Source organism: Pseudorca crassidens, chromosome 12, assembly GCF_039906515.1.
Source record: "Pseudorca crassidens isolate mPseCra1 chromosome 12, mPseCra1.hap1, whole genome shotgun sequence".
NCBI lineage: Eukaryota > Metazoa > Chordata > Mammalia > Artiodactyla > Delphinidae > Pseudorca > Pseudorca crassidens.
This window is the reverse complement of record NC_090307.1, coordinates 75,481,306-75,588,106: the sequence shown is the minus strand read 5'-3', so window position 1 is coordinate 75,588,106 and position 106,801 is coordinate 75,481,306. Positions and strand designations below refer to the sequence as shown.

Here is a 106,801-nt window from a genome sequence, read left to right as displayed (position 1 = left end):
CTACCACCCTGCAAGATGTATGAAAGTCCTATGAGAAAATAAACATTTGTTGAATTTTTAACATATCCCAGGCATTGGGCATTTTTCACTTAATCCTGTCTCTAACACTGAATTGTAAATTGCATGAGAGAGATCTTATAGCTCTTGCATACTATTGTGTACACCTGGCACATAGTAGTCACCGTAGTTAATATTTATTAAATGAACAATCATTATTATGGATAGAGGGTGAGTAACTTCCCCAGGTGGGGCTGTGTCTTAAATTATTGTTTGTCAGATAAAGGGATGAATAAGTGCACATTACATTCCCATTTTAGAGAAGAGGAACAGTTGGGGGAAGACCAGATTTGAACCCAGGATTTCCTGATCCTTGAGCTTGGACCCTTTCCATGGCTACACTGTGGGGCTTCACAGCCCCTCTGGCTGTGTTTGAGGATGCCTAGGGATTTGACAATCCTAATTTCACCATAACATGCAAAAACCCAGGCTACTCAGAGAAAGAAAGATCAGATTGTGAAGCTCTAGTAATATGATCCTAAATTTTTGTTTTCATGAAACTGCAGGACCTGAAAGCATTCGTTTTATCTAACTTGCTCAAGGTCATACAGGCTGTGAGGGATGGAAACAAAATGTGAATCCAGTCTTACCATGCCAGAGTCCCTGTTTATTCCTCTAAGTAGAGGTTCTTAACCTGGGGCACAGGACTCTTAGGGGGTGTCCGGATGTACTTTATAGTACCTTCTTCCCCCAACATTGTGGGCTTAAACTGTGTGTGCTTAGGAGCAGCTGCATTTTTTGTGAGGGAAGGATTCATAGCTTTCATTATATCCTTAAAGGAACCTATAGTCAAAAAGTTTACTTTCATTTTATCTTATGTATCTATTTTTTAACTTTTATTTTTAAAACTGTTTTTAGATGAGTAGAAGGAAGAAAAATGACAGGAGGGGTGGGAAAGAATTGTAGAGATAAAATATAACAGATGTCAATTGTTTCCCGTTGCTATTCATTCATTCAACAAATTTGTGTAGAGCACCTGTTACTTGCCAGGTACGATTCCAGAGTCTGGGGATGCTGCAGTGGCAAAATCTTTTGACTCCCCTGATAGAACATAAACTCTGTGATGCCGACAAAATATTGTAATAATGATGATGACAATTATTATTATGTCCTGGTGCCATGAAAGAAATAGCGCAGAGTCAAAGGATAGGGAGGAGGGGAAATGGCATTTTAGATAGAGTGGTTTGTGCTCGGAACCTCCTGTTGCTGTGTACGGACTTCAACGAAGGGAGCGACCCCGGATGCCAGGGTGTCCTCCACAAACCTTTCTTTTGCGCTTAACCTCACCAGGGTGCTGACCTTAGGGAGCAGGGAGTGCACGCAGGAGTGCAGAGCGCATGCTCCCTCTAGCTCTGCGGCTCCGAGCTTTCAGGCTAGGATTCTGCGGGCCGGGAGGACAGTGCGCAGGCTCCTCGGGTTAAAAGGCACCGCCCAATAGGAACTTCCTTTTGAGGTTCTGGCCCCGCCCCCACAGCCAACTTTTCTGTTTCCGCTTCCGGCGCTGCGGCCGTTCTGGTCGAAGATGGCGGTGGCAGCTGTACCCAGGGTTTCTGGGCTGCTGGGTCGTTCCCGGCTGCTGAGCCGGCCTATGTCGAGTGGCGCTCACGGCGAGGAGGGCTCAGGTACTGGGACTGGGTGCGCAGGGCGGGCCTCGGCCCCACTGGAGAGAAGAGCGGCGGGACTGTGACCTTGGCTTGAGGCCTTGGGGGAGGGAGAGGAGACCCGGGCGTATTACCGCCAGGCCTGAGCGTCGTGCCCCCTCTGCAGCTCGCATGTGGAAGTCTCTCACCTACTTAGTGGCGCTCCCCGGGGTGGGAGTGAGCATGCTGAACGTGTTCCTGAAGTCGCGCCACGGAGAGGAGGAGAGACCCGAGTTCGTCGCCTACCCCCATCTCCGCATCAGGTCCAAGGTACCCCTTGTAGTCTGTTCGAGTGTCTCTTCGCTTTTCATTCCAAATGCCAAGTTCTTCATTCTCTAAAAGCGTGGGTGCCGTGCGTGTAGTTTCTCATTTAATTTTCTCATTTTATTTTCTCCGGTCATATCTCACTTTCTTCTTCAAGGTCGTACAATAAGTGCCCTTCAGTTTTCCTTTCTCCGAGTCATCCTACCTTTTGCCTTCTGATACTGTTCTGAAACAGTTGTCGGTGGTACAAAACCTGGAGATTTGGGAAACTCCCTTAGACTGGCGAAGTCGGAAGGCGGTTCACCTTTCTAAAACCTGGGCATCTGGAAGCTACTAGCTGCATAATGAAGAGATTGACAGCTTCTGTTCACCTCTGTGCTAGTTATCACCCCAACTATGTCATCCTTTGGCTATTGATGCAGATATATTATAAAGTTATTACTTCTCTTAGCCCAGGTAGGACTGGAAAATTAAGCAGGATCCTTAGATCCAGAAAGAATTTTTGAGTCTGAGCGCCACTCCCACCCTTGTACAATAGAATTAGAAGCCGTGCAGTAAGGTTTCTTAACCTCAGTACTATTGACATTTGGGGCTGGATAATTCTCTTTGGGGTGAGGAGGGGCTGTCCTGTGAGTTATAGGATGTTTAGCAGCATCTTTGACCTCTAACCACTAGGTGCTAGTAGTATACGCTTCTCTTCCCAAGATGTCTCCATATACTGGCTTATGTCGCCACAGGGGCAGAATCATCCTGGGCTGGAAATCACTGCCCTAGAGCAATGCTTTTCAAAAGTAGCATGCAAAATAACTGAGGGTATGTTGCAGTTTCCAATCCAGAGATTTGTTTCAGGTCCAGAAATCTGCATTTAAGTAACATTCTCTGCCCCCATACCCACCTCTACCACTTTGATACAGGTGGTGGGAGGATTGCACTTTCAGAAACACAGCACTGATGTACAGTTACCAGCGAGAGGCTTTTGAGTAACGAACTTGAGCTTGCTTTTCATACTGTCTACTTTACGGGCTCCCCTGGAATTTATAAGAGCTCCCTTAAATTATGGGAGGGCTGAAATATGCCAGTAGTTAAAGGACTAATTTCCATTTTGTTTTTATGTATTAACTGTTACTCACCCTACTTTAGGCAGTTCGTGGTAGTGTTGTTTCTGAACTATTTTCTGGAATTGCTTAATTGACATCTTCACTCCACAGCCCTTTCCCTGGGGAGATGGTAACCATACCCTATTCCATAACTCTCACGTGAATCCGCTTCCAACTGGCTATGAAGACGAATAAAGAGAACCTGGGCCATTACCCAGTGGGGACCACAGCACTGGTTTGGACCATTACTCTGCACACATGGACCAGAAAAGTGTTCGAGACCTTAAGCTCACCTTCTTGTATCCAGTGATGACCATTATACTTGATGACCATTATACTGATCTTCCGTCCCTTTGCTTATGGCAGGAGATGGCTTAAATAAATAATTTAGTCATGAGCTGAGATTTGCATTCTTTGGTGGTGTTTTTCCCTCAGAAATTAACATTGATGTTATTTCTATTTCTGCAGTGAAGGTCTGCGGCTGCTGTTTACGGTGTTTCAGGTCCAATTCAGGCCTCCAAATAACAATGTTTGTAACAGGCCTGGCACTGGTTTCTTGTGCCTGGGGTGGGTAAAGCAGATACCACAAGTCAAGCTAATTAAGGGTCAAAACTGGGTCCTGGCAGACTTCAGATGGCAAAGACACCAGCATTTGCTGAAGAATTCTCCCTATAGTCAGATAATTTTCTCCAAAGATGTCAAGTTCTCATCTTGGGTCATCTCTCATCTCCCTTAAGGCTGGAAGGCTGGAAGGGTCAGAAACTTTTGGAGAAATAAAGGCAGTGTGACACATTTCTGCATATAGAACTGGCTTTATTTGTTTCTGGAATTAAAACCTTCCTGTAGCCATAGGAATTAGGAGAGATCACCATTAAAGAGCAATTAAGATTTCCTCTTCAAAATTTAAAACCTTTTAAGTAGTTGAGATAGTGGGAGCCATTTTATGGGCAGGATAAAGTCAAAATAGCATGAGGAACAATCAGAAAAAAATTATTCCCTCAGTAGCAATTATAATAACATTTGTTTTATTCTCAAGGCTCAACCAGACAGTTTTGTGGTAAGATTCAAGAGCCTATAAGGTTTTACTGGCTTGTGGGCAGGCTTATTTCAGGACAGTTATACTTAACTCTAGCTTGCTGCCTGGACTCCCTCAACTGGGTTCCAGATATCTTTTGTATAATGGACCTTAACCTGTCAAAATATAAATGCAGAATGTATTGCAATGACATGAAGGACTGGTCAAATTAAATATGAAGTTATTAATTGGTAAAGTGGAGAAGAGATAATAGGATCTAGGACTTCTGTAAATCAAGTTTCATACTATATGGGTACATAAAAAAAACTGAACCACATTACTCAAGATATGCAATTGTGGAGACTACATGATATTCTAAAGTGTGTAAGTGCTCACCTGATCCTGACATTTTTTGGGGTGCCATTATATAAACATTTTAAGATATCTGTAGCTTACTGTGGAAATTTTAGAAATCAGTGGTTTCCATTTGCTATACGATACTACCTAGCTTAGATAAATCTTCATTTTAAAATGATAAAAAAAACTCCCCCCAGTGTATATATGGGATGTGTGGGGTTACAGGGTGGTAGTTCCATAAAGTGCACTGAATTTCAGGGGCAAATAATGATAGAAACTAAATGTTACAGTTTGTTCCATCTTCATGATTACAGGCATTACAGGGCAGGGTGGGTAAAGGAGGCAAATAAAGTGAACTCTTTTCTCTCCCCATTTAACCAGATGCAGCATTTTGGCACTTTTATGATACACAGATTGACTTAATTCATTTACTTAAGTTGAAAGCTGGCAACAGCAAATCTTTGCAATTTAGGATCCTCCTGCATAGCCACTCCAAGGATCTTAATTGCTGAACTACACCATGAACTCTGAGATGGTGTTCACAGTGTTCTTGAAGCTTTCACCTCTTAATATGAGATCTGACACCTCTTCTTAAGGTAGGGAACTGTTAAAAGCTGTCTTCCTCTTGGCTAACCCAGTCCATCAGCAATCTTAACAGTTAAGTTACTGTATAAAAATAAAACTGCTCCCAAGCATTGATCGAAACTGTTGTGCTGGGAACCCTTTCCAAAGCATTATCTCCGTGAGAGAAAAGAGAGATCCTAACCAGTTGCTTCCATGAACAGTAACCCCAGTACAGTGTACAAGTAATGCCCTTCGAAGCATAACTCAGGCAACCTTGGTCATTATCAGCATTTACATACAAGATATATTTAAAACGGATCCCAGACCAAGTATTGCAACCATAATCCCATTATTTAGCAGATTGAGTTCCTGCTGATGCCAAAGCCAGAAATTTCAAAGCAAAGAGTGATTTTTTTCATCATCTTTTACAAATGAGAGAAAAATATCAAGGAGGACAGGAAACTCCTCTCCTAGATTCATCAAATCGATGCTATCTTCACAGCTTTAACTGACACGATCCAGAGTCCTCAATTTCCTGACTTGAGTCCATTTTCAAGGTGACTGTCAAGGTCAAGAAGAGCTTTCAGGCTTTTCTTTGCCGTGGCCCATGAACTCCAGTCCTTCAATAGGAATCTCCTTCTCCTTTATTGCTTTCTGATGGAAGAAAACACATGATAAAGGTCCACATGGAGCCTGAGGACCAAACTTTATAAATATGATGGTACAAAAGTAAATCCGACTGGACCATAAGGACTACCAAACATGATTCAAACCCCATGCTTTTTAACATAAGTAAGATTACAAAGAAATTAACTGTAAAACCAGAGAGATTGGAAAGAGTTAACATCAAAATTCAGAAGTGGAATTTAAACAGTATCACCACTCTATTGTGACAGACACAAGTTCAAATCAGTCCCAGGACTTACTGGCTATGTAACTTTGATCAAGCCTAACTTTCCTATCTATATTGGGTAAAGACAGCAGCTCCACCTGGAATTACTGAGGATGTTTTTTAAGTTAACTAATTGGGAGTGCCTTGCCCAGGGCTGTTATTACGATTCAGATCAGTTTCACATTCACTGGGCTGGAATGAAGATGCTCTGGCTAGTCAAGAGAGAATAAAATAGGTCAATGAAGGGAATATAACAAAAGGAGATCCTCCATAATGTCTAACAGGCCAGAGAGGCTAACACCCCTCCTTATCCCTCAGCAATATTGGAAAAGTGCACCACCGCAAAATCCAAGGAAACTTGATTCTAGTGAACTTCGACTAATCACTTCCTTTTTCTGGGCGTGAGTGTTCCATGCATAAAATACGAATAACTATACCCACTTTGCAAGTTCAAGTTGAGCACCAAATGAACCAAAGAATGTTACTGGGCTCCGTAAAAAGTAAAGTGCTGCAAAAATATTTAACTTTGCCATTCGGAAAGATACCAGGCAGCCTTGGTAACGGTAGGGGAGAGAACTACTGTCACTGGTCTCATCGAGGCTTTTCTTTACCCTGCCAGTCCCAACGCCCTCAAGATACGATGCGTGAGGCCAGGGACACCGTAGAGAGAAGCCGGTGCCTGGGGTAGAGGCGAGAGGACCCGGGCCTCAGCTCACCTGAACACACTGCTGGTAGCGCTTGAAGAGGTCGGTGCACGGGTCCCCGGAGCAGTCCCCCTTGAGGAATTTCTCGGCAAACCAGCGATTGAAGCACTGGTCGTACTCACGCTTCATGTCGGTGCAAGCCTCCCCTACACTGTTCATGGCGTCGGCGGTGGCGGCGCTCTCGGATGTCATCACTTTTAAGCGCGTCGCTAGGCTTTACGAGAGGACGCACTACGGGGGCCGAGAAGGAGAGAAATGTGGACGCGGGCAGTGTGGCTGGGCCTTCGAGCGTCGGCGGGCGGGCGCCGGGGCTTCCCCTCCAAGGCCGATCCTCAGGTAGAGGCCGGGGCGTCTAGGCGGGTGCCGAAGCGGGGCGGGAGGCGGAGCAGGCCCCACCGGTGACCCAAGCCCTCCGCCTCATCCTCCCCCAGGGAAGCCGCCGGGTCACGGCCGAGCTGATCGAGCACCTGGAGCGGCTAGCGCTTGTGGACTTCGGCAGCCAAGAGGCCGTGGCACGGCTGGAGAAAGCCATCGCCTTCGCCGACCGGCTTCGCGCCGTGGACACGGACGGGGTGGAGCCCATGGAGTCAGTTCTGGAGGACAGGTAAGCTCGCGACTACGGCCCTCCAAGCCTTGCCTGCGGCGCCTTCGCTCCCAGTTAAGATGAAGATTAGTGTCTCATTTCACAGAAGCGAGATGCGAGAACTTGCCCACGGTCACCCCGCGGGTGCTTTCACTCTTTCCCTTGTTCATTATGGATCCTGTCCCTCCCTTGTAGAATCCTCGATGGCTCCCAGTGTAACTAGGAACAAAATCCGAACTGCTAAGCTTCACTTTCGAGGCCCAACTTCCTAGAGTCCCTCCCTACCGCACCGAAGTACTGCTTTTATCATTCCAACCACATTGGCTTCTTTACCGTTTCTCCAACACGCCAGATTCGTTGCTCCTCTAGGATCTTTGCATTAACTCCTTATCCTGTCTGGTTTTCTTTTTTTGGCCGTGCGGCATGCGGGATCGTATTTCCCGGACCAGGGATCGAACCCGCGATCCCTTCAGTGGAAGCGCGGAGTCTTAACCACTGGACCACCAGGGAAGTCCCAGGGTTTTCTTCTAATATTTTTCTTGATAATCTTATTTTTGTTGATTTGTAATGTTTCTTGTTAATAGAATGTGAGCTCATGTCTGATTTCCTTGCTGCTGAATTCCTGTCTCAAAAATTTTAAATGTACATATTTTCTGACCTCGTGGTTCCCTATGGAAATATCTGTGAAAGTGCATCAAGATGTGTTCACAGCGCCCAGGGTATGCAAATCTGTTTATAATACAAAACAACAGAAGAGAAACAGACCCCAGAAACATTCTAAGTGTCCTTCATGACTAAATACATCATCATAGTACACTGGAATATTTGGCAGTTAAAAATAATGAAATAACTATATGCTGATATGGAAAGGTCTCCAAGATATACTTAATAAAAAAGGCAAAAAAAAAAAGAGGCAAAGTTCATGACATCGTGTATGGTATTATCGATACTTTATGTGTAATCTATTTTATATACTCTGGTGTATGCATTAAGTTTTGTTTTGTTCCCTGAAAGGGCATGCAAGAAACTATTAACGATGGTTAGTGTTAAAGAAGATGGGAATGCAGAGGGAAGTTTTCTTGTTTGTTTGTTTTTTGGCTGTGTTGGGTCTTCGTTGCTGCGTGCCGGCTTTCTCTAGTTGTGGCAAGTGGGGGCTACTCTTTGTTGCGCTGCGTGGCTTATTGTCGTGGCTTCTCTTGTTGCGGAGCACGGGCTGTACGCGTGGGCTTCAGTAGTTGTGGCACGCGGGCTCAGTAGTTGTGGCACATGGGCTTAGTTGCTCCGTGGCATGTGAGACCTTCCTGGGCCAGGGCTCAAACCTGTGTCCCCTGCATTGGCAGGCGGATTCTTAACCACTGCGCCACCAGGGAAGCCTAGAGGGAAGTTTTAACTTTTCATTTTACACCTAGGGCCCAAAACACAAATGCCTAAGGGGGCAGAGTAATAACCCAAGTAGTGAAGTAGTGTAATGAAACAGGGAGGGGTGGGTCTTTGACAAAGCAGCTTATGAATACTAAAAGGGTGCAGCCTCTACCCACCTCTACCAATTTTTGCCAAATCTTAATACATTTTAAAAGAAAATGATCTTTTTTGAAAAGCAGACTTGTTTGCTGTTTGGGACTGCAGCTTCTTAGAGAGGATGGGTATGTAGCCTATAAAGATATGGGCAGTCTACAACTCTGTCCTAGCCTTTTTCTGATGGAATTTTTAAAAATAAACTCCTGGTACAGGTGGGAGGAAGAAAGCTGCCATTAGTCAATGCCGGTAGGGAGAGCCACACTTATCTGTAACAATAACCTTCATGTAAAGTGCTTGCTAGCCTCGTGGTCTCACTCCAGTCTTTTTTTTTTTTTTTTTTTTTTTTTGGGATACGCGGGCCTCTCACCGTTGTGGCCTCTCCCGTTGCGGAGCACAGGCTCCTGACACACAGGCTCAGCAGCCATGGCTCACGGGCCCAGCCGCACCGCAGCATGTGGGATCATCCCAGACTGGGGCACGAACCCGTGTCCCCTGCATCGGCAGGCGGACTCTCAACCACTGCGCCACCAGGGGAGCCCTCACTCCAGTCTTTGATTCCTTCAAATCCTCTATTTTGTAATCTTGATGCTTAGGTCTAGGGAGGTTAACCAATTTGCCCAAAGTTACAGTGTTTCAAAACAGAAATCTGATGTCATTCTCCTACCCAAGCCCTTCAGGTGGCTTCCTAGTGCTCTTTAGGATAAAAAGGAAAGCTTCACCATAGCCTGTGGGGCATCATTTAACCAAGCTTCTGCCCACTTCTTCAAGACATCGCTTTCCCAGAGCTCTCCATTCTTTCCCCTTGTTAGAATTCTGGGCTCTTGCCTTTACCCCCATCTCAGCCCATGCATTCCTTTTTTTTTTTTTTTTTTTTTTTTGGCCTCACTGTGCGGCATGCAGGATCTTAGTTTCCTGACTAGGGATCAAACCCGTATTCCCTGCAGTGGAAGCATGGGATCTTAACCACTGGACTGCCAGGGAAGTCCCCACATTTTTTTTTTTTTTTTTTTTTTTGCCTACTTAATTTCCTTCCTTCAGATTTCAACTGCCACTTCCTCAAGGAAGTTTTCATTCTTCTGTATTGAGTCAGGTTCTCTTTCAGGACCTGTGGCTCTCATGGTATTCAAAAGAGCTGTAATTTTACATGTATTTATACATGTATTTAATTGATATTTGATTCTCTGCCCCTCTCCTACTGCTCGTCCACCTCACAGGAAGCATGTCTGTTATTGCTCATCTTCATCTAGCACTGAGCAGACACTCAGTAAATGTTTGTTGAATGTTCTTTATTATCTATGGGAAAGGTGGGAAGAGCAGTCAGAATTTCCCAAGGCATCTAGAGGGTAACTATAAAGAAATGCAACTATTATTCAGGGAAGAGTTTGTGGAAAAGATGAAGAGGGATTTGGTTCTGGTAACTGGAATAGTGACTTAGTATTCAGTGATTTGCAATCTTGCCATAAATTAGGAAACCAGTTTGGGGTAATGATTCTATTTTAGATGTGACATTTGTAGGATTTTCATGTTTTGAATGTACTGCCTTCACTGACATTTGAAATGGAACCCAGTTAAGTGAAGACAAGTGTTAAATGGTTTTAGGTGATAGCCACACTAGCTGTAAAGGTCCTGACTGGCTAACAGAAATCTCTTGGCCCATTAATAACCTATCATTTGTTTTGAGCTGAAAAGCATTAGCATGCTTATGTACCAGGCACTAAGATTTTATATGCGTTATATCTCAGTAATCACATATAATCCCGAAAGGCAAATACTAGTATCTCTTTCATAGATGAAGAAACCAAGCCTCAGAAAGGTTATGTAACCTGCGCCAAAGTTTCACAGGTATTACGAGGAGAATCCAGGACTTGGAACTCAGAGCTTCTCTCAAATGCTGCTCTAGATATGCCCTCTAAAGTCAGCCCCAGGAATTCCCTGGCAGTCCAGTGGTTAGGACTCGGTGCTTTCACTGCTGGGGCCCGGGTTCAATCCCTGGTCGGGGAACTAAGATCCCACCAGCCTCGTGGCGCAGCCAAAAATATCAATCAATCAATCAATAATAAAGTCAGCCCCTAGAAACTTTATCCTTTTTCATCTCAGATCCAGAGACTGACTCAGGTGACATCTCTGACTGCAGCCAAATAACTTCAATGCTTAGGACGTCCCTCAGAGCCTTATTTGCCAAATCGATTAGCTCTCATTTCAGTCCGCATGAAACTAGAAATAAATTAAAAGGCTTGTAGATGGAAGTAGAGTGGTGCCCAGAGAAACAACTCCTGGCAGCCTGATAGCAGGGAAGAGGCAGAAAGAAACTAATACAACAGCAGAACTGTTCCATTGGTCAGCCCAAGGGCCAACAGAGGCACTTCTTCTGCCACGCTGCCATAGTGCTTTCCATGAAATTAAATGCATTTCCCTCAATTACTGGTTTAAGTGCCTTGTCTGTGAGCTTTAGAGGGCAGGGTTTCTAATTCACAGTCAAAAGTTTTCTCAACCGGGGTCTTTCATCTGATTGAGGACACAGAAAGATCAATGGACTCTTTTTTCAAGTCTCCCAAGGATGGTACATAACTAACAAGTAGCCCAGATGCATAGAAGTTGTCCTACGTATCTGGACTAAATGCTCTTATAATAGAACCCTGACTGAGAAAGATGAGGTGAGGTAGACATTCAGTCAGTTATAATTGATAGGCACTTAAAGAGCTCATCTGGTCTTGTTTGGTGTTTTATGCATGATTCCAAGGTCAAGAAAAGTTAAGCGACTTGCCAAGAGAGGGGTCTGCTTGGTGTGCCACCCTCAGAGACCCTGTGTTCAGTAGCCTGTGTTTAAGAAAATAGGGAGGTGTGGATTTATTCTACAAACAACTCCATCTTAAATAGTAATTAGGTGGAAATGTGTGATATTTAAAGAGGTGAATTTTGTCTTTCTGGAAATGTCACTTAATAGGAAACCCAATTACCAAATGAGTGAACAAATCAATTGCTACCTACTGTTGGGAAGCAGTAGCTTTTAACCACCTCTTGGCAGTAGTATAGTCTTTTTTGTCAAAATCTCCAAACGCCCAGGAACAATTAGCAGCCTCCAGTCCCTATGGACTGGGAGGGTTGTGAGTGATTATAGCAGGTTAAGTGCATAGGTATTCTCTGAATGAGTAGTGGCGACTGAGGTGTACCCAGGGTGTACAAACTCTTTTTGAAAAAAGAGCAGGTGCTATTCAGCGCCCACCTTCTGTTGCCCTAAGAATGTAAGCCCAGCATTACCAGACCTTCTTTTTAAACATCATTTCATTTAATTGTCCCAGCAATTCTCTGAAGCATTTTACAAACAAGGAAACTGATACATGGAAAGGATAAGTAACTTGCATACAGGCCATGTGCAGCTCTGGGGTTTGAATTCTGCAGTGATTCAGGAGCCCAGTCTCTTAGCCATTTTGTTATATTGCCCAACAGAAATATAAACCCCAGAAAGTCCAATGGTCACCTTTGCAGATTACTTTTATTTTTGTTCTCCAAGTTTCCTTGAATGAGTATGAGTGCATAATCCTTGTATGGTAAAAAAAAAAAAAAAAAAAAAAATCTAGTGCGACCTTCACTTTTTTTGGCAAGAAGCTTAAGGTCTTAGAAAGATCATACTTGTTCAAGGTGACGCATTAAGACGGTGCCAGTCCTGGAATAGAGTCCAGCTTTCCACTCTTTGCACCATGAATAAGTGTTTATCGTGTCTTGCCCAGGGCTGGGTGCCCCAAAGAAATAGAAGAACCAATCCTTTCCTAAAAGAATCTTACCATTACAACTTGGCCTTCTATGCAGCCTTTACCCAGATGTTCATGTCACACCCTTGCGCCATTGTCCCATTAGGTTTAGCCTGCAGTCTATGTCTGGCTCAGAGCAGAAAGAGCTTGGCTGCTACCCTCTTAGTGATTGAGCAGACTGCTTATTTTTCAGCCCAGGTATCTGGAAGCCAACTCAAACCTCTTGTCATGCACTTTTAAACCTTAAAACAGTAGTGAAGCCCCACAGATGTGTTCAACTCCTGTTTGGTTTCACTAGTTTGCCATCTGGATAGTTTAATGAAACCACTAAGCCCCGAAAACAGTGTGAGATTCTTGAGCTATGTTCGTGGTACATCTTGCAAGGGCAGGTACTTTTACATCCACAAAGGTGGTTGCGATGAAGAAAGCACTCATCTTAGGGGTACCAGAACCGGGCTCGGATCCCAGTCCTGTCACTTAGCAGCTTAGGTTATTTATAACCAATCTTGAGCAAGTTTCTGCACCTTGCTTATTTCCCATCACTCCCCCCAATCCAGCTGTTTCTTTTTTTTTAAGTGTATACATATATTTTTAAAAATTATTATTTATTTTTGGCTGTGTTGGGTCTTCATTTCTGTGCGAGGGCTTTCTCTATTGCGGCAAGCGGGGGCCACTCTTCATCGCGGTGCACGGGCCTCTCACTATCGCGGCCTCTCTTGTTGCAGAGCACAGGCTCCAGACGCACAGGCTCAGTAGTTGTGGCTCACGGGCCTAGTTGCTCCGCGGCATGTGGGATCTTCCCAGACCGGGGCTCGAACCTGTGTCCCCTGCATTGGCAGGCAGATTCCCAACCACTGCGCCAGCAGGGAAGCCCTAAAGTGTATACATATTTTTAAAATATTTATTTATTTGGCTATGCCGGGTCTTACATGGGATCTTCATTGCTGTGTGCAGGATCTTTAGTTGTGGCATGGGGGCTCTTCTTTTTTTTTAATTAACTTATTTATTTTTTCTGCGTTGGTCTTTGTTGCTGCGCGTGGGCTTTCTCTAGTTGCACTGAGGAGCTACTCTTCATTGTGGTGCGTGAGCTTCTCATTGCAGTGGCTTGTCTTGTTGCGGAGCACAGGCTCAGTATTATGGCACACAGCTTAGTTGCTGTGCGGCACGTGGGATCTTCCCCGACCAGGGCTCGAACCCGTGTCCCCTGCATTGGCAGGCGGATTCTTAACCACTGTGCCACCAGGGAAGCCCGGCATGTAGGCTCTAAGTTGTGGCATGTGGGAGCTAGTTCCCTGACCAGGGATTGAACCTGGGCCCCCTGCATTGGCAGCGCAGAGCCTTAACCACTGGACCGGCGGGGAAGTCCTAACCCAGCTGTTCCTTGATCATGGTTAAGGAGTGACATCACCTGTTCTGAGGACCTGTCTCTCACCCAGGCTGGGTTAGGTCCCCCTATCTAGTCCCTTGGCGAGCATTGCTTACCTCTGTTAGATTTAATATATTATACTGTAATTGCCTTCTTACCTATCTCCGCCAAAAGCAACTTACCCATAGTAATCATAAAAAATATTAAACATATCAATCCTGAGGAATAATTACCACTTACCTCACAGGGTTCTTGGGAGAATCTATAAATGGTAGGCTGTTATTTGGTCTGCTGTTGAGTACAACTCCTCCATCTTTGAGCAGTGACTATAACTCAAGAATATGCTGCTCCCTTGTTCTCCCGTACTTGACCCTCTCCACCCATGCCCTAGAAGCCATGTTCTGAGAAGGTAACCTTAAACTTCTGGTTTTGTAGATGTCTGTACTTGAGATCCGACAATGTGGTAGAAGGCAACTGTGCTGAAGAACTACTACAAAACTCCCATCGCGTTGTGGAGGAGTATTTTGTGGCTCCCCCAGGTATGTGTTGCCCAAAAATGGCTTAACAGACTGTCCCACACTAAACTAAGAATGCAGTAAGAACTGTGAGGCCCAGATTTGCTATGTGAAAGCACTTTGACAAGTATAAAGTGGCAAAAGGGTGAAGGAAGTCAAAAGGTAAAAACTTCCAGTTATAAGTTAAATAAGTCCTAGGGATATAATGTACAGCATGGTGACTCTAGGATGTTAACTAATCATATCATGGTAATCATTTTGCAATATACACATGTATCAAATCATTGTGTTACACACCTTAAACTTATACAATGTATGTCAATTATCTCAATAAAACTGGAAATTAAAAAAACACATGGAGATTACTCCTTTCTGCTTGTGGACGCCGCCGAGTAAGCATCGTTGACGTCTCCCCCACCACCCTCCACTGCCGTCACGTCTAAGTCAGAGTCACCCAAAGAGCCCGAACAGCTGCGGAAGCTCTTCATCGGAGGTTTGAGCTTTGAAACAACCGATAAGAGTCTGAGGAGCCATTTTGAGCAGTGGGGAACGCTCACAGATTGTGTGGTAATGAGGGATCCAAACACCACACGCTCCAGAGGCTTCAGGTTTGTCACATATGCCACTGTGGAGGAGGTGGATGTGGCCATGAATGCAAGGCCACACAAGGTGGATGGAACCAAAGAGGGCCGTCTCAAGAGAAGATTCTCAAAGACCTGGTGCCCACTTAACTGTAAAAAAGATTTTTGTTGGTGGCATTAAAGAAGACACTGAAGAACATCATCTAAGAGATTATTTTGAACAGTATGGGAAAATTGAAGTGATTGAAATCATGACTGATTGAGGCAGTGGCAAAAGAGAAGCTTTGCTTTCGTAACCTTTGATGATCATGACTGTAGACAAGATTGCCATTCAGAAATACCACACTGTGAATGGCCAAAACTGTGAAGTAAGGAAAGCCCTATCTAAGCAAGAGATGGCTAGTGCCTCATTCAGCCAAAGAGGTCGAAGTGGTTCTGGAAACTTTGGTGGTGGTCATGGAGGTGGTTTTGGTGGGAATGACAACTTTGGTCGTGGAGGAAACTTCAGTGGTCAAGGTGGCTTTGGTGGCAGCCGCGGTGGTGGTGGATATGGTGGCAGTGGGGATGGCTATGATGGATTTGGTAATGATGGAAGCAATTTTGGAGGTGGTGGAAGCTACAATGATTTTGGCAGTTACAACAATCAATCTTCAAATTTTGGACCCATGAAAGGAGGAAACTTTGGAGGCAGAAGTTCTAGCCCCTGTGGTGGTGGAGGCCAATACTTTGCCAAACCCCAAAACCAAGGTGGCTGTGGCGGTTCCAGCAGCAGCAGTAGCTATGGCAGTGGCAGAAGGTTTTGATTACTGCCAGGAAACAAAGCTTAGCAGGAGAGGAGAGCCAGAGAAGTGACAGGGAAGCTACAGGTTACAACAGATTTGTGAGCTCAGCCAAGCACAGTGGTGGCAGGGCCTAGCTGCTACAAAGAAGACATGTTTTAGACAATACTCACATGTATGGGCAAAAAAAACTCGAGGACTGTATTTGTGACTAATTGTATAACAGGTTATTTTAGTTTCTGTTCTGTGGAAAGTGTAAAGCATTCCAACAAAGGGTTTTAATGTAGTTTTTTTTTTTTTTGCACCCATGCTGTTGATTGCTAAATGTAATAGTCTGATCATGACGCTGAATAAATGTGTTTTTTTAAATGTGCTGTATAAAGTTAGTCTACCCTGAAGCCATTTTGGTAAACTACCCCAACAGTGTGAAGTTAGTATTTCTTCAGGGTGATGCCAGGTTCCATTCAAAATTTATTTACAACCTGCTTTGGTGGAGAAGCTACTGTCTTCCGAAACCTTGGTGTAGTTGAACTGACAGTTACTGTGTTGTGACCTGGAGTTCACCATGAAAAGGGTCACCCAAGCCAAGTCATGGAGTTTTTTGATTATTAATATATGATTGTTGGCACATCCTATGCAATATATCTAAATTGGATTATGGTACCAGATATAGATGGGAGTGAAGCTTGTGTATCATCCATTATCATGTGTAATAAACAATTTAATACCCTCTTGAAAAAAAAATAATACATGTATTAATAACAACAAAAAACAAAGTATATACAGGTGGTGACACTAAGGTGGCAGTAGATTCCAGGGTCACATTCACCTCTAGGGGCCAGGTGTTAACAGGAATGAGCAAAACAAAAACAGGACCGAGGCAGGGAGAGATGTGTAGAGTGGCAAATCTGGAGCTCAAGCTATGCCTAAAGGGGCAGCTGGCATGCGCTGCTTCTCATTCAGTGCCAGGCAGGAATGGGAGCCCATTTTCCCAGAGAACCTGGACATCTGGCATTTTGTGTGCTATTTCCCAAATTTTAAGTGTTAATTCAAGACTTAAAAAAATACCATGAAAATAAAACATACCTGCTGCAAGCCAGGTGCATCCTGTGATCAATCTGCAACCCCTAGTGTGGAGATTTGCATCTTTAAACCTCACTGTAACTATTTTAAAACTCTGGGCCAATAATAAAACCCAGAACCTTGGGTAGCTGAACTGCAGATAGGTGAGCCCTCAGAGCTGCTGCACCCCTCTGGACATTGGGGAATGGGACTAGCCTAAGCACTCCAGGTAGATGGCTTTCCAAGTGCCAGCTTCAAGTTCAGAAGATGTCCCTCAGTGGAGAACCATCGTGAGCAGCCTCCAGAGACAAACATCAGTCCTCTGGCTCAGGGAATACCTCTTTGATCAAGACCAACCAATTAAAGAAAAGCTCTGGTTGAAGCAAGGATGGGAAGGAAAGCTAAAAAAATTTTGAGCTCGGACTTCCCTGGTGGTGCAGTGGTTGAGAGTCCGCCCGCCGATGCAGGGGACACGGGTTCATGCCCCGGTCTGGGAAGATCCCACATGCCGCGGAGCGGCTGGGCCCGTGAGCCTGCGCGTCCGGAGCCTGTGCTCCGCAGCGGGAGAGGCCGCAACAGTGAGAGGCCCGCGTACCGCAAAAAAAAATTTTGAGCTCATGCCTCTGATTAACTGAACCACCTCAGTTAACTGTGGAGAGAAATAAGATTTTATAATCTCTCAATCTCAGTGTCTGATAGTTGTTGCTGTTTCAGCAGACACATCCATTGATCACATGTGCTGTTTCTCAAATAGAACCTTGTGTCAGACTTTGCTTCTTGGGAAAAACTGAGTTCACAGTCATAGTCTCTCCGTCCTCTCCCATATGCATATAAATGTCCAATTAACCTGTCTCTGTTACTTACTGAAAAGTGTGCATTGATTACGCTTCACTTATAACTGGTTCTTTCAGATCATAATTAGAAAGACAGTGTAATAGCTACACTTATTTCCACTGCTTATTTTTCATAACAAACCAGTTAGCTCAGTGTAGAGCCAGTTGGAAAGCAGGCTCAACTATAACATTCCTTTTTGTTATTGTTTTCAAACAGGTAATATCTCTTGGCCAAAGCTGGATGAAAAAGAGCCCTTCTCACACTGCTGAGTAGCTATTCTGGGAAGGGGTGCCCTCTAAAAACGTGGAAGTGCAATGACTATTTTGTTACGAACACTAATGTTCCCACTTCCTTCAGTCACCTGAAAAAAGTGATGGTTAAGTATCTCTTAGTAACTAACTCTTTTGAAGACAGAACTGGGAAAGATCTAGCCAAAATAAGGCAAATAGTCCCTGATGCCAACGGAAGTAGAAGGTATTGCCAGTTTCCAAGGAAATGGATCAAGTGTACTCACAGGCTGTTTTGTATGGAAGATTTTATCCCCTCCCCAAAAGACTGTCTACCAAACTGCATTTAAGTGAATTTTTCTATTATGTAACTGTTAGACATTGCATCCGATCACTATGTGACAACCTGAGTTGTCCTTTTCAGTTGCTGCTTCCATTGACTTGAGCAGCCTTTTATCTTTACTGAACACACTTAAATTTGTTCTTGGGTACCCACTTTGCTCCAAGCAGAGGGCTGACTTCCTGCTAAGGTTAGGAGGCAGCTTTGGGAGGTGATGGATATGTTTATGGCCTTCATGGTTGTGATTTCATGTGTGTATACTTAACCCCAAACTCACTGAGTTGTATACATTAAATGTACAGCTTTTTACAGGTCAACTGTATTTCAATAAAGTGGTCTAAAAAAAAAACTAGTCCTGGGCCTGTGACAAGGTAGGCCCCCTGCCCCATGATTACTGAACTGAACAGAATCCCAAGACAGTGGGGTTTTTTGTTTGGGGGTTTGTTTTGTTTTTTAAAGCTCAGATACCAGGGACAAATGAGACAAATTTAGGAGTGAAAGTGATAGAACCAAAACTTTTTTGTTTTTTTTCCCTAACCAACTGCCAAAGTTGGTTTTGGCTAAGAATTTCCCAATGATCTTTATGCTGGTGCCCACTTTTAAAAGTCTGTTTTTAGCCTTCCCATTCCCTTCCCCTATCTGCAATGCGCCCTCTTTTCTTTAAAGCAGCTTAATTTACACAGTTGGCCTTGAATTATAAGAGAACCCTGAACCTGCCCTTGGGATTGAAGTTCTCAGACCACCATCAGAGCAACATCTTTATCCCCAAATAAAGTAATCCACTCCTGCTCTTTACCAGCTGGGTACAAGCTGCCACTACAACTCAATGATTTTTTTTTTTTTTTTTTTTTTTACTATATCAGTGTGCCTGTTTGGTGAAATCTATGAACGTAATTAAGGACAATCACACATGTCAATTACTAAACGTTTAAAATATATTTCTAAACAGAATGGGCCGACTTAAGTCACAGTAACAGCTGATCTCCGTAGAAGAGCAACCCACAAAGATACAGCACTGTTTTTTTTCCCATCATCAGGGGTGAAAAAATATACAACTTGTTTCTGAACCAAAACCATAATTTCCGCAGTTAAAAATGTTTCACTGCTAATATGGCCCTGGTAGAAATTATGTAGTTTTATTTCCTTAAAAAAAAAAAAAATTAAAAAAATGTCCTAAGACACTAAATCATCAATCTGGAATGTAGATTCTGAGCACAAAGCAGCTCAGTTCACCTAAAAAATAAAGAAAAAATTCCCATCACCTGTCTCAGTAGGGTCTGAAAGGAGAGAAGTAGTGTGGGGAACCCCTGCTTTGGTATGGAGAGTCACGGCCCCTTGACCCAGACCGAGACCGTGAGTAGCCATAGCTGGTGCTTCTCTCTGGATAAACGCGTATGTAGGAAGTTTCACCCTGAAATTCAAACAAAAGGTAAAGGAAAAAATAAGACCCAGAAGAATAAAGCACACCAACACCTAACATGGCTGCCTAACAATAATAGTTAAGTATTGAGCATTTACTGTTTGCTTGGCACAATGGTATCTCATTAAACCCTCGCAATAGTGCAGGAGGTAGGTATTCTTGTCCAAGGTGACACAAATAAATGGCAACTCGATTACGTGGTAAATAACTCAGCTACTAGCTACTACTGTTAACATATCTGAATTCCTGCCACTAACCCCCAGAATCTGACCTGGGCTAGATGCTTAGTTATCTTCATAATTTAGCTTCCTGGCAACTTTTTTTTTTTTTTTTTTTTTTGCAGTACGCGGGCCTCTCACTGTTGTGGGCTCTCCCGTTGCGGAGCACAGGCTCCGGACGCGCAGGCTCGGCGGCCATGGCTCACGGGCCCAGCCGCTCCGCGGCATGTGGGATCTTCCCAGACCGGGGCACGAACCCGTGTCCCCTGCATCGGCAGGCAGACTCTCAACCACTGCACCACGAGGGAAGCCCCTAGCAAGTCTTTTAAGATAATGCTATTATTGTGACTATTTTGCATATAGAGGAACCAGGGTTCGGAGTACGTCGGCTAAGATTTTAATAAGCAGCAGAGAAGTCATGTCCAGGCAGGCCTACCTCCAGGCCCTTTGCCCTCAGCCAGCATTCTCAGATCTAAAGACCCTAAGATGAAAGAAGCCAGATGCTTTTTCCCTCAGTGAAGTCAGTAATTTGATTACCCTTACTGAGACCCTGCTTTGTAGTATAACTGACGACCAGGTGCTGTTTTGTTTCTGCTGCAAATTCAAGTCTTAGAGGACAGTCTGAGCAAAAGCACTGTCAACCCAGGCAGCCTCCAAGCCATAAAGTTAGGGAATTATATGAATCCTTAGAAAAAGAAATGGGCCCAGAAATTCATGTCCCCAGACATCCCTAAACCCCATAGCAAGTCAGGACAGGATAACCAGAAAAAATGTCCAATTGGTGGTCTGGTATCTGGTCTCAGTGGTATCAGAGGAATAGTCACCATTTGAATCAGACTGAGATCCAAAGCAGCAGCCACCTACTTGAAAGGAAGTACATGAAGAACTAAGTCCCCAGGGTGAGGTGATGAACAACAAGAAAATGCCAAGGGCTCAGGTTTCAAAGAGGCTCCTGCATCACTTTGGGAAAGACACAGTGAAGTGACAACTCAGCCCCAGTAGCAGTACCTAGAAGGGCTGAGATGATGAAGTTGGCTTGCAGAGCCCAGACTAGACCCAAAGGAGGGAGAGCCATAATAATTAGGTTCATGGAGGGACACTGCAGATTAAGCCAGTTGTGAAAGGGTGTTATCATGGAATAGCTCACCACATTATGACAGACTGCACCAGTATTCTTTCCAGGTTAAAAATACTATGACTGCAGACTTCTCTCTGTTATGACCCTGCAGGGCTTAGGCATGATGAATTCCTTGGCTTTGTCCACGTAAGATAGATCTTTAATGGTATTGTGAGGTCCTCAAATGGCAAACGCATGGCCTGTTGCTACTTCTGCTAGGTCAGCTTCAGGTGGAGTGGTCTAGGTACAAGCTCCTCAACAGAAGGTGGGGACCCACCTCATGAGAGCGGAATTTGGTGTCATCCAGTTTACGCAGGGCATATTCCATGTCTTCTTTTCTGAGATATTCAACCATCCCCATTCCATCTTTCTGCACATCTGCGTAACAGACATCCCCAGCTTCTCGCATATGATCTTTCAGGTCCTGCCAGCTGCCTGATGGAGGAAGTCCTAGGCACAGAGAACATAAGAAAAGAGGCCATATCCTTCATCTATGTTAAGAGCCATCAAGACCTAGGGTCCCTTCTCCATCAATCACTACTTTTAAATCCTGAGGGTCCCCAAATCACAAATTTTAATAAGGGACACAAAACCAGAGAAGAACACTAAAGTATGTGTGGTAAACCACCATAAGAAGCTGGTCCTAGGATAATCTTCCAGAGACCAAGCCTTTCCGACAGACCAAGAAGTTCATCCCGTTATAGGTTTAGTACCTCTAAGAATTCAGAGCCTCTCTTTCTTTGTCCTTCATAATTAATAACAAACTCCCAAGACTTTGAGTTCTAATTTTTTCCATTATGAAATTTATCGGTACCAATTATTTCTTGCCTGACTGGGTTCCCAGGACATGGGAATTTTGAAACCATCCAATAAAATAACCAAAGTGTAGCTGAAGTAACACAACAAAAATCTAAAGTTTGTTTTCTTGTAGGTGTGAATGACTGACAAACTATACAAAGTACCTCTTAAAAGATCACCAACACTCTTCAATACAGTAGGGGAAAAGGTAAGACTCAGACGCTAAAACTAGTCGGGAGTCATACAACCCTACCTGATGTCATGAAAGGGAAATGTGCTCCTGCTCTCAAAGGCTGTGTTTACCGCTCACAGCTCAGGACTGCAGCCATTTCCTAATAGTTTTCTAAGCAGGATTTCAGAGCAGCATGGAGAGAAAAAAAGATATGTATGACATCCTGAAGGAGGGAATAGAGTTCTGGGGTTAAAAAATTACAAAGGGACACAGATAGGCAGATACTGACAGTATCACTCTCAAGCACCATGGGAGTCTGATGTGACTGTGTGACATTCACATCTAAGACAGTGCCAGGCTCAATACACTTCACTCCACCAGGGCCCTAAAACACCCCTGCAGTGTGCAAAAGGCCCCAGGTTTTTACCAGTGTGTTAATATTTCAAAAAGATGCATAAACCTCTGAGCTTAGCATTTCATCACTTGTCAACACTAGACATTTCGTTCTATACTTTGCAATACAATCACTAAGACTCCCAAGTTGTAGTTTTGGTTTCTTTTTTACATAATTCCAAAACCACCACAAAATATGGCCTATTTTAGGATCCAAGGCTAGGTAATTTGTTCAAATCTGGCTTCTGCAATGTCTTTCTAGCAAGTCCGACACCAGGGTACATTCCAAAAGAAAATGTCTTTAGAATTCCAGCTCAAGGGGTTTTGCCATCTTCCCTTTCAACACTAGAAAACTCCATTATAAGAAGAAAGTTTATGTTCTATCAAGGCTGCACTATCAGTGCAATTTCATTGGCAAGGTACCTGCCTCACTGGCAGGGCTTCAAGACTGTCACTGTGCATGGGCTGTTGAAAAGAAAACCCCACACATCCCACGCACTGAAGAATAACAGCTAACATTTCTTGGAGGCCAGACTGTGTGCTAAGTATTTTACATGCATCATCTTATTTAGTTTGAAAGGAACATACCTGAAACAAGAACTCGGAAATCAGATCTTCTTGTAGGAGGCCCATTCCTCCCACCACGGGGCCACCCACCCCGACCTCCGTAAGTCCTGGGGAACTCCACACGAAGCCGGCACTGGCCATAATCATAACCATTCCTTCCATAAATTGCATCCTCAGCATCTCTGCAAAGAAAAGTTTGGAGTTAGTGCTACTCAGGAGGGCCGACTGACTTCCCAGTGAGGAACATGAGTAACAAGAATAAAAAGAAAACCTCAAGTGAGAAAACAAACAAAAGAACAAAAACCCGGAACTTGATGCACTACTGCTTTGGTTTGAAGACCTTTCATGATATTGGAATTAAACTTTACAGCTGTCACACATAGGGTTCTCTAGGTATGAAATGATAATGAATAGATAAACAGATAAGAGAACTAATTCAGAAAAAAATAAACTGTTGACAGATGACTGATTTTGCCAATAAAAGTGTTTCTCTAACCTTGGTGAGCTGTTTCTCAAAACGCACACCACACACTAGTTCTTTAATATTCTTCCTCAAGGCCTAGTACATTCAGGTCTATAGAAAGAAAAACCCATTTAAAAAGAGGTAAGGCTCAAAAGACAAATGCAAATTAGTGTTTTGTGAGGAATATGGAATTCCTTCAAGTGTACCTTTTCAGCATGGTTTGGAGGACTAAGTTGTCAAAACCACTCTGGGTACAATTTCATCAAAAGAGGTAAATACCCAATAAAGTAATACTTTAAAGTCTTTCCTAGGGCTCTAGGAGAGTTAGGAACACCAAGCTGGTTCTCCAATATTGATAGGAGAGAGAATGCCCTCAGAGGGTGAGAGGACAAACAGCTGAAGACATACTAATGAAGGCAGCATTCAGTTGTCACAGGCACATAAACACTAATCAAGATTCCAGTCCCAGGATTAAGAGCAAGGAGGACCACATCCAGTTCAACCCTAGCTATATTCATAATACAGTGAGAGAGAGGCAGAACTGCCAGGGTTTAAGACTGAATAAAAACTGTCCTCAGTTCAAATCATCCTCCTGCTACTTACTAGTAGTTGTCTCTGGGTAAGTATGTGATCAAGATTTTACATGTGAATGTAATATGCCTGTCTCACAGGGTTTTTGTAAGGATTAAATAAGATACTACGTGTGCAGTGCTTTGCTTGAAACTTGGCATCTAGTGATAGCAAAAGATAGCTTTTCATTATGAAAGGAATGAGGGAAAAGACGACATACCATACAGTAAGTTTGTATTCGGCAGGGCAGTAGATTCAAATCCTACCTTCCCTAGTACCCTTCCCTTTCATCAACTCTAAATCCTGTTACCTCATCTGAAAATGTGATTAGTAGCACCTAGTTTATAGACTGTTGAAAATGCTAAATAATACATAGTATGGCACATGACACATAGCAACTTAAGAAACACGGGAACTGTTACTAATTAATAGAACAACCTTTTCCAGTTTAGGTGTGTGAAAATGCCTAGTTCCATTTTTTAAGGCAAATGGCAAGACACTAGGAATGAGCTCCGTCAGAGTCTTCAGCCATCAAAGCCTCAGGGTACATCCAGCCTCCTCATCCTCAGACGCTGCCCCTTGCCTCGTATCACCCAAGATGGGCAGGACACCCCACGAGCAGTCCTCCTAGTGAAGCCCGCAGGGCGCAGACTAGGCAAAGCGCTCCCTCTGCCAGTGCTGGAAACCAGCAAGCGGGCTCCGATTTACCCCGAGTGTAGTAACCAACACAGTGCGAACCAACAAGCGCAGTGTTGAAAGTTACCAGGCCTTTTCTGGGGCAAGGGCCGACACTCTTTGCAAAGTCACAAAGACCCCCTTCGAGCCGGTTTTGGGATCTAGAGCTTCCACATCCTCGGGGCCCTTAGCATCTAGCGGTGCCTCCCTTATTAGAGAAGAAATAGTGAAATCAGAGACCCCCATCAGACTGTTTTACAAGTTTTCCCAAATCCCTGACGCTTTTATCAGAACGAGGCCCTGGCCGTGTGGGGCGGGGCGCGCGTGGATGGAGATCCGTTCCATCAAGGAGCCCCCCTATACGCCCTCCAAAGGCATCCACACCCCGGCACTGTGCGCCCCACAACGGCGAGTCCCAGCTGCGGGGAGGAGTGGGCAGGGAGGGCGACCCTTCCCTCCTCACCCAGTCCTCTCCGGGCCGGCTCAGGGGCCAAGCTTCCCAAGCCCTGGGCCGCTTTCTCCGAAGGGTGCCTGTCCTGACGCGAGGGAGAGAACGGGCATCTGTACCATCCCTGAGGTCGGTCTGGGTGGGCTTGGGCCCTCCCAAGACCCGGCTTTTGTGTTTCTAAGTAAAAAAAAAAATTATAGAGGAAGTGACGGAGCAAAGAGCAAAGGACTGCCCGGAGCCCCGCGGCGAGAGGAGGCCTCAGCCTCCACCCGGGGGCGCCGTGAGGGGTCTGCGGCGAGGGGGGAGGGGAAGCCCTGGAAAGGAGCGGGGAGAGGAGAGAAGGCGGGGGCCCGGGGCGTCGGGCCGGCCGGCGGGCTGGCGGGCGGCGCGGGGCCCTCACCGCGGGTCCTCGAAGCGCACGAAGGCGAAGGGCACGAGGCCGTGCCGGTTCTTTAGCTCGATGTCGCGGATGCGGCCGTACTTGTAGAAGAGGTCCTCCAAGTCTTTCTCGCGCACGTCGGTCGGAAGGTTCCCCACGTAGATGCGTCCGTCGCCCTCGCCGCCGCGCTCGTCCGCCCAGCCCGACATCCGCACCGCGCGACGCCGCGGGCCTGCCGCAGCCCACGTCCCCGCCGCAGCCTCAGCCGGGGTCCCCCCGCAGCGTCCCCGCGGGCTCGGAGGCGCTCAGCCGCACAGCATTGTGGGAACAGGAACGGAAGCGAAAGGGTCGGAGGAGGCAAAAGGAATCCTCTTAAAGGGGACGCGGCTGCGACGACTGCGCGTGCGCTTGCGCCCCCTGTAGGTGCAAAGGGGGTCGGGGGGCGACAACAGGGAGAGAGCTTGGAGTCAGGCGATTTGGAGTCAGTTCCCCAAGGCAAGTCACTCGCCAGCTGCGTCGACTTGGGCAAGTGAGTCAGGCTCCCTGGGCCTCAGTTTTCTCCCTCTGTAGCGCTGCCTACCTCACAGGTTTTTGTGAACATTTGCTGAGGTGAAACGGGTGTAGCGCTCAGGGTGGGCCCCGCGGGCCGTCACTCCGCGCGCAGGGCTCCGCAGGGAGTCGGCCAGGGCCTCAGGCTGACGCCGCAGCGGACTGAAGGAGTCCTCGACTGCCTCAGGTCTGTAGCCCTCTGGGCCACCCTGTCCCTGTTTTGCAGTTGCTTAGAACTGAGGGTGTTAGGTGGATTAAAATGGATGTAAGAGACCTGAGATGGGCTCCATAGCTGGACTTGAAATTTATCGGAGACAAGGAGGGAGTAAAAGAATCATTACTGGGAATTCCCTGGCGCGCGCTTCCACTGTGGGGGCACGGGTTCTATCCCTGGTCGGGGAACTAAGATCCTGCAAGCCGCGCGGCGTGGCCAAAAAAAAAAAAAAAAAAGGATCATAACTGTAGCGACTGTCACTATAGAGTGCTTCCCGCGAACTGTGCTTTTAATCCTCACGCAGTATGGAGAGATTCCAATATTACAGGTGAGAAAACGGAGGTATCATAATTGGGTCAGAATTAGAACCCAGAGCCATGCTTCCAGCCTATGCACTGGGTCCTTCAGAAGCTCCGGAGCTCAGGTAGACTCCCACCTTGGAACGTTTCCACATTTACATTCCATTGAATGCATTTACATTCAGGGCAGAGCATTGAACCTGGGGACGTTACAAGAATGAGGTCTTGCATCTAGAGTCTTGATCTAAAAAGATTTTTCATGTTAAACATGAAACCCCTGGGGCTTCCCTGGTGGCACAGTGGTTAAGAATCCGCCTGCCAGTGCAGGGGACATGGGTTCGAGCCCTGTTCCGGGAAGATCCCACATGCCATGGAGCAACTAAGCCCGTGCGCCTGCGCTCTAGAGCCCGCGAGCACATCTACTGAAGCCCGCGTGCACATCAACGAAGAGTAGCCCCCGCTCTCCGCAACTAGAGAAAGCCCACACGCGCAGCAATGAAGACCCAACGCAGCCAAAAATAAATAAATAAAATTAATAAATTTATTTAAAAAAAAAGAAACCTCTGTGGATTGATGGATGGGTAGATGCATGAGAAAGCAAATACAGTAGAACGTTAACTAGATGGTGGGTTAACTAGTAGAACTAGTAGAATCTAGATGGTGGGTGTATTCAGTGTGTTCACTGTACCATTCTTTCAACCTTTCTGTATATTTGAAAACTTTTATAATAAAATGTTGGGGGGAGTTATGAAACAAAAACAAACTCTGTTAGTGCTAGCAATAGCAAGAGAATAAAACCAAATATTTAATTTGTAAATTTATTTATTTATTTATTGGCTGCGTTAGGTCTTCGTTGCTGCTTGCCGGCTTTCTCTAGTGGCGAGCAGGGGCAACTCTTCATTGCAGTGCGCCGGCTTCACATCGTGGTGACTTCTCTTGTTTCAGAGCGCGGGCTTCACTAGTTGTGGCACACAAGGCTCAGTATTTGTGGCTCAGGTGCTCTGGAGCGCAGTCTCAGTAGTTTTGCACGGGCTTAGTTGCTCCGCGGCATGTGGGATCTTCCCAGACCAGGGATCCAACCTGTGTCCCCTGCATTGGCAGGCAGATTCCTAAACACTGCACCACCAGGGAAGTTCCCTGATTTCTATATTTTTATTTGTGCTTTTCTGTGTTTATGAAATTCTCTGTAATTAGCATGTACTACTTTCATAATTGGAATAAAAAATAAATTATTTCTAAAATAAAACAATCAGAACCATCTGTTGTATTCTGGATTATGTAAAACTTCTAGTTGTTCTTTCCTGGCCTTCAGAAAGCAAGCAGGAAAGAGCCCTGGCCAGAGTATATAGGAGCTTATGTATCCTAAAGGCATCCTAAAGTCCAGATGCCTCCTCATTTGGGGGGGTGCTTAGGTGTACTAACACCACCCTCTGAGTCCTGCCACTCCTACCTGATTGTTGCCTGATTGTTGAGGCAGTTGGGTAGTCTCCTAGGGAGAGAGAGGTGGAGTCAGCTAAGTGACCTAACAGAACTCTAGGTGTAAATAGTAATGATTCAACTCGTCTGGTGCAAAGTCTTGCAGCTTGTGATCACCAAAGAAGTTCATATGTAGCCTAGAAAATGTGCCCAGATCTGGGGATGTGACAAGTACAGCCTTTCTGGATTAGGAGGAAGGCAGCTAAATTGCTAGGAGGCATCATCCAGGGAACCGCAAAGGTGGATTTTGTTTCTGTGAGCCCAGGTACTAACCTTTGCAAGTTAGAACCCAGATGAAGCCCAAATTAGGACGTAATGCTAAAGAGGCCCATGCACTCCATTCTCTACTAAGGCCACAGATGCTAAGGAGGGTCACCCTTTTGAGCTTTTGCCCATCTGGTTATTCAACATCATCAAGTGCATGCTATAATTTAGGCCCTGGTTGCATGCAGTAATACCATTCTGTCCTCAAGGTGTTATATTCAAGTTGTTATTCAAACAGTCAATTTAGAGCACAGTTGTGATAAGGGTAAACTGCTGTGAGGCCACCTAATGCAGTTTTAGAGATTATAAGGGAGGCTTCCAGGAGGAGATATTTAGGTTGAGCCCTGAGGGACCAGTAGGAGTTAACCGTAGGGAAGGAGAAGGATTTTCAGACAAAAAGGACAGCATGAGCAATTGCTCAGATCATGAGATTATGGTAGACCAGGGGCGAACCCCACCTCCCTACAATATGGCTGGGGCAAAGAGTTCAAGTAGGAAAATGGAGGGCAAAGGAGCTGGGGCCGGGGCCGCCAAGGCCTAGTAGACTGTATTATGGAGTTTGGACTCTACTGAGGGCAGTGAGTAGCCATTGAAGGGTTTTAAGGAGTTATGTTGGGATGAGACCTTCTCAGAAGGAAGTGGCAGCTGACTGGACGGGAGATAACGAGTAGGGGAGGAGACTGAGAGCTAATTTGAATCGAGGGTAGCTGCAGGATAGTAGGGAAAGGAAAGGGAGTCAGGGAGAGATGTGGCAGCAGCTGCCATTATAGGGAAACTTGGGGAAAGAGGAGAGATAATTAAAGGGTCAGTGTAGGAAGTATTGCTGTGTAATCGCAGTGTAAGCCCCCTCCTGTGACTTCATTAAAAAATCTGCATTATCGGGCTTCCCTGGTGGCGCAGTAGTTGAGAGTCCGCCTGCCGATGCACGGGACGCGGGTTCATGCCCCGGTCTGGGAAGATCCCGCATGCCGCGGAGCGGCTGGGCCCGTGAGCCATGGCCGCTGAGCCTGCGTGTCCGGGGCCTGTGCTCCGCAACGGGAGAGGCCACAGCAGTGAGAGGCCCGCGTACCGCAAAAAAAAAAAAAAAAAAAAAAAAAATCTGCATTATACATTAATGATTTTAGAGTTGGATTCATATTGTTCCGGGAAGATATGACAGTGTGCTCAGATTAGCCCAGAGGTGAGTATAGGTAAGAACAGGGACAGCCTTGGGTGGCCTATTGACTAGCAGGTTACATGGGGATGTAACATGGGATTGGGTCCAGGGAGACACCAATGGGGAGACCACTGCCGTCATCCAAGCAAGAGATGCCAGTGGTCTGATGTAAGGTGATAGAGATAGATGCTAAGGAGATGAGATATTCCAAGGACAAAAATCATAGGACTTGGAGATAGATTGGTCGTGGGAGCTGAGGAAGGAGGAGGAGTCCAGGTTGACTGCCAGGTTTCTGGCTTGGGGTACTGGCTAGGCAGTGGTATCATTCTGAGACAGGGAATAAAGCAGAAGGAACTGATCTGCAAGAGGATGAACAATGATGAGTTCAGATACGTGTGAAGGAGGTAAGAAGGAAGGATAAGAAGTGTGATGACTCTACGCTCTACGTGCCCTCTCCAAGAACAGAATTCCAGGTGCATGACCAGGTGATGGTGGATGGACATTGGAGTCCTCTGATACATGGGATAGGCCTGCCCTTCCCACAGGGCGGGGCTTTCACTTAAGCTGTATGGGAGCTCAATAAAGTTCATCATTCCTAATATGATGATAAGAATGGCACCAGTGGGATTGTCTTCACATTGAAAAGAAACCTTTGGCCTTGGCAGACTGTGAAGAGTTAATGCATTTCCCACAGCAAGCCGTTTACTCCCTACTAGGGAGTAGGGCAGTGCCCAGTAAAAAATAATAATAAAGCAACACTGGGGATAAAACATTCTACAAACCTGCCCATCTGGTTTCCTCCCTTTCCCTATGACATCAGTCCCCTCTGGCATCCAAGCAAAATGTTTTCTTCTCTGCCAGCCTCAGTCATGAGCTTCTCCCAGACCTTGGCCCTTGGGAGCAGTGGGCAGAAGAGGAAGTGATGGGGGAGTAAACCATCGGTGGGAAAATGAGTCATCTCAGAGAAACTGGTCCAGGCTGGCAGAGAAGGCTTGGGCTGGGTCGCTGTGGAATGTGTTTCTGGCCACTGTACCCTAGGAGCTTTCTGTCATTCTTTGCCACTTTATTTGTGCTATAGAGTAAAATGAAACATTCTGGAGAGCTACATAATTAAGAACTGAGCTGTGCAGGAGAGGAAGGGGACAAGCAGCAGCAGAACTAGGAGATCTGGAGAGAGTATGGAAGGGGGTGCAGAGAGCTTTAGGGAAGCAAGTGCCATGTGTAGGTGGATGAGAAGAGGAGAAAGATGGGAAAGATAATTCAAGAAGAGTTGCAGTACATTGTGACTATTTGGTGTTTTCTTAAGAGACTGCAGAAAATCGGTAACATTTTCAATTATTTTGGGGTAATGAACTGATGTTTCTTTGGGTTTTTTGTTTTTTTTTTTGCAGTACGTGGGCCTCTCACTGCTGTGGCCTCTCCCGTTGCGGAGCACAGGCTCCGGACGTGCAGGCTCAGCGGCCATGACTCACGGGCCCAGCCGCTCTGCGGCATGTGGAATCTTCCCGGACCAGGGCACAAACCTGCGTCCCCTGCATCGGCAGGCGGACTCTCAACCACTGCGCCACCAGGGAAGCCCTGATGTTTCTTTGAATGTGGCCAGACAAGTAGGAACACGAGGGTCTGGTTTCATATGAGGTACATCTAAAGCAGTAAGCGTGCTGAATCTGTAGCAGCCTCATTGCTTCATTTTTGCCAACTTGCTGTATTCTGAGATGGAGGCCTCAAATAGCTTGTCAATGTCAGGGCTGCTTTTTCTCGGATCCATGGGCTGCAGGGGTCAGTGAAGCACTGCCTCCCCTCCCAACCCCCCCACGACCCCGCCCAGTTGTGAAAGTTGTAAAGTTGGATGCAAAATATTGCACGTGAGCAGGATAGTCTTGATTCTGGAAGAATATTCACGCAGTGCTATCCAATAGAATTTGCATGATGATAGAAACGTTCTCTATCTGAGTGCAATATGGTAACCCCATGTGGCTACATGTAGCTCTTAAGCACTTGAAACGTGGCTGCTACAGCTGAGAAACCGAACTTTTAATTGTATTTAACTTTAATTAATTTTGATTTTAATAGCCAAATGTGGCTAGTGGCTACCATACAGGACAGTGCAGTTCATCATTTTCAAAGGTCTGTAAAACTATACCCCCCCAAAAAAACTACCCCCCAGAAAAGTTAAGAACCAGTAGGGCCAATCCCTTTATAGCCCTGTTGTGTTGGCACATAGTAAGTGTTTAATAAACACCTGTTAATTTTTTAACTAGTACTTAAAGAAGAGTTGCCCTAGCTCCAGAAAAAGGGAGCTGAAGTACAAAATGACAAATGGTCTTCTCAGTTTCACCAAGTTTTATTTTCTAAGCCCTAAGTTCCTTACCCTCTACCCAAAACTTTTCCCTAAACATCTTCCACTCTGTCACATACCTTGGAAACTTATTTTATGGCACAGCGAACCAGAAGCACAAGCAAGGGTGGAAGGGGTGTGAAAAGATTAACAACAGTGCTGATAATGTTTTTTGATGCAGCAAGATGAGGCACTGATTTAATAGAATCCTAAAGCTTTGTACTCAATCTTGTACTAAGCAGATTTTTAATGAACTGCATCGATATAATTAGGTAACAGCACCTCAAAAGTAAACATATTCATTAAAGGTAAAAACAAATGTGGAAAGTACCTGCAGATTTTATAAAAGTAAAAAACAAAACAAAAACAAAAAAAACCCCCAACCTTCCAAGCTGTACCTCCCCCTGTGCTAACATGTGCACAGTAGCTAAATTTCCTTCTGTCTGGCTGAGGCTGGCTCTCCCCCTCAGCCAGCACATGTGCAGGGCTTCTGTGAATGTCACATTGACAAACGTTCCCTGGAGCTAGGCAGCTGGGGACCAGTTTCTTTTGTTATTCCCTCCTTCTCGTGGGCTGCCGGTTTTTCTTGTCATGGCACATTCCTTGACAGTGCCTGCAGGAGACTAGGGTTTTTTCCCTCATGGAACACTCTGACCCCAGCTCTAAAAGCCCAGGCTTGTGTATGTGGCATCTGGGACTTTGGTGGTTTTCCCCACTCCTTGCCCACTTGACATTTGTTCATTCATTCCACCGGGTATTTACTGAGCCGCAGAATAGCCTGGCTCTGTGCTGGGCGCCAGGGACACAAGAGTTATCAAGACCCCCACTGTTAAAAAAAAAAAAAGACCACTGTTGACAGACAAAGGGACAATGGCAATGGGTGCTCCTGCAGCTCTTAACCCAGAGCTGAATGGGGTGTTCGGGGAAGACTTCCTGGAGGGAGTGGCTTCTGAGCTGAGTGAGACCTGATGTACCAGCTGGTGTTAACCAGGTACCTGAGGAGAGAAGAAAAGCATTCCAGGCAGAAGGAAAAGCATGTGCAAAGAAAGCTGGGACGACTTCTGTCGCTTTGGGGAAGCTCAGCACAGTTAGGTGGGGCTGAGGAGTGTTCTTTCTTTCTCACTCTACAGCCGCCAGTGATTTAGGGTGAGAAGCCCTAATGTAAATCAGAGCCTGGCTGGGTTAGATTATACATGTAAATCCTAAGTATTTCAGCTGCTCATACAAATGTTTATTGTATATCCCTGACTAGGATGATTGTAAAGGGGATGAGATAGGCTGGAGGGAGGGGAGAGCCTGAGGGGAATATAGTCTCACAGTCTCCTAGGGGAGCTGTGCAAAGCGAAAGAGTACTTGTTTGGAAGCCAGAGGGAAAGCAGAAGAGAACCAAGCAGAAATCCAGCGATCCCTCCTGGGCCTGAGTAAGAAGGGCCGCAGGGGGTGCTGTATTCAAAATGCTAGGATGTTTATTAATAACTATAATTCCCTAAGGAATTGGAAGCACCCTCAAGGTCCACCCAGAGGGGACTTGCTACATGGGAAACGTGCAGTTCTGAATACCATGCAGATGTGAAAAAGAGCAAGTCCCTATACGTAGTTATGAAAAGATGTGCAAGTTATTTATGGAATGCCTACTGTTGGCACTGTGCTAGATGCTAGGGTGCCAGAGGTGGAGGGGACAGTGTCTGCCTCCCAGAGAGAACCCCATCTGCACCCCTTTATCTTGGCCTTTGTGATTCGCCTCCACCAGTCTCTCCCTCATCTCCCATTACTCCCAGATTGCCAACTTCTCCAGGATCTGCTGTGTCTGAAAGCCTGTACCAAGTGTTGCAGGGGCTAGTTCTTCTCCTTGGAACATTGATTTCTCCACCTCTGCCTCCCCAGTCTCTAGCCTGACCAAACCCTCCTTGGCCTTCATGTCCGTGACTTAGTAAGTTGGTGTTCAGTGATGCCAAGACCTGTGTGACCCCAGCCTAGAGCTTTCCTCCCACTTTGTACCTTGGAAAGGCCTAGGTGTCCCCTACTGCTCCTTTCATTCCCTCAGTATTTTTGCCAGTTGATTTGTCTAAGCACATTCTAGAATCTTTTTATCAAGTTCTATATGGCATCTTCTAGTTTTTTTTCATTGGAATGGTGTTATATCTATAAATTTACATGGGGAAAATTTTTCCATTCTTGCTGTATTTGGCCCTCCCACCCAGAAGTTTGGTATCACTTTCTATTTATTCACATCTTTTTTCTTCTTTTCTCTTATTTGTGGCTTATAATTTTTATATTTCTTGAAATCTAAGTCTGTAGCACTGTGCTGATACCCAGGGAATACCTGCAGTGTCTTTTTTTGACACCACCTCTGACACCAAATGTGTCGTTTTTCCACACCAGTTCTCCAATTTTCCAACGCCAGCTCTGTGTCCAACAATTCACAACTACCCAGAGTTAGTGCAGACCCCCACAGGTTAAGGGCTTAGTCCCATAAGACTTACCCTCAGTTCAGATGCCAGCTGAAAATGGGGTTACCAGTCTACCCACACTTCTTCCAGGCTGACTATAAATTTGGGGTTCCTATAGACTGTTTATCCCCCAAAATTCATATGTTGGAACCTAACCACCAATGTGATCGTATTAAGAGGTGAGGCTTTGGGGAGATAATTAGGTCATGAATAGGATTAGGGTCCTTATAGAAGAGGCCTCAGAGAGCTCCCTCACCCCCTCTACCATGTGAGGACACAGAGAGAAGGTGGCCATCTATGAACCAGGAAGTGGGCCCTCACCTGAACCTGCCCATGCTGGCACTCTGATCTTGGACTTCCAGTCTCCAGAACTGTGAGAACTAAATGTCTATTGTTTATAAGCCACCCAGTCTATATAATATTCTGTAACAGCGTCCTGAACAGACTAAGACAGGAGTCATGAGCATGGAGGTGTTATTCAAAGCCTTGAAAATGGAAACTATGAGAAGTGGTCCAAAGACTGAGGCCCGGAACACTTCTTCCTGTAGAGGCCAGGGAGAAGAGGTGGAGCAAGTAGATGAAGCTGAGGAGGAGCAGCCAGTGAGCCGGGAGAAGAGGGAGAGTCCTGGGGATACTGGAAGCCAAGCGAAGAATGAGCTTCAGAGAGGAGGAGAGCAACTGTGACAAGTACATCAATGAAGGACGCTGAGAACTGGCCACTGGATTTAGCAGCGTGGTGGTCACTGGTAACCTTGATAAGCTGTTTTGGTGGAATGGACTGGAGAGTGAATGGGAAGTGTCTTAGTCTGTTCAGGCTCCTACAACAAAATACCATGTGCATCTCATTCAGTGTCCACTTCCTCTACACACAAAATGTAAACTCCATGAGGACAGGAGCCAGGTCTGAGTTTCTCCCTTTCATGTCCCTAGTGCCTAGATGGGGGCCTTGTACCAAGTAGGTGCTCAATAAGTATCTCTTGAAATAATGAACAAGTGACTAAGACACAGGGCAGGAACTCTCAGTGTTTATCCTCTAATTGGCCAAAGCACTTAGGCAAGAAAAAATTAAATAAGTAATGGAGCTTCTCTTGGCAGGTGCTGAGGGAGGTACATCTCTGTACCCAGCACCTAGCTCGGGGCCTGGCGCACAGTGAAAGCTCAGAGAATGCTGCTAGCTGAATAAGCATTACCTCTTATATCTGCACGTACTCCTCGCATTGGTGGTGATCTCATCAAGCCCCATGGCTTTAAGTGTCATCTGTAATCTGATGACTCCCCAAATTATAGGTCTAACCTGGACCTCTTCCCAGAACTCATATATCCAACTGCATATTTGACATTTCCACTTGGAATGTCTAATAGGCATCTCAAACTAACATAGCCAAAACAACTTTTTGTTTCTCTTTTGGCCAGCCTTCCCTATCTCAATCCATTCTTCTCATTGTTCAGGCCACAATTCTTGGAGTCATACTTAACTCCTCTCTTTCCCCCACACCCCGCATTCAATTAATCAGCAAATCTGTCAGCTCCACCTCCAGAATATATCCAGAATCCAACCGCCTCTCATCCTACCTTTGCTGTTACTGTCCTGGTCCAAGCCACCATCACCTCTCACCTGGACTGTTGCAGTAGCCTCTTCCTGGCCTCTCTGCTCCCACTGGCTTCCCCACACTCTATCCTCCACCCAATAGCCAGGTCATCAAGTCTTGGCTCAAATGGCACCTTCTCAGAGAGACCTGCCTGGAAACCTCTATTTAAGACAAGATCTCTCACTCTGTCCCCTTTGGTTCCCTTAGTCTATTTTTATCCATTGAACTTAGCAGGGTCAGACATATTTTTGCTTACTTATTATCTTTATTCTCTTGTTAGAGTGTAAGTCCCATGAAGAAGGGATTTTGCCAATTTTGTTCTCTTGTGGATCCCTAATAGGGTTCTGATCACCAATCACAATGGAGTTTCCCTCACACCAACAAGCAATTCTCTGGACACCAGCTGGGTGTCCTACAATTCTACTCAGTTCTGATACCATCTACCTGGAGATGACATCAGATTCCACTGTCAAGGGTTCAGTCCTACAAGACTGCCCCCTCCCCCAACTTCAGAAGCCAGTTCCAAGCCCAGGTTGTTACCTGTACTTTTGACCAACTGACTATAAGTCAGAGGTGCCCACGACCCCCTCCTTGAGTTCAATTAATTTGCTAGAGCAGCTCACAGAACTCAGAGAAACATTTTACTTACTAAATCACTGTTTGTTTGTTTGCTTGTTTGTTTTAAACATCTTTATTGGAGTATAATTGCTTTAAATCACTGGTTTATTATGAAAGGCTGTAACTCAGGAATAGCCAGATGGTAGAGACACAAGGTATGGGGAAAGGTTGGGGGGCTTCCATGTCTTCTGCCGCGCACCACCCTTCCTGAACCTCCATGTGTTTACCAACCTGGAAGCTCTCTGAACACCGTCCTTTTGGGTTTTTATGGAGGCTTTATTACATAGGCATGGTTGATTAAATCATTGGTCATTGGTAATTGAACTCACTCTCCAGCCCCTCTTCCCACCTCAGGGGCCAGGGGTGGGACTGAAAGTTCTAAGCCTTTAATCTCATGGTTGGCTCCACTGACAACCAGCCCCACCTTAGGTGCTTTCCAAAAGTCAGCTCATCAGCAGAAACCCAGTTGTGGTGGGAAGGGGCTTGTTATGAATAACAAAACACTCATTTCACCTTTATAGCTCTGAAGTGATTTCAGGAACTGAGGACAAGAGACCGAATGTTATAACAAAAGATGATCCCATTGCTCGTGTTATATTTATATATAACAAGATATATATATATATATAAATATGTTTATAATATATATTTCTTATCATAAATTGTAATGTCACAATCCCCAGCACGCAGAACAGTGACTGACATCTGGTTCTCTCTCAGCAATCATGAATGAAGGTCTGAATGAACTCTTGAGTTCTGGAGAGTCAGGTTTTCTTCCAGTCAGTGCGTAAGAGTGGAGATGCCGGAAATCAGATACCAACTGCTTGTTCCTTTGTCTGGGGCCCTAGAATAATTGAGATTTAACTTGGGGCCACTTTGCATATAATTAAAGAGTGACAGCAAGGTCACCTAGTGAGTCAGAGGGGGCTCCTAGAGCAGACTCCAGTCCTGCCTCCTAGTCTATGCAGGAGGGAACTTGTTCTGTAATTGTTGGACATCCCATCCCTTTGTCTGTAAGTAAGCCTGCCTGCCCTGTGGTCCTTACACAGGGCTGTGAGTCTGGGATCTGTGGCATTCAGACTCATCCTAGATTATTATTTTTTTTTTTTTTTGGCCACACCGCTTGGTTTGTAGGATCTTAATCCCTCGACTAGGGATTGAACCCGCGTCCTCAGCAGTGAGACCGCTGAGTCCTAACCAATGGACTGCCAGGGAAGTCCCATCCTAGATTTATTTAGGGCACTGGTTCTCAACTAGGGGGCAATTTCACCCTCCAGCGGACATTTGACACTGTCTGCAGACTCTTATATATTTATTTATCTTTGGCTGTGGGCTCTAAGTTCCCTGACCAGTGATTGAGCCCGGGCCCTCCGCAGTGAAAGTACAGAGTCCTAACCACTGGACTGCTAGGGAATTCCCTGTCTGGAGACATTTTTGGTTAATAACTGGGTGTGCGGTGCAATTGGCATCCAGTGGGTAGAGGCTAGGGATGCTGTTAAACATCGTTCAATGCACAGAACAGTCCCCCAGCAGAAAACTTTCTGGTCCAAAATGTTGGTTCTGAGGTTGAAGAATCCTGGTTTAGGGTACCATTAATGATAATTGGTAGCCAGCATCATTGACCTTTGCCATGTGCCAAGTCCTATACCACCTACTTTATATGCACCATCTCAATCTCCAAATTGTCCTTGAGAAACAAGGACTATTACAATCCCCATTCTACAGGTGAGGAAACTGAGGCTCAGAGAGGTAGAGTCACTTACCTAAGTTCAGACACCTTAGTAGGGGCAGGGTAAGGCTGCACACCCAGGTCCACCTGGCTTCAAAGTCTGTGCTTTTAGCCTCTTCTCTGGGTTTTCTGCTTACTGATTGGGAGCTGAGGGGGGCCCACTAGGCCTCTCTGGACGTGCCTGAATTTATCTGCTGCACCCCGGACAGGGGGCTGAGCAATCAGGCTTCGGAGGTATCTGTCCATTCAGGCGAAGCTTGGCTATGGGCCAGAGGGAAGCTTTTTCTTCCCTGAGTTGTCCCAGTCTGTCTGGCCTCACTCTCCCTGCACTGCAGTACAGTTCTTGGCTCCACAACTCAGTTCCCCTGCCAGCCCCAGGCTAGTGCCAGCCCTTCTCCATGGGAAGAAAGCTTCTAGATTCAGACCTAGGCCTTGCACACTCTCCCACTGAGCCTCTCCTTTCTGTACAGGAGTTCTTGAATCAACCCTGGGGACTGCAAGGTCACATTCCTCACACTTCCTTTCAGGTAAGGGAGGGCTGGAGCTGCTAGGTTGGTGACAGAACTCATGGTCCAAGAAAGTGCTTGAGGTCCCAGAAAATCTTGGAAAGTGATTGCTGGACAGGGCTGGGAACAGTGCAGTCCTGGGCCAGTGGCAGGGTGCAGGCTGTGGCTTTTTCTGTCTTGTTTTGGGACCTCCAGTCCCTGCAAGAAATCCCTCAGTGTGCTTGTGAACAAATCCAAAGGGCTTTCTGAGGGCCCTGGGAAAGTATGATGGCTAAAGTGCAAAGAATTTGTTCAGGGAAGATCAAGACAGTCAAGGACAAATCTGGGGTCAAATTTGAGAGAAAACAACTCTGAATTAGTTTGAAAAATCCATTCTTTCTTCAGTCCATCTATCCATCCATTCATCTATCCATCCATCCAACATATATTTAGGGAGCTCCCACCAGGAGCCACGGATGCTGAGAGTCTCCGGGGACACACATCATCTCCCTTTGTCTGGGGAGGTGAGGCAGCTCAGAGGTTTCATCGACCACGTAAGTCTGTACAGTCAGACAGAGCAGGGTTCAAATTCCAGCCTTGTCATTCCTAGCATTGTGACTTTAGGCAAGGGACCTCACCTCTCCGCACCTAATTTTTCCTCATCTATGTAATGGAGAGATCAACAGCTCTTAACATCCACCTTATAGAGTTGTGAGAAGTCAAGGAGATAATGTGTCCCAAATGCTTAGCACATAGTAAGTTCTCAGTACATAACAGCAGTAGCTACCATCTTTTGGACCTTGGCTAGGTCTTTTTTTTTTTTTTTTTTGGGCTGCACCACGCAGCATGCAGGATCTTAGTTCCCCGACCAGGGATCGAACCCGTACCCCCTGCAGTGGAAGCATGGAGTCTTAACCACTGGACCACCAGGGAAGTCCCTGGCTAGGTCTTTAGATGCATTATTTAATATAAACCTTGCCACCACCCTACAATGAAGGTATTATCTCCATTTAAAAATCAGGAACCTGTACCTCTGAGAGGCTAACTCGTAGGAGGGCACACAACTTAGGTTTTTCCCAAGTCTGTCTCCAAAGCCTATGATTTCAGAAGCTTTGCCTCCCTCTCACGATGATTTCCAGTAATAAGAATAGAAAATGCATGTTTTCAGGCTCAGAAGGGTTCTCAAGAAAACTTAGCAGCTAGGAGTGGAATATAGTGAGTTGCCCAGACATGTGATGCTACAGAACCCAATTGATGGGCCAATTCAGTGGGACCTGGTGAGGGAATCTTGCATTCATTCCAAGAGTATAGGTTATCCTAGAGCAATTGTTCTTTATCCTCCTTGGGTTCTGAATCCCTCTGTGCCTCTGATGAAAGGTATAGATCCTCTCCCTGGAAAAATGCCTGTGAGCACAACACACATCTTGTGCATAATTCCTGGGGACTTGTAAAACCTTCGCAATCCATCCACCGGACCCCCTTTAAGAGCCCTCCGCTAGGGCAGCGTTTCCCAAGTGTGGGACACATATCACTGGCGGGGTCCCAGATCAGTTTAGCAATATGAGGGCAAAACATTTTATATTATAATATTTGTTTATATTTTATGGTTACCTTCTATTTATGATAAATGAGACTAGTTTTCTGTTTATGGTAATAATATAAATTTGCCTTTTAAAAATGCTTATTAAAAATAGGGAGTTTAATTGAAGAAAAATATTGAAGAAATAATAGTAGAGGTAGGGTGCAGGTATGGCAAAAACCATGAGGACGATTTGGGAAATGTCTCTGGGGTTTCTCCTTGGTGGAGTCATGGTGGGTTTACTTTAGCGTCATCTGAATTTCCAGAGGACCCTGGAAATGACTTATTTTGGGGCTCTCTACGTTGATGGCATGGTTCTGACCAACCAAAAATGCTGTTGAGTCTCCACTTTCTTACCTTCCCATGGAATTCCCCTAGTGCCTATGATGAGCTGAACCCTCCCTGCTGCCAATCAAAACTACACCAGATACTGTCCTCATGCAGATCTAAGTGCAAGCATTTTGGTGCCATACCCATTCATTTATTCAGCAAACACCATGTGCCAAGTAGCAAGCATAGGCCATGATCCATTCACGCCCAGAAAGTGTGAAATCCCCAGCACCCAAGGGTAAAGCCAACTTGTCTGAGGTGATGGAAAGAGCAGTAGATTTGGAGTCAAACAGACCAGGATCTTAGAAATCTGGTTCCATAGCCGCACGGCTTGCAGAATCTTAGTTCCCCAACTAGGGATTGAACCCATGCCCTCGGCAGTGAGAGCTCGGAATCCTAACCACTAGACCACCAGGGAATTCCATGACATCACTTCTGATACTGTGTTTGTTTGTTTGTTTTTCTAACACCAAATACTTATTTTTCCACATCCATTCTCCAACATCCACTGGGTGTCCAACAATTCAGTTCTGACGCTGACTCCCAGAGTTAGCACAGACCCACAGGCTAAAGGCACAGACCCACAAGACTGCAAATGGGGTGCCCACGTTACCCTCACCATGCCCAACTGACCATAAATTTGGGTTCCCACAACCACTTCCTCAGGCTTGATAATTCTCTAGAATGACTCACAGAACTTAGAAAAGTACTCTACTTACTATTACAGATTTATTATAAAGGATGCAACTCAGGAACAGCCAAATAGAGGAGATGCATAAGGCAAAAGGTATTGGGGGGTGGGGGGATGCAGAGTTTCAGTGTCCTCTCAGGGTGCACCACCTGCACAGCACTTTATAGTTTTGGAGTTGTTATGGAGTATTTGTTACATGGGCATGGCCACTGGGGATTGAACTCAATCCCTTCCCCTCCCCTCCCAGGAGGTCAGGAGATGGGGAAGGTAGGGGAAGGGGACATGGGTAGGAATAGGGGGCTGAAAGTTTCAACCCTCTAATCATATGGTTGTTTCCTCTGATGACCAGCTATCTAGATATCTGAAACTATCTGTATATCTGAAGGCATCTTGCCTCCCTCCCCCCAAAGAGTCACCTCGTTACCTAAACTCCAGTGTAGTTGATAGAGACTCATTATGATAACAAAAGATTCTCTTATAACTCAAATAATTTCAAGGGTTTAAGAGCTCTGTGCCTGGATCTTCGGACAAAGACCAAATACACACACACACACACATATATATATATATATATATATATATATATATATATATATATATATTCTATTATACTTCTTTGAGTCTGTCTTCTGGTTACAAAAAGAGAGTATTCAGCTGAATAAAAGGTTGCCAACTGGAGGCCCATAGGCCATATCTAGACTGCACTGTGTTTTAAGAAATGAATTTGTGACCAACATTAAAATGATGATATTTCCCATAAAAATAATTCAGATTTCTGGTCTCTCTTGAAAATCAGATGATTTTAGCAACACTGGGTCAACAATCTCAAATGGCAACATCTGCCTGGGCACCTTTTAAAGGGCTTTTCTAGGGACTTCCCTGGTGGTGCAGTGGTTAAGAATCCACCTGCCAATGCACGGGACACGGGTTCAAGCCCTGGTCCGGGAAGATCCCACATGCCATGGAGCAACTAAGCCTGTGCGACACAACTACTGAGCCTGCACTCTAGAGCCCGTGAGCCACAACTACTGAGCCCACATGCCACAACTACTGACGCCCGCGCCTATAGCCCGTGCTCTGCAACAGAGAAGCCACCACAATGAGAAGCCCGCACACCGCAATGAAGAGTAGCCCCGGCTCGCCACAACTAGAGGAAGGCTGCGTGCAGCAACGAAGACCCAACGCAGCCCAAAATAAATAAATACTTTTTTTAAAAAAAGGGCTTTTCTATTTGCCACAGTCCCCTCCACTCCCTATTGTACCACCTACCTCACCTCACTCATTAATGTTACCTGCTGGGCTCCTGTACTTCTAAAGCCCTTTCAAACCCCCAAACCCATGATATTGGAAAGATTAGGTTACTGTTGACTAGAAACTCCTTGAGGATGGGGCTGTAACTGACTCTGGGTATATATTTCAAGCATCCAAATCCTGAACAGACATTTCATTTACAACTAGCGGATATTTATTACCTGCCTCACTGTGCGATAAGCAGATAGGAAGTGAGAAATGATTCTGCAAAAATAAGTGGTAACAGAATGAAAAAGGCCGTTGGTTCCTAGAAATAATATCCCCAAAATGTCTCTTGGGGTTAAACACAGGCCAGAAAATCATGAGTTTCTTTTTTTTTTTTTAATATTTATTATTTATTTGGCTGCGTCAGGTCTTAGTTGCCGCGTGCAGGATCTTTGTTGGGGCATGCGTGATCTTTAGTTGCAGCACACGGGATCTTTTAGTTGCGGCATGTGGGCTCTCGTTCCCCGACCAGGGATCGAACCCAGGCCCCCTGCACTAGGAACACGAAGTCTTTATTATTTTAATTAATTAATTAATTAATTTATGGCTGTGTTAGGTCTTCGTTGCTGCACGCGGGCTTTCTTTAGTTGCGGCGAGCAAGGGCTGCTCTTTGTTGTGGTGCACGGGCTTCTCATTGCAGTGGCTTCTCTTGTCGCAGAGCATGGGCTCTAGGCGTGTGGGCTTCAGTAGTTGTGGCACGTGGGCTCAGTACTTATGGTTCACAGGCTCTAGAGCGCAGGCTCAGTAGTTGTGTCGCACGGGCTTAGTTGCTCTGCGGTATGTGGGATCTTCCTGGACCAGGGCTCGAACCTGTGTTCCCTGCATTGGCAGGTGGATTCTTAACCACTGCGCCACCGGGGAAGCCTGGGAACACGAAGTCTTAACCACTGGACCACTAGGGAAGTCCCAGCATGAGTTTTTGATAGTGCTCTTACTTCACTTTTTAAATATTTATTTACTTATTTATGGCTGCGTTGTGTCTTCGTTGCTGCGCGCAGGCTTTCTCTAGTTGCGACTAGTGGGGGCTACCCTTCGCTGCGGTGTGTGGGCTTCTCATTGCAGTGGCTTCTCTTTGTTGCGGAGCATGGGCTCTAGGCTCGCGGGCTCAGTAGTTGTGGCGCAGGGGCTTAGTTGTTCCATGGCATGTGGGATCTTCCCAGACCAGGGATCGAACCCATGTCCCCTGCATTGGTAGATGGATTCTTAACCACTGCGCCACCAGGGAAGTCCCACTTTTTTAAAAAAAAATTTATTTATTTATTTATGCTGTGCCCGGTCTTAGTTTCTGTGTGTGGGATCTTCGTTGTGGCATGTGGACTTCTTGGTTGCCGCATGCATGCGGGACCTAGTTCCCCGATCAGGTATAAAACCTAGGCCCCCTGCATTGGCAGCGTGGAGTCTTACCCACTGGACCACCAGGGAAGTCCCTCTTCCTTCACTTTTAAAGAAAATAATTAGGGTCAAGAGCTGGTTGAGATGAGCAGCAAACACAGAAGATGCTCAGGAAGGCAGGTGCTACAAATGGAGAAAAACCTACAGGCATTTATCGAGCAAAATCCTCTTATTTGTTAGAAAACCTTAACATCATCCCGTCCCAAACTCCTTTTCTTCAAAGTTATTAATAAGAAGAAGGCACACTGTCTCCTCAGCTAAATGTATTAAAGTAATATTGAAGTTAAGAGAATGGACTTTAGGGTCATCCAGACCTGGAATTTTTTCCTTTATTAACAGCTTGACCTTGTGAAAGTCAATTTCCTAATCTGTAAGCTGGGGATATAAGACCTGGAATTCTTAATTCAATGCATATCTAAGTCAGTGCATGCTATGTGGCAGATGCTGAATTCGATGATGAAGATGCAGCAGTGATGAAGACAGGCAGGGACAAATAGACAATAACTGAGCAAATAAATACATGAGATAATTCATGCGAATTTATTCTGAAGGAATAAATGAGGCAAGTACAATGGAGGAAATAAAAAAGTTACTTCAGTAGAGAGTAACTGAAGTGTGGTGGTAGGGGGTAAGTAGAGATGATTCTTTAGGGAAGGAGGCATCTGAGCTCAAATCTAAATGAGCAGAAGTTATGCCAGGAGGGAGATGGGAGGAAAGGGGTCCCAGGCACAGCTGTTGTGAGGAGCAACTGAGTAAATGCCAAGCACTTGGTGATAGGCAACCACTCAATACACAGCTGCTGTTCTTATGACCTCATCCCCTTTAACGACTCTCAGCTCCTTCTGTTCAAACAAGGAGAAGCTGGCCAAGCCATAGATCAGAGGGTTTAAAACTATATACACTACCAAATGTAAGGTAGATAGCTAGTGGGAAGCAGCCGCATAGCACAGGGATATCAGCTCGGTGCTTTGTGACCACCTGGAGGGGTGGGATAGGGAGGGTGGGAGAGAGGGAGATGCAAGAGGGAAGAGATATGGGAACATATGTATATGTATAACTGATTTACTTGGTTATAAAGCAGAAACTAACACACCATTGTAAAGCAATTATACCCCAATAAAGATGTTAAAAAAAAAAAAAAAACCTATATACATGAAAAGTAAAGGCCCCCAAGAGAGATTCAGGTTCTAGCATCATCGTTAGATTCCATAGTTCTGAATCATGCATCCAAGTCAGCAAGTCAGGTAGAAGCACTAACCCAGACTCACTCCTGTTGCCAATACAACTTCTTCCCCAACAGCGACTCTGTGTAGAACTACTTTAACTCCTCCAACCCATAATCCCACCACTGGAAACCTGAAACTGGGAAAAGTCTCTTAATTTGATTTAATTGATATGCATATGTTGTACCGGAGTTTCTCATTATTCCCAGCTGGTTTCTCTTTGGCATTGTGTGCCTCTGATCAAATTGTCTAAGGGGCTCTGGATTAATGAGAGTGGGTGGTCAAGTAGAAACAGGCAGAAATGTAAACAGAAAGCTTCTGGTTACATGATTAAACTGATAACTTGTTTATGCAAGTTCAAAAACACATTTTAGGTATTTAAGGGTTGGTTGTTCAAAACCTTGCCATGACTCTTGGGACAGTTCCATAAATTGACAGCCATCGGTAAGATTCTTCCAACCCTTACTATGTGCCACAAGTTGTGCTGAGAACTTCAAATGCACTAGTTTATTTAATACTCCCAGCATGCCTATGAAGTGGTTTCCTTTTATATTTAATCCCTTTACAGATTAGAAAACTGAGGTTCAAACAGCTAGTAAAATGACAGGGCTAGGATTTAAATATTTAAATCCAGATCTGATCCTGCTCCCCAACCCCACCCCAAGTCCTTGGTTTTTTATCCACTTAGTGGTTAGTCTCCCTAAACCAGAGGAAATACCTCTAAGGGATGCCATTCTATTCATTAGGGCACCTCCGCCCTAGAGGTAAATCCCCACCAAGAAACTCCTACACAGGAAAGACTGCCTCATCTGAGCAAGAAGCCCCACCCTGGACACACACCACCGGGATCGGCACTCCCAAATCCACCCGGAGGGCTCCCCACCCCCTTAAATGAGGTCTGCATTGCCCAGCAGGGAGACCCCACTCCTGGGGATAATCTCTTAATTCATAAGGAAACCCTCTCCCATTTCTGAGGACCTCTGACACCCGCACTCCCATATTTCAGAGGAGGTCCGGCTGCATAATTTGCATGGCCCAATGCAATATGAAAATGTGGCGTCCCTTGTATTAAAAAAAATACGAATTTCAACAATGAGACAGCAGAGCATTAAACCAAATCCTGGGGCTCCTCTTCTGCGACTGCACGGATCACTTGCCCACGAAGCCAGCCCTGCTTAAGAGATACCCTTCTAGTGAAGCGATTGGCTACCTCAGTCAGAAAGGGTAAATCCTTCCGACCTGGGATGGGAGGAAGGGACGTGGGATACCCAACTTCCAAAGACAATACTTATTCTAGAACACACTCTGGGACAACCTCCGTAAATTTGGAATCACTTCTCTTGACCTGGGCGGAAGCTTCCTTCGCACCTCTCTAGCCGCTGGGCGGTCCTCGCGACCCCACCCCAGCACCGCCTTCGGGGTGTTTGGCCTCATCTCGTGCGGCCCATTGCCGGGGCAACCGACGCCGAGAGCGGTGCATTGTGGTCTGCAACAAAATGCAGGAGAAAGATCCTGAGGGAACCATTGAGTCCATGGGCCAATGGGAGAGTTCTGGGGCTGTGTCAAGCCAATAGGGACGTTCAGTGGGGGGCGGGGCCGGCGGGAGCAGGGCGGGGCTTAGGTACTAGGCGGCGGCGGGTGGCGTGGGGCTCCATAGATGCGCCACGGCTTTAGTAGGGACCGTTCGTCTCGACCGGTCTGAGCTTCGCCAGCCCCTCCCCCAGGAGACCGTTGCAGTCGGCCAGCCCCTGCTCTTTGGTGAGAGACTCGGGGGGGTTCCACTATCTGGCTTCGTCCCCTACCGGACTTATCCCGCCGTTCGGTCCGCGCGGCCCGCGCTTCCTGAGAAGTGGGGTTGGGGGTCGTCCCGGGGTGGCGTGGGGCGGGCGGAGCGGGCCGGGGAAGCTGGCGCCTCGCAGGCGCAGCCCATAACCCAACTCCTCACCCTTTGCCCGGGCCTCGCCCCCCCAGGTAACCATGTGTGACCGAAAGGCCGTGATCAAAAATGCCGATATGTCGGAGGAGATGCAACAGGACTCGGTGGAGTGTGCTACTCAGGCATTGGAGAAGTATAATATAGAGAAGGACATTGCGGCCCATATCAAGAAGGTGAGGACAGGGCGCGGGCGTGGGGTTTCGGGCAGTTTGCGCTCAGCTGGGGCGAGTCACAACTTAGTTCCTTCTCCTCGATCCTGCGTCCCCCGAGCAATGGCAGAGATACTTGGGGGGCACGCAAAGTAGCGCGGGTGTAGAGGTTTCCAGAAAAGGACGCAAATGAATTTTGCGCTTCTCTTGAAGATCGGCCCCTCAGCGTTCGAAGTTTTTTTTTTTTTAATTACCCAGCTCCACGGGGAAAGCGCCACCTAGTAACGGTTTCTAGGATCAGGCAGCAGCGGTTCCCCCCCTTCTGCATGATTGCTGCGCCCAGGATCCATCTGGGTGCTCGAGAGGGGGGTAGCTGCGTGGGTGTTTCCAGCAGGGCCGAAGGGAGATCTTGCCAGCCTTCAGTGGGGAGTCAGTCGGCAGTTGAGGGAAAGTGGGTGGTAGTGAGGGCTGGGTACTAGGTTGGGGGATTGGTAAATGGCAGTCTGTAGAAAGCTGGCAGGCCTGCCAACTTCTCGAGCTATGTTTTCTAGAAGGGAAGGAAGCTGGCAGCCTAAGCCGTGGGAGGGTTCTAGTCGAGAATGAGAAGATGAAAGACTTCGGATGGAGCAGAAATAAATACCTTTTTGACAGAGGCAGCAGCAGTGCGTTGGTCTAGTTTGTAAGAATTTTATTCCCCTTAATCTAAAAGACGTTCTTGCTGTGTACAATACAATAGTAGCCAAATTTTGCCTAACTCACCAGAGACTTGTAGTACTTTCATAGAGAAGGACTAGCGTTGGCCCCTGCCTAGAGCTACCCAGTGAAACCTGGAGCCTCTGGGGGTGGGGAAAATAGGGAAAAGTTGTTACTGCAGTTTGCTCTCCTTGAGGACCAGGTGGTAGATTAGCACTGTTAGGATAGATGTGGGAAGAAGGGCTATTGACAGAAAGATAAAATTTTCCCAGGTAGCTGTCAGGTTCTGCTTCCAGCATTCTTTTTATAGGGACAGTGGAGTGCCAAGTGTCTTGTCCGTTTAAATTTTGATCCACAGTGGTTTAGAAGCTCATTGAGGCTTTGTTCTTTTGGAAGTCTTTTGTTTCAATAATACTGAAATGAGTTATAGTGGGGGTATTTTGGGCTAAATATTTACTATTTTCTTGGCTTTTGTAGGTGCATGTCGTACAATAGGAGGATAGTTTAGTTCTGTTTAAAAACTAGAGGATAAACTAGAACTGATGTCACCTGCTGTTAATGAATAAGAATATTCTAGAAGTTATGAAGGTGTAATTGCCATGATAACAAAGCGCTCTGTCTCTGACGTTGCCCTTTCTGACTTTTATCTCCCCAGCCCCCATTCCTAGCTTAGCTCAGATTGCAAGTATGTTTGCATTAATGCACCATGTAGGCGATTTGGAGCTGAGGAACATTCTTTCATTCTAAGAATTTGCAGATGCTGACGTTCCTTCTTTCTGCTCTGCTTATCTAGGAGGCAAACTCTGACCTCTGGTTTAGCACTAAAATTCTGTGTTCTTTTTCTCCTCCCCTTCCCCCAGGAGTTTGACAAGAAATACAACCCCACCTGGCACTGCATCGTGGGGAGGAACTTCGGTAGTTATGTGACACATGAAACCAAACACTTCATCTACTTCTACCTGGGCCAAGTGGCCATTCTCCTGTTCAAATCTGGTTAAAAGCATGGACTGTGCCACACCCAGTGATCCATCCAAAAACAAGGACTGCAGCCTAAATTCCAAACACCAGAGACTGAAATCTTCAGCCTTGCCTAAGGGAACACCTCGATCTTTATTGTGTTGTTTTGTACAGGGCATTCTCTGTACTAGGTTGTTGTGGTTATAAAGCAATTAGCAAAACAGCTTACATTTGTATTTATTTTCTATTCCATACCTCTCTGTCCCATGTTTTTTCTCTTCAAAATCCATTCCTTAAAAGAAATAAATGTGTTGGAGAAGTGTGCGTTAATAACGATTTGTTCAAATAATCTAGGGTTGAAGATGGCCTATTGTTTGATCTTGGGTAGTTTGGTGGGGGTGATTCCTTGAAGTTTCTGTGGGATATAACAGACTAGCCTATTCAACGCTCTTGAGTTTCATTCTTGCCCATCCTGCTACTGTTATGCATGGAAGAATACTACTCAGAAGTGCATGTTAAGAAATGCATGGCAGAGAAACTACTGAATTAACTCTTATTCCTAATCTGATGCTTTCCTTAAGTGCTCATTTTGTTAAAAGATACTGCTATAGAGTGTTCTGGGCCTTAGGCCTCAAGTGGTGATGAATGTATAGTAGTTCCATGGTTGTAAAATGGAAATAAGCTAATAAGAAAGTTGGGCTCTAGACTAATTTCCCCTCCCCTGCCTTGGCCAAAGTATATTCTAAAGATTAAAGGTGGTCTTAAAAGGGAAATCTTTTGAGGCAGCCCTCCATGTGATTCTAATAAAGTCTGCAGGAATTTAAACTTATAAGCCTGCTGTGCTGTGCTTTAACTAGCTGTGTTCACATGTGACTTGAAGCTTTCACTAAAAGACCCAATTAAAACTGGATAAGTAAACTTCATTAAAGGTTTCCTGCTATCAATTTTAGGAAGACAAATCTTTTCTATGAATAAAAGCGAATATGGCAGACTTGGCTTTTGTAGATAGGAAATATTCCAGAGGCTGAGACAACCCACGCCCATCCTGGGAAGCTGCAAGGAAGGTCCTGGCTTTTAAGTTCCCCTTTGTTTTCAGTGTTCACATGAGGTAAGCCTTTTTGTTTTAGACCTTGGATCTATGAGATACAATTAGGGTGTCTGAGCAGCCAGGCTAATGCTACACAGAGCGGGTGATAGATCTGAATTGACTGATGATTCCATCTTGAGAGCAATATTAGGTCTGTAACATCTTTGGGAGGTTGTTTTTCTTTACCAGAACTTGGGGTCTTAAAAGTTGTAGTGAAGTTGATCAATGTTAGGACTGAGAAAGTTTCAGGGTAGAGGGGCAAACAATTGTTTTACTATTATGGCAATTCAAGTGGGAGAAGTTTTTCCCCTGCTTTCTGCAGGAGAGGAGCAGGAGGTACTGTGGAACGGGACTGCAATTGCAGTCGTTTAGGTTTGTATTTATATGAACAGACTGAGAATGTTCCTGTAATACATCTTTTTTCTACCTCCTTTTCCTCTTTTGTGACCTGGCTATATTTGAAGCCCAACAGGTGTTTGGCTTTCAAAGCTGCATCAATCTTGTCGATTTTAGCTCTACTTCCAGTCTCCAGCTGCCTTCAGGCCACAAACGGCTGGACAATGGGAGTTCTAATTTCATCAGGCCCATATCTATTGCCAGGAAGTGACAGCTTTTAACTTTTCTTTCTTGATTCAGATATGAGAATCACATTGCCACTGAGCGAGGACTGGGTTGATGACCTATGAAGGTTTTTTTAGTGCCTGCTCCTTGTTAATTTCAGAGGCGCCAGCTGGCTGAAAACAAAACTTAAAAGTTTTTCTAAGGTTTAGCATTTTATCAATCGTTCTTAGGTGCTGTTCTTTGAGACAGGTGTATATAGAGTGCTGTATCTGGAAGCTTTTCAGTGACAAGGGCACAACCTTGTGAGTGAAGGTCGTGACTCACGTGAAGGGGTAAATGACCCCTTCTGTGCTGGGGCGAGAGGCAGCATATCTGAAGACTTTTCAAATAGCCTTGAACTAAGGTCTCTGCAATTCAACTGCCAGCCAACTCACAGGTTGATTTCTGCAATTTCTTACCAACCCTCCCCCACCCCCCAAAAAAACCCTTAAGTTTCATCTGCACTGAAAATATTTATGGTCTCATTTTTTTTTTTTATGGTCTCATTTTAACATCAAAGAGTGGACTGTATTAAGGAGACAAGAGCTCTGTCCAGCTCTTCTGAGTACTGGAGGGGGTTTGGCCAGACAAATAGTTATCAAACTTTTTTTTTTGGCTATAAGATCCTGACTTCAAACGTATCCTGACAAAGAAGCTCTCTTTGTAAGACGTGAAATCAGGTACATTTATTCCTTCAACAAGGATTTGTCAAGTTTCCTTCATGACAGGCACTGAGGACACAATAGTGGCTTTTGGTAGAAGAGGACTGAATGAATAATGATGAAAGTGTATTTCTTTCACCTCCCTCAAGAAAAAAATGACAAAACTCATGAAAATTGTAAACTCTTTTAGTGTTTCAGGGCACAATTCTAGTTGTGATCCTTAGCCCTCTAATTTGGGCCTTGGCTTTTGGCCCCAGACTTAGTCCTAGGCTGAAAGATGGACTTGGGTACAGCTAGGAAGTTTTCTGGTTCAAATCATCATTGGGTTCTAATGATTCATTATCCCTCTGGAAGGCAGCACTGGCAGAGAAGCCACAGATACACTTCAAAACTGAGTTTCAGTGCTGGTTTTCCTTAACCACATACTACAGAGCCAAGAAAAATTAGTAGGAGTTAAGCAAAAAGTACAGACCAAATACCTCTGGGAGAAGGCCTGAAGCAGCCCCAAAGGAAAGCTGCAATAAAGTGACAGAAGCTTGTTTCTTTCACTCTGAGACTGGTCACATCAGAACACGAGTCCAAGGCGCACAGCCTTAGGAGGAGATGTTGTGCTGGTCTCACTAACCACATTATCCTTCGGCTCCAGCCTTTTGACAGGATGTGACTGGTTCACACTCCAGGATCTTAAAGGAGTTACAGTTTGAAGCCAGAATGAATGGCTACAATGCCTGATGTTAGATTTTCATAAGTCACCTTCTGAAAACCTGCATCTTCTATCATCTCCTTGAACTCCTCCTAAAACACAAAGAAGGATACAGCAAAAATCGCCTGGATTTCAACTGTAGGGCCTTTGTTGTAAGCTACAGAAGTTTTTTACCTGAGATGGGAACTGTCGGATACTTTCTACAAGGTATTGATAGGACTTCCAATCTCCTGCAATGACCTCTCCCAGGACAGGAATGACCTGGAAGCTATATACATCATAGAGCCTAAACAAAAAGGCAAAAGATTAAGATTAGAACGTGACCATTAATAAGCAAGAAGGTCTAAGCCTGGGATTATAAACTCAAATGCCTATAAGGGTCAAGCAAGTACCTGAAATAAGTGAAGTGGGCCAGGTGCAGAAGCCTAGGGAGTAGTGAGGGTGTGGTGACAGGCACAGTTAGGAAGTACCAGAAAAGTGGAGAAAGGTCAGTTACTACTCAGCCCTGACTATTGCCATGTGGGAATATGGGCTTAACCAGGGTTGCCATATATCTGATTTCTCAAGTGAAGCTGGAAATCTAGATTTTTATGTAAAATTTCCTGATTTTAAAATATGGACATCTAAGTCAATTTTTAAAATACCATGAGTCAAACAAAATACATACGTGGGCCCACTTGAGTCTCTGGTTACTGGTTTGAGACCCTTCTGGCCTAGGTGTTGTCATTCAGACCTCAGAGGTGGCACTGTCCCTCAGGGACTCTGGGACACTGAACTATGATGTTCATGCTTGTAGCTTACTGGCTATTTTCTTTCCACTTTGGGATGGGAAACCCTTGGCTAGATGATGAAAATCAAGCCCTGTTAACAATACCAACCTGGATACGAGCGGATTGTTTACTTGGCTGAACTCCAGACAGAGAAACCGTCCTCCTGGCTTCAGGACCCGATGGGCTTCCTGGAGCGCCTGAGCAAGACAGGAACAACAGAACACACTCGTCAGCAGCCCTCATTCAGCTCTGGGAGGCTGAGGCGGCGTCAGCTTCTATGGGCATTATAAAAGTGATTTCCCACAGATCCCGTGTTCACTCTCAGCTGGGAAGCTGTAACAGCAGAAATAGGCATTCTGCTGCCCATGACTAGAGAAGGTTACTTGGAGTAATCTAAACTGACTCAGATTGGTACAACGCCCCACAGGCGGCAATTTTTGAATTACTTCTCAAAATCACAATGGATATTCCTTTTTGATCCAGCAATTTTACTTCCAATAATCTATCTTACAGAAATGTTTCTATTGTGGAAACGACATGGGTTATTCGTTATGGCACGATTTGAACAGCACCAAGATTAGAAGCAACTTAACCATTAATGAGAGACTGGCTAAATTATGGAATATATACACAAAGGGAATCTATGCAGCTATTAAAAAAAGGAAGAGCCAGTGTTCTTTATGTGCTGACATGCAAAAGTCTGCAGGTATATAGATATATAGATATATAGATTTTTTTTTTGCGGTACGCGGATCTCTCACTGCTGTGGCCTCTCCCGCCACGGAGCACAGGCTCCGGACGCGCAGGCTCAGCAGCCATGGCTCACGGGCCCAGCCACTCCGCGGCATGTGGGATCCTCCCGGACCGGAGCGCGAACCTGTGTCCCCTGCATCGGCAGGCGGACTCTCAACCACTGTGCCACCAGGGAAGCCCTGCAGGTATATTTTTAAGGGAAAAAAAAGCAATGGGCAAAATGTTTCATATGCTAATATTTGTATAAAAAAAGAAAGAAAATAAATATACTTAATATGCACAAGACATCTTTGCAAAGCTACATTAAGAAATTGGTGACTGCAGGGGGAGGAGGCACTGAATGGCTGGGACACAAGGTGAAGACTTTTACTGATATATCCGTTTGTGCCTTTTGAACTTTGAATCTACTAAAATTTATTATTTTTTTTAATTTAAAAGGAATAATAAACTGGCTACAGACATAGGACAGGTCATAAAAATGAAGCTAAAGTACACCATAAAGGATGTCCCACCCAAAGCAGGCAACTAGGCAACTGGAGTCCACATTACAGAAATGAAATGGGGTGCCTTGCTTACCATCTTCAAATGTTTGGACAGAATGTTCAAGCAGAAATAAAGAAGAGCTGCATCAGATTAAGAGCTGAACATTTCCCTTCTTCCTACAGAGGAACCATGAATCTAGCTACCTTCTGCCAAAATAGGGTTTGAGTGCCTTTTTCTCTGTCAGCTTTGGAAATCCCTCTGATCTGCAGTGTCGGAGTCAGGTGGCTTCACAAGCAAGAGGAAGCAGATGAAATGAGAGAGCAAGACTGACAGTCTCAAAAATGTAAATACCGGGATTTCTCTGGTGGTCCGGTGGTTAAGAATCCGCCTTCCAATGCAGGGGACGCGGGTTTGATCCCTGGTTGGGGAACTAAGATCCCACATGCCACAGGGCAACTAAGACCACGCACTCTAGAGCCCGCGTGCCACAACTAGAGAGAAGCCCGCCGCCGCAACTAAGACCTGATGCGGCCAAATAAATAATTTTTTTTTTTTAAGGATGTAAATACCAACCCAAGCAACAAAGGCTTCTGTGGGGATCTGCTCTGTGGTTTTTTTTCAATTTTGTGGGCAGGAAAATTGGCAATTTAAAGGATTAAGACCTCTAAGCCTGAAACATTCAACTCAGGAGCTGAGCCCAGAGAAGAATCTCTCCCTTTCCTCATTCACCGTGGAGCCACTCCAGGAGAACTAATATCCTGAGTCACGCAAGCGGATGCAGCCATTCATTACCTGATCAATGTGTGTGACATTCCGGATCCCAAAGGCAATGGTGTAAACATCAAATTTGTCATCATCGAAGGGCAGTTCTTCAGCGTCTCCCACTACCCAAGCAAGTCCTGAAAGAGAAAAGCAGTTCTGGCCTCAGTCTGGACAACTGTCTCCTCTGCACCCAGTGAACTGTCAAACCTGAGGAGGGGGTCATGGGAAACCCTGAATTTTCAGTAGGCCAGACAGAACTGTGGGTACTGTGGACACCCTGTTTGCGGCTGGCTTGTGAAGTGGGGGCAGTCCTGTGGCAATTAGCTCTTAAACCTGTGGAATCTGACGCTAACTCTGGGTAATTAGTGTCAGAACTGAACTAAATTGTTGGACAGCTGGTTGACATTGGAGAACTGGAGAGCTGCTTGGTGCTGGGCAAACATCACACATGTGGTATCTGAAGTGGTGTCCGAAAATACACACCTGCCTTCTCCAGTGGATTCCTGGCCACCGTCTTCACGGTGTCCTCCAGTCCTGAGAATGTGAAGCTGGCGCCCTTGAAGTTTAGCAGGAAGTCCCCCCAAGGTTCTCAGAGTAGACACTGGTTACTTAGTTATGCCTTACCCTTAAGCAATTTTTATCCAACTAGGTGTTTTGTGTAAAGCACTGTGGTTAAGAGCCCAGGTCCTGGGGTTGCCTGTGTTCTAATTCCAGCTTCCCCATTTATTAGCCATATAATCTTTAATAAACTACTTTGTTTCCTCATCTGTAAAATGGAGTCAATAATAGTACCTACTTCAGACAGTCATTGGAAGTATTCTAAGTACGTAATTTAGTATAATTATGTTGGTTCTACTGGAGTCATAGAGAAGCAAAGTGTCTTGACTGCAAGTCTGGTCATGAATTCAGAAAACACCCAAGGGAGCTCCCCATCAGGGTAGCTATGTCCTCCGAGGATCCTGATTTGGCTTTAATATTATTCAACTTGCAGTGAATCAGACATAAAGTATGATATAGGGACTTCCCTGGTGGTATAGTGGTTAAGAATCCGCCTGCCAATGCAGGGGACAAGGTTCAAGCCCTGGTCTGGGAAGATCCCACATGCCACGGAGCCACTAAGCCTGTGCACCACAACTACTGAGCCTGTGCTCTAGAGCCCATGAACCACAACTACTGAAGCCTGCATGCCACAACTACTGAAGCCCGTGCGCCTAGAGCCCGTGTTCCACAACAAGAGAAACAACCGCAATGAGAAGCCCGTGCACGGCAATGAAGAGTAGCCGACGCTCACTGCAACTAGAGAAAGCCCGCGCGCAGCAACAAAGACCCAATGCAGCCATAAATAAATAAATACATTTAAAATAAAATAAAACACTTGGCTTCCTTAAATAAATAAATAAATAAATAAATAAAATAAAAGCACTGTCACGTTCGGTGTCTCAATGGAACTTGAAAAAAAAAAAGTATGATATAGAAGGAAGGCACTATAGGGGAAGGTAAATGGAAATAACCCTCCTGGAAAGCATGCCAGCAGTATTTAACAAGAGCCTTAGTAATAAGTATATACTTTGACCCAGCTATTTGAATTTTAGGAGGAGGACATTAATGACATCATCATCAAAGCTACTGCTTACTAAGCCCATGATGGCAGGGTCTGTGTTATCACTTTACATACATTATCTTCTCACATCCTCATACCGACTCTGAGACAGCCGTACTATCATCTTCATGTTTCAGGTGAACAAAATTGAGTATCAGAAAGATTGAAGTACCTTGCCTAAGGTCACACAGACGGATTAGAACTCAGTAAGTTTTATTCCAGAGCCTGTGTTTTTAACAGTTATGGGATAGTACCTCCTACTGTGAGTAGGGTTATTATTTTCTACATTTTATAGATAAGGTAATTGAGATCTAGAGAGCCTGAACACTTGTCCAAATATATTGTCAGTAAAAAGAAAATAATGATGCATGCAAAAATTTACAAATAAGGATGTCACAACATTGTGCTACGTGCAAAAACATCAGAAAAAAAATGAAAGATCAACTAGTTACATAAATTGGTTATGCAAATCATAAAACATCCATATGAGAGAATATCATAAAAAATGATTTTAAGGAAATTTTTTTTTTTTTTTTTTGGCCGCACCATGCAGCTTGTGGGATATTAGTTCCTTGACCATGGATCGAACCTGAGCCCTCAAGAGTGTGGAGTCCTAATCACTGGACCGCCAGGGAATTCCCAGGAGTTTTTAATAACATGGGAAAATCTCATGATACAATGCTGAATTAAATAAAGCAGGATACTAAATTATATACATAAGATGTTCTCAATTTTATAAAAAGAACATGATTAGGAAAAAGCTAGGAAGGAAATATATTGAGGGTCATCTCTGGATGCTGAAACTCTGGTTAATATTTACTTCTTAATACCTTTTCAAATTTTTGATTTCTAATATCCAAAATTTTCCCAAATATATCACTTTTATAAACCATCAAATAATCTTTTTAAGGTTCCTGCCCTCCAAGCTTCCATTTTGGGAGGAAGTGCTACATGTAAGTAAAACACATAATAGTACTACACACAAAAATGCCTTTACACATTAATTTTTTAAACTATTAAATCATTTCTAGGATCTTCCTACTTAGTTTCAAATTTTTTTGCATGATATTTTTTGCAAAGGCATTATTATTGGAGATTGATAAAGCAAGGAGGAAAGATAAAACCATACTATGCAGCATGTAATGATTCCTATGCAGGTGGATTTCTTGGCTGTTAGGAGAGACTGAAGGGCAAGCTGTGCTATGGAAGAGATGATTCAAGAGGTGGAACATTACCCATCATTTCCATCTTTGTTCTCCAGTCTTCGTGGCTAAGCACCAGAGAGGAGGGAAACACGTTTCTCAGTAGGAGTAAGAACACGGTGCCTTTGTCTAGAAACACTAGTGATTGTCAGCCTTCTGATCAGTGTTGATGGTTAACAAAAGAGCCCTTCATTTGGGGGGCCAAGTGGGCTGCAGTTCGTCTAGGCAGCTCATTCTGCGGGTGGGAGGAGGAGAAGGAAGCAGAATTGAGCTAAAATAACCATAGACACTCATGGTGGGGGTGGGGGAGGGGAGAAGTGCTGACATGGACCCAAGGGACTTGGCTTCCTTTGCTGTGCGCCGCTGCCTCTCACGGGGGCTGCCTGCAGTGCTCGGCCAGCGTGGAAGAGGGCAGTGCAGCGGCTCTGAAGAGCTGGGTAAACATGCTGCAGCTGCCAGATCAGTACTTCTACTGGGGCATAAAACTGGGGGCAAAAGTATTTCAAAATATGAAAACAAACAGAAAGCCAAATGCAAAATGTATATCTTTAAGCTAGAGCAGAAACTGTCTATTTGGAGGCTGCAACAGGTTCCTGGAGATACCCAGGCATTCTCCCATTGGCTGTTGAGAGTACCGTGCTAGGGAAATTTGAGGAGTACCATTTACGGGTGATTCTTCAACTGCATCAGTTGGGCCCTCTGAGAAACCCACGATGAAATAGAGGTAGGAGGGCAAAAGGGTTTTTTCCTTTTTTGGGGGCAGGGGGTGAGAGGAGACACCTGGAAAAAATAAAAAGGAGAGGAAGCAAGGCTGTGTGGGAAAAGCCATTAGACCTACAATGGAATATTACTCAGCCATAAAAAGAAATGAAATTGAGTTATTTGCAGTGAGGTGGATGGACCTAGAGTCTGTCACACAGAGTGAAGTAAGTCAGAAAGAGAAAAACGAATGCCGTATGCTAACGCATGTATTTGGAATCAAAAAAAAAAAAAAAGGTACTGATGAACCTAGTGGCAGGACAGGAATAAAGACGCAGACGTAGAGAATGGACTTGAGGACACAGCGGGTGAGGGGCGAAGTGAGAGTAGCATTGACATACATATACACAACCAAATGTAAGAGAGATAGCTAGTGGGAAGCAGCAGCATAGCACAGGGAGGTCAGCTCGGTGCTTTGCGATGACCTAGAGGGGTGGGATAGGGAGGGTGGGAGGCAGCCTCAAGAGGGAATATGGGGATGTATGTGTGTATATGGCTGATTCACTTTGTTGTACAATAGAAATTAACACAGTATTGTGAAGCAATTATATTCCAATAAAGATGTATTAAAAAAATAAATAAATAAATCACAACCCCGCCCCCCCCCCCCCCCCCCGCTCCCCCAGAAAACAAAGCCATTAGACCTGGATGAAGATCTGAGAAAGTCTCAGCTCACCCAGTGGCGGGGGTGGGGTGGAGGTGCTCTGGAGCAAAGACTGCCTGTAAAAAGAGCCCCACGTGGGAAATGTCCAGGCCCCAGGAGCCCCCTGGTTTGAAAGCTGAAGCAGAGCTTAGTTTTGGGAGGGGGATGAAATGGCTCAAGAACAGGGCATGGGGGTCACTGGGGAGCTGCTGGGAATTAAAAGCCAAACTTGTCTCAGTGTCCAAGAGCTGAGATCCAAAGAGTCAGCCCCCATTCCGGATCTGCCATTTAAATTGTGTTAGCTGAAGCAGATACTTAACCTCTTTGGGTTTGGGTTATCTCCCCTGTCACATGTGGCTGATAATCTAACTCCCTGGGTTGCTGAAATAATGTACATAACAGCACACATGCTGGACGCAGCCACACAAATTATCTTCCACTCCTACCTACCTGTAAGTTTTTGAAACCTGGAAAGAAAGCATTTCAGCATTGTACATATTCCATCTTATTTTATAAACATATAAACATCTCCTCTGGGTCCATTTTCTGCAGGACTTACCAGCTTTGTATCCTCGAGCACGGGCTTTCTGTTTTCCAATCTTTAGCATCTCCTTGTTGATGTCACAGACCATGACATGAGAACCGTCCAAAGAATCCTCCTCATTCTGGTACTTTTTGGCAATTTCTTCCCAGGATAAATTTTGTTGGGCCCTTAATTGCCTCTTCTCCTTTCTCTGATGCTGTGCCTGAACATAATTAAGGAACCGGAATGCAATGTCACCTGTGGGAAGCCAACAGGAGGAAAGATCAAACACAAACAAAAACAAAAACCCAGCATTTCTTAAACCCCAAAGGAGCAACAAAGGTACAGGGGTTGAGGAGTGTATGAAAATTGAATTTTGTACTCATCTCAACAGTAACTATTTTTTTAATTTTAATTTTTATTTATTTATTTTATTTATTTTTGGCTGCGTTGGGTCTTCCTGGCTGTGCACCGGCTTTCTCTAGTTGCGGTGAACGGGGGCTACTCTTCACTGTGGTGCACAGGCTTCTCATTGCGGTGGCTTCTCTTGTTGCAGAGCACGGGCTCTAGGTGTTCAGGCTTCAGTACTTGTGGCTAGTGGGCTCTAGAGCGCAGGCTCAGTAGCTGTGGTGCACGGGCTTAGTTGTTCCACGGCACGTGGGACCTTCGGGGACCAGGGCTTGAACCCGTGTCCCCTGCATTGGCAGGCGGATTCTTAACCACTGTGCCACCAGGGAAGCCCAGTAACTTTTTATTTTAACAGTAAATTTCTAACGTCTAAGATTCTTTAAAATCCTGGACTTCCCTGATGGCTCAGTGGTTAAGAATCCGCCTGCCAATGCAGGGGACACGGGTTCAAGCCCTGCTCCAGGATGACTCCACATGCCGCGGAGCAACTAAGCCCGTGCGCCACAGCTACTGAGGCCACGTGGCACAACTACTGAAGCCCATGCTCCACAACAAGAGAAGCCACCGCAGTGAGAAGCCTGTGCAACACAACGAAGAGTAGCCCCCACTTGCCACAACTAGAGAAAGCCTGTGCACAGCAATGAAGACCCAAAAATAAATAAATAAATTTATTTTATTAATTAATTTATATTAATTTAATTTAAAATAAATTAATTAATTTATTTTATTTATTAATTTATTTATAAATAAATAAATTAATTTTTTTAAAAAAACCTCAGGCTTCCCTGGTGGTGCAGTGGTTGGGGGTCCGCCTACCGATGCAGGGGACACGGGTTTGTGCCCCGGTCCAGGAAGATCCCACATGCTGTGGAGCGGCTGGGCCCGTGAGCCATGGCCACTGAGCCTGTGCATCCGGAGCCTGTGCTCCGCAACGGGAGAGGCCACAGCAGTGAGAGGCCTGCATACCTCAAAAAAAAAAAAAAACCTTTAAAAAATTGCATATGTAATGCATGGACACATTCTTACTATAAGACTCAATACCTAAACATGTAGAATAAAACATGAAAGTTGCATTCTCTGTCCACACTCTCCAGACATAACAAGTGTTAAGAGCTTAGTGTGCATCCTTCTAGCCTTTTTCTAATAATTTTTATGACAGTAACATAAAGGTACAGTCACAAGCAACAGTTCCCTGCCACACCACTTCCTACTCCCAGTTCAGTTCCCCACAGACCATCCTTCCCAACTCCTTTAGCTGTTTATTCTGTTGGTTACAGCTACTTCTTTACTCACCCCCATCTCTGCTTGCTTTTATCCTCCCAATATATTTTATCACTTTTCATAACTCCTCACAGATACCTTTGTAACCTAAAGTAATAAACTAATCAATATATTTTTTTAATTTTAATTTTTTTATTGAAGTATAGTTGATTTACAATGTTTCAGGTGTACAGCAAAGTGGTTCAGTTTTACATATATATACATTTTTTTCTTTTTCATATTCTTTTCCATTATAGGTTATTACAAGATATTGAATACAGTTCCCTGTGCTATACAGTAGGTCCTTGTTGTTTATTTTATATATAGTAGTATACATCTGTTAATCCCAATTCCAAATTTATCCCTCCACCCCAGTATTTTATTTCTTATTCCACCAACTACAGACAGTATCTCTTTTGACTCCCTTCAGCGTTCCATCATATATATATTTTTATTCTGTCAAGCCTGATAACATTTTATTTGTTCTATAGCTATGTCTTCTGTGCTTTGTTGATGGTTTGAGTCTAAAAGCTGAAAATCAAGTGTGTACATTATTGTGACCAGGTAAATATTGTTTGGGCAAAGCCAGTGCTTTCCGGGATCACATTTCCCTTTTTACAATGTGGTTTCCTTGTCTTTGTTTTGTTTTTTTCTTACACTGTAAGAAATATATCCTTAAGTTTTTCCATTTTCTCCATCCAATTCGGTATTCTCTAGTCACTTTCCTATATATTTAAATATAATTATATGTACTCATATAAAACAACTTAAAAACATAAATGGGGATCACATTATATGCATTGTATACAACTTTTCTTTTTCTTCCCACTTAATATGTCCTTGAGGCCATTCCATTGGTATTTCTAGGCTTTCCTCATTCTTTTAAATAGCTACCTAATATTTTATAGTATTGATGTATCTTAATTTAAAGCCATTTCTTTTTTAAAAAAATATATTTATTTATTTTTTGACTGTGTTGGGTCTTCGTTGCTGTGTGTGGGCTTTTCTCTTTAGTTGTGGCGAACGGGGTCTACTCTTCATTGCGGTGCACAGGCTTCTCATTGCGGTGGCTTCTCTTGTTGCGGAGCATGGGCTCTAGGCTCGTGGGCTTCACTAGTTGTGGCACGTGGGCTCAGTAGTTGTGGCACGCAGGCTCAGCAGTTGTGGCTTGCAGGTTCTAGAGCGCAGGCTTAGTAGTTGTGGCGCACAGGCTTAGTTGCTCCGCGGCATGTGGGATCTTCCCAGACCAGGGATCGAACCCGTGCCCCCTGCATTGGCAGGCAGATTCTTAACCACTGCACCACCAGGGAAGTCCCTAAAGCCATTTCTTTATTGAGGTAGAAATAGGTTATTTCCAATTTTTCACTATGACTAAAAATTATGCAGTGAGCATATTTGTAGCTCTACTTTTTCAATGTCTTTTTAAATATATGGGATTACTTTTCAATTGCATTTTCTAAATGGGCAGTTGCCAGCATGTGGTAATGTTACTGGCTGGGGTACATTGGAGATGGAAGCAGCTCTGACTGACCCCCTTCTGTACCTATCTCTCTGTGCAAGTTTTTGTTTTTGTTTTTGTTTTCAGACTAGATGTCTAGAATTGGAACTGTGGGATCCTAGACTGTAAGCATTTTAGATTTTGATAGATTCTGCTAAACTGTCCTCCACCATACTGCCCTCTGTGCTTCCTTTTGGGTAGAGGGCCACACCAAAAAGGCACACATAAACATGTTTCAAACATGGACATTATTCTACTGTAATTTATTATTATACATTATCCTATTAGTATAGATTATGACATTATTACATTATATTACACATTATGACATTTTTCTCTCCAAATGCCTAGTGTGCACCAAATAACAAAGGACCATGCACAAATAAATGAGCTTTTGATATCTGGTATCATAGTAGATTAGGCAGAAAAGTCTGCCTAGAAAGCTTACATAACATGATAAAAGCTCTCCCCCTTCCCCACACCAAAGAAAGAGGGAAAGTGGGATAAAGGTTAAATAGAAGGTAAAACGGTTGTTTAGATGGGGAAATGCCACTGGAGTTAAAAATTGGTCGTTTTACTTTGTAATCCTCTGAATTTTAGAAAAGTGCCAGGCACAAAGCTGATATTCTGTGCTTTTGACTGACATTCAGTTAAAAAGGAAAGAATAAATCTTTCTGAGAAGTGTACTGATTTTCAATTACTATTTTCAGGCTAATGGTAGGTGAGCTAGCTCATTCCAACAAGAGACACTAATTTTTTTAAACTATTTTATTTTTATTTTTTACTTATTTATTTATTTTGGCCACACTGCGAGGCTGCGGGGTCTCAGTTCCCCGACCAGGGATCTAACCTGTGCCCCCTGCAGCGGAAGTGCAGAGTCTTAACCACTGGACCGCCAGGGAAGTCCCAAGAGACACTAATTTTTATAAAAGGAGCTTAGTGGTACCCCAGGATACAGAACTGTATGTTACCTGTGCCTCCAGCAACATCCAGCAGCTGGGTCCCCGGAAACGGGCGCATCTTCCAGAGCAGCAAATCCTTCCAAATACGGTGGATACCAAGACTCATCATATCATTCATCACATCATACTTCTTGGCCACACTTTCAAACACCTGATAGACTTGAGAGAAATACAACATGATTGGACTATTCGTAAGATTAACCTGGAAAAGTCCTAAATGAAAGAGGAGAAAGCTTCCCCCCCATGAAATTAACTGTCTGCAAGGTGGAGCCAAGTCATAATGCTTGATGCCCAAATCTTCACCTTAACATTACCCCTTCTAAAAAAGGCTTAAATTACATCATGTAAGAAAGAAGTCAACCTCTTTTATGTTATCTTAGTTAGCTTTACCTAGGGCCATTACCTTGTAATAATGTCATGCACATACTTAAGTACTAAATAGGTTTCTGTTTTTCTTTTTCTTTTTTTTTTTTTGCCACACGTCTTGGCTTGCAGGATCTTAGTTCCCTGACCAGGGATAGAACCTGCGCCCTCAGCAGTGAAAGCGCTGTGTCCTAACCACTGGACCGTCAGGGAATTCCCCAGTTTCTGTTTCTTAGAGGAAGGGGCAGGGAGGGGGTTGGAATGTTTCTAATATTATTATAATAAAAGACAACAAAATCCTTTAGGAAGACACGACAAATGGATGGGAAGACCTCAGCTCATCTCTGCCAGCATCACTGAGAAAAACCTCATGTACAATTTGGTGGGCAGATGGATGGCAGGATGTGAATAAGGGCCAAGTCACACTGTAGAGGGTCCTCATGACCCAACATAGGATTAAGGCAGAATGTGGAATCTGGGCTAGCTGAAGAGTTAAGGAATTTATTATCCAATACACTTTAAAGTACAGGCTACATTTAACTTCTTTGCACCTCAATTTCTGCCCATGAGATGAGAATATCAGCGCCAGCCCCCTACCTGCCTGCCGTAAGGCTGAATTAGGTAATGAAGGGGAGACACGTTGAGTTCCTCAGATAAAATGTGCTGCTTAGACCCAAAATATTACTGTCCTCTGCTGAATCAGCAGACTATAGAGCCCCCTCCTTTAACTCAATCTTGAATGTCTATTCTCAACCTTGGGATCCTATAAGCTTGCTCTTTGCTTTTGAACATCTTTTGGGGTACTCAGAGGGACACTAAGGCTCAACCCACTAAGTATAAGCCCTTCTTGCTTTATATGGTTCTAATATACAAGAATTTCAGTTACTGTGGTTTAGTTCAATAATGCCAGTCCTCTAGCAACATCATTCAAATCCAGTGGTATATTAACTGTGACTAATTACATAAAGTACACATTTTGCTAGTAGTTCTTCAGTCCACAAATCATACATAAATAACAGATATGCATCATGATCAGAAGCCAACAATGTCACTTCTCTTACAGTTTGTAGCTGGTTGGTCACTATACATCAGTTATTCAGTTCACATGCAGACAGCAAAGCATGTAGTTGTGTTATCTTCTTATCTCAGCTGTAAATCTCTGGGGCATTTTACAAAACTAGATAACTGAAAGAGGAAACTGGCCAATGGAAATGAAAGTGCAACAAAATAATGAAAAGTGATAAACCCTGGAAGTGAAATTTGAATACATCAGTGGAGTTACAGGAGAAACATGACCATGGGAATGTTGATACTGCTGCCCCTCGAGAGGTTTTAGATATGCAGCCAGAGGAACTTTGGGAAAATGAACTTATGGATGTAAATGAGAATGTGGTTGTGATGAAAATGTTGAAGATGTCGCAGAGGAAATTATGCCAGCAAAAAATGTCACATTAAAGGAATTCTTGGAGATATTTCATGACATTGAAAGTGAAAGGATAAAATGTTAGAAGCTGACTGAACCTTAGAAACACGTCTGGCCGTTTGCTGAGGCATGGAGAAGGTGCTCACTCCCTACTGTAAATTATATGACAAAAAGGATGCAAATACTGTTTAAACTACTCGTGGTAAATTTTTTACAAAGGACTAAAACAACTTAATTCTCAATCTTTCTAATTTTTTGTTAGATTTTAATTTAATTTTAAATTTAAACAATTAAAAATTCTAATTGTATTAATTAAATCTAATTTTAAATGACAGTGTGCTAAATAAATATCAACTTTACTATTTTTTCATTTCCTTATATATTTATAACTGACATTAAGAGAGTTTTTGATGTTTGATAATTTTTAAAGGTTCTGGAACAATCGCAATTTTCCCCATTGATCTTTAAGATCATTGTCATGATTTCAGCTTGCATGGACATTTTTACTGTCCTGCATCATTGTGCAAAGATTGCCTGTACTTCAATCTTGGGTCCCAATCTGGAAGTCATATTTAGCTTAGTGGGTAACTCTTCCCCCCGTCATTGTGTGAAATGTTGTTTATACATTGTAAAGCACAATACAGAGGTTAAGCATTATTATTATTTTGGAAGCAACCCATGTGTATTCAAATTCCAGCTATGCCACTTATCAGCAGTTTATTCATCTATACAAACAGGATAAGAGTTCCTACCTCATACGCTTGTATTTATAAGAATTAATGTAAAATATTTTTAAAAGGTTTCAGGGCCTCAATAAAAGTTTGCTATCGTTTTACTTGGCTCCATTTATTTCACTCCACAATCAGTTATCAAGCTCCCAATGTGCATCAGGTGCTGAGGATACAGACATGAATGAGCCACCATCCTAGCTTTCTGGGGATTCACAGTGAAATAAATGTTAATTTAAATTCAGTATTCAAAGAGTTACAAGGGCTTCCCTGGTGGCGCAGTGGTTGAGAGTCTGCCTGCCAATGCAGGGGACACGGGTTCGTGCCCCGGTCCAGGAAGATCCCACATGCCGCGGAGCGGCTGGGCCCGTGGGCCATGGCCGCTGAGCTTGCGCGTCCAGAGCCTGTGCTCCGCAACGGGAGAGGCCACAACAGTGAGAGGCCCGCGTAGCGCAAAAGACAAAACAAAACAATCAGAGTTACAGTAGAGCTATGTATAATATTTAGTTAAGATTCAGGTGAGAGGTAATACAACGTGCTAGTCTATAAGAGAATGGAAATTCAGTTGTAGGCTCTTTCTCTTATTTCCTGGGTGAACATAGGCCAAGTTAAGGAACCTCTCAGAGTCTCACCTTATCCATCTGTAATATGGGCATAATACTTTCCCCATTACAAATGGTACAGTTGGAGTTTTAAAAAAGTTCTTTTCCTTTCCCATGCTTATGGTGAACACAAAAAACTGCTCAAAAATATCTAACATTTACTGAGCAATTATGAAGTGCCTGGCATTATTCAAAATTCTTCAGTGTATGAAGTAATCTAATCTTCACAAGAACTCTATGAAAAAAGTTACTATTATTCCTATCGGGCAAATTTGGAAGCTGAGGCACACAGAAAATAGTTTCCTTCTTTCTTTGTATAAAAGATGGCCTATCCCTTTAGCAAGAGATTAAGAACTTGGGCTCTGTAGTCGGGCCAAACTGGGTTGGAATACTAGTTCCACCACTCACTAGCTATATTAAACTGGGCAAGTTTTTGCTTAACCTTTAAGCCTCAATTTCCTCTTACGTAACATGGGATAGCAATATTCATCATCGGGAAGTTGAAATGAGATTGTAAACAAGGTCTGCACACTGCCTGGCACATCATAAACGCTCAACTGATGGGGTTTTGTGATAATTACTTAAATAGAGGTAGCGTCTCAGTTTGGCAGGGTTAGGCTGGGGCTACTCCTTGGAGGTCAGGACTGCAGAAGATAAAGAAGATAATGCATCAGAGCCGACAGGACGTTAAATCAACCCTTAATATGGGCGGAAGAAACTAGATCGCAGACGGTCAGATTTCCCCCCCTCCACCCTCTCACCCTTTTCACCTTTGCCCCCCTTCTCCTCTTCCGACACAGTCTCAAACCCGAAGTGCGTTTCGGTTGCCCGCTTCTCTTGGGACAAGGGCCGCGCACCCAGCGGGCCCCTGGGCCAGGAGCTACGAAGCCCGGGAAGCCTGCAGCCCAGCAACACCCGCGACGACCCACGGCAGCAGAAGCTCCATAAATCCCAGCTCCTGGGGGCCGCCATCTTGACAGTCGCGTGACCGCCGCCAGACAGGATGTCGCGTTGCCTCACTAGATGGCTGACGGCGGCCGGCCAGAGACATTATTAGCTGAAGGCGTCCTGAAACCCGATATTAAGGAGTTCTGCAGGATCCCTGGGATTCTGAGGCTATTTAGTCTTTGAATACCCGAAATCCCTTTCTTTTTCTCTCTCCAAATTGAATATAGAATTCACCAGGAATGAGCGGACCCTAGGGAGAACCCCCAATCACTTCTCAGAGGCCACGTCTCTGCATCTTGCCAACCTGTACTACTAACTTCCAAGATATTGAGTAACTTGTTTTCTGGTGCAGAAGAGGGCAAACGGAGGTACAGTGTGGTAAAAGGCTAATATTACGGGTTCAATTCTCGCAATCCTTGGCGTGCATAAAGAATTACTTGGCATGATCTTAAAGTGCACATTTCCGGGCCCCAAATACCAGAGATTTCGGATCAGTAAATCTGATATGGATACTGAGAATCTATTTGACCAAACTTCTCTGGTGATTTCTATGAGAGGGATTGGCAGACCAGTCTTGAGAAACATATGCTAGACTACTCTGAATAATAAACATTGGAAAGATTGTTCGTTGGTCTTTCCATTTTATGGACCTAAGAAGTTCATAGATGGGAAGGAAAGCTCTGGCATCTATTTAGTAAGTCGCCAGAAAACACCACTCAGCCTCCCTCTCCTGCTATCACAAAGCTACATTTCTAGCTCCAACTGGTATAGAATGAGTGCTTTCCTTCAACCCCAGATTTTCCCATTCTTTTCTATGGTAAGTGTAACATAGAGCATCTTGCGCAAAAGAGGATGGAGGTGGTGAGTTTTATTTGGATTTCTGTATGTTTCTGCTTTAATTTTCTTTAAAGTATGTTTCCTGTAAATGTTTCACAAGGAGAAAGTGCCAAGGACCCTAAGAAACTACTTTGAAAAGGAAAAATCTCTTCTTGGCTTAATGTAGCCTGACAGATGGACACCTACTGCTTTATTTTGGAAGAACTACACTGGGATTTCTCTCTTTCCCTCTCTTTTAAGAGAGATAGAAGAAAGGAATGATTCACCCATGTAATCAGAGTTCTCACATCTTTGTTAAAGGAAATAAAAAATCATCCAGGAATCTTAGTGTATCTTCCACGTCTATTCATACTTAAGAATGGACTTTAGGATTTTCTAGACTTAATTTGATGCATGATGTAGCCATTCTCTCATTTCAATATGATTTGTGGTGGGAAAAAAGCTGGAAAAGGGAAAGCAAGATAAGGACTGGTGGAGGGCATTTAAGGAAATTTAAAAAATGAGATTAGGGCTTCCCTGTGGCGCAGTGGTTGAGTCCGCCTGCCAATGCAGGGGACGTGGGTTCGAGCCCTGGTCCCCGAAGATCCCACGTGCCACGGAGCAACTCAGCCCGTGTGCCACAACTACTGAGCCTGCACTCTAGAGCCCGCAAGCCACAACTACTGAAGCCTGCATGCCTAGAGCCCATGCTCTGCAACAAGAGAAGCCACCACAATGAGAAGCCTGCGCACTGCAATGAAGAGTAGCCCCCCACTCGCCGCAACTAGAGAAAGCCTGCGTGCAGCAACGAAGACCCAACACAGCCAATAAATAAATAAATAATAAATAAATAAATGAAAAAATGAGGTTAGTATCTAATTTCCTTTATCCCAGTTAAAACTGTTAACTGCAAGATGGATTGACTTGTATATACTTATTAATGTTTTGTATAACGTAATGATTAATAAGGAACCCAAAAGGGCCTAATTAGGGGAAGTCTAGGATTTTGTCTATTTGTTTATTTGTTCATCTATGACTGCTGATATTCTGCTCATCCTTCTATGCCCAGCTCAAGTAACACCACCTCTGGGGAAGCCCTCCTCTACCCCTCCTAAATTTTTTTTTTTTTTTTAATTTATTTATTTATTTTTGGCTGTGTTGGGTCTTCGCTTCTGTGCGAGGGCTTTCTCCAGTTGCGGCGAGTGGGGACCACTCTTCATCGCGGTGCGCAGGCCTCTCACTGTCACGGCCTCTCCCGTTGTGGAGCACAGGCTCCAGACGCGCAGGCTCAGCAGTTGTGGCTCACGGGCTTAGTTGCTCCACGGCATGTGGGATCTTCCCAGACCAGGGCTCGAACCCGTGTCCCCTGCATTGGCAGGCAGATTCTTAACCACTGCGCCACCGGGGAAGCCCCCCTCCTAAATTTTTGTATGTCTCTCCTTGAGGCCTCTGCTCTGGTCTGCATTTTGTGTTAACTTTATTATAGTCCTTATCACATTCTTGCATTAATGTATTTTGGAATTCTTTGGGCTGAGCACAGTGCCTGGCATATAATAGGTTTCTAACTAGATAAGGTTAGCCTTATTTATTGTTATATTTATAATAATTATTTATCTTTTTCACAGTGTTTTTCTGTGATCCTTTGAATCTTGAACTGCTACGGTTGGAACGAATCATTTATAATTTTCCAAAGTACAGATGGGTGTCATATGATTTCTAAAATACATATGTGATTTTCTAAGTCTCAGTGTCCATATCTGTAAAATGGAGAGCTGCTTATCTTACAGGTAGTTGAGAATGTCACTTATTAGCTGTGTGATCATGGCAAATGATCTAAGCTTTTTGAGCCTGTTTCCTTGTATTTAAATTTGAATTATTGTGAGGATAGATGTGATACTCCATAAAAACTGCACAGAGCAGTGTCTGCTAATGATAAGCACTCAATGATAACTATTATTATTAACACTGACATGAAATATGAACAATGATTTATATTAATAAATGACAATGAAATGAAGTAATTGCATGAGGAAGTGCTGTAGAGTGATACTAAATGTAAAGTATTGTCATTATTATCATTATTAGGAGATTGAATAAGAGCCATAAATAAATTGATATTAATACTAGAATAAGAACTATAACTTACAATGAGTCAATAAAGGAATTCCACAGGTATTCCAAAGTTTGGATGCATTATGAGTGGTATATATTATTATTAGTGTACTAAGACCAAAACCTGTACTGCAAGTCCCATCATCCTGTAAGATCTGTCACACATTGAGGAGGAAAACAAAGGAAGAAAAACAAAAAACAAACAAACAAAAACCCATTGGACCCGGATGTAGGCAGAAAACTACATTTCCCAGCGTGCTTCACACTCACATCTCCACTATATATAGTTCATCCGGGTTCTTCGAGATGCTGTTTGGCGACTCGTCGCCATTCCCGGAGCAGCTCGGCCTCGGCCCAGAGGCGAGTGTCGGTCTCTGTGTCGGAGACACTTGTCCCCGACACCAAGACAGCAAGCCCTCTCCCTTGCCCCGCGGCGGGAGAGCGTGTCCGGCCGGCCGGCGGGGCTCGCGCACCCTCCCTCGCCTCCCCTTTCCCCGCAGCCTCCGCCCCGCCAGGCCCGGCCCGGACCTCCGAGCCCCGGCCTCCTCCTCCTCCTCGGTCACCGCCGCCGCCGGGCTCAAGAGCCCCGCCCGCTGCTTCTCCTTCCAGTTTGAGAAGCCGAGGAAGGAAACAGGGAAAAATGTCGCCATGAAGGCCGAGAACCGCTGCCGCCGCCGACCCCCGCCGGCCCCGAACGCCATGAGCCTGGGTCTCCGCCGCGCCCGCTCCGCTCCGACTGCCGCCGCCGCCGCCGCCAAGGCCCCCTTTGATGCCGCAGAGCTCCCCCAGCGCCGCCGCCACCGCCTCCGACATGGACAAGAACAGCGGCTCCAGCAGCTCCTCCGCCTCTTCGGGCAGCAGCAAAGGGCAACAGCCCACCCGCTCCGCCTCTGCAGGGCCGGCCGGCGAGTCTAAACCCAAGAGCGGTAAGGGCGGGCTCCTTTGGCGGGGGGCGACTGCTCCTAATGCTGGGGAGGATCCTCGCTTGTGTGCCAGCTGGGTCACCCAGGGACAAGCTCCGCTTTCTACTATTCATATCTTTCTCTTTCCCATGGCTCCCATTACTTCTAGTTAACACTTAATGAGAACTGTACTGCGTGGTTTTAGTACATCCTTGCATTAAAGCTCGAAATAGCTCGGTGAAGTAGATGCTATTCTTATCCCCATTTTGCGGATGAGGAAATTGAGGCTCAGAAAAAGTGAGGTCACCAGCTAGTATGTGTAGTAGGCCTGAAGACCTGGTTTGTCTGACGCACCAGCGTACGCGCCTAAAACCACTAAGTTCATTTACTCTTAATGTTGAAATAGAATTGGGTAGTGTTCAAGTTTAAACGGGAGGGTGGGGCCCAGAGATTTGTTAAACTCAAATCTCATGTTGAATGACCTGGTCCCAGATCTCCCCAGATGAAGAGGACTCATCTTTGAATGGCTTTGTTTAGTGTGGAGTAGTGGTTAAGAGAACAGCCTCTGGATTCAGTCTTTTTAGGTTTGCCAGACCTTGAGTGTCTCAGTTTCCTTACCTGTAAAGGTGGAGAAAATAAATTAACTTAGGAAACAAATGAACTAATGCTTAGGAGAGTACCTGACACCTGTCATGCACCAAATGCACAACATGTCTATTTCCTTGTTAGACTAGGATGGTGTCATCTTATGGGGAAGATTTTGTCATTTCTGTAGTCCTGCCTCTCTATTAAATATGACCATCATGATGATAATAGCTACTATTTATTGAGGGCTTACCATGTGCCAGGTACTGGGCTAGGCTTTTACCTCTTTTTTCAATACTCCAGTCACCTGTCCAGCAGGGTGGAATTGTTCATATCTAAAGAAGGAAAAAGGTGAGAAGCCAGGAGATCTGGAGTTGAATGTCTTCATCTTACTGCAAAGCTCTGCTCTTTTGTATTTTGATTAAATTAGCAGTAATAGGAAATGTTTTCAGTGGGAATAGTGGGGATGTGTGGCAGAGAGGGGAACATTGGAGTCCCCAGATGTGGAGCTCCAGTTGTTTAAAACTTCCAAGATTAAGAAAACTGCAAGGCTGACTTAAAAACCAGAAAAACAACTGTAAGGCTGAGTTGAGTTCAGAGTTTTTCTGCTCTATATAGCAAACTTGTTTACCTGGTACGTCAAGGTCTTCTAGAGCTTGCTTTTGGAACTCAGGTGGAGACCAGTTGTCTTGATAAGAATGAATGCTTTAAATATCTAAGCAGGGATAAGTGTAGACTCTCAGGCCACGTCAGGCAGTATTATGTAGACTAATTTTGGGGTTTTGCACATGTGTAGGTTTATCGGAGATCTCCCCTAGAGATAGAGGTTTGCCAGTCCTCTTGGCCAGTGTTGGAACTAGTTTAGAACAGTCTTCATATTTTTCAGTACAGCTGGTAAATAACTTTTGCATTCTATTCCTAGATGTTAAAGATTCTGGTTCTCCAGCTATCTTAATTCTCAACTAATTTTTCTGGGGCTCCTGTTTAAGCCACTAACTTATAGTCATGAATCAGTTGCAGTAAATGCCTTAAGTTGATTTATTATTTAGTGAAACAGTAGGTGAAAGTTTGCCCCAACTCAAACAAAATAATACAGCAACAAATCTGAGGTATGTAAGGCATTTAACTTGTATTGTCCTGACTTTGAATATGTTGATTAGTGGAACTAACTCTCATTACCCAACAGGATGATGCAGAATTCTGTTGTGGTTTGACCAAAGTAAATATTTGTCAGTGTTAACATTTCAGTCAGACTTGTATAGAGTAAGTATTAATTGTTGGGTTCATTCTGACTGAAGTGAATTTTTTTTTTTTTTAAGCAGCTACATAAAGGGACTTCCCTGATGGTCCAGTGGTTAAGACTCCACGCTTCCACTGCAGGGGGCACGGGTTCCATCCCTGGTAGGGGAACTAAGATCCCGCATGCCATGCGGCATGGCAAAAAAAAAAAAAAAAAACCTATAAAATACTCTTTTTTTTTGGCCGCTGCTGCCATGGGGCATGTGGGTTCCTTAGTTCCCCAACCAGGGATGGAACCCGTGCCCTCTGCAGTGGAAGCATGGAGTCTTAACCACTGGGCTGCCACGGACGTTCCCCTTCCCCCCCAAACAAAAACCCCATGAAAGACTTCTAAAACACTATTCACCTTATCAATTGAAAGCTTCTGAGGAAGGAAGTAAAAACTCACGGAAAGGACTTTTTTGCTGGGCTTTATGAAATACACAGGTGTGCCCTCTGGTAGCATTAGTTTTTGTTTAAAGTGTTTGTAAGAGAGCTTGAATATGTTTGCCATTGCTATTGCCTACTTTTCTGGCTGCTGCTATGTATATTCCCTTAGCAAAAAGGAAGGATAGGCCTGTAGCTAAATAGAGTTCATCATCAACCATAATCACCTGTTTGCATTTAGGAACAAATTCAGAGACAGTAAATAGAGATTAAAAATGGCTTAGGAAACTAGATATTGGCTAAGGTTGAGCTGAAAGGTAGCATATACTGCTTTAAGAACATTACAACTAAGACTAATGCTACCATAGCAGATATTGTTCAGGACCTCTTACACAGTGACTTCTACTTCTAGATGGCTGCTCTAACAAAAGAGTAGATTGAAATTTTGCATAATTCCGTAAAAAGATTTCTGTAGGATTTCAGAAGCTGACTCAACACTTGATGTACTTGATTCAGCTGGAAATTGTTGAAGGGACCTCTTGAGTTTCATGGTACTGAGTTGAAGGAAGAACAGGAAAGGTGAGGTGAAAAGACATGACTTACAACTTGTCTGTCTTTTGTTAAAGTAACAAGAACAAGAATTTTTCAGTTTTTAAATATTTAATTCCCTTTTCCACTCTTCTTTTCCTGCCTCACATGAGAAAAAAATCTTTGGTTTCTAATTCTGTAAACCATGTGTGTAATAAATGGTCATTTGCTTCCTAGTTACATGATAAATATACTTGAGTCTTTGTTCCTGCGACTGGCTTAGGTTTGCCCTTCATGCACACAGGAAATAAGTACATTTGGCTAACAGGATTTACTTGATCTTTCTGGCCAGATTGGCATACCACAGTTTCTTTGCCTTGGCTAATTGCTTCAAACATTTGCATAATACTCCTTTTCTTGGATCTATTCCTACAGTTTTGTTCCAGTAGTGCTAAGATGTAGTTCTAAGAACGTTCAACAGTAAATATCCCAGGAATGTAGCCCAGAGGAGAGAGGTGGTTTAGAGTTCGGGGAAAGTTGTTTAGAAAGAGCAAAGAGGGACTTCCGTGGTGGCACAGTGGTTAAGAATCCGCCTGCCAGTGCAGGGGACACGGGTTCCATCCCTGGTCCGGGAAGATCCCACATGCCACGGAGCAGCTAAGCCCGTGTGCCACAGCTCCTGAGCCTGCGTTCTAGAGCCTGTGAGCTACAACTGCTGAGCTCACATGCTGCAACTGCTGAAGCCTATGCGCCTAGAGCCCATGCTCCACAACAAGAGAAGCCACTGCAACTAGAGAAAGCCTGCGCACAGCAACAAAGACCCAACACAGCCAATAAATAAATAAAAATAAATATTTAAAAAAACAAACAGTAAACTGATTTAAAAAAAAAAAAAGAGCAAAGAAAGTAAAAAGAGGCAAGAGAGAGACCTGGCTGTTTTGGGGCAAACAATGGACCCTGGCCCGGAACCAGTCTCTTGCCCCATCCTTTGAGTGGGGGATGGTACTGCCATGGAGGTTAAAGGAAGGTCAGGTATTATGAAGCAGTTATTTTGAGGTTGGTGGTATGAAGCACTGTCCTGACACTCTTCCTCTTATATTCCGGTACCAGAAGCCAGGTTACTAGGGGTAATCTGCTCTGAAGAAAGCCTCTGAGCTGTAAATGGAACTGGAGGTTTTGATGGCTTTGAAAATTGAGGTGACTTAAAGCCTTCAATAAACACCATTTAGGGAAGTTAAAAGAATTTCCAGGCTGGTTGGCTTGAGTCCTTGGTTTCTATGGCTTTTTGAAAGTCTAATAGGTGCTCTTGATAGGAATTTTAGATTTATTAATAATAAGCTTTCAAATAACAGCAACTATGTGCCAGCCACCAGGGTAGGCATTTTACAGAAGTTTTCTCTTAGTCCTCATGACTCTATGAGGAGGGAGGGGAGAGGATTAGCCCTATTTTACTGACAAGAAAACCAGGAGTTAGAGTAATTGTCCAAGTAAATTCCTAAGAAGTCCCAGGCAATATTACTAAGTACACTTTATATAAATTCACTTAACAAGCAAGTAACTTATTGGCACATGTGTCATTCCTGATACCCCATCTCTCTTCCTTTCATTCAGAATTAATAATTTCAGCTGGACTCAGTTATCAGTTGATTCTGTAGTAAGGCCATATGTTGCCCCTCCAGAGGTGCTTGTCAACCGCTTTGGATGACGGATAAGCAACTTGCTTGTGACATGGCATGAATCAGCAGCAGAAACTTTCTGGCTGGTATTCTGATCTATAGACTGTCCCACCTGTTACAACTACAGCTAGAAATGTTGATGTTGCCAAATTTTTTAACTGAAAAATTTATGGCCTGTTATTTGGTAATTGGGGGAAGAGACTGAAATATGCTTACTCTTACTTGGTGGAGAGCTTTCTCTTAGGGAAATGTGGGACAGCTGAGACACAGTGGATTAAGTTTTCAAGTCTCCTGTGTTCTGGATTTGAGCCATTTAACTAATGGTCCATTTTGGAATGTGTCTTGATAGTTTTTGGCAGTTCTCAGCTCTGGGTGTGCATTAGAATCTCTTAAGGACCTTTTTTTTTTTTCTTAATAAGGGTGTGTGGGGCTCTTCCCTAGCAATTCTTTCTGATTCTTTAGGTCTGGTTTGGGCCCTGACATCCATAGTTTTAAAAGTCTCTGCAAATGATTCTCTTGTGCAGCCAGGATTGTGAACAACCACTTTGAAATTTAAAACTTTCAACAGAGAATATGTGTGTCCTAGGAACTTAGTTTGACTTTTTTGTCTGTTTTCCAGAATCTAAAGCAGATCACCTCATTGCTATCTCCTATTAGAGAAAGGAGGACAGATTCATCCCCCAACTTATTCACATGTATATTCTGGCAAGTTGCCTCAGAAATAGCACTCCTGAGTTTTATCTCTGGGTCCCAGGCCTAACTACCTTCAATCTTTAGCTGCCTGGGTCTAGAGATAAGAGCCAGCCTCTCACTTTAGATGTCTGACTTCACGCCTGTAGGTAAGTGAAAAACAAGATGAGGGAGTGGATTTTAGCAACTAAAATCTTGAATCCTTATGTGGTCAGTTGTCGTAATGTTTTAGAAGTGAGCAGTTCACTGTCAGCAGTTCTGTAAGCATTATGAAACCATTTCCTTGCCAGTGTGGTAATAAGTGAAGAAATGAAAACAGCCCTCCTTCTGAGTGCCAGGTTACCTTTTTGAGCCCTTGAAGTGTAGAATCTGGCTTTACCTAAATCTGTGCAGTCTAAATCTATTAGGTCTTGAAAACAACAGGGTCAAATGCAGGATCATCTGAAATAGTCTTGGATAATAAGGTTTGGGGAACATATGTTTTCTGCATATGCCTATCCTCTTCATAAAACCTCATTTCTTTTCATGGTAAAGTTAGCTGGGGTTCTGTATCCCTCTGAATTTTCCGTTAATTTGAAATCTTACTAATTTCATGGGTTCAGAGCAAGGCAGAATTTGAGATCTGAAGTTTCATTTTCTAATTGTTACCACTGATGCCATGTTTGACTGTAACTGTTGCGAACTGAAGTAGTAGGTAAAAGTCTAGTTCTTAAATTCTAACTTTTAAGCTCTGGTCACTTTCCCTAACTGGGATTGAAAGGTGACTGGTAGGAGTGAACCCTAGCCTGGCAGTGTTTCTTTGACCATCTGTTCTGTTGACAGTGCTGCCATCTCACATGACTGGTCAGGTTTGGAGAGGATGACATACCTCTCATTTATCCCATGTTGCTGGCAAACTGAGTGTGAAGTGGTTGCTTCGAAAATCTGGACTCTGGTTTATCAGCTGATGTTTCCTTTTCCCTGAGGATATGCTTCACCTTGAATTTATTTTTGTCTGCTGTAAAAGAAGCTGGTCACCTTGTCTAGAAATAATTTCTTGTAGGTACTTACAGTTTTTTAATTATCCAAATTATTAGTATACAGAACAGTAATTCTGTTTACTTAGGTCAGAATTTTAGAGGGTGAGGCCTGAGCACAAGAATCCCTTAAAAGCTCATCTGGGTGATTCCTACAAACTGTAGGATTGAGAACCACTGTTTTAGGCCAACGTGAATAGCTTCATCTCCCAAAGGTAAATGTCATTAACAGCCTGCTCTGTTGCCTTTCCAGACATGTTTCTATTAATTATATATTTTTAACATAAATAGGATTAAGCTATATTTTGGCAGGTGTGAGGGGGTTGTAGTTTCTGAGGCTCATGCTGGAGTCTTCTTTTTTTTTTTTTTTTCCTGCGGTACGCGGGCCTCTCATGGTTGGGGCCTCTGCCATTGCAGAGCGCAGGCTCCGGACGCGCAGGCTCAGAGGCCGTGGCTCATGGGCCCAGCCGCTCTGCGGACTGGGGCACGAACCCGTGTCCCCTGCATCGGCAGGCGGACTCCCAACCACTGCGCCACCAGGGAAGCCCTGGAGTCTTCTCGACTTTATAAACTACCACCCCTTTAAAGTTTGAGAGTAAGCCTAATGGATTTCTTCATTAAAAGTCCCCCAACTTCTGTTTTCTCTGTTCTTGCTTTTAAAGCCATTAAAGTGTAGGGTACAGACTTGATTTGGTCAGATTTCTCTGTTGAAATAAGGCAAGATGAAGTGAGTGAAGGGACAAGAAAGATGAGTCTTTTTTTGTCTGAAGACTAATTTGGGGACCTTTCACCGTTATTTACTTGGTATGGGTCTCAGGTTCTCAGATAGGTTTTATTTTGCCTCCTCTCCCCTGCTTTTTTTTTTTAAAGCTGGTAAACTTTGGCACATGTTAAATGTGTCTGGGGGCTTCCCTGGTGGCACAGTGGTTGAGAGTCTGCCTGCTGATGCAGGGGACACGGGCTCGTGCCCCGGTCTGGGAAGATCCCACATGCCACGGAGCGGCTGGGCCTGTGAGCCATGGCCGCTGAGCCTGCGCGTCTGGAGCCTGTGCTCCGCAATGGGAGAGGCCACAGCAGTGAGAGGCCCACATACCGCAAAAAAAAAAAAAAAAGTGTCTGGTCAGGGTTCTTTGTTCAATTTGGACAAAATAATCTATGCAGTTCAGCTCTGCAGTAGAAAAAGTGGGGCAAAGAATACAAACGAGCTCTTTACACAAAATACAAATGGTTAACAGACTGAAAAAATGTTTGTTGCTAGTCATCAGAGAAATTCAAATTTGAAACAAATTATTTTGACCCTTCAATTTAACAAAGTTTATTCAACTGAGTATTATAAAGAATGTAGTAAACTAGATGTTGTCTCTTATACTGTTGTTAGAATATAAATAAATTGGTATGGTTCTGGAAAGCAACTTGAGGATGCGTAAAAGGCTTTATGATCATACTTAATCTGCTAATTCTACTTTGAGAACTTGACATAATTATACACACAGGCCTCTGTATAAAGAGGCTCCCAATACTATTATATTAAATAAACAAAAAGTCAGAAACCACCTAAATGTACAACAAATTGGTTATGTTACGCCATAGCATATGGTAGACAACAGTGTGGCCATTAATCATGTTTTTGAAGCCTAGGGGTGCATGCAAATGCTCAAGTAGTAATAGGTGGAAGACAATATATCTTATATGCCTGTCATTCTGTGGAAGATGTGTGATGAGTGTATAAAATGGAGAATAAAAGGAAATTAAACACTTCATAGGTTGGTATTCCATGGGCACTGGCGAATTTATTCTTCTGGTTTCCAAAATTGAACTTATGTTCTTGTAATTGGAGAAAAAAAGCAAGAAACAGTTTTTAAAAGGGTATAACTTCACGCTGATATACTCTTAGAGTCCAACTTCTTTTGTTTTGTCAATTTAATAGCTTCTCAGTTTGACCTCTAAAACGTATGTAAATATTGTTTTGCTTTTGTGCCTTCTGTATATCTGCTAAGACCTAGGCCACACCATTGCGGTATAGGGTCTAGCTGTGTTGTAGTAATTTAAGAAGAATGCCTTCTGTCCTGCCTCCAGATAAAGTACTTTTCCTTAATATAGATAGGCTGTTCTTTTTCTGTCACTTTGTCTGAATGGACTTGTATCAATACAAGAGCAGTGATTAAGCTCTGTTATAAAGAAAGACATTGTGAACTGAGAGTCTGTGTGGTTTGATCTATATTGTGTCCCTCCTGAGGGAGGGACCCTTTAGGCTTCATTCCAAAAAAAAATTTTTTTTTTCACCTTACTGTGTAATGTCTTGCCGAAAGCACTGATGCTCTGGCCCAACCCAGATAGCTTGGAGGTCATGGAAGGGCCCACTTACCTTTGTTTAAACACAATTTTGTTGGGAGGTGGAGAGCAATTCGTCAAGTATATGTATCATTTCTTAACTAATTTTTTCACATTTCTTGCTTTCAGATGGAAAGAACTCAAGTGGATCCAAGCGTTATAATCGCAAACGTGAACCTTCCTACCCCAAAAATGAAAATTTTATCAACCAGTCCCGTCGCTCCAATTCACAGAAAAGCAAAACTTTTAATAAGATGCCTCCTCAAAGGGGCGGCGGCAGCAGCAACAAACTCTTTAGCTCTTCTTTCAATGGTGGAAGACGAGATGAGGTATGGAATTTTAGAATGTCCTTTCTAGAACATAAGAAGCATGAGGTCTGATCCCCCCATCCCCAGTTTATTAGTGGTTGGGAAGGGGTGGGAGCAAGAGTTCCCCCCCTTTCTGAATTACTTGAGTAGTAGAGGATTAACTAGGTTTGGAACTTCTCCTCCTTTCTTCCCTTGAAGGTTATGAACATTTTCTTGGAAGACATTGTAATTATGGATTGTGAGAAATTATAGCAAATTTCGGGTACTGTAATTTGTATCATGCTTTAAAAAAATTTTGTGTCATCCTTTTAATATCACTCTTGATTTATAGGTACACTTTGGAATATTTAGGTAATAAAATGGCATTAATTAATGACATTAATTTGCCCAGTAGTATCTAGAAAAATGTAAAATGCTATATATTCTTAGTCCCAGGTACTCTGATTTTAGGAGTTTCTTAGATATCTTTCTGTAAGTGCATAAAGACTCATGTACAAGGGAGGTCATTGCAACATTGTTTGTAGTTGCACAATTTAGGAAACAAACTAAATGCTATCAGAGTTAAATACATTGTTGGTTAAATATATTATCCTGCTGTTTGAATGTTGCCTACTATGTAACCAGTATACAACAAGATTTAATGGATGCACTAATGGAAGAATTCATTCACTCACCAGAAATTTATTCCTCATCTACTATGCACTAAATATCATTTAGAGTTTGGAATACAGCATTGGGTAGAGCTTATAATCTAGTTTGGGGAGACAATAAACAAATCGTTATGTAATAAATACAATTATTAAATTAAAAAAAAGTAGACTGAGAGCGGTAAAGGGATAGAGAGTAACAAAGAGTAGTTTTAGGAGGTGGCTAAGGAAAGCTTCTCTGAGGACTCTCTGAGTCCTGAATGAAGCAAGGGAGCACACAGTAGAATTTGAGGAAGGGTGTGTTAGCAAGAGCGAATTTACAAGTACAAGGGACCAGAGATGGTAATGTTTTTCGTGTGTTTGAGGTAAAGCAAATAGGCTACCACGGGTGGAGAAGCAGGAAATGAAGCCAAAGAGTAAGACAGAGGAATCAGATCACATAGGCCCTTGAAGGACTTTGGCTTTTGTTCAGAGAGATGGGAAGCTATTGGGGGGCTTAAGAAGAGAAGTAAGGTAATCTGACTTGGAATTGTAAAGGGGAGAGTGGAAGCAGGGAGACTAGTTAGGAGCTTATTAAGGTATTCCTGGTGAGAGTGATTGAAACAGAGTGATAGTGATGAGAGGGGATCATATTTGGGGAGATAGTTGCAGGTAGAGCCAGCAGGATTTTTAAATAGATTAGATGTGGGGTTTGAGCAGAGAAATAAATGACTAGTGTTTTTGGTAGGGGCCCAATTCAGGTACCGTTTGCTGAAATGGGGGCAAGTTCAAGAGGAGTACAGGGTTTTGGGATGGGGAGGGAAGGGGGATGTTTAGATTAGATAAAGAATGTCATTTGGAAGTGTTATATTTGCGTTGAGATGCCTGTTGGATCTCTGAGTATAGATAGGCTGTTAACTGAGTCGAGTTCAAGGAGGAGACCCTGGCTAGAGAGCTGTCCATGTACACTTGGTGTTTGCAACTATGGAACTAAGTGGGATCATTAAGGAGTGAGTGTTGCGAAAAGGGAATAGATTCAAGGACTGAGCCTGGAGTCAGGATGATAAGGAACCAGCAAAAAGGGAGGAAGAGAACTGAAAGCCATTTGGAGAAATGGCTTGTTTTGTCCTGTGCTGCTGTTAGGCTGGGTAAGAAGATTCGGATGGAAAGTTGACCTTTAGATTTGGAAATGGGAAGGTAGTTTAGGTTTTTGGCCTTGCGCTGCTTTGGTGGAGTGGTGAGGACAAAAACCTGATTGGCATAGCTTTAGAGAGGATATGAAGAAGAAACAGCAAGTTTAGATAGTTACTTTCTAGTGGTTTTGCTCTTACAGGGGACCAGAGAGGTGAGGCAGTAGCTTGAGGGGAATGTGAGGTCAAGAGAGATTTTAAGCTTAGAGAAATGCAGCATACTTCTGCTAATGGGATTGTTCTGGTAAGAGGGAAAACGTGATGCAGAGGAGAGAGAGAATTCCTAGAAGTGTCCTTGAGTTCCTGAGGAGTTGGGGTCTAGCGCACAGGTGGAGGAGTTCGCTTAGGAGCTTCGCCAGTTCATCCACAGTAACAAGAGGAAGGCAGACTAGGAGCACGTTGGAGTTCTTTTCTGATTGTTCTTACTGTCTCAGTGAAGTGTAAAAGGTGAGCCAAGAGAGGAGGTTTGGAAACCAGAGGACTGGAGGATTTGTCTGGGTGTCTGGGGGAATCCGTGGAGCACAGAAGCGTAATAGGATTGCAGTATGACCGCTGGGCCGCAGAAAGGTCTACTTTAGTGAGGCTGGTTGGTATGGTGTGGTTGTGTTCTTTAGCCATGTTTACTTGCTCTGATGCTGTGGATTAATTGGGAAAGTTTTGCCCGGTGAGTACAGCTGACAAAGAGAAGAGGGCAATGGAATAGGATCAGAGCCAAATAAGGAAAGAAGATTTGGGGGGAGGGTGTTGGATCACTGGTTTGGAGATCCCAATGGAGGTGAAAAGTTGTTAGAATCAGAACTAACGGAAACAAGCTGAGAAAGGAGTGAGTTGCTGGTAGGGTGCTCAAAATTAAGATGGTGGAAGAGGTGCAGTTATTACCACTGTGGTCTAGACTGTAGAGCAGTGCCATCCAGTAGAAATGCTAAGATAGAAATGGCAAGCCAAATATGTAACTTAAAGTTTTCTAGTTGTCACAGTAAACAAGTAAAAACGATGAAATTAATGTTAATATATTTAATCCAATATAGCTAAAATGCTATTTCATGATGTGGTACTGGCCACATTTCAAGTGCTCAGTAGCCATCATATCTGGATAGTAGTGGCTGCTTTGTTATGACAGCACAGCTCTAGATGGTATGCCCATGGCAGTGGGTGGCAGAGGTAGAGTGGAGGGCAAGCTGATTGGAGGAGAGGAAGTCAAGGAACTGAGAGGTGAACATGTTGGAAGTGTAATCAGGAATTATGATGGGCAGTATTAGAGACAGTGGGCCGTTAGTGGTAAAAAGATGAAGGTAGAAGGTTGAGAATGTGGTAGATTTTGTTGAGTGAACATGAGCTCTTATCTGAGTTTGGGGCATTAGAGTGGAAGACTGATTAGGGGAGGCAGAGCCTATGGAGATGAGAGTCTAGGGGTGAGAGATAAGGGATGACCTGGAAGTCTTGGGCTTCCTCTGGTGAGTTACATAAACAGTGAGGGGGAGGTGTTGTCTCCCAAGATCTGTTAAGATAAAAGGAGATTACCTAACTGTGTGATATGCCACTGTATTTAATCATAACGATCATATACTCTGATTCCGTATTCATAGAATATCTCAGAGGATATATTGGTTGCCTCTGGAATAGAAGGTATCTTTGGCTTTATCTCTTTTTGTACTCTTTTTGCCCTCACCGCGAGGCATGCGGGATCCCAGTTCCCCGATTGACCAGGGATTGAACCCGCGCCCCCTGCAGTGGAAGCGCTGAGCCTCAACCACATGACCGCCAGGGAAGTCCGCTTTTTTGTACTCTTTAGATTTCTTTATCGTGTATATACAAGTGTTGCTCATTAAACTCTAAATTTGACTTTACTAACAAGCAGCAAAAGCCTTAAATTTGCATTTCCTTTGACTCAGTAATTCCTACTCTACATTCAAAAGAAATAATTGTAGGTGCTCAAATGTTTGTGCACAAAGGTCTGTCAACTGTGTTTATCATAGCATTATTTTGTTAATGCTGGAAAAGCCATGAACAATCTGTCCTACACTAAGGCATTATAGTATACCTATTGTAATATAATGGTATATAGCTATTTAAAGTGACTCTTCAGGGACTTCCCTGGTGGTCCAGTGGTTAAAGACTTCGCCTTCCAATGCAGGAGGCGCGGTTCGATCCCTGGTTGGGGAGCTAAGATCCCACATGCCTCACAGCCAAAGAACCGAAACATAAAAAAGAAGGAGTATTGTAATAAATTCAATAAAGACTTAAAAAAAAAAAGGTCCACATCAAAAAAAAATCTTAAAAAAAAATAAACGTAAAACAGGCTTACCAAAAAAAAAGTGACTCTTTACTAGTATTTAGTGACAGGGCCAAGTGCCTATGACGTTAATTGGGAAAGTGGGATTAGAAAATGGACTAGCTGACTTATAGCAGGTACCTGTACCATTTCAATTTGGGAATGTTAGGAGGACCACAAAAGCTCCAACACAATAAATCTTCCATCTCTGTGCAATGGTATTTCTCACACGTGGTTTCTTGTCACTTTCTAAGCTGTTTCTGAATGTGCTGATTGGATTTATTTCTGGACACAGAGCTAGTCTGCCTACATGTTCTAATTCTGTCAGTTTTAATTAACAATGAATAGCAGTGTGTGTCTTAGACAGGAGGTCTCTGGCAGGATCCTGAAGCCTATGGCAGTTAGTAGCTGCCTGCAGGCCACCTCCAGAGTATAGTTCCACAGATTCATTTTGACCAGAAACAAACCAGAGAGCAAGTAGCTAACAAGAGTGAAGGTGTAGGAGTCTTACGGGACTGTGGAAAGATTAATCCGGTAAGTAAATCTTTGTGCTTCAAGATAGCTAGAGAAGTTCATGCTGGGTTTTGTCATTTAATGGTTAATTGCCACTTAGGGCAGACTAAATAGTTTATAAGTAATTGTATGTTAGAGGCTCTTTTTCTCTTTTTCCACTCCCATCTAGATCTTAGGTAGACTTTTGCATTACCCCGTCCTAGGAAAATTGTTTACTAAATATAAGCCTGTGTTTTATTTAGTTAATATTTTAAGCCGTGTAGAAGGAGGGGTTGTGCAGGTTTCTGCTGTCATTTAGCAAGTGTCATCCTAATCTAAAATCCTCTGATTTATTCTCATTCTCTCTAGGTAGCAGAGGCTCAGCGGGCAGAGTTTAGCCCTGCCCAGTTCTCTGGTCCGAAGAAGATCAACCTGAATCACTTGTTGAATTTCACTTTTGAACCCCGTGGCCAGGCAGGTCATTTTGAAGGCAGTGGACATGGCAGCTGGGGAAAAAGGAACAAGTGGGGACATAAGCCTTTTAACAAGGAATTGTTTTTACAAGCCAAGTGAGTATGGCTACTCTTAAGAGGGAAGTGAAGTTGAGCCTTTGGGCATTTGTGGTGCAAAGAGGCTTCTTTTAAACTACTGTGGGAGAGAGGCGGAAACAGAGTTGATTCTCTCTCTCTGTCTCTCTCTCTCTGTCTCTCTCTCTCTGTCTCTCTCTCTCTGTCTCTCTCTCTGTCTCTCTCTCTCTCTCTCTGTCTCTCTCTCTCTCTCTCTGTCTCTCACTCACCTCACTTTGAAAACACAGATGTGTTTCAAGTGGATGTTCTTGGTGCTCAAAAGAAGATAATAAATTTATTTATTTAGCTTAAATAAATAAATGCTAAAATTAAATAATGCTTTAGTATCATGATGAGGTAGTAAAAGTGTTTGCTTTGGAATTGAATCCAGATTTGAATCTTGTTTTGGCCTTCGACCTTGGGTAACTTACCTAACCACTTTGAGATTCAGCTTTTCCTCTGTAAAGGAGGAGAAATTACTTAAGGGAGAATTGAGTGCCAAGTTGGAGTGCTTGGCATACATTTGCTCAAATACTGATTCTCTTTTGTTTCCTTTTGTGTGGCATTAGTTATAATGTAAGGTTTGACCTTGGATCTAGACTGAAGTAACCATTTAGTACTTTATATAAACTGGTGGGAGTTCCCTGGTGGCCTAGTGGTTAGGATTCCAGGCTTTCACTGCTGTGGCCTGGGTTCGATCCCTGGTCAGGGAACTGAGAATCCCCTAAGCCGTGTGGCGTGGCCAAAATAACCAAAAAGCTAGTACTCAAAAGATTGAGTGGGGACAGTTTTTTCTACTGCCTTGAAGACTAGTGGTTTCTGGGGGTGAGGGAGGAGATCTGGCTTCCCTTCTGGTTGATGGAGCCACAGTCTGGCTTAATTTTAGTTCAGAGGAGGGCCTGCAGGCAGCTTGGCTGGGCCTGGAAGCAGAAGAAACAGAGTTCATGGTAGACTCCTACCCGCTGAGTCTTTGGATTCCTTCCAGAGCCAGGACTTGGAACTGAGGCTGAAGTCCTAGTTTAGTGCTTCACAAAGCATGGCTGCTAATGGCCTGCATTTGATTTCTAAGTAAAGAGATGATGAATTTCTGCTGAAGGCTTGTTGGTAGATTCTGACAGTGCCTTTTACTTGTCTCTCCCTATTTTTAGCTGCCAGTTTGTGGTGTCTGAAGACCAAGACTACACAGTTCATTTTGCTGATCCTGATACCTTAGTCAACTGGGACTTCGTGGAGCAAGTGGTGAGTAGCTCAGCTAAGCTTATAACCTGTTAGTGGGAGAGAGAACTAAAGAAAGGGACCGTGGTGACAGCAGCTTTTGGCTGGGTTTACTGCTGATCCCACTTTCTGCCTGGCCTTAGTGTAGATGTTTTCCAGAGATCAGTCCTGGTTTCTTCTGGAGTTCATTTTGTGCTAATTGGCTCTGGCCTGCAGGACTGGGTGTTGGAGGGCTCTGATGTGTAGGACAAAAGCAGTCCTGTCTACTACCTCTTCTCTTCTGGGAAGAAGTAATCAGAGGAATATGAGAACTCTGGTTACCCTCCTGACCCAGGATGGACTCATTACATGGACACTGCTTCATTGGTAGCCATTTGTAGTAATCAGTATCAGATTAGGCCTTGGCCTTGTGACAGGTGAAATGAGCTACACAGCTGTACTTCTGTCCAAGCTACTGCTGTGTTTGTTTTCTCTTCTCTGTTATGGGCTCTGGGTATCCCCTTGTCACTCCTAGGTTATATGATGTAGTTTCAAAATGATGGACCCAAAGCCTGGACTCCCATTACTGTGAAAATTCATAGAATCATCTGAAAATGACATAGAAGGTCTATGAAACTTAGGTTTTATATGCATTGGTTTAAAAAAAAAAGTAGAGACGTACAGTATAAAGTGGAAGTCTCATTGACTCCTCTTTTGGAAATTACCGGTACATTACTTCTAGAACCTTTTTGTGCCTTTATGTATGCGTACATATAAATCTTTTTTTGTAAATGGGATCATATATTGATTTCTGTCATTTTTTCCCTTTGATGTAGAACCCCCAAAATACCTGTTGTATAGTTGTTTTAGTATATTAAACTATTATTACTGTTTCCTTTATGATTTGCTTGAAGTGCTATTGTACATATACCTGCACTGTTGAACAGTTTTGTGAAGATGTGTTGTCAGAGCGGTACAGGGATGGGGATGGAAGAGGAGAGGCTTTAACTTTGGTAATCCGTAGTCATTTCTGAAAGTAGTTTAACTTGTGGTGGCATTTTGTTTCAGCGCATTTGTAGCCATGAAGTGCCATCTTGCCCAATATGCCTATATCCACCTACTGCAGCCAAGATAACCCGTTGTGGACACATCTTCTGCTGGGCATGCATCCTGCACTATCTTTCATTGAGCGAGAAGACCTGGAGTAAATGTCCCATCTGTTACAGTTCTGTGCATAAGAAGGATCTCAAGAGGTAAGACGGAGATATTTACTAGATTAGATCCCAGTCTGCTAACTCCTTGCCCTGCTACATATAAATGTCCATGTTACAGTGTTGTTGCCACAGAATCACATCAGTATGTTGTTGGTGATACCATTACGATGCAGCTGATGAAGAGGCAGAAAGGGGTGTTGGTGGCCTTGCCCAAATCCAAATGGATGAATGTAGAACATCCTATTCATCTTGGAGGTAAGTTCGGTTAATTTGGGGGCAGATAATGGTGGGTGTATACCCTTTAAGGTTCCTTGAATATATCTTTTTACTGTCAGAGATTTAGCCTTTCAGCAAGCCATTTCTGGCATTTCCAAATTAGTCATAGTGTTCCAGTAGGTTGGGGTGGAGTTTGCAGAAAGTGGTTTCATTCTTGGTTTCAATTTGGTTCAGTTGTAAAATGAAAAATTAAAGTACATATAAAGCTTTGTTGAATAGTGTCTGGCTCTGTGCCCAGGTTTTGGGGATTCCCCAGTCAGCCAGTCTTGGCACCTGTCATCAAGGAACTCGGTGTCTAATAGAAGAGACAGACTGGTGGCCAGGCAGTTCGGATCTAGAGTGTGGGCAGTGCTTACAGTGGGGGAAGTGCAAGAGGTTGTATTCTCTGTATTCCACATGGAAATGAGCATTGAATTAAAGTGGCATTTCAGTTTCTGGGCAAAAGAGATTTTTCAATAAACAGTATTGAAACAGTTGACTCTTATGGAAAAAATAAAATGAAATTAGATCTCTATCTCATACCATTCATAAAAATCAATTTCTGATGGATTGAAGAATTAAATGTAACGAAATCCAAAACTTTTAAAAGAAAATACAGGAAAATATCTTTATAAATCCTCAGGTTTTTTACCTGGATGGAATTTTGAACCAGGCTGAAACCATAGATGCTATAAAAGAAAAAGATTGATGAATTTGATTTTATAAGAATAAAATCCAGCAAGACTGCTCAGAGTCAACAGGTGATAAATAAACTTAGGGGAAGGTTTACACATTTAAAATACAGATTAATGTCCAGAACATACAGGTGTTCTATAAATTAGATGAACAGTCTAGTAGAATAGGCTAAGCATCTGGCAAAGCATTTCCAGGAAAAAGATATCTGAATAACTCCAAGTATCCACAGAGGTTTAACTTTGCCTAGAGTTATGCAAATCAAAATGCCTGTCATAGTCACTCTCACGCACGCACACGATGAGGCAAATACAGGCATACCTCGTTTTGTGCTCCACAGGTACTGAGTTGTTTTTTTTTTTAACAGATTGGAGGTTTGTGGCAACCCTGCTGTTGTCAGATGATGGTTAGCATTTTTTAGCAATGAAGTATTTTTTAAATTAAGATATGTACATCGTTTAGACATAGTGCTATTGCACACTTAATAGACTACAGAATAGTGTAAACAAAACTTTTATATGCACTGGAAAACCAAAAAATTTGTGATCCACTTGATTGTGATGCTCACTTTATTGCAGTGGAACCAAACAGGCATATCTCTGAGGCATGCCCGTACTGGGTTTTGGCAGGGGTGGGGAATTAGGTACTCTTGTTCTTCATAGGAGTTTAAATCGATACAGCCTTTTGTGTGTGTGTGTGTGTGTGTGGGGTGGATTTGGTAGTATTTAAAATATGCACAACCTTTGATTCAGCATTTATACTTAAATATGATAAAGAAGTCATTTGTACCAAGGAGCATGTATAAGGATATTTTTGTTACAGTGTAATAGAAATTGGCAATAACCTAAATGTTCACAAGAAACTTTCATTAGAGTATATCATGCTGTCGAACATGATACAGAAGGTAAAAATGAGATAGATCTGTGTATTACATTTTAAAGTCCACAAAATCTGGGGGAGGGAAATAAAGGAAATAAATCATCCATGATCCTTTTATCCAGAGGTACCCCCCAAATGTTAATTGTACAGTTTTCTTCTATGCGTGTATGTTTTTGTGAGATTGGGATTGTTTTCTTCTTTGGCATCTTTTCTTTCCCCATGTAATGTGGCTATTTCTCCGTGTCACTAAATTCCTCCTTCTTAGAAAAGCATTTTTAATGTCTGCAGAATTCTCTTTAATGAATATACCATCATATCATTAACTTCCTTTATTGGACTTACTAGTTGGTTGCAGCTTTTCTAATACTAAAGATAATGCTATAATTAATGAACATTGTTTTTTCAGTTTTTTGGTTTCTTTTTGGCTGCAACTCACTGCTTGTGGGATCTTAGTTCCCCAGTCAGGGATTGAACTCAGACCCTCAGCAGTGAAAGTGTGGAGTCCTAACCACTGGACCGCCAGGGAGTTCTGAGCATTAATTTTTTGACTACATCTTTGGTTTTCTTAGGATAGCTTTCTTGTGTTATGGGGTCAGAGTTACAAACCTTATATTAAGGTCATTGCTAAAATTTTTTAAGGAAAACATGCTAAATCAGTCCGTTTTCACTTTAGGAAAAAAGCTGTGTATGAAAGTTCCTATTTAGTCACACAGCCGTGAGCTTTTTTTTGGCTGCGTTGGGTCTTTGTTGCTGCGTGCGGGCTTTCTCTAGTTGCAGCGAGTGGGGGCTACTCTTCGTTGCGGTGTGCGGGCTTCTCATTGCAGAGCACGGGCTCTAGGCTCGCGGGCTTCAGTAGTTGCAGCACTCGAGCTCAGTAGTTGTGGCACAGGGGCCCTAGAGTGTACAGGCTTCAATAGTTGTGGTGCAAGGGCTTAGTTGCTCCGTGGCATGTGGGATCTTCCTGGAGCAGGGATAGAACCCGTGTCCCCTGCATTGGCAGGTGGATTCTTAACCACTGCGCCACCAGGGAAGTCCCGCATTTCTGTCATCTTGTTGGCTTTCTTGTAGATGAACAGCACAGCCAGTACTCCAAATTGCTGCTGGCCTCGAAGGAGCAGGTGCTGCACCGGGTGGTTCAGGAAGAGAAAGCAGCACTAGAGCAGCAGCTGGCAGAGGAGAAGCACACTCCCGAGTCCTGCTTTATTGAGGCAGCTATCCAGGAGCTCAAGGTGAGATGATGCACTGGAAATGGGATGGGGTGGTGGGGATTAGTTACTTCAGCCCCACATTTAAGATTACAAGCGGGGAATGGCTAAAAAAGTAGGTTTGCTTTGGGCTTTGGTGATAGGAGGGGAAGGGGTTGACCTAGGGATTTTTAAACTGCTCTCTGGAGCTGAAAGGAACAAGTCAAGGTGATCTTATAACTGAGACCCTTGAGTTTCTAGATTAGCTGTGTTCTTAATTAAGCAAGGTAGGTTTTTTTGTTCTTTAGGAAAACATTTGGATTTATTTTTGGAGATGTTTTATTTGAGGGACATTGTGGAGAAATTAGTATGGCCTCTCCAGCGGGCTCTAGCAATGCCTGCTGAGGATTTTGGAGCAGCAAGAATTATCCAAATATAGAATCCCTTATGTCCTGTATCGTCTACAATAGAGATTCTTAAACTTGAACAAGCATCAGAATCACTGGTTGTTGTGTTCCACCCTGAGAGACTGATTCAGTAGGTCTAGGCTCAGTAAGCTTAATAATTTGCATTATCACAAATTCCAGGGTGGTTCTGATGCTGCTCATCCCCAGATCACATTTTGAGAATCATTGATCTATATTAGAACAATGAAAGCCCCCATGAAAGGGGCTGTGTTATTTTTTTCTCACTTAAGCTCCATAACCTGGTGTGATAGAACAAGTATCCCCTTTCATGGATGAGGAGATGGAATCATGGGTTAGATAATTTACTTGAGGACATATAACTAATAAGAGGTGAAGCTGGTATTTGAATTTCTCTCTCTCTAACTCATAAGTCCTCTTTGGGCAGCGTTCTGTGTATTTATTGGGTTGGCCAAGAAGTTCGTTTGGGTTTTTGTAATGTCTTACGAAAAACCCGAACGAACTTTTTGGCCAACCCAATACTTCTAAATTTCTTTCTGTAGTGCGGAGCATTTGTTCAAATGCATTTCAGGGAGAAGAAAAGCTGCCTAGAAGTAGAGCTATCCGGGTTGAGGTGGGGGTTGCCCAGACTCTTTGTCTCCTGCACTGGGGCTCTCTCAAAGCTTCGCTCGTAAAAACTAGAAGACTAGTCCTGTGTCCTGGGATTTCTGTTCAGGAAGCTTTTTTGTAGTGTTGTCGTTATCTTTGTCAGAGATGCTAAGCAGAGTACCATCCCATTTGAGTACTAGGTGTTTTTGCTTCCTGCTTCCCTTAAAGATTGAGAATTCTAAGTACTTAGACTCTTCCTTTTTGCCTTTTAACTTTTGCTCCTGTTGAGAAAGGCCATTGTAAGATTTGGCCCTTCACACTAAGTATGTTTCTGGTTTTCTCTCTGGTGCTCTAGACTCGGGAAGAGGCTCTGTCAGGATTGGCTGAAAGCAGCGGGGAGGTCGCTGGTGTCGTGGCTGCTCTGGAACAACTGGTGCTGATGGCTCCCTTGGCGAAGGAGTCCGTTTTTCAACCCAGGAAGGTTAGTGTCCCAGTTACAGACTAAATGGCTGCCATTCCTCAGGTGCTGCTCTTCAGCTGTTAGGCCCTGTTGTGAGGTTTGAACTTTTTTGGGGTAAGAGGGAACTATGAGTATTTCCTATGTGCTTTTAAATTAATTAATTAATTTATTTATTTATTTTAAAATTTTTCCAATGTGCTTTTTCTATGTGTGTTCTTTCCCCAGTGATGTTAAATCAGTGAATGTGACAGCTAAGGTAAACCTCAAGAGAGCTTGGTTCCTGTGCCTGCCTTTGCCACATGTTCTTTCTGTGACCTATAGTTTGTCCCAACAGGGCATGCTGGAGTATCTGTCTGCTTTTGATGAAGAGACCACAGAAGTTTGTTCTCTTGGCTCTCCTCCTCGTCCTCTTGCTCTCCCTCTGGTAGAGGAAGAGGAAGCAGTTTCTGAACCAGAGCCTGAGGGGTTGTCAGAGGCCTGTGAGGACTTGGAGTTAGCAGAAGACAATCTTGGAGAGGGGACCATTTGTACCGAGTCCAGCCAGCAGGAACCCGTCACCAAGCCAAGCATCACACACCTGAGCAGCTCTCCTTGTTACTACTTTTACCAAGGTGAGTGTCCCTGAGGAGGAGGGCTGGGTTGCTGCTTAATGATTCAGAGACGTGATCTGGCTCTCTGAGCAGAGGGAGGTATTGCCGCTAGCTCCTGGGCAGATGGGGTCTGTTGTGCCTTTCAGCTTGGGGAGGGAGAGTTGGGCCTGGGATAAGGAGGGCCTGACTTGAGGACTGGCCAAGAGTATTGTGTGATAGAGCCACTTGTCTTCAGCGGAGGATGGGCAGCACATGTTCCTGCACCCCGTGAATGTGCGCTGCCTCGTGCGGGAGTATGGCAGCCTGGAACAGAGCCCTGAGAAGATCTCAGCCACGGTGGTGGAGATCGCTGGGTATTCCATGTCTGAGGTAAGGGCCTGCCTTGCGAGGTGGAGGGGCAGGAAGCGGCATTAACCTAGTCTCTGTGGTGGGCCTAGCTGAACCAAGTTCACAAACTTTCAAGGCCTTTAGTCTTGAAAGGTTTTAAGTCTTTTTGTTAGTGATGGTGCCTGTGAATTTTTAAAAAGTTAAATGACCCTCCCCCACTGTGCCAGGGTTCTGTTAGGTCACTCACCACTGCTCCCTGTATCACAGGTTCATTTATTGTGGTTTGGGAATAGAGATGTCTCCTACTTTCAGAGATGAGTTTGTTTTTGTTTCTCCTTATTGCTTGGGAGAAAATGGCAAGAAAACAAAGTCCTTGGAGGCTTTAAGGTAGCTTACACAAGCTCGTTATGAATTTTTGGTTTAGCAGCTACCTGTGAATTAGTGTCTGATAATTTACATATGTGAATATTTGCTCTTTGAGAGTTACAGTTGTATTGATCACAAATTTGTTAAAAGCCTTAAACTTAGAGATTTTTTAAGTACTGTGAACTTTCCATCAAACATGCAGAAAAAGAATTAAAAGAAAATTAAATTAATGACCTTCATTTTTTATTATTTTAGGCCAAGCTTTGCTCAGTAGGGAAACCTGCTTTATCTGCCTTCTCAGTTATCATTAATTCAGTCAGTGGTTCCCAGATTTTTTTCCCAGTAAATAACTCTTACCTTCCTTATTCTCCCGTTTGTTGTGGACCCCCAGAAAAGCTGAAACAGCTGATCCGCTTTAGATCATTCATTACCAGCCTCAATTCATTCATTTGCAGCACAAACCAAAAAACTGCTTTTGGTTGCTTATTCTACCTTACGGTAGGTTAATTGACAATTTCTGTTCAGCTTTTCAAAAGCTGATAACTTGAGCACTAACTCTTTGAGCCCCATTGCCATCTGAGAGGGTGTGGTGTACTGCCTGATACCTGGGGTGGGAACCTCTGCTCTTAGAGTTAGGCCTGGTCTTAGTTGAGCATCGGTCCCTTTTCCCTTGTAGGATGTGCGACAGCGTCATAGATACCTCTCTCACTTGCCGCTCACCTGCGAGTTCAGCATCTGTGAACTGGCTCTGCAGCCTCCTCTGGTCTCTAAGGAAACCCTAGAGATATTCTCAGGTGAGAATGCCCCCTACTTTGCTTCCCTTTTTAGTGGAGTTTAGGGATTCTTGTGACTAGAAACCCACAAGAGGAAGTAAGGAGCTTTTGTCATGAGTCTCAGAACCTCCTGATACGCTCCATCTGTTCATCCAATCCAGCTGGGCCCACTCGTGTGCCCTTAACTACTAGCCAAGTGGGAGGAGTTAATGGCCAGGTTGTCCTGCATTTGTCTCCTCACAACCTCACCAACCCGCAGATGATATTGAGAAGAGGAAGCGGCAGCGCCAGAAGAAGGCCCGGGAGGAACGTCGCCGAGAGCGCCGGATTGAGATGGAGGAGAACAAGAAGCAGGGCAAGTGTAAGTTCAAGAACTCTCATCTCAGTGATGAGCACAACTGTGCATCACTGTACAGAGATCCCGTGCCTGGGCCCAGGGGCCAGACTGTTTAGGTCGTATGTCAGGTCTGCCACTTGCTTTCTTCAGCTCTTAAATGTGAGTTGTGAGAGTACCTCCTTACTTGTAGGCTTACATGAGAATTAACGAGTTGATGTTGGTCAAAGTGCATAGCACATAGTAAGTTCATCCTTGGCATAGTGGGTGAAAAAACCCTGGGTGGGCGGGGGAAGGGAATTGGAGATCTGCTGCATGTTGGGGATAACTGGCCCTGTGCTCTCTGGATACATTGTTGGCCTCACCTTTGACTCTGGAGACATCTATACATAGCAAGTCTACCAGGAGAGTTTGAAATAGTAGAGACCTATTGACAAACTAGGAAATACGTGCAGGAAGTTAGATTTGAGCTCCTTAATACCAGTAAGTAGAATCTTTTGATCTGGTTCTTAAACATAAGCTTCACTGAACCAAGGACTGTGTGACATGAGGGTCTAGTTAACCTCCTGAAAACAAGGAATTGAGTCCTTGGCTAGGGAAAGGACTTAACTATTTTGACTCCATGTGGTATGGTAAACATAAATTTTACTTCTTCAACTGGGATAAGTGTATAGCTGGCATACCAGTGTTGTGTAGCTGTTTAAAGCACAAGTCCTGAATAGTTGAGAAAAGTGATGTTTCAGGAACAAAGGCTTTTTTGTTTTAATTTTTTATTATGGAAATATTCAAACACAAGTATACAGAATATTATAATTAACCCCCAGGTTTATCACCTAGCTTCAACCAAGAAGAGTTAGAGCAAGGCTTTTATACTAAAACAAAGGCATATTATAAAGTGACAGTTACTATAAATTTGGGTTTTAAAGCTCTGTCTCCATCATTCAGATCCCTGGGGGATTCATATTGACTGTCCACAACTGTTGGAAAAGATTTGAGGGATTCTGTACATGGGCCTACCATTCTCGTCTTTGCTTTGCAGACCCAGAAGTCCACATTCCCTTAGAGAATCTACAGCAGTTTCCTGCCTTCAATTCCTATACCTGCTCCTCTGATTCTGCTTTGGGTCCTACCAGCACCGAGGGCCATGGGGCTCTCTCCCTTTCTTCTCTTAGCAGAAGTCCAGGTTCCCAAGCAGGTAAATAGAGTTGGGATTTAAAGAATCAAGTTGACCACCAGCCACAGACCTTAAGCAAAGCCCTAGTGTCTGAATTTACAACTGTGATCTCGGCATGGTGGGGGTCTTTACGGGACTAACCTTACTTGGGTAGTTAATAGATTCCTGAGATCCATCAAATTGCTACTATTTGATTCACTTTTCCATTGGCTGTACCGACTTAGCTTCTAAAAACCTCAGGCAGCTCATATAGCAGGTTAAACCTAGATTCTTCTCCACAACCCAGCTGTTTTATTTCTAGTTTCTACCTTAAAGATACTCCCCCTGTTTGTGTGAACATCTTTATTTATGTTGTCTTATTTATGATAGGGAGAGAAAACAGCCTAAAGTATACTGGTAGGGAAATGGCTAAATTACAGCATTTTTACTATGAAATTCTTTACACCTACTGAAAAAGGAAATAGCTCTCTTCCTGAACTAATGGATAGACCTTTAAGATAAAAGGAAGTTGTAGAACAAGACAAAACATGACACCATTTTTGGGTTAAAAAAGCCACACAAAACAAAGCATTTCAGTATGGGTTTATATGTCTAAATGTATAGAAAAATACTGGGATGATTGTGTTGCAGACCGGTAACAGTGTTCCACTCTAAGGAGTGAGGTCAAGATTGAGAGGGCTTCAGCCTTTTTTTTTTTTTTTTTTTAGCATCTTTATTTGCGTATAATTGCTTTACAATGTTGTGTTAGTCTCTGCTATATAACAAAGTGAATCAGCTATATGCATACGTATATCCCCATATCCCCTCCCTCTTGCATCTCCCTCCTACCCTCCCTATCTCACCCCTCTAGTTGGTCACAAAGCACCGAGCTGATCTCCTGTGCTATGCAGCTGCTTCCCACTAGCTGTTTTTTTTTGTTTGTTTTTTTAAATTAATTAATTTATTATTTTTGGCTGTGTTGGGTCTTCGTTTCTGTGCGAGGGCTTTCTCTAGTTGCGGCGAGCGGGGGCCACTCTTCATTGCGGTGCAGGGGCCTCTCACTATCGCGGCCTCTCTTGTTGTGGAGCACAGGCTCCAGACGCGCAGGCTCAGTAGTTGTGGCTCACGGGCCTAGTTGCTCTGCGGCATGTGGGATCTTCCCAGACCAGGGTTCGAACCCGTGTCCCCTGCATTGGCAGGCAGATTCTCAACCACTGCGCCACCAGGGAAGCCCCCCCACTAGCTGTTTTACATTTGGTAGTGTATATGTGTCCATGCCACTCTCTCACTTTGTCCCAGCTTACCCTTCCCCCTCCCCGTGTCCTCAAGTCCATTCTCTACATCTGCGGCTTTATTTCTGTCCTGCCCCTAGGTTCATCAGAACCATTTTATTATTTAGATTCCATATGTATGTGTTAGCATACGGTATTTGTTTTTCTGACTGACTTCACTCTGTATGACAGACTCTAGGTCCATCCACCTCACTACAAATAACTCAATTTCGTTTCTTTTTATGGCTGAGTAATATTGCATTGTATATATGTGCCACATCTTTATCATTCATCTGTCGATGGACACTTAGGTTGCTTCCATGTCCTGGCTATTGTAAATAGTGCTGCAGTGAACATTGTAGTACATGACTCTCTTTGAATTATGGTTTTCTCAGGGTATAGGCCTTCAGCCTTTTAAAAATGTTTTTCCTTATATATAGAATGTGTTAATGTGTCATGAAATTAAACAGTTAAAAGGAGTTACTATAATTTCAGAGAGCTGTCTTTTCTGATCTTCATCCTCCTGGCAGATAGTTTCTGATACTTAAAATTTATTTTTGTCAGGCATTTTCAATGAAAAGTCCAAGATCAGAATATTTAAAACTCTTGGTGACTCTTGTGATCATATGCCCATCACTTGGCAGATTTAGGAACCTGAGACCAAGGCAGGGACTGGGACTAGAATCTGGGTCTTGAGGGCTGCACAACACTTATGCTCTTCATAATGAGAAGAGAGCTACTAAAGGAACTACTAAAGCTACTAAAGGAACATGGCAAAACACTGACTACATCATCTGTGATAAAAAGATTGCGTTTTCACATACTAGCTTTTCTGAAGTTATTTGGGCTTTAATGTATTCAGGCAAGAGCAGTTGGATGGTCCTAGGAATAAAAGTACCACAGAGCCCTGGCTGACTGTGGCAGGGTCTGCTGCTGGGAGAGTGAATAGGCCTCTCCCTCCCAGCAGTGATCAGGGCAGTGGGTAGACTGATCTGTGGGAAATGTTCAACCCTAGGTCAGAAAGGATGGAAAAGACTAATTTCCCTAGGGAGTATCAGGGAAAAGCTTGCATCTTGCTGGATTTTGCTGCTGTATGTGTTTTGGATTCTAACGGAATATTCCCAGGTCATAGACTTCTTTTGGCGGGAACATAAAGGCTGACATGATTATATTTTATATCTTTTCTTGGAGCTTTTTCATCCATATAAAACCATTCTCTGACAGTCCGATACCTAGGCCTTGAGAACCGGCTGATGTGGAGAGGATTTTTCTTACTGTGGGAATAGATTTTGCTATGCCTTCTAGTGTTATTGTAACCATTAAACTTTTCTCTATCTATGCTGATCACTCCTGTGAACAATAGGCCATGTTCTTGGTTTTATAAGCATATGGCAGAGTTGAAAGTGGATCACAGTTAGCTTTCTGAGGCAGGGTTGGTAATTATCCAGACCCGATTCTGGGTTTGTTTCTTCTTTCTTATTAACAGGACACTAACTTTTTGGAACTTGACTTGTATAATCAGGTCTCTGGTTCCCTTTCAGACTTCCTGCTGACCCCTCTGTCACCCACGGCCAGTCAGGGCAGTTCTTCATTCTGCGTTGGGAGTCTGGAAGAAGACTCTCCCTTCCCTTCCTTTGCCCAGGTAAACCTGTTGCTTGTGAAGCAGCCCAAGGGTATTTAACATGAACTCTGATGCTTGTTCTTTCTGGAAATCCCTCTGTTGGAGATGGGGAGACTTACGGGCTAATGTTGCACTGACTGTAATAACCATGGAAGGCTTTTTAAAGATGGAAGGTCATGGAGTTAGTCTCAGATATTACCATAGACTTACCAAGGAAAGTGGCTAAGAGTAGTTGAGGAAGAATCAGGAGTTTTAATTATTTAACACATCAATAGATATACTTTTATACTGAGCACTGTTCTAGGGGCTGGGGATATGTTAGTCAATTTTAACTGGTCCCTGGTTCTAGGACCTCTGATTCAGTGGTATCTGTTACATACAATAAACCATTCTTCTTCACTTTGGGAAAGGGAAAGTTGTCTTGATTATCCTGTAAGTAGCCAAATCAGCTTTCTTGAGGAGTTGGGTTGGAGGCAACACTAGGCTAGTGAGATTTGATGTCAGATCAGTATTAATCTTTAAAACAAGCGAAACACTCAGCATTCCTGTATTCAGATAACTGAGGAAGATGGACAGACAGCTTGACAAGCAGCCTTGTAGGAGGTTAGTGTTCACTTCTTTGGGGCTAGTTTGGAATCGTTAGCTTAACAGTTCTTTAGAGCAGTTAGTTGATCTGGGTATTTCTCACGTACAAACGACAGTTTGTGCTGAGGAATAAGCAGGAATTGAACTTTGGTGAGGAGAGTCTTTGAAGTCAAGGAGGATGAAATAATTGAGAGCAATCCTGAGAATGAACTGCTAGGTTTCAGAGGTTATAAGCAAGTGGCTCCTAGGAGTTAGGTCAATGCCTAAGTTGTTTTTTTAGCTAGGTTTTACTGCCATTGCTTTTTTCAACTTTATAGTTGAAAGAATAGTATAATTAACATTCATACCTTTCACCCAGATTTACCAGTTGTTACTATTTTGCTATATTTGCTTGCTTTTTTCTCTCTTTTTTTTTTTTTGCTATGTTGAAAGTAAGTTACAGACCTCATGAATGACACTTGACAACTAAATACTTGGGAGATACATGCCCCCAAAATGACATTCTCCTGTATAACTACAATTACCATTATCACATCAAAGACAGCTGATTTAATACTATCTAAGATGCCACATATTTTTATTTTCCCATTTGTTTCAGTGTCCTGTATTGTTTTCAGTCAGATTTAATCAAAGACTATTCATTGCATTTAGGTTTTCAAGTCTCTTTAGTGTCCTTTGATCCATAACGGTTCCTCTGGCTTCTGTTTTTTTGTTTTTTACCTGTGACATGGATATTTTTGAAGCATCCAGACCAGTTGTTCTATAGATTATCCTATAGTTGAGATTTTTCTGATTGTTTCTTTATGAGTGGACTCAGGTTAAACATTTAAACATTTTTGTCAAGATTAAAATATAGGTGATATATTTTAATGACCTTGGAAGAGTAAGATGATTCAGATGTCGTACTATTGGACCCCAGACTCCCAGGGACCAAGGGAGCAGATCATCAAAGTGTGGCACATGATGAAGTTTATCAGTGAAATCAGCATCTGCCAGTTGAACTCATCTTGCACAACATGCAAGCCCCACTTTGGTAAACATTTAGGACAGGCATTCCTACTTGTATCTTCTTGGGGTTGTCTTTTGGTAAAATTCACCCTGCTTTGAGTGGCATGGTATGTGTGGCAGCTGGGATGCATAGTGGCCCTCAGCACTTACAAAGCTGGTCTTGGCCAAGTGGGATGAAAAATTTCCTCACTCAGGGGCAAGAGGAATTGTTGTTCTGATTTTACTGTACTTGCAGGAATATGGTTTATGGCTGGATCTAAAAGTTAATAGTTAAGGAACTATTGGAAAAGCAAAGACCACAAGGTAACGAGGGCTGTGGGAGCAGTTTCGAGATAAAGTTAAATTGATTTTTGTGGCCTTAAGTAACTGAGGTTTGATAGCCAGGTGGTTTGTTTTAAAATTGGAAGGTCCTGTACACTCCTTATTCTAAGAGGTTGATGTTTTTAGGAGTCTCCAGAAGAGTAGGAAAATTTGTCAGAAGCAGGCAATGACACAGTCAGAATTCCCAGCTTCAGAATCTGAGTATGAATCTCTTGTGCCTTCTTTGCAATATGCTTTACCTGTTTGCTAAGGAACAACTGGTTTCCCACCTTGTGAGTTTCATTGCCAGTTCCATTGGTCAGGATATAGAGGACATGACCAAAACAGTGTTAAGGAGAGAAGTATCTAGAAAATCTTTTTCCCAGAGGGGTAGTTGGTTCTTTGTCTCCCGTACCAGTCGGTGTCAAGGTAGGAGTCTGGAGAAGAAATGGCGTCAGTTACTTAAATTCTTTCCTCCCCTTTCCCACTTTGGCAGATGCTGAGAATTGGAAAAGCAAAAGCAGATGTGTGGCCCAAAACTGCTCCAAAGAAAGGTGAGAACAGCCCTCTGGTAAAGGGGAAATTTGGCCCCTTTCAGAAGGTAAAAGGCTCTAGTGTTGTTTCTACAATTTTAACACTGGTGTTTTTTAGGTGAAAACAGCTTAGGTCCTCCTGCCCCTGTGGACAGCGATGGGGAGAGTGATAACTCAGACCGTGTTCCTGTGCCCAGTTTCCAGAATTCCTTCAGCCAAGCTATTGAAGCAGCCTTCATGAAACTGGACACGCCAGCTACTTCAGATCCCCTCTCTGGTAAAGGCACAGAAGTGGGGTGCTCAGCTCAGGGCTGTCATTCCCTCCTGGATCCAGTGGCAGACATCACTAATCAGTTGCATTTTTCCCTCTGAGCCTCAGGGCTCACATTCTAGTGTCAACTAACATTCCATTTGGTACGTTAGCACCTTTTTGCACCCCAGATTAGTTCTTTTGAGGCCTTGGTGTGAAATTCTGAGGACTTTTTTTTTTTTTAACCTTCTAAGACACAGTGGTGGAGGGTGGCTAATAGATGAAGAAGGTCAGGCTTGAAGCACACCCCCGCTCTGTGGTGTTCATGAACTAGATAAGAACAACACTGGTATTTATGCGTGCTTCCTGTGTGCCTGGCGTTGTGCTAATTTTATTCTCCCAATACCATATTAAATGGGTATAATTCACATTACAGACGAGGAGCTGGGCTGGGGACGTAAGTGATGTACCTGAAGACAAACACCAGAGTGTGCAAGGACTGGTATTTGAATCCAGGTCTAATTCCAGAGCCTGCACTCCTAGCTGCCTGCGACTATCATTAATGAAAACTGGCCAGGGGCAAGGCGATGGCATTCTAAGCTAAGCTGTTTCTGTTTTCTGTTTAGAAGAGAAAGGAGGAAAGAAAAGAAAAAAACAGAAACAGAAGCTCCTGTTCAGCACCTCAGTCGTCCACACCAAGTGACACTACTGGCCTGGCTACCTTCTCCATCTGGTTTTCTTTTTTCTGCGCTTTTGTTTTGCTGCTGTAATTTTTAAGTATTTGAGTTTGAACAGATTAGCTCTGGGGGGAGGGGGTTTCCACAATGTGAGGGGGAACCAAGAAAATTTTAAATACAGTGTATTTTCCAGCTTCCTGTCTTCACACCAAAATAAAGTATTGACACTCACAAGAGATCTCTTCCTGCCACGGTTTTTAGTTTGTTGCCAGGTTAGTCTTTTTGACCCATGTGTAGTTAGTTTTTCTCAACCTGAACTAAGTTTGAGTCCCTTGGAGCAGCCCACATCAGTGTTAGTGTTACAGCATTGCTCTGCTGTGACATCTTGTGTCAGGGCACCATGCTTTCAGCACACCTAATAGTTGAATCTTTTCTATCTGTTCAGTTCTCCTCTTGTTATCTTTAAGAAACAGAGGGATGGGAATAATATGGATTTAGGACACCCAGCTTAAATTGCAGTTTTTCTTCTGACAAATAACCACGCTGTGGTGTCAGACCCAGGTTGCACTGGCATGTGTGATGGAGGGTTTTGCCTCTTGAACGTGGCTTCTGTTTGGCAAGGAAAGCTGTAACTGTCATTGACGAAGGAAGCTTGGGGACTTGGCAACCTTTGGATCAAGCTTGTTTCAAGTGACAGTGGCCTGAGTTACAGGAACAGAGGAGCCTGGCACACCCGGAGGAAGAGCAGGACAGGTTTAAAAGCGGTGGGCTTGCCCACTGCCTCCCTGTTGCCTAGAGCAGTCTTATGCCTTGGTTTCAGCTGAAGTTGGCTGATGTGAACTATTTTGCTGCTTAATAAAGTAACCTCTAGGTGTAATAGACGATGAAGGCCAATAGTTGGAATAAATCACCTCCACAAGCATTGTGAGCATTCTGGTTTCTTTAAGATGATTTCAGGGCAGCTTTTTTTATTTTTTTTTTAGTATTTATCTGTTTGGTTGCACTGGGTCTTAGTTGTGGCTGGCGGGCTCCTTAGTTGTGGCATGTGAACTCTTAGTTGCAACATGCATGTGGGATCTAGTTCCCTGACCAGGGATCAAACCTGGGCCCCCTGTATTGGGAGCACTGAGGCTTACCCCTTGCACCACCAGGGAAGTCGCTAGACATATACTTTTTTTTTTTTTTTTGTGGTACGTGGGCCTCTCACTGTTGTGGCCTCTCCAGTTGTGGAGCACAGGCTCCGGACGCGCAGGCTCAGCGGCCATGGCCCACGGGCCCAGCCGCTCCACGGCATGTGGGATCTTCCTGGACTGGGGCACGAACCCGTGTTCCCTGCATCGGCAGGCGGACTCTCAACCACTGTGCCACCAGGGAAGACCTATACTTCTTAATAGATGAATAGCTACTATGAGCTTGAGCAATTCGAGTAATGCCTTTAGGTCAGGCCTAAAGGGTTCTTGAGCTGGGTTTAACTCTAACCTCCCATTCTTAAAAGGAAGAGATCCTGGGTCAGGAACTCTTCTGGGTGGATGAAGGGGCATGTGAAGCAAAAAATCACAAATCTTTGTTAAATATTTAAGGGACTTTGAGTGATGTCCATTTCATTAAGGAGAAAATAGGTCCTAGAAATGTCTTTCATAGGTAGCAGATCAAAACTGATCATAGTCTCTTCTTCCTAATTCCTGTGAGTGCACTGTCTCACCTGCCTTCAGGTACCAGGCAGGTAAAAGGCAATGGGGAAGGGTGGAACTGCGGAAAACTACCAGAAGTTGGCAGCTGCTGCTTGACTTTGTAATAATGAGGTCAGGTGAGACCAGGTTTTTTCCCCACTCAAAACTGCAAGAACTGTATTTTTTGTCAGGTTACCTAGTTAAGTATTGGCAAGGAATCTGGAATTCTTAAGGTCCTGTGGGTCAGTACTGAGACCAGCTATAGATCTGTGCCAGTTTAGTTGCTGTGTCTCACTAAAACTGCTACTCTGAATGACCTGGATTACTTAGGGCCCATCCTAGGGGCAGGGGTACAAGGTTTCAAGTGGGAGGCTGTGCATCTAGTACCACATGGGGAGCCAGTTTTCCAGCCGAGGGTGGAGGGGTGAAAGAGACTAGGCCAAGCATGAACTTCACATGCGCACTAAATACTACAGAAGCCAAATACATTTATTAAACCTGCTCTCAGCCAGGCAGTTAGATACAAAGATGTCTATAACTCCAGGGGCTTCACAACCTCCAGAACCACTTAACCAGGCAATGCTGGGTAAAGGTGACTTCGATTAGTTTTAAGCAAATAAGTCCATTTTGAGCTGGTCACTTGGCCTCTGGTCAGCAGTCATCCTGTTTGAGAAGTACAGAAGATGCTGCTGCCTCCCAGAATGTCCTGTCCCAACAAGTGGGCCCTGAGGCTGGGGCACAGGGCAGTCTGTAGAGGTTCACTCCATCGACTCAGCAGCCTCCTCACCACCACTGTCTGAAAGCTCCTCCCCAGCCGACGACTCCTCTAGTAAACAGCTTCTTGTGACAGACTTCTGGATAGCCTCTCGTTCTCCTGAAGAAAGTACAGTACGGGTGATTAAAGATGTCTTTGGGAGTGGCCTTTCATTCAGCTGGAGGAGGAGGCCAGTCACTTGCTCAGTGGGCACAGGGCTAGCGTGCCTTACCTTCATCAGTGCAGTTCTGCAACAGGATCAACAGCTGTCTCCTGTTGTACTGAATCAGGAACTTCTGACATGTTCTGATTGTACCTGGCACATGAAAGAGCTTTGTGGTCAACAGCTTGTGAAAAGTGTTTGCCTCAAGAGTCTTGCAGAGCTAGGAAAAAGTATCTTGCTCTTGGCAGGAGAGCAGGAAGACCCACCCACCACTGAAGACTGAACACTGAACTTGTTACCTATTGGAAATGAGACATATCACATGCACCCATACCTCCCACGTGTAAGGTGTTGAGAAAACACGGGTAATGGTGTCCTTTGTTCTCCAAGTATGTGATAAAGGGAAGAGCTGACCACACAAGCCGGTAGAATTCCTTCCTGCATCGAAGTAGCACTATTCCAGTATAGGCATTGAGGTATCGCACTACAGCAGGAAAAAAAAAATCATTTGGGGAAACTGGATTCTCGGGAATGGGTTAAACATCTTGGGGTAATTCAGAGCCTATGCGCTAGAGATCCTTCAAGGCAGTGGCAGCTGGGATGCATCAGTAAGCAAGAATTGATTTCTGAAGAAAAAAAAATAAGGACAGACCTTCATTTACAGAAGGGAGAGAAACAACATCCAGTGCCTCGCACACCACTCAGAATTGGTGAATTCAGAATTTAAAACGGTCTTCTAATCGACTGACTAGTTAATGAATGGGTGGGGAGCGTATAGATCCATCTTCCTCAGAAAACCCTTGGCTGAAAAGCAAGTTGCTCTGCAACTGGTCTATGCAGGTTCTTGTAGCAGCTGCTGGGTCTCACCTGATGTAGGAGAGTTGTGCCTACGTGCATTCCTTATACTGGATTCAATTTTGAGTAGATGGTAAGAGAATGAGTTTACATAGAGTGCCTGTTGAAAGGGCCTTCTACATTTACCTACACACATTCTGTACTTCACAGGCCCTTTTCAGGGTTAATTTTGACAATGTTTTTTCCATGTGATGTCAACGTAACCAGTCAAGTAACTTAGAACCATACACGGCTTCCCTCATTTAATTTTCACCATCCTGTTAAACAATACATATGTCAAATAGGTACAGGGGGTTCTTGCCCAAAGTCTCACTGCTTACTGCTCTTAGCTCTCCGCCTAACTCTGGACTCACGCAGACTTTGGGCTCGGATCCGAGATTCCTAAAAAGGACGATATATTTTTAAAATTTATTTTGCCCCACCCCCACCCCCTTCATGTGGGATCTTAGTTCCCCCTCCTGGGATCGAACTCGTGCCCCCTGCATTGGAAGCGAGGAGGCTTAACCATTAGGCCTCCAGCAAAGTCCTAAAGGATTATATCTTACATAGGACTGTGCACAGGGCTTGGCAGTTGCTGGGGTCGCTTGTGCCCCTTCTTTCTCCCTCCTCTGGCCACTGCCCCCTCCACGTCCCGCCAGCCCCCGGTTCCCCAGCACCCTCGCACCCGCGAAGCCGATGGAGCAGGCGGCCGCGCCGAAAGTCCCGTGCACGCGGGCAATCGTGTCCCGTATCAGGCCGCCCAGCACTCGGTCCTCCAGACTCAGGCGGCAGCGGGGGTCGTCAGACACCACTTCACAGAGCAGGTACCTAAGGCGGGCGAGAGGGCGGTGAGCGCGGGGCCAGGCCGCTGGGGACCGGGCAAGGGTCTGCTTACCTGTGCTTGAACCGCACCATTGCGGCCTCCGCCTCCAGCAGGCGGATCCGCAAACCGGATGTCTGCTTTCTGGTCGGCGGCCAATGGGAAGTTGTCCTGGCAGCCACTCAGAGGGAGAGGCGGAGCTAGAATGTAGGCGGAGCCCCGTGTCGGTCTCCTTCGAGCTCCTCCTCCCTCTGAGGAGCGCAGGCGGCCTGCTCAGATATTCGCTGATTTGAGTTGTTTGGGAGCTGGATTCCAAGATTGAACACCTTGTGCTGTGATGGGTGGTTACGCCCCACGCTGGAGTTTCCACCGCTGTGTAGGACGCAGCCGCGGCATTCGGAACCTCCAGGACGTTTACCTTCTATTAGCTTGCAACACAGTCGTGTGTGCACTTATATTTTCTCCCCAAGATGGACGGTGGAACTTTTGAAGGCAACACTTTGCACTCACAGGCCAGGGATTGACAAAGGGGAAATCAGACCCTTATTTTCAGATTAGAGCTCGGTTTAATTTCCCCATACAGCCAAAT

The 106,801-nt window shown here is 44.1% G+C and overlaps 8 protein-coding genes and 1 pseudogene across 11 annotated transcripts; 5 read left to right on the top strand and 4 right to left on the bottom strand.

Annotated features, from left to right (window-relative positions):
• Positions 1-1,520: 1,520 nt before the first annotated feature.
• Positions 1,521-3,455, top strand: COX6A1 (cytochrome c oxidase subunit 6A1). Its single transcript, XM_067700573.1, has 3 exons — positions 1,521-1,679; positions 1,825-1,967; positions 3,170-3,455. Exons 1-3 carry the CDS (start codon positions 1,580-1,582, stop codon positions 3,251-3,253), a joined length of 327 nt encoding a protein of 108 aa, XP_067556674.1. The 5' UTR covers positions 1,521-1,579; the 3' UTR covers positions 3,254-3,455.
• A 611-nt stretch (positions 3,456-4,066) lies between these two features.
• On the bottom strand, positions 4,067-6,782 carry TRIAP1 (TP53 regulated inhibitor of apoptosis 1). The gene is made up of 2 exons (XM_067700577.1): positions 6,603-6,782; positions 4,067-5,648 (listed from the first exon to the last, which is right to left on the bottom strand). Exons 1-2 carry the CDS (start codon positions 6,780-6,782, stop codon positions 5,565-5,567), a joined length of 264 nt encoding a protein of 87 aa, XP_067556678.1. The 3' UTR covers positions 4,067-5,564.
• A 31-nt stretch (positions 6,783-6,813) lies between these two features.
• GATC (glutamyl-tRNA amidotransferase subunit C) lies at positions 6,814-19,331 on the top strand. Its single transcript, XM_067700572.1, has 4 exons — positions 6,814-6,926; positions 7,022-7,194; positions 14,242-14,345; positions 17,794-19,331. Exons 1-4 carry the CDS (start codon positions 6,846-6,848, stop codon positions 17,844-17,846), a joined length of 411 nt encoding a protein of 136 aa, XP_067556673.1. The 5' UTR covers positions 6,814-6,845; the 3' UTR covers positions 17,847-19,331.
• LOC137203783 (heterogeneous nuclear ribonucleoprotein A1-like) lies at positions 14,371-16,054 on the top strand (annotated as a pseudogene).
• SRSF9 (serine and arginine rich splicing factor 9) lies at positions 19,058-25,698 on the bottom strand. The gene is made up of 4 exons (XM_067700570.1): positions 25,386-25,698; positions 22,851-23,011; positions 21,177-21,349; positions 19,058-19,555 (listed from the first exon to the last, which is right to left on the bottom strand). Exons 1-4 carry the CDS (start codon positions 25,571-25,573, stop codon positions 19,412-19,414), a joined length of 666 nt encoding a protein of 221 aa, XP_067556671.1. The 5' UTR covers positions 25,574-25,698; the 3' UTR covers positions 19,058-19,411.
• Positions 25,699-25,742: 44 nt separating this feature from the next.
• Positions 25,743-49,110, top strand: DYNLL1 (dynein light chain LC8-type 1). Of its 3 annotated transcripts, none has more exons than XM_067700576.1 (3): positions 25,743-25,859; positions 47,014-47,151; positions 48,681-49,110. In XM_067700576.1, the coding sequence occupies exons 2-3, from the start codon at positions 47,020-47,022 to the stop codon at positions 48,816-48,818; spliced, it is 270 nt and encodes an 89-aa protein (XP_067556677.1). In that variant the 5' UTR covers positions 25,743-25,859; positions 47,014-47,019; the 3' UTR covers positions 48,819-49,110. The 3 variants fall into 3 exon arrangements, with proteins under 3 accessions (XP_067556677.1, XP_067556676.1, XP_067556675.1); XM_067700575.1 differs by having other exon boundaries at positions 25,781-25,893; XM_067700574.1 differs by lacking the exon at positions 25,743-25,859 and adding an exon at positions 46,649-46,800.
• Positions 49,111-51,124: 2,014 nt separating this feature from the next.
• On the bottom strand, positions 51,125-67,576 carry COQ5 (coenzyme Q5, methyltransferase). Its single transcript, XM_067700569.1, has 7 exons — positions 67,339-67,576; positions 63,462-63,611; positions 59,361-59,582; positions 54,628-54,734; positions 52,708-52,796; positions 52,004-52,115; positions 51,125-51,921 (listed from the first exon to the last, which is right to left on the bottom strand). The coding sequence occupies exons 1-7, from the start codon at positions 67,538-67,540 to the stop codon at positions 51,820-51,822; spliced, it is 984 nt and encodes a 327-aa protein (XP_067556670.1). The 5' UTR covers positions 67,541-67,576; the 3' UTR covers positions 51,125-51,819.
• A 3,490-nt stretch (positions 67,577-71,066) lies between these two features.
• On the top strand, positions 71,067-102,209 carry RNF10 (ring finger protein 10). 2 transcript variants are annotated; one of them, XM_067700566.1, is made up of 17 exons: positions 71,067-71,370; positions 79,967-80,166; positions 85,095-85,294; positions 86,440-86,530; positions 87,554-87,738; positions 87,818-87,954; positions 90,595-90,755; positions 92,079-92,204; positions 92,518-92,794; positions 93,009-93,142; positions 94,143-94,260; positions 94,499-94,600; positions 95,613-95,768; positions 98,539-98,639; positions 101,008-101,065; positions 101,163-101,321; positions 101,921-102,209. In XM_067700566.1, exons 1-17 carry the CDS (start codon positions 71,214-71,216, stop codon positions 101,995-101,997), a joined length of 2,439 nt encoding a protein of 812 aa, XP_067556667.1. In that variant the 5' UTR covers positions 71,067-71,213; the 3' UTR covers positions 101,998-102,209. The 2 variants fall into 2 exon arrangements, with proteins under 2 accessions (XP_067556667.1, XP_067556668.1); XM_067700567.1 differs by lacking the exon at positions 95,613-95,768.
• A 1,883-nt stretch (positions 102,210-104,092) lies between these two features.
• On the bottom strand, positions 104,093-106,429 carry POP5 (POP5 homolog, ribonuclease P/MRP subunit). Its single transcript, XM_067700568.1, has 5 exons — positions 106,288-106,429; positions 106,078-106,220; positions 104,893-105,042; positions 104,628-104,711; positions 104,093-104,515 (listed from the first exon to the last, which is right to left on the bottom strand). Exons 1-5 carry the CDS (start codon positions 106,305-106,307, stop codon positions 104,400-104,402), a joined length of 513 nt encoding a protein of 170 aa, XP_067556669.1. The 5' UTR covers positions 106,308-106,429; the 3' UTR covers positions 104,093-104,399.
• Positions 106,430-106,801: the final 372 nt, after the last annotated feature.

What these genes read in the sequence shown, in the direction of transcription:
- COX6A1 (XM_067700573.1), top strand. Translation starts at nt 1,580, where the DNA reads ATGGCGGTGGCAGCTGTACCCAGGGTTTCTGGGCTGCTGGGTCGTTCC. An exon ending in TCACGGCGAGGAGGGCTCAG is followed by an intron (nt 1,680 to 1,824) that starts GTACTGGGACTG and finishes CCCCCTCTGCAG; the next exon opens with CTCGCATGTGGAAGTCTCTC. An exon ending in ATCTCCGCATCAGGTCCAAG is followed by an intron (nt 1,968 to 3,169) that starts GTACCCCTTGTA and finishes TTCACTCCACAG; the next exon opens with CCCTTTCCCTGGGGAGATGG.
- TRIAP1 (XM_067700577.1), bottom strand. Translation starts at nt 6,782, where the DNA reads ATGACATCCGAGAGCGCCGCCACCGCCGACGCCATGAACAGTGTAGGG. An exon ending in GCTACCAGCAGTGTGTTCAG is followed by an intron (nt 5,649 to 6,602) that starts GTGAGCTGAGGC and finishes TTCTTCCATCAG; the next exon opens with AAAGCAATAAAGGAGAAGGA.
- GATC (XM_067700572.1), top strand. Translation starts at nt 6,846, where the DNA reads ATGTGGACGCGGGCAGTGTGGCTGGGCCTTCGAGCGTCGGCGGGCGGG. An exon ending in CCTCCAAGGCCGATCCTCAG is followed by an intron (nt 6,927 to 7,021) that starts GTAGAGGCCGGG and finishes ATCCTCCCCCAG; the next exon opens with GGAAGCCGCCGGGTCACGGC. An exon ending in GAGTCAGTTCTGGAGGACAG is followed by an intron (nt 7,195 to 14,241) that starts GTAAGCTCGCGA and finishes CTGGTTTTGTAG; the next exon opens with ATGTCTGTACTTGAGATCCG.
- SRSF9 (XM_067700570.1), bottom strand. Translation starts at nt 25,573, where the DNA reads ATGTCGGGCTGGGCGGACGAGCGCGGCGGCGAGGGCGACGGACGCATC. An exon ending in GTGCGCTTCGAGGACCCGCG is followed by an intron (nt 23,012 to 25,385) that starts GTGAGGGCCCCG and finishes TTTTCTTTGCAG; the next exon opens with AGATGCTGAGGATGCAATTT. An exon ending in CCAAATTCCGCTCTCATGAG is followed by an intron (nt 19,556 to 21,176) that starts GTGGGTCCCCAC and finishes TTTGAATTTCAG; the next exon opens with GGTGAAACTTCCTACATACG.
- DYNLL1 (XM_067700576.1), top strand. Translation starts at nt 47,020, where the DNA reads ATGTGTGACCGAAAGGCCGTGATCAAAAATGCCGATATGTCGGAGGAG. An exon ending in TTGCGGCCCATATCAAGAAG is followed by an intron (nt 47,152 to 48,680) that starts GTGAGGACAGGG and finishes CCCTTCCCCCAG; the next exon opens with GAGTTTGACAAGAAATACAA.
- COQ5 (XM_067700569.1), bottom strand. Translation starts at nt 67,540, where the DNA reads ATGGCGGCCCCCAGGAGCTGGGATTTATGGAGCTTCTGCTGCCGTGGG. An exon ending in AGAGGAGAAGGGGGGCAAAG is followed by an intron (nt 63,612 to 67,338) that starts GTGAAAAGGGTG and finishes ATTTCTCTCAAG; the next exon opens with TCTATCAGGTGTTTGAAAGT. An exon ending in ATGTCACACACATTGATCAG is followed by an intron (nt 52,797 to 54,627) that starts GTAATGAATGGC and finishes TGTCTTGCTCAG; the next exon opens with GCGCTCCAGGAAGCCCATCG.
- RNF10 (XM_067700566.1), top strand. Translation starts at nt 71,214, where the DNA reads ATGCCGCAGAGCTCCCCCAGCGCCGCCGCCACCGCCTCCGACATGGAC. An exon ending in CATAAGAAGGATCTCAAGAG is followed by an intron (nt 87,739 to 87,817) that starts GTAAGACGGAGA and finishes TCCATGTTACAG; the next exon opens with TGTTGTTGCCACAGAATCAC. An exon ending in CCGTTTTTCAACCCAGGAAG is followed by an intron (nt 92,205 to 92,517) that starts GTTAGTGTCCCA and finishes TTGTCCCAACAG; the next exon opens with GGCATGCTGGAGTATCTGTC.
- POP5 (XM_067700568.1), bottom strand. Translation starts at nt 106,307, where the DNA reads ATGGTGCGGTTCAAGCACAG. An exon ending in ATGGTGCGGTTCAAGCACAG is followed by an intron (nt 106,221 to 106,287) that starts GTAAGCAGACCC and finishes CGCCCGCCTTAG; the next exon opens with GTACCTGCTCTGTGAAGTGG. An exon ending in CAACACCTTACACGTGGGAG is followed by an intron (nt 104,712 to 104,892) that starts GTATGGGTGCAT and finishes TTCATGTGCCAG; the next exon opens with GTACAATCAGAACATGTCAG.